Below are 144,179 nucleotides of genomic sequence, written 5' to 3'. Positions count from 1 at the left end.
AACAGCTCTGGCGAGGTTGCGTATTGGCCATACTCGCTTAACCCATGGTCACTTGATGGAGCGCCGCCCTGCTCCTTATTGTCCTAGTTGCATTGTCCCTCTTACGGTCGTGCATGTCCTTCTTGAATGTCCTGACTTCCAGGACGAGCGTGTGTCTTGCTTTCCGACCGCCCCTCGCGGTCACCTGTCCCTCGATAGAATTCTTGGTGACTCGGATACTTTTGATATCGTTCGCCTTATGCGTTTTTGTTCTCGTATTGGCATCCTTGGTGATATTTAGCGCCCTCTGATTATTTTGCGTATTTGATGGTGCTACATAGCCTTCCCGGTTTGGTGCCTTCTTTTGATAATTACTTACTTACTTACTTGAGAATATTGTCAAGGCCTTGAAACTTTTTAATTTACATGTATTGTTTAGCTACGAAAATACTGTTGATAAGCTATTAGTTAGAAACAGCCCTCGTAATGGTAATTGTGTCATTTATAAAATACCTTGTAAAGGCTGTAATAAGTTCTATGTTGGGCAAACATCTAAAGATTTGAAATGTAGAATTTCGCAACATAAATACTCTGTAAGACATGGCCAATTGTCTAATGCTTTGTTTGTTCATCTGTCAGAAGATGCTCACCAAAGTGATTGGGAGATGGCTTCTTCAATAACAAATTGTAAAAGCACTTATAACAGAAACATAATTTAATCTGCTTTGATACAGATAACAAAATAAAGTAATTTGAACATTAGTAGTGGTTTATATAAGTTAGATCCATTTTTGATAGATCAATTAAAGGGCGATTTGAGTAGGATCATTGGGACACATTTGTCTCACTAATTCATTGTAAATATTACCTATCTTATGCTATTATAATCTATGTGTGGGCCTGTTGGTGGGTATGGATAGGAGCTGCATCGTATGGGCCAATAGGCCTTCAGCATTTCTTGTGCGGCTCATATTTGTGTCCACCTAATTCCCATTCATTTGTTATTGTACCTCACCTCACTCCACCATTCTCTCATGCCTATTTATGTCCAATACTTGACCTGTAAAATCACTCCTTCTGAAGATGTATTAATATACAAAAGTACTTAAGGAAATTTCTGTTTCAATTTTCCTCCGTGGTCTGACACTGTCATATATATATATATATATATATATATATATATATATATATATATATATATATATATATATATATATATATATATATATATATATATATATTTTTTTTCACACACACACACACACACACACAGAAGACAAGAAAAAGAGGTGATATGATCACTACATACAAAATAGTAACAGGAATTGATAAAATCGATAGGCAAGATTTCCTGAGACCTGGAACTTTAAGAACAAGAGGTCATAGATTTAAACTAGCTAAACACAGATGCCGAAGAAATATAAGAAAATTCACTTTCGCAAACAGAGTGGTAGACAGTTGGAACAGGTTAGGTGAGAAGGTGGTGGAGGCCAAGACCGTCAGTAGTTTCAAAGCGTCATATGACAAAGAGTGCTGGGAAGACGGGACACCACGAGCATAGCTCTCATCCTGTAACTACACTTAAGTAATTACACACACACACACACAAATTTTGCAAAATATACGAGGAAGGCACACAAACATTCATACCAAAACAGAATTGCAGGGCCAGAAAACAGGATTGGTTCAACAGGCATTGTGAGAGGGCCAGAGACCAAAAGACACAAAAATGGAATCAGTATAGGAAGAGGCCAAACCCCCAAACATACTAGCGATACAAAGATGCGAGAAACAACTATACAGCAGTAAGGAGAGACAGAAAGAAATTTTGAAAAAGGGATAGCAGATAAATGTAAAACAGAACCGGGCCTATTCTACAAATTCATAAACAACAAATTGCAGGTAAAGGATAATATCCAGAGGTTGAAAATGGGAAACAGATTCACGGAAAATGAAAAGGAAATGTGTGAAACATAAAATGAAAAGTTCTAAAGTGTGTTTGTACAAAATGAAATCTTCATAGAACCAGACACAATAAGAATTCCAGAGAACAACATAGAGCATATAGAGGTGTCTAGAGATGAAGTGGAAAATATGCTAAAGGATCTCAGTAAGAACAAAGCAGTTGGCCCAGATGGACTTTCACCATGGGTTCTGAGAGAATGTGCATCTGAGCTCAGCATTCCACTTCACCAGATCTTTCAGGCATCTCTGTGTACAGGAATCGTAGCAGACGTGTGGAAACAGGCTAACATAGTTCCAATCTACAAAAGTGGCAGTAGGGAAGACCCCCTCAATTATAGACCTGTATCATTGACAAGTGTAATAGTGAAAGTATTGGAAACACAAATCAAAACTAAATGGGTAGAACACCTGGAGAGAAATGATATAATATCAGACAGACAGTATGGTTTTCGATCTGGAAGATCCTATGTATCGAATTTACTCAGTTTCTATGATTGAGCCACAGAGATATTACATGAAAGAGATGGATGAGTTGACTGCATCTATCCGGACCTAAAAAAAGACTTTCGACAGATTTCCACATAAGAGGTTGTTCTGGACACTGAAAAATATTGGAGGGGTGACAGGTAAGCTTTTAACATGGATGAAAAATTTTCTGACTGATAGAAAAATGAGGGCAGTAATCAGAGGCAATGTATCGGAATGGAGAAATGTCACAAGTGGAGTACCACAGGGTTCAGTTCTTGCACCAGTGATGTTTATTGTCTACATAAATGATCTACCAGTTGGTATACAGAACTATATGAACATGTTTGCTGATGATGCTAAGATAATAGGAAGGATAAGAAACTTATATGATTGTCATGCCTTTCAAGATGACCTGGACAAAATAAGTATATGGAGCAACACTTGACAAATGGAATTTAATGTTAATAAATGCCATGTTATGGAATGTGGAAGAGGAGAACATAGACACCACACAATCTATATATTATGTGAGAAATCTTTAAAGATTTCTGATAAAGAAAGAGATCTAGGGGTGGTTCTAGATAGAAAACTATCACCTGAGGACCACATAAAGAATATTGTGCGAGGAGCCTATGCCATGCTTTCTAACTTCAGAATTGCTTTTAAATACATGGATAGCGATATACTAAAGAAATTGTTCACAACTTTTGTTAGGCCAAAGCTAGAATATGCAGCGGTTGTGTGGTGCCCATATCTTAAGAAGCACATCAACAAACTGGAAAAGGTGCAAAGACATGCTACTAAGTGACTCCCAGAAATGAAGGGCAAGAGCTACGAGGAGAGGTTAGAGGCATTAAATATGCCAAAACTGGATGACAGAAGAAAAAGAGGTGATATGATCACTACGTACAAAATAGTAACAGGAATTGATAAAATCGATAGGGAAGATTTCCTGTGACCTGGAACTTCAAGAACAAGAGGTCATGGATTTAAACTAGCCAAACAAAGATGTCGAAGAAATATAAGAAAATTCACTTTCGCAAACAGAGTGGTAGACGGTTAGAACAAGTTAGGTGAGAAGGTGGTGGAGGCCAAGACCGTCAGTAGTTTCAAAGCATTATATGACAAAGAGTGCTGGGAAGACGGGACACCACGAGCGTAGCTCTCATCCTGTAACTACACTTCGGTAATTACACACACACACATATACACATACATACACACACACACACACACACACACACACACACACACACACACACACACACACACACACACACACAGTGGGGCATCAACTTATGGATTTAATCCATTCCCAGAGATGGGTCATAAGTTGAAAATTCGTAAGTCGAAACGAATTTTCCAGTAAGAAATAATGTAAAATGAATTAATCCGTTTCACACCCCCAAAAATATTAACTTAAAAATACATTTTATACTGAATAACACTTATTTTGTACTAGCTACAATACAGTACTGTATGTATATCTTACCTCGAATGAGGACTCTTGTAGGCATATGGAAGACGGTGAGGAGGGGAGGAGGAGAGGTATTAGTGTTTGGAAGGGAAGTCCCCTTCCATTATAACATCAGGCAGTGATGACTTTTCTGGGGTATTTTCTCTCATCTACATTTTGCCTGCATACCACTAGGACCTGATTGTAGCTCACTGCTTGTTTTTCTCACTAAAAACCTGTCTAGCGATACATGTTTTCCCTATGTTGTAACACTTGTCTAAAGTGAGACATCACATTGTCATTAATAAGGTTAACACAATGGCCTGTTACAGCTTGATTTGGGTGACACTTTAAAGCAAAACTTTGCAATTCTTCCCATACTGCACACATTTTCTAAATAAATGAGGAAGGAACATCGTCTACTCTAGCCGTCTTAGGGAGTCGGTCGGCCGAGCGGACAGCACGCTGGACTTGTGATCCTGTGGTCCTGGGTTCGATTCCAGGTGCTGGCGAGAAACAATGGGCAGAGTTTCTTTCACCCTATGCCCCTGTTACCTAGCCGTAAAATAGGTACCTGGGTATTAGTCAGCTGTCACGGTCTGCTTCTTGGGGGTGGAGGCCTGGTCGAGGACCGGGCCGCGGGGACACTAAAAAGCCCCGAAATCATCTCAAGATAACCTCACGATACTCTACATCAACAACCCTCATACCATTTACATGTTTATGAATGATCTTTGGTTTTTCCTCTGTGGTCATCCTCACAGGTGTTTTCTTAGGTTGAACCTTACCACTGACTTTCTTGGGACCCATGGCATGATATATAATAATTACTTGTATGGTCAAACAAAAGCACAAAAATAATTAAATTCTTTACAAGCACAATCATCACTAAGCAGGCAGCTCTGGTAAACCGAGGCTGGGTCAGCTGTGCCACCAGGAACCACGCGATCGGTCGACCCATATGCATATCAACAGAGTCGCTAGTTGAGGCTAAGGTTGTAAGACGAGTCGCATTTTCAGACGAAATTTACGTTGTGACTCGAAACATTTGTAAGTAGGGGCAGTCTTAAGTCGAGGTGCCACTGTATTATTTGTTCTTTGTCTTTAAGTTATATTTAATAAAATAAGGAATAATTCTTGACTCTGATGACATGTTAAGTTTTATATAGAACTTGCTTCACAATTGTCTTGACATACAAAATTACCATTCACTCACTGTAACCACTGTAAAGTGTTTTTGTAATTAGCACATAAATAAGATTCATGAAATGTTGTTTATTTATCAAATATCAGTTCTTCTGTGTGTCGCCTAGAATTTGTATAGTCATAATTGACAGGTATTAAGAAAATTGAACAAATGATAAAGATAATTAAAACAAAGGTGAGAAAGTAATTAAAGTTTTATTAAATTAAATAAATCACTTGATAGCAAATTTACCAGTTAGCACTCAGTGGTCACTAGAAGATCATTGATTATACAGCTACTGTATATATAATACTGAAGCATCTCACTGGTCTGAATCCCTCCTAAGCTTTATCACACAAACACATTCTCTGCTCACTTGTGCACGAATGCCTCCGAGCACCTTGAAATTGTTGGCACTGCACTCAATACATAGAACATTACATTCTGATCTTGGAAAAAAGAGTATCACCAAGAGAATTGGAGCATGAATTACAAGACCAATATCACTTGGCATGTGACGTCTGTGGACAAAAATCCTTCGAGGATGAAAAAAGGGGGAGTATTCGCACCAAATATGTTCTAGTTTTCTAAACTTTTAAAAACATTTGATTGTTTTACACAGGTTTTAAATTACGTTTTATTCACATGTTTTGAGAATTTGTAAATTTGAGTATAAAATGTGAGGTCACAATGTTTTAATAAAACGTGTTGTTAATGTTATGTTATAAAGTTTTAGAACAAAAGTTTTTAAACGTTAATTCTAATGATTAATTATTGGATTTATTAGGTAAAATTATCTATTGCACTTAGAAAGATAGAAACGAACAGGGAGAAAAGAAAAGATGCAGAGACAGCCAGAAAAGTGAGGTCGCACCAGAGGACAACCGACTCTCAGGCCTCCCCTACCCAAGGGTCGTGACCACCAGAGAGGTCCAGCACCAGAGGGAGACTCAGGCCTCCCTTACCCAAGGGTCGTGACCACAGGTGAGGTCCAGCACCAGAGGGAGACTCTCAGGCCTCCCCTACCCAAGGGTCGTGACCACAGGTGAGGTCCAGCATCAGAGGGAGACTGACTCTTAGGCCTACCCTACCAACTCGCTTTCGCACAAGACTGCACATGTATGATTTATTGCTTATAGTCACTATTTTGATTATGAATTAGTACATATGTGGTATATTCTCAGTTATATTTTTTTCAAGGCCCAAACTCTTCCTCGCGTGCCAATTTTCGTCTCACAGTACCCGTCCATCGCCGTAGGCAGCAGAATAGTCGTGATTGGTTCAATTATAATGAAAATTGTAGTTTTCAGGTCCCACATGGGTTGTGAAATTTACCTATTACTGTCCATGCTCCTAGAATATTACAGATCTGCTACATACTATTGAAGACTTGTAGTTTTGTTTTGAGAAATATTAGTTGTTCTTAGTAAATTTTAATAAGCACTATAATTTATTATATAAAATGAAAGTGCTTCACCAATCAACATTATATACACTAGTTTGTGCTTTAAAAATCTTTAAAGAGTGTATTGTTGGGACGTCAACAGAAAACGATGTTACGTTGGAATGACTATGGGGTGAACTACAGCAAACAGGATGGTATAGTGTCTACTACCTACTGTAGGATGGGTATAGGGTCCACTACCACCTGTTAGATAGGTATGGGGTCCATACCACTTGTAGGATGGGTCTGGGCCCAACAACTGCCCAAAGGATGGGTACGGGGACCACTGTCATCCACAGGATGGGTATATGCTACCTTCCCCTCACAGGTCAGAAACATGGCCACCTTACCCTCGCAGGTCAGTGTAATAACCACCATTGTATAGTTCTGAACGCTACCCTTGTTGTAATAACCCTTATCCCAACGACTCTCTACTCTTTCCCTCTTCACTCAATACCCCAGCTTAACACTGTTACAGTCCAGTATGACCCCCCCTCACTGGACTGCCACAAATATAAGCTGATTACAGTCTCTGGGGTGTAGTGGTAAGACACTCGCCTGGCGTTCCGCGAGCGCTATGTCATGGGTTCCGTATCCTGGCCGGGGAGGATTTACGGGGCACAAATCCTTAACTGTAGCCTCTGTTTAACGCAACGGTAAAATGTGTACTTGGTTGTAACAATGATTCTTCGCGGTGGGGATCGTATTCCAGGGAACTGCCCGAAACGCTACGCGTACATTCTTGTACGGCTGTACAAGAATGCAACAACTTTTGTATATATCTAAAAAAAAAATATTAAATGAGGAAGACACAACAAGAATAGGGGTTATTAATTTATAACTAACAATTAAAATCATTAAAACACTGCCACCACCTTCCCAAACATAAATGAATGTGTCTAAATTATTATTTCCCCAGGGAGGGAGGGACTCAATAATCATGGAACTCAAAGGGGCAAGTAAATGAATCTTAATGGATTAATACCGTAATCTTACTGGACTGAAAGGGAGATTCAAGAGTTACTTTAATATTCATAAGATGGAGGAGAACACAGGAACTTTCCAAGTCAACACATCAAATCACATAAAAATGACAAAGTAGAAAAATACATTAAAAAGGGGAATTAACTGAATACCACTGGAACAATTATATCCTTTATTATTATTGAACATGTATATTAAAGTCAAATTGAACATATATCTTACTCTATTATACCTAAAGAGGCAAAGTGGATATCTACTGAAGACATGAATACTCCAGTGCACAATACCGCACTGAGGCCAAGATGTTGATGGCTTGCCTCCCACAGGTCAAGGGGACCTGTACCCCCACTAAGCTCCAGGACACACTAATATTCTCGAAACCGCTTACCAGTGGGACAGGCTCCACCCCCTAAGTTCCTAGGCCCAATTAACTCCGCCTATTCCAAGCCTATGGCCAATGGATTTAAACACAACTGGCTGTTCTAGAAGCTTGGCCAATGGCATGGGTAGGCACTATCCTGGGGGACCCCGCCTCCACAGGCCTCCATGGCTTCAGCCAATCAGAATCAGGCTTGACCATAAGGGTCCATTCCTCTTGACAGAAAACTCAAGTAACTGGTAAAGCACCAACGACTTTCCTGTGGGAGTGCCGGCTGGGCACCCACGTGTAACTTGAGAACACAAGTTTCTTGGCCCTGAGGTACTATTTTTAATTCGTCACTGGACAGATGGACAGGAGAGAGAGGGGAGCAAGTGGCTTCAAACTGTTTATGACCACGAGGGTCAGACCATGACAAATGGAAGGGATAACCAAAGGGAGGGAAGGCAAGCGAGGGAAGGGAAGGGTAAGAGGAACGGGGAGGGGGAAGGGGAAGGAGCTATGGTCTGCATATACCATAACATCAGCGACACAGCTACCTTCCCCTCACAGGCCAGTAATACAGATACCTTCCCCTCACAGGTCAGCAATATAACCACCTTTCCCTCACAGGTCAGCACCATGGCCACCTTCCCCTAACAAGTCAGCAACAGAGCCACCTTCCCCTCGCAGGTCAGCAACACCTTCCTTTCTCTGGTCAGCAACACGTCCATCTTCCCCTCGCAGGCCAGCAAAACAGCCACCTTTCCCTCACAGATCAGCAACACCTTCCCTTAGCAGGTCAGCAACACAGCTACCTTCCCCTCGCAGGCCAGCAACACGCCTACCTTCCCCTCGCAGGTCAGCAACACAGCTACCTTCCCTTTGCAGGCCAGCAACACATTCCCCTCGCAGGCCAGCAACACGGCTACCTTCCCCTCACAAGCCTGCAGCACCTTCCCCTCGCAGGTCTGCAACACAGCCTCCTTACCCTCACAGGTCAACGACACGGCTACCTTCCCCTCGCCGGTCAGCAACACGGACATCTTCACCTTATAGGTTAACGACATGGCTACCTTCCCCTCGCAGGTCAGCAACACGGCCACCTTCCCCTCACAGGTCAGCAACACGGCCACCCTCTCTTCAGAGGCCAGCAACACCTTCCCCTCGCAGGTCAGCAACACCTTCCCCTCGCAGGTCATCAACACGTCTACCTTCCCTTTGCAGGGCAGCAACACTTTTCCCTCGCAGGTCAGCAATACAGACACCTTCCCCCTCAGGTCAGCAATACCTTCCAATCGCTTTTCAGCAACACGGTCACCCCCCTCGCAGGCCAGCACACCTACCCCTCACAGGCCTGCTACACCTTCCCCTCGCAGGTCAGCAACACCTTCCCCTCACAAGTCTGCAACATCTTCCCCTCGCAGGTCAGCAACAAAGCCCCCTTCCCCTCGCAGGTCAGCAACACGGCTACCTTCCACTTGCAGGCCAGGAACACGTCCTCCTTCCCCTCGCAAGCCAGCATCACGGCCACCTTCAACTCAACCTATCAGACTGAAGAAAGGCAACTAGAACAGAAAGCAATTCAAGAAATAAAGAAAACCCCAAAATATTTCTTCACATTTGCTAAATCAAAAGCGAAAACCACTGCCAGTATTGGACCTATTCGTATTAGTGAAGGTTCATACACTGAGGATGACAAAGAAATTAGTGAAATCCTTAAAAAGCAGTATGAGGACATGTTTAGCACTCCGATACTCAGCATGAAAGTGGAAGATTTGGACAATTTCTTTATGAATGATACTGAAACACCTGTAAATATAACTGATATCAGCACGAGCGTGGCAGATTTTGAAAGAGAAATTTATAATATACCCATGCACTCAGCCCCGGGTCCAGAGTCATGGAATTCAATATTTATAAAGAAATGCAAAGTGCCAGTAGCACAGACACTCAGTATAGTGTGGAGGGAGAGCATGGACACAGGGGAGATACCAGATGCGCTTAAACCAGCAGACATTGCCCCTCTACACTAGGGTGGTAGTAAAGCATTGGCAAAGAATTATAGACCAGTTGTACTAACGTCCCATATAATAAAAGTATTTGAGAGAGTGATCAGGAGTCAGGTCACTAGATACATGGAAACCAATGACCTCCACAATCCAGGCTAACATGGATTTAGAGCAGGAAGATCATGCCTCTCACAGCTTCTTGACCACTATGACAAAATCACTGAGGCATTAGAGGAAAAACATAATGCAGATGTCGTATACACAGATATTGCAAAGGCATTCGACAAATGTGACCATGGAGTGATTGCACACAAAATGAGGTCAATGGGTATAACTGGTAAAGTAGGACGCTGGATACTCAATTTCCTGTCGAACAGAACACAAAGAGTAACAGTCAATCAAGTAAAATCGAGTCCGAGTGCAGTTAAAAGCTCTGTACCTCAAGGTAGAGTCCTTGCACCACTGCTGTTCCTTATTCTCATATCAGACATAGACAAAAACACAAGTCACAGCTTCGTGTCATCCTTTGCAGATGATACAAAAATCAGCATGAAAATTACCTCTGCTGAAGACATTGATAAACTACAAACAGATATTAACAAAGTTTTCGATTGGGCAGCAGAAAATAACATGATGTTTAACGGTGATAAATTCCAGGTACTCAGATACGGCAAAAATGAGGATCTTAAACATAATACAGAGTACAAAGCACAATCGAATCTGCCCATAGTAGGAAAACAGCATGTCAAGGATTTGGGAATAATGATGTCCAACGACCTAACGTTTAGGGAGCATAACCAAGCAAGTATTGCGTCAGCCAGAAAAATGATATGATGGATTTCGAGAACCTTCAAGTCCAGAAATCCCATCACAATGGTTGTACTCTTCAAATCACTTGTGTTGTCCAGTCTTGAGTACTGCTCAGTACTCACTTCCCCCTTCAGAACAGGAGAGATTGCTGAAATTGAGGGAATACAGAGAACATATACGGCACGCATAGATGAGATAAAGCACCTAAATTATTGGGATCGTCTCAAAGCTTTCCAAATGTACTCACTAGAAAGGAGACGAGAGAGATACCAAATAATATACACATGGAAAATACTGGAGGGCCAGGTCCCAAATCTGCACAGTAAAATAACAACGTACTGAAGCGAACGACATGGAAGAAAATGCAGAATAGAACCAGTGAAGAGCAGAGGGCTCAATTGGCACAGTTACGGTTGACCAGCGCTACCAGAGAGGCGTATACCCATTTGTCTTTGGAGGAATGCCAAGATTATAGGATAGTGAAGAGCAGCGTATTATGTTATTTCCTGTTGACTCCTGAATCTTACAGAAAGCGCTTCAGAGAAATGACGAACGCTCCTGCAAGTACATTCGCTGAGACGGCAAGAGACTTGGAAAGGCTTTTCCAGAAATGGATAGAAGCTGTGGATGTAAAATCTTATGGTGATTTGAAACAAATGATGATTATGGAGAAATTTCTGGAAATAATGCACCCTGAAACGAAATTTAAGATCCAGGAGGCCGGAGTGAAGAATGTGAGAGATGCAGCTGATTGGGCTGATATGATTACAGAGGCTTATTGGAGCCTGAGGAAAAGCAGAGTAAAAAGTGATGTGAGACGTAATTATGGCAGACCTAGTGGAGTATGGGGTGACAAAAGTGTCAGGGGGCAGGTAAATAAGTATTGTGGAGCCGGAGCTAAGCGAGAGACTAATTATGTTCCAAGGAGTCAAGAGTCAAGCCAGACCCAGCAGAGTGCAGGTGGTGTGTCTGCGCAGAAAACTTCGAACTCGAGTGGACAGAGTCAAAGCCACTCAGGAGGATATAAACGAGACTTCTCCCACATCAGGTACTATAAATGTAACGGCCGTGGTCACATGATGGAAGATTGTTGGCAGGGCAAGAGAGTTGTGACCCTGGCCATGTGAGACCCCCGAAATGCATGTGTTATTTGATACAGGACAAACTGCAGAAAGTGAACTTGATGAACAATTCTGTTCATTAGTAAAGGTTGCATTAGTATAGTAGGCCAATCTGAAGTGGAAGGAAGTATCCTAAAGGATAATGGAGCGAATCAGAGCCTGATTATGAGAAGCTTGATCACGGATCCTCGACATTTAGCTGACAGTAGGAAGATAAAGGTGTATGGGTTGCTGTCCAAGGGTGACATACCCGTTTGTATTGTCAAACTGAAGTCGGATTATTTGTCAGCAAAGGTGATGTTGGGAGTGTGCCCTGACATACCTGTTCCAGAGATACGAGTGATCCTGGGTAATGACTTGTTTGAGTCGAAGGTGTTGCCGAAGCTCATGGCAGAAGCTGTGCCGGAAGTGTGCCAGAAGGGCCACGGCACTGATGGGACACCTGATAGAAGGGACCTGACTCGCATCCTAGAGGATGAGTCAGAGGACAGCCAAGTCATTGAGTACCTTGCCTCTGTAGTGATGCTGGCAGAGGTGGCCGACGAGTGAGACACTGGAGATGATGTGGCAGTGTCGACTCCACCGAAGGAAGAAATCGAAATGGAGGTATCAGGGCTGTTTAGTGAAGGTCTAGCTCGTGGAAGTGAGGGCATGACGGGGTCAAGTGTGCAGATGACCTTGCCTGAGAGATTCAGCGTGAACAGAGTGGACCTAATTAGAGCGCAGAACGATGAATTCGTAGACCTGATCACGGAGACGAAAGGGGGAAACTCGTCTCCGTAGTCCCCAGTGAATTATTACATGGATAATGACATACTGATGAGGAAATGGCGACCGGATAGCGCCGGCGCGGACAAAGTGTAGAGGGAAAACACCAAGTGTTGGTGCCGAAGGAGTTTAGGACAATGGGGTTAGAACTAGCCCACCGTGGACATGGCAGGGCACTTGGGTGTGAAAAGACTTTGAAGATGGTGCAAGAACATTTTTTATTGGCCAAACATATGGAAGAACGTGAAAAGGTATTGTAGGACATGTCTGGTGTGCCAGCGTTTAGGTAAGCCGGCCCCGGCTATACCAAAGTCACCTGTGAGGCACATCCCAGCTTTTGGTAAGCCTTTCAAGAGTGTCCTGGTAGACTGTGTGGGTCCATTGCCAAGAGCCAGGAAAGGCCACGAATATTTGTTGACCATGATGTGTACGGTCACCCGTTTCCCGGACGCGGTCCCCTTGAGGAAAGTGACGTCACGTGCCGTCCTGGATAAACTGCAGAACTATATGTTGCCTGGGTAGGCATGCCCAAGATTATCCAGACGGACCAGGGGAGCGTCTTCCAATCAAAACTATTGAGGGAAACTGTAAGAGGATAGAAGGTGGAACAAGCGCGCTCGTCACCGTATCACCCTCAGTTGCAGGGGGCGTTGGAGCGTTTCCATGGAACGCTTTAGAGTTTGTTGCAAATATACTGCACAGAGGAAGGGAGTAAGTGGGACGAGGAGTTACCATCCGTTCTATTTACCATCAAAGATGTAGTGGTGGAATCGCTCGGATTCCCCCCATTTCAGCTGGTAAACGGACACTCAGTGAGGAGTCCATTGAGCGCGTTAAAAAAACAGCTCACTGAGGAAAGGCAGAAAGTGGAAATGGGACAATATGAGAAAACGTTTAGAGAGCGACTCTCTAGGGCCAGAGAGTTGGCCAAGGAAAATTTAAAGATGTCCCAGGTAGAGATGGTCAAATATCATGACAGGAAGGCGAAGGACAGGAAGTTTCAGGAAGGAGAATAGGTGTTAGTCCTCCTGCCTGATAAGGGGAATGTATATGAGTCTAGATTTTGTGGGCCATATACGATCCAGAAGGTATTAGGAGAAATAAATTATGTAGTATATATGCCAGATCGGCCCATGAAGTCACAGGTTTGTCATGTGAACCTGATGAAGAGATATTTTTTATTTTTTATTTTTTTTTTTTTTGGAGATATATACAAGAGTTGTTACATTCTTGTACAGCCACTAGTACGCGTAGCGTTTCGGGCAGGTCCCTGGAATACGATCCCCGCCACGAAGAATCGTTTTTTCATCCAAGTACACATTTTACTGTTGCGTTAAACAGAGGCTACAGTTAAGGAATTGCGCCCAGTAAATCCTCCCCGGCCAGGATACGAACCCATGACATAGCGCTCGCGGAACGCCAGGCGAGTGTCTTACCACTACACCACGGAGACTGCATATTATGATAGAGGTAAGCCCCCAAGTGAAGAGGGAAAGATAAAAGCCCCGCCACGAGCGACTGTGCTTTGTGTTGGACACGAGAAAGGAGTAGAGGAGGAAAACAGCAAGTTAGTGAGGGCTGATGGTTCAAAGATATCGAATACGGAAAGCCTGGACGAGGTAGACAAGTGTTTAGGTCATTTAGAGGATGACCAACGCCAGGAGTTAGTGAAAATCTTATGAAGAAATGGGGTCACTATTTACGGATGTGCCGAGAAGACATCACAGAACGGTACATGAGGTCAACGTAGGGTATGCTGTCCCCATCAAGAGGGCACCCTTACAGGGTTAGTCCGGAGAAGGCAGCGGCGATGACGGCCGAAGTTAAATATTTGCTGGATAACGACCTAACAGAAACTAGCGACAGTGAATGGAGTTCACCTTGCCTCTTTGTGAAAAAGAATGATGGCACTTATCAATTTTGTACTGATTACAGGAAGGTGAACGCGATTACGGTCGCTGACTCGCACCCGATACCCCGTATTGACGACTGTATGGATCGGATTGGAAGAGCGCGGTATGTATCAAAGATTGACCTATTGAAGGAATACTACCAGATCCCCTTGTCCGAGGAAGCGAAGAGGATCTCAGCGTTTGTGACGCAGGATGGTTTATATCATTATAAAGTAGTGCCGTTTGGGATGAAAAATAGTAATAGTTAGTTTCAGCGAGTTATGAACTAGGTGTTGCAAGGCGCAAAGGGTTGTGCAGTATACGTCGACGATATTGTGGTATTTGCAGACTCCTGGAGAAAGCATGTGAACAGACTAACCGGTCTGACAAATCGGTTAGAGAAGGCCAACATGACAATTAATTTGGCGAAAAGTGAGTTCGGGAGAGCCCTCCTGGAGTACTTAATTAAGATATGTGGTAGGACAAGGTGAGGTTGCTCCAGTGAGAACGAAAGTGGAAGCTATCGATAATTTCCCAGTACCCAAACGAAAGAAAGAGTTGTTAAGGTACTTGGGCATGATCGGATATTACAGGAAGTTCTGTAAGAATTTTTCCACAGTAGCCACTCCTATGACAAGTTTGTTGTCTAAGAATTAGAAGTGGGAATGGAACGGAATAGCGCAAGAGGCGATTGAGAAAACCAAGAGATTATTTACTAAGGTAATTATGAGGAGTTGAGGTCCAGTGTAGTGCAGCAAGCTGAGGTAATTATGAGGAGTTGAGGTCCAGTGTAGTGCAGCAAGCTGAGGTAATTATGAGTTGAGGTCCAGTGTAGTGCAGCAAGCTGAGGTAATTATGTGGAGTTGAGGTCCAGTGTAGTGCAGCAAAGATCATAAAGGACATAAATAAACACTTTACCAAAGAAATATAAGAATTAGTTGACACATGATGAAGAAAAGACATAAAACTTAGTAAATAAAAATATAAGATTAGAGTAACATAAACATAACTTATTATTAGGGAAAATGTGAGTGAAATTAGTTACATGGTATTGATTATATATTAATTACATAATATTAAGTAAATATTTCTTAATCTGCATTCTCTTTCATGTACATACATTCTTTCTCATCTACATTAATGACCTTCCAAATGCCTCTCAACATCTCAAGCCACTTTTATTTGCTGATGACACAGTCTTCCTTTTCTCCAGTCTTAACCCTCTCATTTTGAATGATACAGTGAATATTGAACTAAATAAAGTCCCTCTTTGGCTAACTGCTAACAAACTCACCCTTAACTTTGACAAAACCTTCTATATTTTGTTTGGTAATAAATCCTCAGATCAAATTAATCTAAGAATTAACAATATCCAAATTAGTAACCCAGTAGATGGTAAATTTGATCCTTGGTGTTCTCATTGATAAAAAGCTGAATTTCCAGGGCCATATTAAAAATATAGCTTAACAAAGTTTCTAAAACAGTTGGTATTTTCTCTAAACTCAGATACTATGTACCTCGCTTTGCCCTTGTAACGCTCTATTATTCTCTCATCTATCCTTATCTCAATTATGGTATCTGTGTTTGGGGTTCTACTACCCAAAATCATCTACAACCTCTAATTACTCAACACACAGCTGCTATTAGAACAATAACAAACTCTGGCCTTCAGACTGCACTCGGCCCGCTTACTTAAATCTTTGAATATGTTAGATATTAAGTCGTGTAGAAACGAAGACACTCCGTAAGTTAACAGCCCTAAACGGTGGACAGTTAAAGATGCCTCGTCCTAAAGATGGCTACATTAACCTGACTTCTTATGATCTTACCCAGGACCAACGAGACCTCTTTAATCTTGGTCTAAATTGTTAATTCATATCTAAACCAAAGATGCATCAAAAACTCCTGGAAATCGAAATGCTTCTGGACGACATCCATAACCTAGAAGACAACAAAAAAATCATCACCACTGACACGCTTCAGGCTGAACTACTAACAGAAGCGGGGAAAAAACGAGGAACATATTCATCTACAATCTTAACCCCACGACTCAAAGAAGCAGCAAAACAACTACAAAATCTGAAAGACGTAACAATAAGAAAAGCCGACAAGACAGCAGCATATGTATTGATTCCTACCCAAGAATACATGAACAAAATTAGCGACATCCTTAGTGATGACTCCAAATTTCAACGAATCACGAGGAACCCTGTGGAAGACCTTAAGCGGAAAGTAAACAAAACAATTACAGCAATCAACGCAAAGAAAGGTAGTGTGCATTTCAATAAACTTCAAGGCGACTATGGCTTAGGATATGCCTGTAATGGTTCTATTGTTACGTAAAGTATGGTGACAAATAAACACAGACACTAAGATACTATATATATATTTGGTCGAATATACAGAAGTACACAGGTGATACTTTGGTGTGAGTTGAGCGCACTGAGCGTCGGTACAGTATCTCGCAAGTGTCTGCTCTAGACCACACTTGAAAGTAGACTCTGGTTAATGTTTGCTATTCTGCTGCTTATATGCTCGGGCAACACCTCACCGTGTTGCCCGGGCAACGCCTCACCTCATTCATCTCCAAAGGTTGACAGGAATATTAACAATGCATTTGGAGCGAGTATATTCTTGGGATAATCTACTCGCTACAGAACTCCCCCTCCCAGGGGATGAAAGGAAAAATACTTGATCAAGGAACTTAGCTGGTCGGTGAATTGTACGCCCTGCTCGCGTTACATAACCATCAAAGTTAACTTCCTCCTCTTCGCTGATGTCATCTAACTGGGGTTGTAGGGTGGGAGGTCGCACAGGATCGTCTGTCGTCGTAGGATCAGGTTGTGGTGCGGCTGGTAACTGGGGTTGTAGGGTGGGAGGTCGCACAGGATCGTCTGTCGTCATAGGATCAGGTTGTGGTGCGGCTGGTAACTGGGGTTGTAGGGTGGGAGGTCGCACAGGATCGTCCGTCATCGTAGGTGGCGGTGCTGCTGGTAACTGTGGTCGAAAAGTGAACTGCGTAGTCGGCGGATGTGTCTCTTGATTTAGCAGTGTCGCAGGCGTTGAGACGAAGCCTGGAGCAGAGCAGAGAGCTGAGTGAGGCCGGAGTCGTGGAGCTCTATGTGGGAGAGCGTGGCGGCTCGATTGAGAATGGTGAGTGTCTGAACTCGGGGAGCGAGAGCGTGGCGGCTCGATGCGGTCGTAGTCTGCTGTCTACTAGTCTGTGTCGAAGCTGTAGCGTCTTGGGTTGATTAGGACTGTACACGCCGAGTACTACATTGTTGACTGTGGAAATTGTAGTCTGGTACCAAAAGATGTAGGCAGTGTGTGGACAAGCTCGGTGTAGCAGGAGAGAAGAATGTGCATAATTGTTGCGTCCTTGGGTCGCTGGTGGAGCATTTAGATCCGGGCGGATGGGCTCGGGCACCAAGACATTAGGAGGTAATGTAGGCACATAGTTAGGACAACGAGGTAATCACATCTAGAGCTGAATTGTCCTGAAGGCGACGAAGTGTCGGAAATCAAGCTGTAAGTCCTGTACTGCGCAAAGGGCTTGAGTCGGCCGAGTATCAAAATGCAGTGAACGTGTAGATGAATCTGATGACAGAGCAGCTGTCGTGGGCGTAGGACAAGCAGTGCCCTGGCAGCGACGGAGAGTCGGCAGGACAAGCTGTAGATCCAACATGATGTAATCATTGATGAGGCTGTCAGATGAGTGAGTAACGATCGTGGAGCAGCAAGCCGTAGTAGATGAAAATGCAGAGATGGACGCGATGAAAATCATAGCTGTGGCGAGGGTGTTGGCAGTGTTCCATCACAGCAAACAGTAGCAGTAGAGGTCCAGTGAGAGTCCATGTTGTAGTCCATCGTGGCTGGGTATCGTCGAAACTCTCTGGGGTCACCAATGTAACGGTTCTATTGTTACGTAAAGTATGGTGACAAATAAACACAGACACTAAGATACTATATATATATTTGGTCGAATATACAGAAGTACACAGGTGATACTTTGGTGTGAGTTGAGCGCACTGAGCGTCGGTACAGTATCTCGCAAGTGTCTGCTCTAGACCACACTTGAAAGTAGACTCTGGTTAATGTTTGCTATTCTGCTGCTTATATGCTCGGGCAACACATCACTGTGTTGCCCGGGCAACGCCTCACCTGATTCATCTCCAAAGGTTGACAGGAATATTAACAATGCATTTGGAGCGAGTATATTATTGGGATAATCTACTCGCTACATGCCTATGGCAATGTTAAGACACAAACTAGGTAACCCACTACGCCCTATAATCAGCCAAATACCAACTCCAACCTATCACCTGGCAAAAAGACTTAACGAACTCCTAACTCCATACACTCCAAGCAAGTACAGTCTACAATCATTAGCAGATTTCCTAGAATTAATCAAATCTACTCAGCCCGATGGAATCATTGCTTCCCTGGACGTCGAATCCCTATTTACCAACGTCCCAGTCGACACAACCATAGGAATGATACTGGACAGAGTATACAGAGACGAGAGCACCCCCAAATTAGACATACCTAGCTGAGCCAGACTTGAAGAGTCTTCTCGAAGCATGTACAAAGGAAGCCCCTTTCATCAGTCCAAAAGGAGACATGTATCTACAAATAGACGGAGTAGCAATGGGCTCCCCCTTAGGAGTTTTATTTGCTAATTTTTATATGGGAACCATCAAAGACAGAGTCTTCAGTAGCAGACAAAAGCCAACTGTATATTGCCGTTATGTAGATGGCATTCGTCATAGTAAAAGACTCAGATTCACTAATTGATCTAAAAAGTCATCTAGAGAGAGAGTCAGTACTCCGATTTACACATGAAAATAGTGAAAATACCAGTCTGCCATTCTTGGATGTACTAATAACAAAAACAAGAACCTCTTTAAGCACCAACGTATATACTAAGCCCACCAACATAGGATTATGCCTGAACGGTAGAAGTGAGTGCCCCCAAAGATACAAAGTCAGTGTTCTCAATGCTTATATTCGTCGGGCGCTTACCCACTGCTCCAAATGGTACAACGTGAGTAGAGAGTTTGAAAGAGTAACTCAGGTATTGGTGAACAACGGATATAGCAACGCGGAAATAAACGTTGCTATAAGAAGACACTTGAACCGATGGTATAATCCTGAACGTAGAACAGAAACCACAATACCTCCAATAAAATTATATTACAAATCAACCATGCACAGTGAACATATAAAAGAGGAAAGAATAATGAAAGAAATAATCCGTAAAGGAGTAAAAAGCATTACTCCTAACCAAAACATAGACCTGATCATTCTACAAAACCAAGAAGACTTCTGAACTCCTTATAAAAAACAGCCCGAAGCCGACGAAGAACCCTCTACAGCAGTCAAGCGTTGTATACATGTACACTTGCCCCAACGAAGGATGTAACCTTCAATCTAAGTACATAGGTATGACGTCGACCAAGCTGACGAGGCGTTTGACCTGTCATCTTCAATCCGGTGCCCCCAAGAATCACATGAGACAAGCCCATGACATATCACCCTAACAAGAGAAATGTTGAACAAAAATACCTGTATAATAGACAAAACCCAAGATGCAAGAGGATTACAAATTCTTGAAGCAATTCACGTAAGAATAGAAAAACCTACCATGAACACCCAAATCACGGAGCTATTTACTCTACCCACCATGAGAGGAAGGACAAGACCAGAACTTTACGATGCCAACACAGAAGACACTGTTCAACATAATAGGCCAATTACACCTGATTAATCTTTGTATGTAGATAGGAGCTGCCTCGTATGGCCAATAGGCCTTCTGCAGTTACCTTTATTCTTATGTTCTTATGTGCATCATCCCCCATTTATCCCTTATGTATCCCCCATGTTTTTACCTTTATTGTCTTATCACCTGACCCAGTGCGGGTATAAATCAACCAGTTCTGAAAATTCTTTTCACTTGAGAATTAACCATGGAGGTTCGAAACGTTGTGCAAATTGTGTAAATAAGTGTAATACATTCTGTAGTAATTCACTTTTTTCTTCACCTTGAATTTACGAAAATGAGTTTTGGAGAACTCCTCTTTCAGCTAAGCCCTGATGCTAAGAAAATAGTTAGAGGGATAGAAGCCCTAAATCAGAAGATAGTAAATACAGAGTATATATATATATATATATATATACCCAAATCACCCTGAAAACCCTGAAAACTCACACCCCAGAAGTGACTCGAACCCACACCCCAGAAGTGACTCGAACCCACACCCCAGAAGTGACTCGAACCCATACTGCCAGGAGCAATGCAACTGGTATTTACAGGACGCCTTAAATGAATGGTCCCTAGGACGCCTTTCCTGGGGACCATTCAGGCTTGTTCGCATATATATATATATATATATATATATATATATATATATATATATATATATATATATATATATATATATATATATATATATATATATATATATATAACTACAGTGAAAAGTTAACAATCAACTAGAGTGGTTTCGGTTTGCTTTCAAGCCTTCAAAGACGGTGGCAGTTATGGTACTGGAAAGGGCAGTGTAACGGGGGCCAACCTTTAACCTCACTACTGGTTAAATGTTGATCGTTATTGAAGAAAAGTTAAAGAACATATATACAGAAACCAGAGTTCTGCTGAGTAACCTTCAGTACAATCCCTCGAGATCCAATCGTTTGACCATTCAGATATCCCGAACTTAAGAGATATTGTCTCCTCTAGATTAAACTGCAAACTCTGAATATTCGCCGCCACCACCTGCTAAGCCTGAGTAAGTCTCTCAATTGATGGAAAGCAGGATACCATCAATTAAGTGTCCCGTGAAATTCTAACCCCAAATGAAATGAAAAGTAGGGCTACGCTTTACGTTAATGTGGAAAGTAAGAGCAAACGGATTATCTTTTTTAATTAAATAAATGCTTGTTGGTTTGCATGAGGAGACTAGGTGTAGACATTTGACTTGCATTCAAAAATAATGTGAAAATAAAAAAAGAAAGGAAAATACCACTAAACAAAATAAATTCTATAATTATTTATTAAATCAAAATTTGGCATCCAAATAATATTTAACAAATTCCCTAACTATAGCCCTATTTAACGGAGGCACTGAAAGTCCTATAGCAATAAATGGATTCCTACAGTATACCAACTCAAGAAAAACAGATACCTTAATACCACGGCCTGGCCTGATGTTCGCCGGCTTTGGGAGAGGTCTTGTCCCCACTGGATGTTCAGACTACACTAAACGTTTCTACCCCTCTCTCAAGCCGAGAGAGCTCCCCTGCTAGTATTCCTCCGCCTAGTTATCAACTACAAAGCAGGGTGAATTGAACAAACTAATCCTAATTACTGGCAAACCCCAGATGGTTGAATTATCATTTAACTGGTGGTAATTACATTAGTCATCTTGGCAAAAGCTATATCAATTAATTACAATATTTTCTAATGGACTTTAATTTGTACAAATATGAATTAGTAAATATGGAAGATTGTGGTCACATCGGGCGCCTAACCTTGACCCCTGGTAGGTCAGGTAAAGTAGTACCCTCAAAGCAAACATGACGTCACTGTCTCTTTGACGGTATGGGACCCAGATCTCACCGTTTACATTCATATTTAACCAGGCTGGTTATTAAACATAATCTCTGTATTATTGAATACAATATTAAATGAATGGCTGAATTTCTGTAAATAACTGAATTAACATGAGGGAGAAGGGTGGAGGGTGCGGCCAGCCACAAGATGACCTGTCCTCCCGGTGTTGCCAAGTGCAACTGGGTCATCTGCTCTCGGATTAAGAAGGTAATTTGATTCTACACTCATAACTGACGTTAAATTAATCAACATGCTTGACAACAGGGAGTTATTAATTACAGTTACTTTAATACCTGAATGACTCAAAGTGATACTTTAAAACCAAGGAGAGCTGGCGCCCCTGTATATACACTACTGTCCTAATCCCCGCGGAAAGGACCTTCCCACTTCCAAAGTGAAGTAGACTACCCTCTCACTCCAATTTTCAACACCCCCATGGACCAAATAATGAATCTATAATATATAATTTCTTACAACAAACCTAGTTTGTTACCCCAGCACTGTGGCAGTGGAACATTGCCATGTCTCTTCAGTGGCAGAGAAGAAAGTGGAACAGAAACTATGAGGTACACAGACTTCAAAGGAGACAATCGGTACCAGTGGTAGATACACGACCATGGACGACAGAAAGGGAAATAGGGCAGGGGTTGGAGAGTGAGAAACAAGGTACAGTGAAGTAGCAACACCATGTTTTTTAATACAGTATATGGAATTGGGTAAGCTAATGCAGTATAAAAATATATAATAAAATAATGGATGGAGTTATGGAGAGTGCAAGATATTTTCCTGATTAAGTTTACAATTTCCAACAATTGTAAAATTGGATAAATGGTATTATATGTTAATGAACTAATATGCACTGTATTATACATTATACTTAAACATTTTCTGATTTATCTCTCACACTCAAAATGTTTAACCTATCACCCAAATGCTCCATCCTGTGAGTTTTCATACGATGTATTTTTATACTTTCTTACAATGTACCTGTAAACATTTTTTTAATTTTGTTAGAAATTACCTTCTTATAATTATATGTTAGATTAAGGATCTGCCCGAAACGCTATGCGTGCTAGTGGCTTTACAAGAATGAAGAACTTCAATGCTCTGTACTCTCATAAACCCAATGTACTTTCTTGTATATAAATAAATAAATTTATAAACAAATAAATACATAAATAAAATAAAATAAATACAAAGATGACAATCTCTTCCAACACTCTGGACACTCATGAAAGTTTATCATTCAAATGCAATAACATGTGTGTTTTTATGGCTTTACGTGACTTATATAATTTGCCACATTTATCACACTCAAAACGCCTTTCTTCTGTATGTACTAACATGTGACTTATTATAGCTTGACGATCTCTAAACCTTCTGCCACCCTCATCACACTCTAAAGGTCTTTCATCAGTGTGTATCATCATGTGTTTTTTCACATTTTCAAGACGTTTAAACCTCTTTCCACATTCTGGACACTTATGAGGTTTTTCACCTGAATGCACTAACATGAGTCTTTATACTTCCAAGCTGACTGAACCTCTTCCCACACTCTGGACACTTATGATGTTTTTCACCCGAATGCACTAACATGTGAGTCTTTATACTTCCAAGCTGACTGAACCTCTTCCCACACTCTGGACACTTATGAGGTTTTTCACCCGAATGCACTAACATGTGAGTCTTTATACTTCCAAGATGACTGAACCTCTTCCCACACTCTGGACACTTATGATGTTTTTCACCCGAATGCACTAACATGTGAGTCTTCATATATCCACGGTGTCTGAACCTCTTCCCGCACTCTGGACACGTATGAGGTTTTTCACCAGAATGGACTAACAAGTGAGTCTTCATATTTCCAAGCCGACTGAACCTCTTCCCACACTCTGGACACTTATGAGGTTTTTCACCAGAATGCACTAACATGTGAGTCTTTATACTTCCAAGCTGACTGAACCTCTTCCCACACTCTGGACACTTATGAGGTTTTTCACCCGAATGCACTAACATGTGACGCTTCATATTTCCAAGCCGACTGAACATCTCCCCACACTCTGGACACTTATGAGGTTTTTCACCCGAATGCACTAACATGTGAGTCTTTATACTTCCAAGCTGACTGAACCTCTTCCCACACTCTGGACACTTATGAGGTTTTTCACCCGAATGCACTAACATGTGACGCTTCATATTTCCAAGCTGACTGAACATCTCCCCACACTCTGGACACTTGGGAGTCTTCATCTTCTTTATGATAGGTGCAGTTTGTGTGAAGGTTTCCTCCCCCGGATGACTGCACGAGTAGTGATGCTGGGAGACGCCTCACAGTGGGGCGTCAATGTTGAGGGTTAGGCAAGACTTGAGTGTTGTTTCTTAAGAGTTAAACTTGATGTGAGCACTTGGCGGTCAATGGTGGGGCTGCTTCTCTGATAGGTAAAGTTTTGGTAAGGTTTTCTCATCCGGATGACTGCAAGAGTGGTGACTGCAAGAGTGGGGCTTCTTCTTTATGATAGGTGCAGTTTGTGGGAAGGTTTTATGCTTATGTCTGGACACTCACCGTCCGGTGTTGTGATAATGGCGACGACGCTCACCAAGGCGTTCCAGTGTTCATTCTGGTGCCACACTTTATTTTTCCTACTTCTTACTTTTGTTTGTAACTGGTTTTGTAAATTTAACTCTTATATTTTTCTCATGTTTTCGAATTGAAGAATATGCTTGAATTTTTTTCTTAAAATATAATGGAACACGATTATATACTTTCTGAAGAAAAGATTGCTTCCATCGTGAATGCACTACTTTGCATTGTTCTTATTAATTTAACAATCGGTACGGCTACAAGGGGAATCCTCAAGGGGTACTGGTCAAGCCGTCGACTGCAATTTCGGATACCGGGCTAGAAACAACTTCGTTCACTGAGAAGTTTGTACATGCAAACCATTCCGTTCGTATATGCGCTGGTTTGTGTTCGCTGTTGTTCTCGTCTGAATAAATACATGGCTATCTATTTAAAATCTATTTATTTATATACAAGAAGGTACATTGGGTTGCGAGAGTACATAACATATATTAAGAGGTACATTGTAGCAAGATTTGAGATTAAAGGATTTAAGATTTAACACGTTTAGAAACAAGGCGCCCCTGAAGGAGGCTATTATTTGTTATGCACCCCATACTCAACCAGTAAGTAGTGGAGCAAAACATAGATTACATGGTCATAAAGGCTTAATCAGACCAATTCAATTCAATTTCTTTCTTTATTATGCACCCCATACCCATCCCGTGGGCGGTGGTGTAAAGGATTACAGAGGCACATAATCGGTTCAGGAACTGAACCCTCTAGTTCGTTTAGCTAAGCAAATAACAATTTGTGACGCTAGTTACAAAATTATTAATATTATATATACATGTACACACTCTCATACATACATGTACATTTTCTGACCAGGGGGAGAAAGATACTGGCAGTATGGGGCGTTAAAGTTTATTGAAGATTAAATTCTGCAGAACATGTAAATGTGTAAAGTTCAAATATAAAGTAAGTAATTATATAAAGTTTATATTAAACACGGTTTATATTATAGGCTTATAACAAAGTTGATATTATTAAACTTAATATTGAACATGTAAATATATAAAGTTTCAAAATATATAATTTAAGGACTATATAACGTTTATATTAAAATATATAAAGTAAATATATAAAGTAAGAATTAACAGTAACAATTCCAAGGACTAGATTTAACTTAAAAGGTACACCCGTAGTAAGTATGAGACCTTAGCCTATAGTGACATGGAAACTAATTCTGCAGAAACCTAAAGGTTAACTGGTACTAGAATTAAGGCCGAGTGCAAATGTGTAGTAATTATATAACACTAGGATATAACAGGCAGGACACAAAGAATAACTAATAAGTGAGAGACCACATAACACGTAATGTACCCGGCCAAGAGGCCGTAAAAGACCTAATGGATAAGGAGAAGGGGGTGTGACTACAAGTAGGGCTTACTAGCACCTAGACTGGGCAAAGTATTAGCTGCGGACAGCGGGACACTTGGGGACCGGCGCTGCACCCCCCTTCCCACATGCAGTGGGGAGACAACCGGGACAACTGTGCAAAGCATGACGGGGGTACAAAAGCAGCCGCTTGCAAAGGGGGGGGAGGGTGGGGTTTTGCGAGGGCAGCGGCGAGGGCAGGCGGAGTGAGGCAGAGCCCCAGTGTGCGCCCGTATTTATACAGGCCCCAAACTGCCCGCGCAACGCGCTGCGCAATTGTTTCTTTCTCCCCCGCCAGAAAAATCCCCGCTTGCGATCAAGCAGTGACCATTTTCTGACCAGGGGGAGAAAGATACTGGCAGTATGGGGCGTTAAAGTTTATTGAAGATTAAATTCTGCAGAACATGTAAATGTGTAAAGTTCAAATATAAAGTAAGTAATTATATAAAGTTTATATTAAACACGGTTTATATTATAGGCTTATAACAAAGTTGATATTATTAAACTTAATATTGAACATGTAAATATATAAAGTTTCAAAATATATAATTTAAGGACTATATAACGTTTATATTAAAATATATAAAGTAAATATATAAAGTAAATATATAAAGTAAGAATTAACAGTAACAATTCCAAGGACTAGATTTAACATAAAAGGTACACCCGTAGTAAGTATGAGACCTTAGCCTATAGTGACATGGAAACTAATTCTGCAGAAACCTAAAGGTTAACTGGTACTAGAATTAAGGCCGAGTGCAAATGTGTAGTAATTATATAACACTAGGATATAACAGGCAGGACACAAAGAATAACTAATAAGTGAGAGACCACATAACACGTAATGTACCCGGCCAAGAGGCCGTAAAAGACCTAATGGATAAGGAGAAGGGGGTGTGACTACAAGTAGGGCTTACTAGCACCTAGACTGGGCAAAGTATTAGCTGCGGACAGCGGGACACTTGGGGACCGGCGCTGCACCCCCACCGCAGGCCAGCGGCCGGACCCCCCCCCGAAGGGCGAGTGCCAGCTGGCCGCGTGAGGCACTCAATGTAGCAGAGCAACAACGTCCCGTCTGACGTAGGATGTGAGCACTACTCTTCCGCCTGCCGTTTGCCATTATTTCTGATGTGGCGAGCCCGTCCCGAGACAGCTGGGTGCGGAGCGTAGTCATCTGAAGTCAAGCCTAGCGCCGAGAGGGCAGCGCGTAGGATCCTGGAGAAATCTCGCCTGGTGACAGGAGCGCTTGTAGGATCCGAAGAGTGTTGATTCCTGACCATGTAAGCGATACCTGGTCCAGTCGGAGCGTCGATTTTTTGTCGCGTAGCTCACCTCCCCCGGGCTGAAAGATATAAGGCAGTAAGGGTGGGCAGAAGCGGCATGCAGTGTTATCATGACAGGCAAGAGCACAGACGAGAGGGAAACCCTAGCTGAATCAATACGGAGACGAAAAACGGGGGAGGGAGCCCGGCAGCAGGAATTAAGAGAAACCTTAATTAACAATCCTGGATGAATAAAGAGCATCCGAATAATTATACTGTAGCAATGAAGGGGGGCTAACAAATCTAAGAATCTTCCAGCAAACGGAAGGGGGAAGTACCTTTGCTAAGAGCAAAGGTGGGAGAAAACCGGTAGAACAGCAAGGAGGCACAAAGCAACTATAACAGGGTAAGACGAAACACTATAAATCTTGAATATAAACAATACATATACCAAGAAAGGGTATAACAACTAAGCAACATATACATAAACAATAAAATGGAATAAGAACCAATTCTTAAAGCCAAATCTATAACATGCTTGTGTCCTAATCGGATGTAGAATGTGAGCGGGGAACATTACCCTTGGTCTCTATCCCATCTCTGCCTCCAGACGGGTGATTGGGCTGGATAGAAGCCAAGGAGTCTGCCTTGAGTGGCCGCTGAGTGTAGTCTTGTGTTGTCAATGAGCGTCTGCGAGCCGCAGCTAGTACGCCGTGAACTTCGGCAACATCTTTAGAACAGGAGCAAAGTGAAATCGACGGCAGGGAGCTGCCATTCAGTAACTGTAATAAGGATAATAATAAGAATACAATGTCGTAAATAATCGTACAATGAAGAATACAATGTAATATCGTAAATAACAGATGACGGCAAGTGCCGCAGAATGGAAGAAATTAAGAAAGCAACACCAAACCATAATAACAATTTATATTTTAATAAAATGATACTGGAATGACAGTAACGGTACGGAGTAATATTAATACTGCCATATAGCCCAGCAAATAAAGAGAAGATAATAGTAATAACGTAGGCCCTGGGCGGCTGCATCCCGGCACCGCTGCGTGCGTTGATGGTGATCAGAGGAATATCCGGCTCGCGTTCTCTTCCTCGCCGCAGTAGGGTGTGAAGGGGGGGGGGGGGGTTCCGGCTTGTCGTGGCTGCGAATAAAGGGAACAGAAGAAACCGGCATTGAGCGCCAAGCGGGCAGAGCGCAGTGGAAGGAATAGCGGTTGGAGGTAAGGGGCCCCTAACCTAATGATAGAAGAGGTAAAATTAAATAGAATACTATTACGTAGTAGGAAACAACAATGGCGAAGGAACAAGAAGAGTAAAATAGCCCAGAAGGCCGGATGGCCAAAGAACGTTAGCGACCTATGGCCAACAGCATGCTGGCTGCGCTGGCCAACCAGAAGCTGGCCGACGTCATGCTAACTGACTGGCTTGAGCTTGCCGAAAGGAAGGCCGAATGGCCAGTTTTTTGCATGACACCGTGCGCGAGGCCATGCTAAACTTCTCGGTAGCATCCAAATGTAACTTAATGTACTGTCGATACGATGAAGAATGGGAGGTCAGATATAATGCACAAAATTCAGAATAGAATATATAATGAGGGAAACGAGTGTAATAGGACGAAATAACCGGAGGAGAAAAAGAAAATTTGTGGGGGGGGGGCCACCCGAATGCACTGCAACTAGCGTACCTTAGCTGAAAATAACTTAAAGGCACAGAGGCAAAGCAATAGATTAATACAAATCCTAATTGATAGTCCCTTAATAACAAATTGAACGTGAAACTTAAACAAAGAGTAAATTGCGGGGGCAGCGGCGAGGGCAGGCGGAGTGAGGCAGAGCCCCAGTGTGCGCCCATATTTATACAGGCCCCAAACTGCCCGCGCAACGCGCTGCGCAATTGTTTCTTTCTCCCCCGCCAGAAAAATCCCCGCTTGCGATCAAGCAGTGACCATATATATATACGTATACATATATACATACACATACATATCTAATCACCTACACAAATACACACATCAATAATCTTTGTGTCACAAGTGATCAACAAGAGGCTCACAACAGTCACTATACAAGGCACTTTACATCTATGGTGAGTCACAGTTACTAGTCTTGCTGCACACCCACCCAACTGGGCGGCAGCTTTACAGTCATGTGCATGCATTACCTACAGTAAGCAAATTTTGGATACTTCGCTAAGATTTCGAGCAGCACATCATTATGAATGAAGTACTTACACATTTCTTGGACACTATTGATGGTGTTACCTCTAAATTCCGCGATTTTTTTCACATTCCATTATATAATGACGCAAAGTATGCGAATAGTTCTGCTGACAGAGTTTACATTTAGTCAAATCTACATCAACAGATGTTACAAACTCCCAGAGGTACTTGTAGCCGAGCCTAAGCCTAGCAGTGGTAACATCTAGAAGTCTGCTAACATTATTGGATGACCCATAGACGTGCAGTTCTTCCTACATAATAGAATGATGATAGATGGAGTAACTGGTGTGAATTTCACTTTGCCTCAAGTCTCCGAAATTTAGTTGATGTTCCTGGGATATTGCTGCCCTCAGGCTTCTCAAAGGCAGTCCAAGTTGGTAATCAATTCCCTCTTTACGAGCAAAAGTCTTGGGCAACTCATCAGTTCTCAGTGGCTATTTTTACATTATCATTTACAACTAACTTAAGTTAAATAACAACCAGTAAACAGACTGCTGTTTTCTAATTCTAGTTCAGGCACTTCCTGGGATAAAACGCGAACATTCCTTGAGGAACTGTGAGGTGCTTATCTGTTTTTCCTCGTAACGGTCCCAAAGCTTCCACCAATGTTCCTGTTTCTCTTTATTGCCCTTGCGGCGACTGGACTTTAGCTTTTGATCAGAAACCAGTTGGTATTGCAAGGTTACCAGGGACGCCTCACGGTATAGTAAGGGGATTAAAATATATAAAGCCAAGTTGTCCCTCACTGCCCTTTGATTCAGACGCTGGTGCCATCCTTCTACGTCATTGTTGGTCCTCACCAGTCGTCTAAATGCACACCAGTTCCTCAATTCCCACACACTGTTGCACAGCCACGTATTTTTTTATGTAATGAGTTAATTGTGTCGTTAAGGGTGGACTGCTATCCGACTTTTCTAATTCAGCAAACGCCTTACAGTTATGCAGTACATACGTACCACATAAATACGTGTGTGTTACACACGTACACACACACCTTGTCAAGCACAAGACGAACCTTGAAAAAGTTTAGTGGTATGCCAATAGGCTAGTCCCAGGACTAAGAGGCATGAGTTACGAGGACAGGCTGCGAGAAATGCACCTCATGACACTGGAAGACAGAAGAGTAAGGGGAGACATGATAACTACCTACAAAATTCTCAGAGCAATTGATAGGGTACATAAAGATAAACTGTTTAACACGGGTGGTAGGCGAACAAAGGGACACAGGTGGAAACTTAGTACCCAAATGAGTCACTGGGATGTTAGAAAGAACTTTTTCAGTGTCAGAGTAGTTAATAGATGGAATGCATTAGGCAGTGATGTGGTGGAGGCTGACTCCATACACAGTTTCAAATGCAGATATGATAGAGCCCAGTAGGCTCAGGAATCTGTACATCAGTTGATTGCCAGTTGAGAGGTGGGACCAAAGAGCCAGAGCTCAACCCCCGCAACCACAACTAGGTGAGTATACACACACACGTACGCACACACACACACGTACACACACACACACACACAGACACAAACATACACACACTAATGCCTCTATTCACCTTGCAGTAAATAGGAACCTGAAAGTCAGGAAGCTGCTAAAGGCTGCATCTTGGGGATGTGTGTGTGTGTGTGTTAGATAAAAATATATGTTGCTTAGATATAATGGAGGAAAAGAGGCCTAGAGTCGGTACATTAGACAACTGACGCTTAGAAAGGCGGGGTCCAAGAGCTAACAGCTAAATCTTGGAAATAATAAATTAAAATATTTAATACACACACATACATGTTTCACATGAATTTGGCTGAGGGCTGATGGCCCCGTCGACGGGGAAGGAAGTCGGCGGTTGATCAAAGGCCTCCCACATCCTCCACATACCTGAGGATTATTCCGGCTTAATTTTAAACGGAAGTAATGTCTTGGCATTTACGGCTTCAGCGGGTGGGCGGGTCCGTGGGTTTATTACACTATGAGTGAAAACAATCGCCTATTCTCTATTTTATATTGCCGCTTGTAGAGCTAGAAGCTGTTGCCTCTTGTGTGCGTTGCACAAGGGGATTAATATCTGGATTAATATCTTTGAATATTTCCAGTATTTTTTAAGGTATCGCTTAAATACCGAAGATACTGTTATTGGACACCGCTTAATTGACAATGTCTCAACAACGCAGGCTGAAGATGTGCGTGGCTCCTGCTACTGCAATGATGCTCATTTGCTTTTCAATGATGCGCCTTAGTTGTCCCCTCTCTAACTTACCGTTCTAAATACCCCTTCTCCATCTCTCGCAAACATTCCCCCCTCATACATCTCCCCCCTTTTCTCCTGTCCCCCTATCCATCTTTGTTCCCCTGTCCCTCACTTTGTCCCCTTGCCCACATTTTCTGTCCTCTGTCCCCGATCCCTTTCCCCCTGATCCCCCTCTCTGTCCTCTGTCCCCCCTTTCCATCTCTCTGTCCCCCTGTCCATCTCTATCCCATTGTCCCTCTCTCTGTCTCTCTCTGCCCCCCTGTTCCTCTCTGTCCTCCTGTTCTTCTCTGTCCCCCTGTCACTCTCTGTCCCCCTGTTCCTCTATGTCCCCCTGTCCATCTCTATCCCCCTGTCCTTCTCTCTGTCCCCTGTACCTCTCTGTCCCCCTGCCCACTCTTTCTCCGCTGTCCTTCATCTGTCCCCCTCCCTTTCCTCCAGTACCCCTATCCATCTTTGTCCCCTTGTCCCTGTCTCTGTTCCCCTGCCCCCTGTCCCTCTCTCTGTCCCCCTGTCCGCCCTTTCTGTCCCCCTGTTCCTGTCCCTCTGTCCCTGTCCTCTGTCTGTCCCTGTCCCTCCCTCTGTCCCCCTGCCCACTCTTTCTATCCCGTCTCTCCTCTGTCCCCTCTCTCTTGGTCTCCTGCCCCCCTCTCCTCCCTCTGTCCCCCGGTCCCCCTCTCTGACCCTGTCTCTCTGTGTCTGTCCCTGTCTCCCTCTCTGTCCCTTTCCCACTGCCCCCCCCGTCCCTCCTCTGGCCCTGTCCGTCTGTCCCTGTCCCTCTGTCTCTGCCTCTCCTCGTTTCTGCCATTCTCTGTGTCAGCCTATCTCTCTGTCTCTTTCCTCGCTCTATCTCTGTCATTCTCTCACTGACTTTGCATATCCTTATCTATCCGTCTCTGTATCTAACATTCTCTCCCTGACTCTGTCTATATCTATTTCTCTGTCTCGGTCTTCATCTCTTTCTCTCTCTCTCTCTCTCTCTCTCTCTCTCTCTCTCTCTCTCTCTCTCTCTCTCTCTCTCTCTCTCTCTCTCTCTCTCTCTCTCTCTCTCTCTATATATATATATATCTCTCTCTCTCTCTCTCTCTCTCTCTCTCTCTCTCTATATATATATATATATATATATATATATATATATATATATATATATATATATATATATATGTCGTACCTAGTAGCCAGAACGCACTTCTCTGCCTACTATGCAAGGCCCGATTTGCCTAATAAGCCAAGTTTTCCTGAATTATTATATTTTCTCAATTTTTTTTCTTATCAGATGATAAAACTACCCATTTCATTATGTTTGAGGTCAATATTTTTTTATTGGAGTTAAAATTAACGTAGATATATGACCAAACCTAACCAACCCTACCTAACCTAACCTAATCTATCTTTTTAGGTTAGGTTAGGTTAGGTAGCCGAAAAAGTTAGGTTAGGTTTGGTTAGGTAGGTTAGGTAGTCGAAAAACAATTAATTCATGAAAACTTGGCTTATTAGGCAAATCGGGCCTTGCATAGTAGGCAGAGAAGTGCGTTCTGGCTATTAGGTACGACATATATATATATATATATATATATATATATATATATATATATATATATATATATATATATATATGCGAACAAGCCTGAATGGTCCCCAGGACAATATGCAACTGAAAACTCACACCCCAGAAGTGACTCGAACCCATACTCCCAGAAGCAACGCAACTGGTATGTACAAGACGCCTTAATCCACTTGACCATCACGACCGGACATAATGAGGTGATAGCCGAGGCTATTTTAAACCACCCCACCGCCGGCACTAGGATAGTAATCTTGGGCATAGCATTTTACCAAATCACCTCATTCTTTGGGGCACACGTGAGGAACACAAATGCGAACAAGCCTGAATCACCTCATTATGTCCGGTCGTGATGGTCAAGTGGATTAAGGCGTCTTGTACATACCAGTTGCGTTGCTTCTGGGAGTATGGGTTCGAGTCACTTCTGGGGTGTGAGTTTTCAGTTGCATATTGTCCTGGGGACCATTCAGGCTTGTTCGCATTTGTGTTCCTCACGTGTGCCCCAAAGAATGAGGTGATTTGGTAAAATGCTATGCCCAAGATTACTATCCGAGTGCCGGCGGTGGGGTGGTTCAAATAGCCTCGGCTATCACCTCATTTTGTCCGGTCGTGATGGTCAAGTGGATTAAGGCGTCTTGTACATACCAGTTGCGTTGCTTCTGGGAGTATGGGTTCGAGTCACTTCTGGGGTGTGAGTTTTCAGTTATATATATATATATATATATATATATATATATATATATATATATATATATATATATATATATATATATATAATTATACCAGTATAATCTAATAATATATACTGGTCTAATAAAATAATTAGACCAGTTAATACTCTCACTCGTTGTGTTAGGATATGTTAGCTTGATAAAACTGACTGTTCATTGTTGAGAAATGTGTTAACAAACAATATATCTGACTTATCAAGACTGGCACTATATATATATATATATATATATATATATATATATATATATATATATATATATATATATATATATATATATATATATATATATATATATATATATATATATATATATATATAGTGCCTGTTGATTACATCTATTTAACACTGGGAATGGATCAGGATAAGGATTTGGGATGGGATGGGGAGGAATGGTGCCAAACCACTTGGACGGCGGTCGGGGATTGAACGCCTAGGACTGCTACTCTGCATTTAAATTACTAACTTACCTGAGAGTCTATATCCCTACATGTCAATGTTTGTGTATACTGGTAATGTGAGGAACATACAGAAGATAAGGGTAGCTGAACACCACAAAATGCTGATGGACAACTTTATTAAAGTTGCATAATGAAATGTGTAAGTACTTCATTCATAATGATGAGCTGCCCGAAATCTCAGCGAAGTATCCAAAATTTGCTTACTGTAGGTAATGCATGCACATGACTGTAAAGCTGCCGCCCAGTTGGGTGGGTGTGGAGCACATGACTGTGAAGCTGCCGCCCAGTTGGGTGGGTGTGGAGGACATGACTGTAAAACTGCCGCCCAGTTGGGTGGGTGTGGAGCACATGACTGTAAAGCTGCCGCCCAGTTGGGTGGGTGTGGAGCACATGACTGTAAAGCTGCCGCCCAGTTGGGTGGGTGTGGAGCACATGACTGTAAAGCTGCCGCCCAGTTGGGTGGGTGTGGAGCACATGACTGTAAAGCTGCCGCCCAGTTGGGTGGGTGTGGAGCACATGACTGTAAAGCTGCCGCCCAGTTGGGTGGGTGTGGAGCACATGACTGTAAAGCTGCCGCCCAGTTGGGTGGGTGTGGAGCACATGACTGTAAAGCTGCCGCCCAGTTGGGTGGGTGTGGAGCACATGACTGTAAAGCTGCCGCCCAGTTGGGTGGGTGTGGAGCACATGACTGTGAAGCTGCCGCCCAGTTGGGTGGGTGTGGAGGACATGACTGTAAAGCTGCCGCCCAGTTGGGTGGGTGTGGAGCACATGACTGTAAAGCTGCCGCCCAGTTGGGTGGGTGTGGAGCACATGACTGTAAAGCTGCCGCCCAGTTGGGTGGGTGTGGAGCACATGACTGTAAAGCTGCCGCCCAGTTGGGTGGGTGTGGAGCACATGACTGTAAAGCTGCCGCCCAGTTGGGTGGGCAGCTTTACAAATTGTTATTTGCTTAGCTAAACGAACTAGAGGGTTCAGTTCCTGAACCGATTATGTGCCTCTGTAATCCTTTACACCACCGCCCACGGGATGGGTATGGGGTGCATAATAAAGAAAGAAATAGAAGAAATTGAAATTGCATAATACGGTTATTGACATTCAATAATAGTAAAATAAAGCAATGAGGACCAAATGGGAGACCAGTGATCAGATGAATATTACAGACTCAAGGGTAGCCTTCTCTTCTTGTATATAAATGAAAAAATAAATTCGTTTGTTTAATTCTAATGCTTGTAGGCGAGAACAGTTGTGAACGCCAGCTAGCGCACAAGTACATGAGCGCCCAAAATACTTTTACACAAAAGACATGTACAGACAAGCGTGTGGCTTCTGACTTCTTTTTTATTAATTAATATTAAATATTAGGCGCTTACCTATAATAGTTATCATTATATACAAGTATAACTCTCACATAATAAATATAAAAGGAGTTTATCCAAAAACTGACAGAAGTGTTGTGTTTTGTGCGTTGTATCGTGTTTGTGGGCATTCGGGTGTGTTGTGTTTACGCTGGCGGGCGGCGTCCTTACCAACTCCGGATTATGTCTATTACATCACTAAACTTCATTTAATAACTATATGCCTGTTAAATAGAATACTTTAATTGTTAATAGCATTATATTGTCGTTTAAATATGGAACACGTACACATATGCGAAACGTCGAAAGCTGGTGTCCGAAGTGGTAAAAATATTAGTGTGCGATGTTGTCAATGTACCGAGTGTCTTGTATCCCGGCTACAAGGGGAATCCTCAAGGGGGACTGGTCAAGCCGTCGACTGCAGTTTCGGATAACAACTTCGTTCACTGAGAATTTTATACATTCATACCCTTTCGTTCGTACATGCGCTGGTTTGTGTTCGCTGCTGTTCTCGTCTGAATAAATACATGGCACTTGATCATATAATTCTCTAATTATAGCAGATTTAGTATTTATGGAAGAATCTACCTCAGTTTCATAGTAAAATTTTACTCATAAATATAATCTTACCCTGTTATTTTTTAAATTTTAAATTTAATTGTAATTTGATAGTGGCTTCACAAGATTGCAAATATGCTATGTATGTATTCTTTTATAATTACCGCTTCCATTAACAGTGCTTAGCGCTTCCATTAACAGTGCTTAGCGCACTGTTTGTATTACTGTGTTTGTTAACAAAGCGAACTCTTATCAGGGAAGGGAAAGGAAGGGAAGAGAACTATCAGGGGGAAAGCGCCAAGACATTAAGACTATATAGCACGTGGAAGTGGTCAGGTTAAGGGGGGAGGTTTCTATTATTAGAAAAACAAGGTGCAAACCATACCCCTTACAATTGAAATCTTTTTATTTATATACAAGAAGGTACAATTGGTTGTGAGAGTATGTAACACATATTAAGAGGTACATTGTAGCAAAGTTTGAGTTGACGGAGTAGGTAGCACAAGGTACAGTGTGAGTTTGAAACACATTTAAAAACAAGGCACCGCCGAAGGAGGCTATTATTTGTTATGCACCCCATACTCAGCCAGTAAGTAGTGGAGCAAAACATAGATTACATGATCATAAAGTCTTAATCAAACCTCAGTGGCTATTTTTACATTATCATTTACAACTAACTTAAGTAAAATAACAACCAGTACACAGACTGCTGTTTTCTAATTCTAGTTCAGGAACTTCCTGGGATAAAACGTGAACATTCCTTGAGTAACTGTGAGATGCTTATCTGTTTTTCCTCGTAACGGTCCCAAAGCTTCCACCAATGTTCCTGTTTCTCTGTATTGCCCTTGCGGCAACTGGACTTCAGCTTTTGATCAGAAACCAGTTGGTATTGCAAGGTTGCCAGGGACGCCTCACGGTACAGTAAGGGGATTAAAATATATAAAGCCAAGTTGTCCCTCACTGCCCTTTGATTCAGACGCTGGTGCCATCCTTCTACGTCATTGTTGGTCCTCACCAGTCGTCTGAATGATCACCAGTTCCCCAATTCCCACACACTGTTGCACAGCCACGTATTTTTTATGTAATGAGTTAATTGTGTCGTTAAGGGTGAACTGCTAGCCGACTTTTCTAATTCAGCAAACGCCTTACAATTATGTAGTACATACGTACCACATAAGTACGTGTGTGTTACACACGTACTTAGGACTAACAGGCATGAGTTACGAGGACAGGCTGCGAGAAATGCACCTCACGACACTGGAAGACAGAAGAGTAAAAGGAGACATGATCACTACCTACAAAATTCTCAGAGCAATTCATAGCGTACATAAAGATAAACTGTTTAACACGGGTGGTAGGCGAACAAGGGGACACAGGTGGAAACTTAGTACCCAAGTGAGCCACTGGGACGTTAGAAAGAACTTTTTCAGTATCAGAGTAGTTAATAGATGGAATGCATTAGGCAGTGATGTGGTGGAGGCTGACTCCATACACAGTTTCAAATGCAGATATGATAGAGCCCAATAGGCTCAGGAATCTGTACACCAGTTGATTGACAGTTGAGAGGTGGGACCAAAGAGCCAGAGCTCAACCCCCGCAAGCACAACTAGGTGAGTATACACACAAACACACAGACGCACACACACACACACACACACACACACACACACACAGACACACACACACACACACACACACACACACACACACACACACACACACACACACACACACACACACACACACAAACACACACACACACACACACACACACATACACACACACACACACACAAAGGGGGCCTCGTAGCCTGGTGGATAGCGCGCAGGACTCGTAATTCTGTGGTACGGGTTCGATTCCCGCACGAGGCAGAAACAAATGGGCAAAGTTTCTTTCACCCTGAATGCCCCTGTTACCAAGCAGTAAATAGGTACCTGGGAGTTAGTCAGCTGTCACGGGCTGCTTCCTGGTGTGTGTGTGTGGTGTGAAAAAAAAAATAAGTAGTTAGTAAACAGTTGATTGACAGTTGAGAGGCGAGCCGAAAGAGCAAAGCTCAACCCCCGCAAACACAACTAGGTGAATACAAACACACACACACACACACACACACACACACACACACACACACACACACACGCGCGCGCGCGCGTACACACGTACACAGAAATTGCGAGAGGGCCAGAGACCAAAAGACACAAAAATGGAATTAATACAGGAAGAGGCCAAACCCCCAAACATACCAGTGATACAAAGATGCGAGAAACAACTACACGGCAGTGAGGAGAGAGGCAGAAAGAAATTTTGAAAAAGGGATTGCAGACAAATGTAAAACAGAACCAGGTCTATTCTATAAATTCATAAACAACAAATTGCAGGTAAAGGACAATATTCAGAGGTTGAAAATGTGAAATAGATTCACGGAAAATGAAAGGAAATGTGTGAAACATTAAACGAAAAGTTCCAAAGTGTGTTTGTACAAAATGAAATCTTCAGGGAACCAGACACAATAGGAATTCCAGAGAACAACATAAAGCACATAGAGCACCGTACCCCTGAGCGCTGAGGGGACCGTACCCCTGAGCGCTGAGTGGACCGTACCCCTGAGTGCTGAGTGAACCGTACCCCTGAGCGCTGAGGGGACCGTACCCCTGAGCGCTGAGGGGACCGTACCCCTGAGCGCTGAGTGGACCGTAGCCCTGAGCGCTGAGGGGACCGTACCCCTGAGCGCTGAGTAAACCGTACCCCTGAGCGCTGAGGGGACCGTACCCCTGAGCGCTGAGGGGACCGTACCCCTGAGCGCTGAGGGGACCGTACCCCTGAGCGCTGAGTGGACCGTAGCCCTGAGCGCTGAGTGGACCGTACCCCTGAGCGCTGAGTGGACCGTAGCCCTGAGCGCTGAGTGGACCGTACCCCTGAGCGCTGAGTGGACTGTAGCCCTGAGCGCTGAGTGGACTGTAGCGCTGAGTGGACCGTAGCCCTGAGCGCTGAGTGGACTGTACCCCTGAGCGCTGAGGGGACCGTACCCCTGAGCGCTGAGGGGAGCGTACCAGTGAGTGGACCGTACCCCTGAGCGCTGAGTGGACCGTAGCCCTGAGGGCTGAGTGGACCGTACCCATGAGCGCTGAGGGGACCGTACCCCTGAGCGCTGAGGGGAGCGTACCAGTGAGTGGACCGTACCCCTGAGTGCTGAGTGGACCGTACCCCTGAGCGCTGAGGAGACCGTACCCCTGAGCGCTGAGGGGACCGTACCCCTGAGCGCTGAGGGGAGCGTACCAGTGAGTGGACCGTACCCCTGAGCGCTGAGTGGACCGTACCCCTGAGCGCTGAGTGGACCGTACCCCTGAGCGCTGAGTGGACCGTACCCATGAGCGCTGAGTGGACCGTACCCCTGAGCGCTGAGCGGACCGTACCCCTGAGCGCTGAGTGGACCGTACCCCTGAGCGCTGAGTGGACCGTACCCCTGAGCGCTGAGGGGACCGTACCCCTGAGCGCTGAGGGGACCGTACCCCTGAGCGCTGAGGGGACCGTACCCCTGAGCGCTGAGGGGAGCGTACCCCTGAGTGGACCGTACCCCTGAGCGCTGAGTGGACCGGAGGCCTGACAGCTGAGGGCACAGCGCTTCGGATTCGTAGTCCTCCACCGGGCATAGAACCCCGGTGGAGGCGGAAACAAATGGGCAGAGTTTCTTTCACCCTGATGCGCCTATTCACCTAGCGGAAAATAGGTACCTGGGAGTTAAACAGCTGCTACGGGCTGCTTCCTGGGGGTGTGTAACAAAAAGGAGACCTGGTCGAGGACCGGGCCGCAGGGACGCTAAGCCCTGAAATCATCTCAAGATAACCTCAAGATACCCCACTCATGACATTTTTCCCAGTCAGATTCATTTCCATTTAGAAGAACCCTTTGCTTTCTTTGTTTTAACCATTGTTGTATGAATTATGGTAATTTACCATTTATTTCATGTGCATATAATTTCTGTGTTAGTTTTCCATGTAGTGCCTTATCAAAAGTTTTAGCAAAGTCCATGTATACTACAGCTACTGAAAGTCCTTTCTGTGAATAACTGATTACCGGTTCCAAAAATTTTAGCAGATTTGTTAAGGCAGGATTTATTTTTATGAAAATCATGTTACATTGATTTTACTAAACTGAGCACTGTGAATAATTCCCTTACGATTCTCTCCATGAGCTTGGAGATATGTCTCCGTGGCGCAGTGGTAAGATACTCGCCTGGCGTTTCGCAAGCGCCTTGCCTTGGGTTCGAATCCTGGCCGGGGAGGATTGACCGGGCGCCAATCCTTAACTGTAGCCTCTGTTCACCCAGCAGTGAATGGGTACCTGGTTGTTAAACGATTCGGCGGGGTCGTATTCCGGGGAAATTAGGGTTAAGGACCTTGCCCGAAACGCTACGCGTAATAGTGGCTTTACAAGAATGTAAACTCTTGTATGTGAGGTTTTGCTGATCGGTTGGCAGTTTTCTGCCGAGCTCTCTGCATTTTTGGAAAATATGGGTGACATTTACATTTTCCAATCTAGGAGATATATTGGTCTTTTTTGTCCAAAGATTTTCTGAAAAGGAATCACAGGGGTTGACATAATTTATCTGCCAGTTCCTTTAGAACTTTGGAATTAATTCTATCCACTTCTGGAGCTTTTGAATCCTTAATTTTCAATGGTCTTTAACGTTTCTATTGTTATGTCAATTATGGTGACAATAAACACAGACACTAAGAGAGTATATATTTGGACGAATGAAGTTTGCAGGTGAAACTTGGCGAGCACTGGTGTGATGGCGAGTCCAGTGCACGGCGAGTCCAGTGCATGACGAGTCCAGTGCATGACGAGTCTAGTGCACGGCGAGTCCAGTGCATGACGAGTCCAGTGTACGGCGAGTCCAGTGCACGGCGAGTCCAGTGCATGACGAGTCCAGTGTACGGCGAGTCCAGTGCATGACGAGTCCAGTGTACGACGAGTCCAGTGTACGACGAGTGCAGTGCTTGACGAGTCCAGTGTACCGCGAGTCCAGTGCACGGCGAGTCCAGTGCATGACGAGTCCAGTGCACGGCGAGTCCAGTGCACGGCGAGTCCAGTGCACAGCGAGTCCAGTGCACGGCGAGTCTAGTGCATGACGAGTCCAGTGTATGGCGAGTCCAGTGCACGGAGAGTCCAGTGCATGACGAGTCCAGTGTACGGCGAGTCCAGTGCACGACGAGTCCAGTGTACGGCGAGTCCAGTACATGGCGAGTCCAGTGCATTACGAGTCCAGTGCACGGCGAGTCCAGTGTACGACGAAACAAGTGCATGACGAGTCCAGTGCATGACGAGTCCAGTGTACGGCGAGTCCAGTGCATGACGAGTCCAGTGCACGGCGAGTCCAGTGCACGGCGAGTCCAGTGCATGACGAGTCCAGTGCATGACGAGTCCAGTGCATGACAAATCCAGTGCATGACGAGTCCAGTGCATGACGAGTCCAGTGCACGGCGAGTCCAGGGCACGGCGAGTCCAGTGCATGACGAGTACAGTGCATGACGAGTCCAGTGCATGACGAGTCCAGTGTATGACGAGTCCAGTGCATGCCGAGTCCAGTGCACGGCGAGTCCAGTGCACGGCGAGTACAGTGCATGACGAGTCCAGTGCATGACGAGTCCAGTGCACGGCGAGTCCAGTGCACGGCGAGTCCAGTGCATGACGAGTCCAGTGTACGACGAAACCAGTGCATGACGAGTCCAGTGCATGACGAGTCCAGTGCATGACGAGTCCAGTGCACGGCGAGTCCAGTGCATGACGAGTCCAGTGCATGACGAGTCCAGTGCATGACGAGTCCAGTGCACGGCGAGTCTAGTGCACGGCGAGTACAGTGCATGACGAGTCCAGTGCATGACGAGTCCAGTGCATGACGAGTCCAGTGCATGACGAGTCCAGTGCATGACGAGTACAGTGCATGACGAGTGCAGTGCATGACGAGTACAGTGCATGACGAGTCCAGTGCACGGCGAGTACAGTGCACGGCGAGTCCAGTGCATGACGAGTCCAGTGCATGACGAGTCCAGTGCATGACGAGTCCAGTGCACGGCGAGTCTAGTGCACGGCGAGTCCAGTGCATGACGAGTCCAGTGCATGACGAGTCCAGTGCATGACGAGTCCAGTGCATGACGAGTCCAGTGCACGGCGAGTCCAGTGCATGACGAGTCCAGTGCATGACGAGTCTAGTGCACGGCGAGTCCAGTGCATGACGAGTCCAGTGTACGGCGAGTCCAGTGCACGGCGAGTCCAGTGCATGACGAGTCCAGTGTACGGCGAGTCCAGTGCATGACGAGTCCAGTGTACGACGAGTCCAGTGTACGACGAGTGCAGTGCTTGACGAGTCCAGTGTACCGCGAGTCCAGTGCACGGCGAGTCCAGTGCATGACGAGTCCAGTGCACGGCGAGTCCAGTGCACGGCGAGTCCAGTGCACAGCGAGTCCAGTGCACGGCGAGTCTAGTGCATGACGAGTCCAGTGTATGGCGAGTCCAGTGCACGGAGAGTCCAGTGCATGACGAGTCCAGTGTACGGCGAGTCCAGTGCACGACGAGTCCAGTGTACGGCGAGTCCAGTACATGGCGAGTCCAGTGCATTACGAGTCCAGTGCACGGCGAGTCCAGTGTACGACGAAACAAGTGCATGACGAGTCCAGTGCATGACGAGTCCAGTGTACGGCGAGTCCAGTGCATGACGAGTCCAGTGCACGGCGAGTCCAGTGCACGGCGAGTCCAGTGCATGACGAGTCCAGTGCATGACGAGTCCAGTGCATGACAAATCCAGTGCATGACGAGTCCAGTGCATGACGAGTCCAGTGCACGGCGAGTCCAGGGCACGGCGAGTCCAGTGCATGACGAGTACAGTGCATGACGAGTCCAGTGCATGACGAGTCCAGTGTATGACGAGTCCAGTGCATGCCGAGTCCAGTGCACGGCGAGTCCAGTGCACGGCGAGTACAGTGCATGACGAGTCCAGTGCATGACGAGTCCAGTGCACGGCGAGTCCAGTGCACGGCGAGTCCAGTGCATGACGAGTCCAGTGTACGACGAAACCAGTGCATGACGAGTCCAGTGCATGACGAGTCCAGTGCATGACGAGTCCAGTGCACGGCGAGTCCAGTGCATGACGAGTCCAGTGCATGACGAGTCCAGTGCATGACGAGTCCAGTGCACGGCGAGTCTAGTGCACGGCGAGTACAGTGCATGACGAGTCCAGTGCATGACGAGTCCAGTGCATGACGAGTCCAGTGCATGACGAGTCCAGTGCATGACGAGTACAGTGCATGACGAGTGCAGTGCATGACGAGTCCAGTGCATGACGAGTCCAGTGCACGGCGAGTACAGTGCACGGCGAGTCCAGTGCATGACGAGTCCAGTGCATGACGAGTCCAGTGCATGACGAGTCCAGTGCACGGCGAGTCTAGTGCACGGCGAGTCCAGTGCATGACGAGTCCAGTGCATGACGAGTCCAGTGCATGACGAGTCCAGTGCATGACGAGTCCAGTGCACGGCGAGTCCAGTGCATCACGAGTCTAGTGCACGGCGAGTCCAGTGCACGGCGAGTCCAGTGCATGACGAGTCTAGTGCATGACGAGTCTAGTGCATGACAAGTCCAGTGCATGACGAGTCCAGTGCATGACGAGTCCAGTGCATGACGAGTCCAGTGCATGACGAGTCCAGTGCATGACGAGTCCAGTGCATGACGAGTCCAGTGCATGACGAGTCTAGTGCATGACGAGTACAGTGCATGACGAGTCCAGTGCACGGCGAGTCCAGTGCACAGCGAGTCCAGTGCATGACGAGTCCAGTGCATGACGAGTACAGTGCATGACGAGTCCAGTGCATGACGAGTCTAGTGCACGGCGAGTACAGTGCATGACGAGTCTAGTGCATGACGAGTCCAGTGCATGACGAGTCCAGTGCATGACGAGTCCAGTGCATGACGAGTCCAGTGCATGACGAGTCCAGTGCATGACGAGTCCAGTGCATGACGAGTCCAGTGCATGACGAGTCCAGTGCATGACGAGTCCAGTGCATGACGAGTACAGTGCATGACGAGTACAGTGCATGACGAGTACAGTGCATGACGAGTCCAGTGCATGACGAGTCTAGTGCATGACGAGTCTAATGCACGGCGAGTCTAGTGCACGGCGAGTCCAGTGCATGACGAGTACAGTGCATGACGAGTCCAGTGCATGACGAGTCCAGTGCATGACGAGTACAGTGCATGACGAGTACAGTGCATGACGAGTCCAGTGCATGACGAGTCCAGTGCACGGCGAGTACAGTGCATGACGAGTACAGTGCACGGCGAGTCCAGTGCATGACAAGTCCAGTGCATGACGAGTACAGTGCATGACGAGTACAGTGCACGGCGAGTCCAGTGCATGACGAGTCCAGTGCATGACGAGTCCAGTGCATGACGAGTCCCGTGCATGACGAGTCTAGTGCATGACGTGTCCAGTGCACGGCGAGTACAGTGCACGGCGTGTCCAGTGCATGACGAGTCTAGTGCACGGCGAGTCCAGTGCACGGAGAGTGCAGTGCATGACGAGTCTAGTGCATGACGAGTCCAGTGCATGACGAGTCCAGTGCATGACGAGTCCAGTGCATGACGACTCGACAGTGTGAGCTGTATCCCTGAGTAAAGGTGAGACTGAACCCCTCTCCCAGAACCAGATGCTCTCCACGGTGATCTCATAAATAATTGCAAGCACTCCATGTGTCTATTGCTAGTCAGCTGATGGTAGCAGGAGTGTGTGGCTGCCGAGATCACCTGTTTGTTCTGTCACGGAGTGGTTGGGATCTCTGTTCGACAGTAAGCTCATCTGCTTCTGCTTCACCAGGTAGGTCTTGCCGGCGCCTGGGGGCTGGTACCTGGTTGATGGGGTTCTTGGAGTTCTTCTACTCCCCAAGCCTGGCCCGAGGCCAGGCTCGACTTGTGAGAGTTTGGTCCACCAGGCTGTTGCTTGGAGCGGCCCGCAGGCCCACATACCCACCACAGCCCGGTTGGTCCGGCACTCCTTGGAGGAATAAATCTAGTTTCCTCTTGAAAATGTCCACGGTTGTTCCGGCAATATTTCTTATGCTTGCTGGGAGGACGTTGAACAACCGCGGACCTCTGATGTTTATACAGTGTTCTCTGATTGTGCCTATGGCACCTCTGCTCTTCATTGGTTCTATTCTACATTTTCTTCCATGTCGTTCACTCCAGTATGTTGTTATTTTACTGTGTAGATTTGGTACTTGGCCCTCCAGTATCTTCCAGGTGTATATTATTTGATATCTCTCTCGTCTTCTTTCTAGTGAGTACATTTGGAGGGCTTTGAGACGATCCCAATAATTTAGGTGCTTTATTGCGTCTATGCGTGCCGTATATGTTCTCTGTATTCCCTCTATTTCAGCAATCTCTCCTGCTTTGAAGGGGGAAGTGAGTACTGAGCAGTACTCAAGACGGGACAACACAAGTGCCTTGAAGAGTACAACCATTGTGATGGGATCCCTGGATTTGAAAGTTCTCGTAATCCATCCTATCATTTTTCTGGCTGTCGCAATATTTGCTTGGTTATGCTCCTTAAACGTTAGGTCGTCAGACATTATTATTCCCAAATCCTTTACATGCTGTTTTCCTACTATGGGTACATTTGATTGTGTTTTGTACTCTGTATTATGTTTAAGGTCCTCATTTTTACCGTACCTGAGTACCTGGAATTTATCACTGTTAAACATCATGTTATTTTCTGATGCCCAGTCGAAAACTTTATTAATATCAGCTTGAAGTTTTTCAATGTCCTCAGCCGAGGTAATTTCCATACTGATTTTTGTGTCATCTGCAAAGGATGATACGAAGCTGTGACTTGTATTTTTGTCTATATCTGATATGAGAATAAGGAAAAGCAGTGGTGCAAGGACTGTACCCTGAGGTACAGAGCTTTTCACTGCACTTGGACTAGATTTTATATGGTTGACAGTTACTCGCTGAGTCCTGTTTGACAGAAAACTGAGTATCCAGCGTCCTACTTTACCGGTTATTCCCATTGACTTCATTTTGTGTGCTATCACGCCATGGTCACATTTATCGAAAGCCTTTGCGAAGTCCGTGTATATCACATCAGCATTCTGTTTCTCTTCTAATGCCTCAGTGACTTTGTCGTAGTGCTCAAGTAGCTGTGAGAGGCACGATCTTCCCGCTCGAAATCCATGTTGGCCTGGGTTATGAAGGTCATTGGTCTCCATGAAATTGGTGACCTGACTCCTAATCACTCTCTCAAATACTTTTATGATGTGCGATGTTAGTGCAACTGGTCTATAATTTTTTGCCAATGCTTTGCTCCCTCCCTTGTGTAGAGGGGCTATGTCTGCTACTTTAAGTGCATCTGGTATCTCCCCCGTGTCCAAGCTCTTCCTCCACACTATACTGAGTGCCTGTGCTACCGGCACTTTGCATTTCTTTATAAATATTGAATTCCATGAGTCTGGACCTGGGGCCGAGTGCATGGGCATGTTTTCAATTTCTTTTTCAAAATTTAGTGCGCTCGTGTTTATATCAGTTATATTTACAGGGGTTTGAATATCCCGCATAAAGAAATTGTCTGGATCTTCCACCTTCATGTTGTTTATTGGAGTGCTAAACATGTCCTCATACTGCATTTTTAGGATTTCACTAATTTCTTTGTCATCCTCCGTGTATCTAATAAGCTAATATCAGGTTGGTTCTAATAACCAAGCATGTAAGTATAAAGTATAAAGTATATTATAAGTATAAAGTAACCTCTCCCAACTCCCGTCACCCCCTTGATAAAATAGATTGGGGGCCCGTTTGGGATATTGGATTGACACACCCACAGTTTGAGTCCAGGAGGTGGGAGCGATACACCCGTTGCAGCAGTAGGTAGCCCGTGTAACACACACACACACACACACACACACACACACTCTCTCTCTCTCTCTCTCTCTCTCTCTCTCTCTCTCTCTCTCTCTCTCTCTCTCTCTCTCTCTCTCTCTCTCTCTCTCTCTCTCTCTCTCTCTCTCTCTCATTCTCTCTCTCCCTCTCTCTCTCTCTCTCTCTCTCTCTCTCTCTCTCTCTCTCTCTCTCTCTCTTTTTTTTTTTTTTTTTTTTTTTTTTTTTTTTTTAACTAAGACTAGGATTCATAAGGGATGCCTAATAACATACCTAGTGAAACTGCAAGCAAGAGCTGTTATCCTACCTCAGCTCATCTGAAGCCTACACCTAGAAACTCATTTATTACATAAGAGTATACTTTGAAACTAACACAATGGGAACTATCATATATTAACTTATGTAAGCTAAGTTGAAACCTACTCCTAGATGCCCATTTATTTCATGAGCCTGGTATTTTTTGCTTTAGAAGGAATAGCCTTTATTCATTAAAAAACATTAAGTAACAATCATATAAGGAACAGGATGATCTTGTAGCCAGCTGTGTGCCAGAGTCTTCATGTGAACAGTTGACCTGATCTCCCGTGTATCAATCTGTTGAGCGAACAAGTTCCAGATGCGAGTAAGTCTCGGAAGGAATGAACGCTGATGGAGTGATGTTCTTGAGAATGGCACTTCCAGCATGAGACTGTTGAAGGTTGAGAGCCTAGTGTTACGAGTGGGAACTACTGGTACTCCACGGAGTTGGGCCAAGTGCGGAACTTTGAGGATGTTGGCCTTGTACATAACAGTAAGACCAACAACGTCCCGACGGTGTTGCAGGCTCTGATGTTCAGACCGTTCCCACCAGACTTGGTCAAGACTAGATATAAGCCTTCTAGCCCGTCTCTCCACTTTGTCCAACAGTCTGACGAAAGATGGGGGGCAGGCAATCCAGGAAAGGGGTGCATACTCAAGATGGGAGCGAACTTGTGCTTCATATAAGGTTTTGCATCCCTTGCTGTCAAGAAGATATGAGATGCGCCGTAGTGCTGTAAGTTTCCTGGCTGCCTTTTTAGCTAAGTTTACCACATGGCTCTTCATTGTCATTGAAGAGTCGAACTTCATTCCCAAGATGTCAAATTCTTCTGTGAACTCTAGGGATTTGCCACCCGTTTGCAGTTCTGTCCGATTCGCCATGTGCAGTCTAGTTATCATCATCGCTTGAGTCTTCTCAGCCGCAAATGTGACCTGCCATCTCCTACCCCAGGTAGAAATTGCTGAAAGTTTGTGATTAATGATTCTTGCAGCAGTTAGCATTTCCTCCTTTCTGTATGTAAAGGTTAGAGTACAGTCATCAGCATAGGCTTGAGCTTCAGGAATGAGATGAAGAAGATCGTTGAAATAAACATTCCACAGCAGAGGGCCAAGCACACTACCCTGTGGAACGCTGGCACCAATTGAGTGGCTATCGGATTCTGCTCCATTGAGGACCACCCTTAGAGTCCGTTCTTGAAGGTAGTCTTTTAATAACACTAAGATGGAGCCTGCAATGCCTAAAGCTTGAAGCTTCACTGCTAATCCAGAGTGCCAGACCCGATCAAAGGCTCCTGCTATATCTAGAGCAACAACACAGCTGATCTTGGACTCATCCAGTGACTGATGCCACTTAGAGGAGAGATTTAGCAAAAGATCAGCAGCAGATCGGCCTTTTCTAAAACCATACTGTCGATCACAAATTAGCCGATGACGGTCAAAAAATGATGTCATTTGCTGAGCAATTAATGATTCTAGGATCTTGCCAGTAATGGAAAGCAGTGACACAGGTCTGTAGTTACCAACTACTGAGCGGCTCTTCTTTTTGTGCACTGGAACAACGTCTGCCTTCTTCCATAAGGAGGGCCAAATTCCTTGAACTAGGCACAGTTGGAAGAGGCGCGTGAGAGGTGGAGCCAACAGGTCAGCGCAGCAGCGTAGTAGTCTTGGACTGACCTTATCTGGCCCCACAGCTTTGCTTGTGTCTAGCGTGTTAAGGAGATGGAGAACTTCAGCCTGATTTATAACCACTTCAGTCAACTTAGACACAGTGCATGGGGCAAGATGTGGAGGCTGACGTTCAGGATCAGGGACCTGCATCTTGGAAGCAAAGTGGTTTGCCAGTAAATCAGCCTTCTCCTGATTGCTGGTTGCCACAGTACCATCTTCTCTGTTTAGAGGTGGGATTGTGTCCTCAGATGAGTACCCCTGCCGATCCTTCACCAGGGACCACCAGACCTTGGATCCAACCCTTCCAGATGCAAGTTTTCTTCGAGTTTCGGATTCCCATCTGGATATAGCCCACTTTTGAACTTCTTTCATTATTCGACAAGATTGTCTATGAATGTTTCTGTTATGAGCAGAGGGATGCCGTTTAAATCTCCTCCAGGCCTTGTTTTTGGCTTCAGCTGCCATCCGGCACCGATATCCAAACCAAGGCTGATCAGTGGGCTTGGTCACATACTGCCGGTGAGGGATATGCCTATACTGGAGGTCCAGTATATGACTGGTGAAAGCGTTTACTTGGCTGTTCACGTCCCCCTGGAGCAAGGCATGCCAATCAGTTACTTCAAGCTCTGAACGTAGGGCTGGCCAGTACCCTCTGTCCCATAGCCAGGTAGTACGAACAGATTCTTCACCTCGATCTGTCGGGATAGCCAGTGTAGTAAAGACAGCCTGGTGGTCCGAAGAACCAACATATCCCAGAGGTCTGCAATTAACAATATTTGCAGGAAGGTCAGTTACGACAGGATCAAGGGACGAGCCTGATATGTGGGTAGGAAAACTCACAAAATTTTCAAGGTTAAAAACTGCTAAGAGTTCATCAAAATCCCTCTGTATAAGATACTGGTTGAGGTCACCTACAATTATAATGTGCTGACAGTTGTGCTGCATTAGCAGGGAGTCTAGGTTGTCCATCAGGAAGGTGATTGGAGAAGCACCCTGCCATTGAGGTCTGTACATTGCACATAAGAGAATTGAGGTACCTGGATTTAAGCATACTTTGAAGAACATAATTTCAAGATGACCAGGAATGACCACATCAATGTGTTGTGCATACACAGATTTGCTGGTGCACACTGCAACACCCCCTCCTTGACCCTGCCTATCTCGGCGCAACCATGAGGTATAACCGGCAATTGTTGCAAAGTTCTCAGGGGTCCTGTCATCTAGAAATGTTTCTAGCACAACAACCACATCAGGACGATGAGTGTTCACAAAGCTGTGTGTGAGATCGCCAACATTGGTCATGAAGCCCCTAATGTTGGCAGACAATATGCTGATCGATTGACTCCTCATCTCTGCAAGTTGTTTGAGAATTCAACTGTGTATGGAGGCAGACTTCGTTGCTGCTGTGCTGGTGGAGTGTAAATCTGCTGAGCTGAATAAGGCACAACGACACCTTCAGGGATTGGGTATGGATAGTAAGGGTGCTGACGAGTAAGAGTATGCACCAAGTCTGAGTATTTCTGAGATTGATCTGTGATTAGATCTCTAAACATTTGTTCCTGTCTATCCAGGACCCTTTTGGTACGACAAGTGTCCAGTTGATGACCTGTTCGGTGGCAGTAATTACATCTGAGATCTCTTCGACACGTATCAGCTGTATGCCCCCTGCGATTGCATTTAGAGCAGGGGCTTACTTTAAGCCACTGATTCAGGTGATGAGACCAATGCTGAGTGTGTTGCTGGTGTTGTTGTTCAGGGCCTTGTTGAGGTAGGTGATGTAGTGCCTGGTTATGGTTATGTTGTGGCTGAGGGTGTGGAGGCCGGTGTTGTTGTTGTTCCGTGCCTTGTTGAGGTTGGTGATGCAGTGCCTGGTTATGTTGTTGCTGAGGGTGTGGAGGCCTGTGTTGTTGTTGTTCAGGGTCTTGTTGAGGTTGGTGATGCAGTGCCTGGTTATGTTGTTGCTGAGGGTGTGGAGGCCGGTGGTGGTGTTGTTCAGGGTCTTGTTGAGGTTGGTGATGCAATACCTGATTATGGTTATGTTGTAGCTGAGGGTGTGAAGGCCGAGAACGCTGAGAAGGACGGATATGTCTTCGACCAATCCTTCTAGGCCTTCGTTGACTAGTTGAGTTTTGATTTGGCCCTTGTACTGGTACAGTGGGCACCGCGTGATTGACAGTTGTAGATGTCGGTACCAGTGTGTCAGAATTAGCAGGAGTGGAAGTCACACTGGGTATTGTATTTAAACTACTGTGCGTTTCCACAGTTGGTGTGACAGAAGGTGTTGGTTGCAACAAAGATGTGTCTGGAAGACCTGCAGATGGATTTGCAGATTCGGAGTTGTGGTTCAAAGCTTCCTGTGAGGCTTTATGTTGGATGGAGTCCCACCAAGCTTTAGCCTCGGAGTTACTAGCAATGTGATTAGACCAGCAACTGTCAACCTCGGCACTTTGTGCAGAGCAGCTTGTGTCTGCTGTTGATACTGTGTTCTGATTTTCACACACTGCCTTGAAGGAGTCAATGAGCCCCAGAATGTCAATTAGAGCCTCCCTATGTTGGAGAAACTTCTGGGAGAGTTTGTAAAACTGAATAAACGCAGCCTGTTGATCAGGAGATGTGTCAGCTAGGAAGGAATTTGTCAGGTCATGCTGTGGTGCAAAGTCAGTTTCCGTGTCGTACTCCACAGGATCAGCAATTCCCCGCTGGGTCCTGAGATCTGGCACTTGAGTACAACAGAAGTCAGAGTCGGTCTTGCACTGTGTATGACAGATGTTAAGACAATTATCCTCCTTGCACTGAACAAACTCTTTTTTCCTTGTAGTATACCCACAAACACAACAGAAATATTGTGGAAGATATCCAGACACAGATCTAGGTTTCAAGATCTTAATATGATTCGACATAGCTACGCCCAGAAAACAAAAGTCACTCTAGGCAAGCACAGAGACACCTGGCAGCGAGAGAGAGGCCAGTCAGCTGACCTGACCGTTGGGACTCGGCGGGGGGGGGAGGAGCGATGCCGGCGGCAGCCTGCCCGCGCCTGGCTCAATCTAGTCCTCCCTGTAAACACGCACCACAAAATCACTAAAATCACGAAGGTTACACGGTTTTCACTGTCAGAACACTATCCACAGCGATCACTGAGTATTCACACACGTCACACGCTAAGCTCAGTTTCCAGCGAGCTGATAAACTCCGAAATTTTTCAAAAAAACAACAGCGCCAAGAAGCCGCACAACCTCCCCCTTCTGAGTCAACTCTCTCTCTCTCTCTCTCTCTCTCTCTCTCTCTCTCTCTCTCTCTCTCTCTCTCTCTCTCTCTCTCTCTCTCTCTCTCTCTCTCTCTCTCTCTCTCTCTCTCTCTCTCTCTCTCTCTCTCTCTCTCTCTCTCTCTCTCTCTCTCTCTCTCTCTCTCTCTCTCTCTCTCTCTCTCTCTCTCTCTCTCTCTCTCTCTCTCTCTCTCTCTCTCTCTCTCTCTCTCTCTCTCTCTCTCTCTCTCATTCTCTCTCCCTCTCTCTCTCTCTCTCTCTCTCTCTCTCTCTCTCTCTCTCTCTCTCTCTCTCTCTCTCTCTCTCTCTCTCTCTCTCTCTCTCTCTCTCTCTCTCTCTCTCCCCCCCCCCCTCTCTCTCTCTCTCTCTCTCTCTCTCTCTCTCTCTCTCTCTCTCTCTCTCTCTCTCTCTCTCTCTCTCTCTCTCTCTCTCTCTCTCTCTCTCTCTCTCTCTCTCTCTCTCTCTCTCTCTCTCTCTCTCTCTCTCTCTCTCTCTCTCTCTCTCTCTCTCTCTCTCTCTCTCTCTCTCTCTCTCTTCTCTCTCTCTCTCTCTCTCTCTCATTCTCTCTCTCCCTCTCTCTCTCCCTCTCTCTCTCTCTCTCTCTCTCTCTCTCTCTCTCTCTCTCTCTCTCTCTCTCTCTCTCTCTCTCTCTCTCTCTCTCTCTCTCTCTCTCTCTCTCTCTCATTCTCTCTCTCCCTCTCTCTCTCTCTCTCTCTCTCTCTCTCTCTCTCTCTCTCTCTCTCTCTCTCTCTCTCTCTCTCTCTCTCTCTCTCTCTCTCTCATTCTCTCTCTCCCTCTCTCTCTCTCTCTCTCTCTCTCTCCCTCTCTCTCTCTCTCTCTCTCTCTCTCTCTCTCTCTCTCTCTCTCTCTCTCTCTCTCTCTCTCTCTCTCTCTCTCTCTCTCTCTCTCTCTCTCTCTCCCTCTCTCTCTCTCTCTCTCTCTCTCTCTCTCTCTCTCTCTCTCTCTCTCTCTCTCTCTCTCTCTCTCTCTCTCTCTCTCTCTCTCTCTCACTCTCTGTCTCCCTCTCTCTCCCTCTCTCTCTCTCTCTCTCTCTCTCTCTCTCTCTCTCTCTCTCTCTCTCTCTCTCTCTCTCTCTCTCTCTCTCTCTCTCTCTCTCTCTCTTTCTCTCTCTCTCTCTCTCTCTCATTCTCTCTCTCCCTCTCTCTCTCCCTCTCTCTCTCCCTCTCTCTCTCTCTCTCTCTCTCTCTCTCTCTCTCTCTCTCTCTCTCTCTCTCTCTCTCTCTCTCTCTCTCTCTCTCTCTCTCTCTCTCTCTCTCTCTCTCTCAAGGAGCCCAGAGAGGAAGTGGAAGTGGAAAGAAGATGATGAACAGGATGAAGTAAGATCTCAAGGATCAAATAGGAGTAGCCGGATTAAGAGCTTACAACCGTTCTAGCTAGAGATCCAGATGCAAGGAGAACGTGTTGAGAGGAGAAGTTGAGGTTAGAACTTCAGATGAAAACTGAAGCAGATTAAGAGAAAACCAGGATGTATTGGTTGTATTTTCTTGTTCCAACAAGAGTTGAAACAAGAAAAAAGTGAAAACAAAACAGATGGAAATATAAGCCAATAGAGCTTTAGCAGAGCAAAGGATTGAACGTGGATTACCAGAGAGCACCACACATGTATCGCATACACGGGATAATAAAGTTAGAGAAAAAACGTTCCCCTGTTTGTGGCTGAAGAGTCAGAGAGCTTCTTCGAGCATTTTGAGAAGATAGCCAACATCAGAGAGTGGCCACAGGAAGAGTGGGCTCAATTGGCACAGTTACGGTTGACCAGCGCTACCAGAGAGGCGTATACCCATTTGTCTTTGGAGGAATGCCAAGATTATAGGATAGTGAAGAGCAGCGTATTATGTTCTTTCCTGTTGACTCCTGAATCTTACAGAAAGCGCTTCAGAGAAATGACGAACGCTTCTGCAAGTACATTCGCTGAGACGGCAAGAGACCTGGAAAGGCTTTTCCAGAAATGGATAGAAGCTGTCGATGTAAAATCCTATGGTGATTTGAAACAAATGATGATTATGGAGAAATTTCTGGAAATAATGCACCCTGAAACGAAATTTAAGATCCAGGAGGCCGGAGTGAAGAATGTGAGAGATGCAGCCGATTGGGCTGATATGATTACAGAGGCTTATTGGAGCCTGAGGAAAAGCAGAGTAAAAAGTGATGTGAGACGTAATTATGGCAGACCTAGTGGAGTATAGGGTGACAAAAGTGTCAGGGGGCAGGTAAATAAGTATTGTGGGGCCGGAGCTAAGCGAGAGACTAATTATGTTCCAAGGAGTCAAGAGTCAAGCCAGACCCAGCAGAGTGTAGGTGGTGCGTCTGCGCAGAAAACTTCGAACTCGAGTGGACAGAGTTAAAGCTACTCAGGAGGATATAAAAGACTTCTCCCACATCAGGTACTATAAATGTAACGGACGTGGTCACATGATGGAAGATTGTTGGCAGGGCAAGAGAGTTGTGACCCTGGCCATGTGAGCCCCCCGAAATGCATGTGTTATTTGATACAGGACAAACTGCAGAAAGTGAACTTGATGAACAATTCTGTTCATTAGTAAAGGTTGCATTAGTATAGTAGGCCAACCTGAAGTGGAAGGAAGTATCCTAAAGGATAATGGAGCGAATCAGAGCCTGATTATGAGAAGCTTGATCACGGATCCTCGACATTTAGCTGACAGTAGGAAGATAAAGGTGTATGGGTTGCTGTCCAAGGGTGACATACCCGTTTGTACTGTCAAACTGAAGTCGGATTATTTGTCAGCAAAGGTGATGTTGGGAGTGTGCCCTGACATACCTGTTCCAGAGATACGAGTGATCCTGGGTAATGACTTGTTTGAGTCGAAGGTATTGCCGAAGCTCATGGCAGAAGCTGTGCCGGAAGTGTGCCAGAAGGGCCACGGCACTGATGAGACACCTGATAGAAGGGACCTGACTCGCATCCTAGAGGATGAGTCAGAGGACAGCCAAGTCATTGAGTACCTTGCCTCTGTAGTGATGCTGGCAGAGGTGGCCGACGAGTGAGACACTGGAGATGATGTGGCAGTGTCGACTCCACCGAAGGAAGAAATCGAAATGGAGGTATCAGGGCTGTTTAGTGAAGGTCTAGCTCGTGGAAGTGAGGGCATGACGGGGTCAAGTGTGCAGATGACCTTGCCTGAGAGATTCAGCGTGAACAGAGTGGACCTAATTAGAGCGCAGAACGATGAATTCGTAGACCTGATCACGGAGGCGAAAGGGGGAAACTCGTGTCCGTAGTCCCCAGTGAATTATTACATGGACAATGACATACTGATGAGGAAATGGCGACCGGATAGCGTCGGCGCGGACAAAGTGTGGATGGAAAACACCAAGTGTTGGTGCCGAGGGAGTTTAGGACAATGGGGTTAGAACTAGCCCACCGTGGACATGGCAGGGCACTTGGGTGTATAAAGACTTTGAAGATGGTGCAAGAACATTTTTTATTGGCCAAACATATGGAAGAACGTGAAAAGGTATTGTAGGACATGTCTGGTGTGCCAGCGTTTAGGTAAGCCGGCCCCGGCTATACCAAAGTCACCTGTGAGGCACATCCCAGCTTTTGGTAAGCCTTTCAAGAGTGTCCTGGTAGACTGTGTGGGTCCATTGCCAAGAGCCAGGAAAGGCCACGAATATTTGTTGACCATGATGTGTACGGTCACCCGTTTCCCGGAAGCGGTCCCCTTGAGGAAAGTGACGTCACGTGCCGTCCTGGATAAACTGCAGAACTATATGTTGCCTGGGTAGGCATGCCCAAGATTATCCAGACGGACCAGGGGAGCGTCTTCCAATCAAAACTATTGAGGGAAACTGTAAGAGGATAGAAGGTGGAACAAGCGCGCTCGTCACCGTATCACCCTCAGTTGCAGGGGGCGTTGGAGCGTTTCCATGGAACGCTTTAGAGTTTGTTGCAAATATACTGCACAGAGGAAGGGAGTAAGTGGGACGAGGAGTTACCATCCGTTCTATTTACTATCAAAGATGTAGTGGTGGAATCGCTCGGATTCACCCCATTTCAGCTGGTAAACGGACACTCAGTGAGGAGTCCATTGAGCGCGTTAAAAAAACAGCTCACTGAGGAAAGGCAGAAAGTGGAATTGGGACAATATGTGAAAACGTTTAGAGAGCGACTCTCTAGGGCCAGAGAGTTGGCCAAGGAAAATTTAAAGATGTCCCAGGTAGAGATGGTCAAATATCATGACAGGAAGGCGAAGGACAGGAAGTTTCAGGAAGGAGAATAGGTGTTAGTCCTCCTGCCTGATAAGGGGAATGTATATGAGTCTAGATTTTGTGGGCCATATACGATCCAGAAGGTATTAGGAGAAATAAACTATGTAGTATATATGCCAGATCGGCCCATGAAGTCACAGGTTTGTCATGTGAACCTGATGAAGAGATATTTTTTATTTTTTATTTTTTTTTTTTTTGGAGATATATACAAGAGTTGTTACATTCTTGTACAGCCACTAGTACGCGTAGCGTTTCGGGCAGGTCCCTGGAATACGATCCCCGCCACGAAGAATCGTTTTTTCATCCAAGTACACATTTTACTGTTGCGTTAAACAGAGGCTACAGTTAAGGAATTGCGCCCAGTAAATCCTCCCCGGCCAGGATACGAACCCATGACATAGCGCTCGCGGAACGCCAGGCGAGTGTCTTACCACTACACCACGGAGACCATATTATGATAGAGGTAAGCCCCCAAGTGAAGAGGGAAAGATAAAAGCCCCGCCACGAGCGACTGTGCTTTGTGTTGGACACGAGAAAGGAGTAGAGGAGGAAAACAGCAAGTTAGTGAGGGCTGATGGTTCAAAGATATCGAATACGGAAAGCCTGGACGAGGTAGACAAGTGTTTAGGTCATTTAGAGGATGACCAACGCCAGGAGTTAGTGAAAATCTTATGAAGAAATGGGGTCACTATTTACGGATGTGCCGAGAAGACATCACAGAACGGTACATGAGGTCAACGTAGGGTATGCTGTCCCCATCAAGAGGGCACCCTAACAGGGTTAATCCGGAGAAGGCAGCGGCGATGACGGCCGAAGTTAAATATTTGCTGGATAACGACCTGACAGAAACTAGCGACAGTGAATGGAGTTCACCTTGCCTCTTTGTGAAAAAGAATGATGGCACTTATCAATTTTGTACTGATTACAGGAAGGTGAACGCGATTACGGTCGCTGACTCGCACCCGATACCCCGTATTGACGACTGTATGGATCGGATTGGAAGTGCGCGGTATGTATCAAAGATTGACCTATTGAAGGAATACTACCAGATCCCCTTGTCCGAGGAAGCGAAGAGGATCTCAGCGTTTGTGACGCAGGATGGTTTATATCATTATAAAGTAGTGCCGTTTGGGATGAAAAATAGTAATATTTAGTTTCAGCGAGTTATGAACTAGGTGTTGCAAGGCGCAAAGGGTTGTGCAGTATACGTCGACGATATTGTGGTATTTGCAGACTCCTGGAGAGAGCATGTGAACAGACTAACCGGTCAGACAAATCGGTTAGAGAAGGCCAACACGACAATTAATTTGGCGAAAAGTGAGTTCGGGAGAGCCCTCCTGGAGTACTTAATTAAGATATGTGGTAGGACAAGGTAAGGTTGCTCCAGTGAGAACGAAAGTGGAAGCTATCGATAATTTCCCGGAACCCAAAGGAAAGAAAGAGTTGTTAAGGTACTTGGGCATGATCGGATATTACAGGAAGTTCTGTAAGAATTTTTCCACAGTAGCCACTCCTATGACAAGTTTGTTGTCTAAGAATTAGAAGTGAGAATGGAACGGAATAGCGCAAGAGGCGATTGAGAAAAACAAGAGATTATTTACTAAGGTAATTATGAGGAGTTGAGGTCCAGTGTAGTGCAGCAAGCTGAGGTAATTATGAGGAGTTGAGGTCCAGTGTAGTGCAGCAAGCTGAGGTAATTATGAGGAGTTGAGGTCCAGCGTGGTGTAGCAAGCTGAGGTTATTATGAGTTGAGGTCCAGTGTGGTGTAGCAAGCTGAGGTTATTATGAGTTGAGGTCCAGTGTGGTGTAGCAAGCTGAGGTTATTATGAGTTGAGGTCAAGTGTGGTGTAGCAAGCTGAGGTAATTATGTGGAGTTGAGGTCCAGTGTAGTGCAGCAAGCTGAGGTAATTATGAGGAGTTGAGGTCCAGTGTGGTGTAGCAAGCTGAGGTTATTATGAGTTGAGGTCCAGTGTAGTGCAGCAAGCTGAGGTAATTATGTGGAGTTGAGGTCCAGTGTAGTGCAGCAAGCTGAGGTTATTATGAGTTGAGGTCCAGTGTGGTGTAGCAAGCTGAGGTTATTATGAGTTGAGGTCCAGTGTGGTGTAGCAAGCTGAGGTTATTATGAGTTGAGGTCCAGTGTGGTGTAGCAAGCTGAGGTTATTATGAGTTGAGGTCCAGTGTGGTGTAGCAAGCTGAGGTTATTATGAGTTGAGGTCCAGTGTGGTGTAGCAAGCTGAGGTTATTATGAGTTGAGGTCCAGTGTGGTGTAGCAAGCTGAGGTTATTATGAGTTGAGGTCCAGTGTGGTGTAGCAAGCTGAGGTTATTATGAGTTGAGGTCCAGTGTAGTGCAGCAAGCTGAGGTAATTATGAGGAGTTGAGGTCCAGTGTGGTGTAGCAAGCTGAGGTTATTATGAGTTGAGGTCCAGTGTGGTGTAGCAAGCTGAGGTTATTATGAGTTGAGGTCCAGTGTAGTGCAGCAAGCTGAGGTAATTATGAGGAGTTGAGGTCCAGTGTAGTGCAGCAAGCTGAGGTAATTATGAGGAGTTGAGGTCCAGTGTGGTGTAGCAAGCTGAGGTTATTATGAGTTGAGGTCCAGTGTAGTGCAGCAAGCTGAGGTAATTATGAGGAGTTGAGGTCCAGTGTAGTGCAGCAAGCTGAGGTAATTATGAGGAGTTGAGGTCCAGTGTAGTGCAGCAAGCTGAGGTAATTATGAGGAGTTGAGGTCCAGTGTGGTGTAGCAAGCTGAGGTTATTATGAGTTGAGGTCCAGTGTAGTGCAGCAAGCTGAGGTAATTATGAGGAGTTGAGGTCCAGTGTAGTGCAGCAAGCTGAGGTAATTATGAGGAGTTGAGGTCCAGTGTAGTGCAGCAAAGATCATAAAGGACATAAATAAACACTTTACCAAAGAAATATAAGAATTAGTTGACACATGATGAAGAAAGGACATAAAACTTAGTAAATAAAAATATAAGATTAGAGTAACATAAACATAACTTATTATTAGGGAAAATGTGAGTGAAATTAGTTACATGGTATTGATTATATGATATTAATTACATAATATTAAGTAAATATTTCTTAGTCTGCATTCTCTTTCATGTACATACATTCTTTCTCATCTACATTAATGACCTTCCAAATGCCTCTCAACATCTCAAGCCACTTTTATTTGCTGATGACACAGTCTTCCTTTTCTCCAGTCTTAACCCTCTCATTTTGAATGATACAGTGAATATTGAACTAAATAAAGTCCCTCTTTGGCTAACTGCTAACAAACTCACCCTTAACATTGACAAAACCTTCTATATTTTGTTTGGTAATAAATCCTCAGATCAAATTAATCTAAGAATTAACAATATCCAAATTAGTAACCCAGTAGATGGTAAATTTGATCCTTGGTGTTCTCATTGATAACAAGCTGAATTTCCAGGGCCACATTCAAAATATAGCTAAAAAAGTTTCTAAAACAGTTGGTATTTTTTCTAAAATCAGATACTATGTACCTCGCCTTGCCCTTGTAACGCTCTATTATTCTCTCATCTATCCTTATCCCAATTATAATAATAATATAAATAATAATAATAATTTTTATTTAGGTAAGGTACATACATAAAGAGATTTTACAAAGTTTGTTGGCTTTATAGATAGAGCTAGTACATACAATGCCTAAAGCCACTATTACGCAAAGCGTTTCGGGCAGGAAAAACATTAATGACTAAAGCTTAAAACTAATGGGTAAAAAAAAAGATGTGATGAGTACATATAAAAAAAAAGGTAAAAGAGGGGGGAACATTGTTGAAAAAGCAGCACAAATACAATTACAAATTATTACAGAAAATTACATTCAAACAGCGTTGATTTGAAAAACAAAAAAAACAAAAAACATACATGGGTTGACAACAGAGGGGTAAGGTGGGTTACATGGAATTTATTAGGTATAGCTTCGTTTTTAACTTAAACTGGTTGAGAGAGGTACAGTCTTTAACATGGTTGGGAAGGTCATTCCACATTCTGGGCCCCTTGATTTGTAGAGCATTTCTGGTTTGATTTAGTCGTACTCTAGGAATATCAAAACTGTATTTATTTCTGGTGTGGTGCTCATGGGTTCTGTTACAACCTTCTATGAAGCTTTGAGATCAGGATTGGCATTATAGTTTAGCGTTTTATAAATGTATAATACACATGAGAGAATGTGCAGTGACTTAATGTCTAACATATTCAGAGATTTAAGTAGGGGTACCGAGTGATGTCTGGGGCCAGAATTGGATATTGTCCTAATAGCAGCTTTGTGTTGAGTAATTAGAAGACGTAAGTGATTTTGGGTAGTAGAGCCCCAAGCACAAATACCATAGTTGAGATATGGATAGATAAGGGAGTAATAGAGAGTCACCAGGGCAGGGCGTGGTACATAATATCTGATCTTAGAAAGAATGCCCACAGTTTTTGAAACTTTTTTTGATATGTTTAGAATGTGTCCCTGGAAATTCAGCTTGTGGTCAATGAGAACGCCAAGGAATTTGCCATCTAATTTGTTACAAATTTGGGTATTGTTTATTTTGAGATTTATTTGATTAGAGGATTTATTGCCAAACAGAATATAGAAAGTTTTGTCAATGTTAAGGGTGAGTTTGTTGGCAGTTAGCCACAGATGGACTTTATTAAGCTCAGTATTTACTGTGGCATTTAGAGCAAGGGGATCAGGACTGGAGTAAATGAAGGTTGTGTCATCAGCAAATAGAATTGGTTTGAGGTGTTGGGAGGCATTTGGAAGGTCATTAATGTAGATGAGAAAGAGGAGAGGGCCAAGTATGCTGCCCTGGGGAACACCAATGTTGATGGGTAGTGTGGGAGAAATTGCATTATTCACAGAAACACATTGGAGCCTGTCAGTAAGGTAGGATTTGAGGTATTGTAGGGAGTGTCCTCTGACACCATAATGATGTAATTTAAGAAGAAGGTTTTGGTGGTTGACAGTATCGAAAACTTTACGCAGGTCCACAAATAACCCAACAGGGAACTCATTTTGATCAAGAGCTGTATGAATCGAGTTAAGCATACTAATAAGTGCATCGTTAGTGCTTTTTTTGGGCCTGAAGCCATATTGGCAAGGGCTAAGTATATTGAGTTTGGCTAGATATGAGTAAAGCTGCTTATAGATTAGTTTTTCAAAAATTTTTGACAAGTTTGGCAGGATTGATATAGGTCTGTAGTTGTTAACATCTGTGAGATCACCACATTTGTGGACAGGCGTTACTCTCGCTTTTTTTAGAATATCTGGAAAGGTTTGGAGTTCAAGTGACTTGTTGAAGAGCAAAGCAATAGCAGGGGCTAAAGATCTGGAGGCTTTTTTGTAGATTAAAGTTGGTATCTCCTCAAGGGCACCAGACTTGGTTTTAAGGGAAAGGATTATCTCATTGACGTCAGTGGAATTAATAGGCTTTAGGTACAGAGACTGTGGATAGTTACCTGTAAGATAGTCCTTAATGTCAGTACTGGAAGATGGAATATCATTAGCAAGGGATGAACCAATGGAAGAGAAGAACCTATTGAACTCAATAGCAGAATCAGAGGCTGAAAGCTGACCATCGTTATTAGACAGGAGTGTTGGTTTGTTATTTATAGACTTCTTTGATCCCAATATTTGTGAAATTGTTCTCCAAGTTTGTTTAATGTTGCTCTTTATTTGGGTAAATTTATCTTCGTAGTATTTAGTTTTGGCTCGTCTAATTATCTTAGATAGCAATAATGAGTAATTCTTTGAGAATTCTTTGGAGACAATTCCTAACCTATACTTCTTCTCAAGGTCATGTTTTTTATTAATAGATTTAAGTATTCCCTTTGTAAGCCAGGGATTGTTAAGCCTTTTGGTTGTGACTTGTTTTGTAAGCATAGGACAGTGGGTATTATAAAGGCTAAGAGTTTTTTGAAGAAAAGATTGAACTGCTAGGTTGATGTCCTCTATGTTACCTAACTCGGACTCCCAGTTGACATTATCAGTAGCAGTTATAAAATTGTCTATAGCAGTTTCATTGTGTAGTCTAAAACGTATCTCTCTTGACTCAAGAGGTGGTTTATGGTATCTGTGTTTGGGGTTCTACTACCCAAAATCATCTACAACCTCTAATTACTCAACACACAGCTGCTATTAGAACAATAACAAACTCTGGCCTTCAGACTGCACTCAGCCCGCTTACTTAAATCTTTGAATATGTTAGATATTAAGTCGTGTAGAAACGAAGACACTCCGTAAGTTAACAGCCCTAAACGGTGGACAGTTAAAGATCCCTCGTCCTAAAGATGGCTACATTAACCTGACTTCTTATGATCTTACCCAGGACCAACGAGACCTCTTTAATCTTGGTCTAAATTGTTAATTCATATCTAAACCAAAGATGCATCAAAAACTCCTGGAAATCGAAATGCTTCTGGACGACATCCATAAGCTAGAAGACAACAAAAAAATCATCACCACTGACACACTTCAGGCTGAACTACTAACAGAAGCGGGGAAAAAACGAGGAACATATTCATCTACAATCTTAACCCCACGACTCAAAGAAGCAGCAAAACAACTACAAAATCTGAAAGACGTAACAATAAGAAAAGCCGACAAGACAGCAGCATATGTATTGATTCCTACCCAAGAATACATGAACAAAATTAGCGACATCCTTAGTGATGACACCAAATTTCAACGAATCACGAGGAACCCTGTGGAAGACCTTAAGCGGAAAGTAAACAAAACAATTACAGCAATCAATGCAAAGAAAGGTAGTGTGCATTTCAATAAACTTCAAGGCGACTATGGCTTAGGATATGCCTGTAACGGTTCTATTGTTACGTAAAGTATGGTGACAAATAAACACAGACACTAAGATACTATATATATATATGGTCGAATATACAGAAGTACACAGGTGATACTTTGGTGTGAGTTGAGCGCACTGAGCGTCGGTACAGTATCTCGCAAGTGTCTGCTCTAGACCACACTTGAAAGTAGACTCTGGTTAATGTTTGCTATTCTGCTGCTTATATGCTCGGGCAACACCTCACCGTGTTGCCCGGGCAACGCCTCACTTCATTCATCTCCAAAGGTTGACAGGAATATTAACAATGCATTTGGAGCGAGTATATTATTGGGATAATCATAACAGAACTCCCCCTCCCAGGGGATGAAAGGAAAAATACTTGATCAAGGAACTTAGCTGGTCGGTGAATTGTACGCCCTGCTCGCGTTACATAACCATCAAAGTTAACTTCCTCCTCTTCGCTGATGTCATCTAACTGGGGTCGTAGGGTGGGAGGTCGCACAGGATCGTCTGTCGTCATAGGATCAGGTTGTGGTGCGGCTGGTAAATGGGGTTGTAGGGTGGGAGGTCGCACAGGATCGTCTATCGTCGTAGGATCAGGTTGTGGTGCGGCTGGTAACTGAGGTTGTAGGGTGGGAGGTCGCACAGGATCGTCCGTCGTCGTAGGTGGCGGTGCTGCTGGTAACTGTGGTCGAAAAGTGAACTGTGTAGTCGGCGGATGTGTCTCTTGATTTAGCAGTGTCGCAGGCGTTGAGACGAAGCCTGGAGCAGAGCAGAGAGCTGAGTGAGGCCGGAGTCGTGGAGCTCTATGTGGGAGAGCGTGGTGGCTCGATTGAGAATTGTGAGTGTCTGAACTCGGGAGCGAGAGCGTGGCGGCTCGATGCGGTCATAGTCTGCTGTCTGCTCTGTGTCGAAGCTGTAGCGTCTTGGGTTGATTAGGACTGTACACGCCGAGTACTACATTGTTGACTGTGGAAATTGTAGTCTGGTACCAATAGATGTAGGCAGTGTGTGGACAAGCTCGGTGTAGCAGGAGAGAAGAATGTGCATAATTGTTGCGTCCTTGGGTCGCTGGTGGAGCATTTAGATCCGGGGCGGATGGGCTCGGGCACCAAGACATTAGGAGGTAATGTAGGCACGTAGTTAGGACAACGAGGTAATCACATCTAGAGCTGAATTGTCCTGAAGGCGACGAAGTGTCGGAAACGCAAGCTGTAAGTCCTGTACTGCGCAAAGGGCTTGAGTCGGCCGAGTATCAAAATGCAGTGAACGTGTAGATGAATCTGATGACAGAGCAGCTGTCGTGGGCGTAGGACAAGCAGTGCCCTGGCAGCGACGGAGAGTCGGCAGGACAAGCTGTAGATCCAACATGATGTAATCATTGATGAGGCTGTCAGATGAGTGAGTAACGATCGTGGAGCAGCAAGTCGTAGTAGATGAAAATGCAGAGATGGACGCGATGAAAATCATAGCTGTGGCGAGGGTGTTGGCAGTGTTCCATCACAGCAAACAGTAGCAGTAGAGGTCCAGTGAGAGTCCATGTTGTAGTCCATCGTGGCTGGGTATCGTCGAAACTCTCTGGGGTCACCAATGTAACGGTTCTATTGTTACGCAAAGTATGGTGACAAATAAACACAGACACTAAGATACTATATATATATTTGGTCGAATATACAGAAGTACACAGGTGATACTTTGGCGTGAGTTGAGCGCACTGAGCGTCGGTACAGTATCTCGCAAGTGTCTGCTCTAGACCACACTTCCTAAGTCTCCTTGTTTCATTTTCTGACTTAATTTTTAACTTACTCTTAACTAGTCATCTACTGAAATTATTTAATTGAGTGCATAAATAGTTCTTCAGGTCTTATTAATTATACAGTCATAACTGAACTATTTATAGTTAATAATCATTAGCTTAAATTTGCCTATGCTTATTATTCAACTTTTCTTTGATTTCATTTATTACCTAGGTTGCCTAGCCTCGCCATGCTCCCTTACTCCATTGTACCCCTGGCTTTGCCTGCATCTCAAATTGCAAATTGTTACTTACAGTGTACCTGAAAGTACTTGTAAGCAATCTACCTCATTTTTCATTTTTGCTCAATTTGTTTTTGTATTGCTTAGTCTTGTTTATATTTTTGTTTTGTATTTCTATATCTTGTGTTTTGTATAGTCCATGTTTATATGTTTTTTCTTTAATCTCATTTATTACCTAGGTTGCCTAGCCTAGCCATACTCCCTTACTCCATTGTACCCCTGTAAGCCCCTTTTGTGTTTGCTTTGTACAGTATTGTGTACTTTTTTTTCCCTATTTTATAGCTTATTTCTACCTTGTTATTTGCCTTTCTTTCCTTGTTTTTCCTGCAATCAGCTTTTTTTATGCAGACAAGTATAGACCCAGAACTTAACCTCTAATCCACTATCTATGACAATTATCACTTTAATGATCTAAATTGCAGATATTTTGAAGCACATGATGTAAACAATGTATTAACTCATAATCACAATATCTCTGTAATCAATTTGAACGTTAGATCCCTAGGTAAACACTTCGATGATGTTAGTGCCTTGATTGAAGCTATTGACAACAAATTCTCTTTTATTATACTTACTGAAACATGGTTGAAAGAGGATACTACTCAGCTCTTTAACATGCCTAACTACTCAGCAATTCACAACTGTCGTCAACTTCAGAGAGGTGGAGGCACTGCTCTTTACTACCACCAAGAACTAACATGCTTAAAAGAAATTAGAACCAGAGACTGCTATGGGGAGTATATCTTCGCCAGCTTCAGAGTCAAGGGTGCCGAGTCTGTCCTGACTGTGGGTGCAGTTTATAGAATTCCTAACACTGATGTGTCCGAATTCAACTCAAACCTTAGAAATCTAATACTTGATAACAGACTGAACAAAAACCACCTAATTATCGCAGGGGACTTTAATATTGACCTCTGCGAGCCTGAACACCCTACTGCTGTTAGCTTCCTCAATTGTATGAATTCCTGCTTCCTCATACCCTTAATCACTAGACCTACTAGAATCACTGATAGCACTGCCACGACGCTCGATCACATCTGGACAAACATAACCTCTCCGCTTACTTCAGGTATAATCACCGATAGCACTACAGACCATTACCCCACATTTCTCTTAACTAACATTAGCAAACCACCTCTTGAGTCAAGAGTGATACGTTTTAGACTACACAATGAAACTGCTATAGACAATTTTATAACTGCTGCTGATAATGTCAACTGGGAGTCCGAGTTAGGTAACATAGTGGACATCAACCTAGCAGTGCAATCTTTTCTTCAAAAAACTCTTAGCCTTTGTAATACCCACTGTCCTATGCTTACAAAACAAGTCACAACCAAAAGGCTTAACAATCCCTGGCTTACAAAGGGAATACTTAAATCTATTAATAAAAAACATGACCTTGAGAAGAAGTATAGGTTAGGAATTGTCTCCAAAGAATTCTCAAAGAATTACTCATTATTCCTGTCTAAGATAATTAGACGAGCCAAAACTAAATACTACGTAGATAAATTTACCCAAATAAAGAGCAACATTAAACAAACTTGGAGAACAATTTCTCAAATATTGGGATCAAAGAAGTCTTTAAATAACAAACCGACTCTCCTGTCTAATAACGATGGTCAGCTTTCAGCCTCTGATTCTGCTATTGAGTTCAATAGGTTCTTCTCTTCCATTGGTTCATCCCTTGCAAATGATATTCCATCTTCCAGTACAGACATTAAGGACTATCTTACAGGTAACTATCCACAGTCTTTGTACCTAAAGCCTATTAATTCCACTGACGTCAATGAGATAATCCTTTCCCTTAAAACCAAGTCTGGTGTCCTGAGGAGATGCCAACTTTAATTTACAAAAAAGCCTCCAGATCTTTAGCCCCTGCTATTGCTTTGCTCTTCAACAAGTCACTTGAACTCCAAACCTTCCCAGATATTCTAAAAAAAAGCTAGAGTAATGCCTGTCCACAAATGAGGTGATCTCACAGATGTTAACAACTACAGACCTATATCTATCCTGCCAAACTTGTCAAAATTTTTTGAAAAACTAATCTATAAGCAGCTTTACTCATATCTAGCCAAACTCAATATACTTAGCCCTTGCTAATATGGCTTCAGACCCAAAAAAAGCACTAACGATGCACTTATTAGTATGCTTAACTCGATTCATACAGCTCTTGATAAAAATCAGTTCCCTGTTGGGTTGTTTGTGGACCTGCGTAAAGCTTTTGATACTGTCAACCACCAAAACCTTCTTCTTAAATTACATCATTATGGAGTCAAAGGACACTCCCTACAATACCTCAAATCCTACCTTACTGACAGGCTCCAATATGTTTCTGTGAATAATACAATTTCTCCCACCCTACCCATCAACATTGGTGTTCCCCAGGGCAGCATACTTGGCCCTCTCCTCTTTCTCATCTTCATTAATGACCTTCCAAATGCCTCCCAACACCTCAAACCAATTCTATTTGCTGACGACACAACCTTCATTTACTCCAGTCCTGATCCCCTTGCTCTAAATGCCACAGTAAATACTGAGCTAAATAAAGTCCATCTGTAGCTAACTGCCAACAAACTCACCCTTAACATTGACAAAACCTTCTATATTCTGTTTGGCAATAAATCCTCTAATCAAATAAATCTCAAAATAAACAATACCCAAATTTGTAACAAATTAGATGGCAAATTCCTTGGCATTCTCATTGACCACAAGCTGAATTTCCAGGGACACATTCTAAACATATCAAAAAAAGTTTCAAAAACTGTGGGCATTCTTTCTAAGATCAGATATTATGTACCACGCCCTGCCCTGGTGACTCTCTATTACTCCCTTATCTATCCATATCTCAACTATGGTATTTGTGCTTGGGGCTCTACTACCCAAAATCACTTACGTCCTCTAATTACTCAACACAAATCTGCTATTAGAACAATATCCAATTCTGGCCCCAGACATCACTCGGTACCCCTACTCAAATCTCTGAATATGTTAGACATTAAGTCACTGCACATTCTCTCATGTGTATTATACATATATAAAACGCTAAACTATAATGCCAATCCTGATCTCAAAAGCTTCATAGAAGGTTGTAACAGAACCCATGAGCACCACACTAGAAATAAATACAGTTTTGATATTCCTAGAGTACGACTTAATCAAACTAGAAATGCTCTACAAATCAAGGGGCCCAGAATGTGGAATGACCTTCCCAACCATGTTAAAGACTGTACCTCTCTCAACCAGTTTAAGTTAAAAGCGAAGCTATACCTAATAAATTCCCTGTAACCTACCTTACCCTTCTATTGTCAACCAATGTCTGTTTTTTCTTTAAAGAGCGCTGTTTGTTGACATAATTGTATTTGTGCTGCTTTTTCATCTATGTTTTCATTTCTTGTTTTCATTCTACTCCTTGTCATTTAAGTTTATCATGCCTGAAACGCTTTGCGTAATAGTGGCTTTAGGCATTGTATGTACTAGCTCTACCTATAAGTCAACCAATCCTTGTGTAAATTTATTGTATGTATGTACCTTACCTAAATAAAATTGTATTGTATTGTATTGTATTGAAAGTAGACTCTGGTTAATGTTTGCTATTCTGCTGCTTATATGCTCGGGCAACACCTCACTGTGTTGCTCGGGCAACGCCTCACCTCATTCATTTCCAAAGGTTGACAGGAATATTAACAATGCATTTGGAGCGAGTATATTATTGGGATAATCTACTCGCTACATGCCTATGGCAATGTTAAGACACACAAACTAGGTAACCCACTATGCCCTATAATCAGCCAAATACCAACTCCAACCTATCACCTGGCAAAAAGACTTAACGAACTCCTAACTCCATACACTCCAAGCAAGTACAGTCTACAATCATTAGCAGATTTCCTAGAATTAATCAAATCTACTCAGCCCGATGGAATCATTGCTTCCCTGGACGTCGAATCCCTATTTACCAAAGTCCCAGTCGACACAACCATAGGAATGATATTGGACAGAGTATACAGAGACGAGAGCACCCCCAAATTAGACATACCTGAGCCAGACTTGAAGAGTCTTCTCGAAGCATGTACAAAGGAAGCCCCTTTCATCAGTCCACAAGGAGACATGTATCTACAAATAGACGGAGTAGCAATGGGCTCCCCCTTAGGAGTTTTATTTGCTAATTTTTATATGGGAACCATCAAAGACAGAGTCTTCAGTAGCAGACAAAAGCCAACTGTATATTGCCGTTATGTAGATGACATTCGTCATAGTAAAAGACTCAGATTCACTAATTGATCTAAAAAGTCATCTAGAGAGAGAGAGTCAGTACTCCGATTTACACATGAAAATAGTGAAAATACCAGTCTGCCATTCTTGGATGTACTAATAACAAAAACAAGAACCTCTTTAAGCACCAACGTATATACTAAGCCCACCAACATAGGATTATGCCTGAACGGTAGAAGTGAGTGCCCCCAAAGATACAAAGCCAGTGTTCTCAATGCTTATATTCGTCGAGCGCTTACCCACTGCTCCGAATGGAGCAACGTGAGTAGAGAGTTTGAAAGAGTAACTCAGGTATTGGTGAACAACGGATATAGCAACGCGGAAATAAACGTTGCTATAAGAAGACACTTGAACCGATGGTATAATCCTGAACGTAGAACAGAAACCACAATACCTCCAATAAAATTATATTACAAATCAACCATGCACAGTGAACATATAAAAGAGGAAAGAATAATGAAAGAAATAATTCGTAAAGGAGTAAAAAGCATTACTCCTAACCAAAACATAAACCTGATCATTCTACAAAACCAAGAAGACTTCCGAACTCCTTATAAAAAACAGCCGAAGCCGACGGAGAACCCTCTACAGCAGTCAAGCGTTGTATACATGTACACTTGCCCCCACGAAGGATGTAACCTTCAATGTAAGTACATAGGTATGACGTCGACCAAGCTGACGAGGCGTTTGACATGCCATCTTCAATCCGGTGCCCCCAAGAATCACATGAGACAAGCCCATGACATATCACCCTAACAAGAGAAATGTTGAACAAAAATACCTGTATAATAGACAAAACCCAAGATGCAAGAGGATTACAAATTCTTGAAGCAATTCACGTAAGAATAGAAAAACCTACCATGAACACCCAAATCACGGAGCTATTTACTCTACCCACCATGAGAGTAAGGACAAGACCAGAACATTACGATGCCAACACAGAAGACACTGTTCAACATAATAGGCCAATTACACCTGATTAATCTTTGTATGTAGATAGGAGCTGCCTCGTATGGGCCAATAGGCCTTCCGCAGTTACCTTTATGCTTATGTTCTTATGTGCATCATCCCCATTTATCCCCCATGTTTTTACCTTTATTGTCTTATCACCTGACCCAGTGCGGGTATAAATCAACCAGTTCTGAAAATTCTTTTCACTTGAGAATTAACCATGGAGGTTCGAAACGTTGTGCAAATTGTGTAAATAAATGTAATACATTCTGTAGTAATTCACTTTTTTCTTCACCTTGAATTTACGAAAATGAGTTTTGGAGAACTCCTCTTTCAGCTAAGCCCTGATGCTAAGAAAATAGTTAGAGGGATAGAAGCCCTAAATCAGAAGATAGTAAATACAGAGTGTATATACATATATATATATATATATATATGTGTGTGACTGAAAACTCACACCCCAGAAGTGACTCGAACCCATACTGCCAGGAGCAACGCAACTGGTATCTACAGGACGCCTTAAATGAATGGTCCCCAGGATGCCTTTCCTGGGGACCATTCAGGCTTGTTCGCATATATATATATATATATATATGTATATATATATATATATATATATATATATATATATATATATATATATATATATATATATATATATATATATATATATATATATATATATATATTATTAAATATGACCGAAAAAGTATGATTAATAATTCTAACACGAATTTTCTCAATCTTTCGTACATTTCTTTTCACTATTGGTGGTAATTCAAAAATCAATTCTCCAAAATTCATTTTTATTTCTAGTCTGACGCGACACTTGAGTGCGTTTCGTAAAACTTATTACATTTTCAAAGACTTTAGTTAACACATACACAACTGAATAGAACTTACACATCTCCGATTTGTTTATATCTACTTTTGAGTGAGGTGGATGGGGTGAGGTGGTATTTAATAAGGTATTAATTTCATCAACACAAGACAGAACACGAAACAATGGGTATTGAATAGAAGTGATTGTAGAAAGCCTATTGGTCCATAATTCTTGATGCTTCTATATTGGAGCGGAGTCTTGAGGTGGGTAGAATATAGTTGTGCATTAATTGGCTGTTGATTGCTGGTGTTGACTTCTTGATGTGTAGTGCCTCGCAAACGTCAAGCCGCCTGCTATCGCTGTATCTATCGATGATTTCTGTGTTGTTTGCTAGGATTTCTCTGGCGATGGTTTGGTTGTGGGAAGAGATTATATGTTCCTTAATGGAGCCCTGTTGCTTATGCATCGTTAAACGCCTAGAAAGAGATGTTGTTGTCTTGCCTATATACTGGGTTTTTTGGAGCTTACAGTCCCCAAGAGGGCATTTGAAGGCATAGACGACATTGGTCTCTTTTAAAGCGTTCTGTTTTGTGTCTGGAGAGTTTCTCATGAGTAGGCTGGCCGTTTTTCTGGTTTTATAGTAAATCGTCAGTTGTATCCTCTGATTTTTGTCTGTAGGGATAACGTTTCTATTAACAATATCTTTCAGGACCCTTTCCTCCGTTTTATGAGCTGTGGAAAAGAAGTTCCTGTAAAATAGTCTAATAGGGGGTATAGGTGTTGTGTTGGTTGTCTCTTCAGAGGTTGCATGGCGTTTCACTTTTCTTCTTATGATGTCTTCGACGAAACCATTGGAGAAGCCGTTGTTGACTAGGACCTGCCTTACCCTACAGAGTTCTTCGTCGACTTGCTTCCATTCTGAGCTGTGGCTGAGAGCACGGTCGACATATGCGTTAACAACACTCCTCTTGTACCTATCTGGGCAGTCGCTTTTGGCATTTAGGCACATTCCTATGTTCGTTTCCTTAGTGTAGACTGCAGTGTGGAAACCTCCGCTCATTTCCATGACTGTTACATCTAGAAAGGGCAGCTTCCCATCCTTTTCCATCTCGTAAGTGAAATGCAGCACGGAACTCCGCTCAAATGCCTCCTTCAGCTCCTGCAGATGTCTGACATCAGGTACCTGTGTAAAAATGTTGTCAACATACCTGCAGTATATGGCCGGTTTCCAGTTCATGTCGACTAAGACTTTTTGCTCGATGGTACCATGTAGAAGTTTGCAAACAGGACACCTAGGGGAGAACCCATGGCGACCCCATGTACTTGCTTATACATGTGCCCATCCGGGCTCAAGAAGGATGCCTCTTTAGTACAAGCTTGGAGTAGTTTCCTTAGAATATTTTCTGGTATGTCAAGAGGAGTACAGGCTGGATCACGATACACTCTGTCGGCTATCATCCCGATTGTCTCGTCCACTGGTACGTTGGTGAACAGCGATTCTACGTCCAACGAGGCTCTTATTCCTGTGGCCCGTGTGCCCCGCAGTAAGTCAACAAATTCCTTTGGCGACTTCAGGCTGAAGGCACAAGGGACATAAGGAGTCAGCAGGCCGTTGAGTCGCTTCGCTAGTCTGTACGTGGGTGTGGGTATCTGGCTAATGATTGGCTGAAGTGGGTTTCCAGGCTTGTGTGTCTTGACATTTCCATACGCATATCCAGGTTTATATTCCCCAATAATCTTTGGCAGGTGGAGTCCTGATTTCTTGGCGTTCACAGTTTCGATTAGTCTGTTGACCTTAGCTTTCAATTCGGATTGCTTTCATCCGAATAGTAATATTGATAGTAATATTTTATTTTTTACGATGTAGAAACTTAAAACTAAAAAATGAGGTTGCATGGATGGATAACAATGTTCAGTAAACAGTTACTGAGTTGTAAACTGAATGGTAGTGTCATCCAATACCTGGTTACTGATAATAGTATTTCGCGATGGAAAAACCTTATCCTAAACTAAAAATGAGCTCACATGAAGAGATTTTCACTTACTGAGATGTTAACTGAATGTCTGAGCTATCCAATAGTAGTATTAATTCAAGATGGAAAACTTTAAACTAAACTAAAATGAGCGCACATGAAGTGATTCTCACGTTCATTAAACACTTACTACGTTGTTAACTGAATGTCTGAGACATCCAATACATGGTTGATGATATCCGTATTAATGACATTGATAATAAGAGGTCTTGAACTAGATACGGGCAGGGGGACAACAAAGCTGCGATATTGAAAAGAAACTGAACTGAATTTGAAAATTGATTAATATATGTAATGTGAAGCCGATCTACTGGAAAACAGTAAGCAAACTTTATTTGAAAAAGAATATGAGAAGACTGCAAAGCTGGGAGGGGGCAAGAAAAATGATAAAAATAAGAAGTGTTGATCTTCATAAACATAACATAAGATATCCATGACCGTAATTAATACAGTGTGAACTCTCTTAAACTATGCACACCGTGAAATCTCGTCACTATGCATAACTTGTCACTCTGCGAAACAAATTATTGACTATAGTGCGACAGTGAGAATAAAAATGACCACTTATGTTTTGGAGTGCTATTTTTGTCAAGAAATACTGTAAAGGATGATTATTGACTAAAGGGAATTTCGCGAACTGCTGGTGTTTGATGTGTTGAACTGCTTAAAGGAAGCATATTTGCTAGAAAAAATTCCTGTGAAATAATGCTTGTTATATGTTTTGACTACCTAGCTAATAGCATATTGCCTGGCTAATAATGAAATGAAATGGTCAGCTTTCGGTCAGCAGATTCTGCTATTGAGTTCAATAGGTTCTTCTCTTCCATTGGTTCATCCCTTGCAAATGATATTCCATCTTCCAGTACTGACATTAAGGACTATCTTACAGGTAACTATCCACAGTCTCTGTACCTAAAGCCTATTAACTCCACTGACGTCAATGAGATAATCCTTTCCCTTAAAACCAAGTCTGGTGCCCTTGAGGAGATACCAACTTTAATTTACAAAAAAGCCTCCAGATCTTTAGCCCCTGCTATTGCTTTGCTCTTCAACAAGTCACTTGAACTCCAAACCTTTCCAGATATTCTAAAAAAAGCGAGAGTAACGCCTGTCCACAAATGTGGTGACCCCACAGATGTTAACAACTACAGACCTATATCAATCCTGCCAAACTTGTCAAAAATTTTTGAAAAACTTATATACAAGCAGCTTTACTCATATCTAGCCAAACTCAATATACTTAGCCCTTGCCAATATGGCTTCAGACCCAAAAAAAGCACTAACGATGCACTTATTAGTATGCTTAACTCGATTCATACAGCTCTTGATAAAAAGGAGCTCCCTGTTGGGCTATTTGTGGACCTGCGTAAAGCTTTTGATACTGTCAACCACCAAAACCTTCTTCTTAAATTACATCATTATGGAGTCAGAGGACACTCCCTACAATACCTCGAGTCCTACCTTACTGACAGGCTCCAATATGTTTCTGTGAATAATACAATTTCTCCCACCCTACCCATCAACATTGGTGTTCCTCAGGGCAGCATACTTGGCCCTCTCCTCTTTCTCATCTACATTAATGACCTTCCAAATGCCTCCCAACACCTCAAACCAATTCTATTTGCTGACGACACAACCTTCATTTACTCCAGTCCTGACCCTCTTGCTCTAAATGCCACAGTAAATACTGAGCTAAATAAAGTCCATCTTTGGCTAACTGCCAACAAACTCACCCTTAACATTGACAAAACCTTCTATATTCTGTTTGGCAATAAATCCTCTAGTCTTATAAATCTCAAAATAAACAATACCCAAATTTGTAACAAATTAGATGGCAAATTCCTTGGCATTCTCATTGACCACAAGCTGAATTTCCAGGGACACATTCTAAATATATCAAAAAAAGTTTCAAAAACTGTGGGCATTCTTTCTAAGATCAGATATTATGTACCACGCCCTGCTCTGGTGACTCTCTATTACTCCCTTATCTATCCTTATCTCAACTATGGTATTTGTGCTTGGGGTTCTACTACCCAAAATCACTTACGTCCTCTAATTACCCAACACAAAGCCGCTATTAGAACAATATCCAACTCTGGCCCCAGACATCACTCGGTACCCCTACTCAAATCTCTTAATATGTTAGATATTAAGTCACTGCACATTCTCTCATGTGTATTATACATATATAAAACGCTAAACTATAATGCCAATCCTGATCTTAAAAGCTTCATAGAAGGTTGTAACAGAACCCATGAGCACCACACCAGAAATAAATACAGTTTTGATATTCCTAGAGTACGTCTTAATCAAACTAGAAATGCTCTGCAAATCAAGGGGCCCAGAATGTGGAATGACCTTCCCAACCATGTTAAAGACTGTACCTCTCTCAACCAGTTTAAGATAAAAACTAAACACTACCTTATAAATTCCCTGTAATCTACCTCACTCCTCTATTGTCAACCCATGTCTGTTATTTTCTTTTTTTTTTCTTTTTTTTTAATCAACACTGTTTGTCAACCTATTGTATTTGTGCTGCTTTTTCAGTCATGTTCCCCCTTTTTTTTTATCTTTATTTGTATTTGTTCTCAACATCTTTTATTCTTTATGCTCAATTAGTATTAAGTTCTAGATATTAATGTTTTTCTTGCCCGAAACGCATTGCGTAATAGTGGCTTTAGGCATTGTATGTACTAGCTCTATCTATATATCAATCCATTAATGTAACATCACTTGTATGTATATACCTTACCTGAATAAACATCTGAATCTGAATCTGAATCTGAAATGTCGCATTTTGTCTGACTCACTTAGCACAAGTGAAGAGAAAACATTGAAAAACTGGCAAAGGTTGAAAACTCTGTGAAATCATATCTGTTATGATAAGTTTTGACTAGCTGCAAGCTACGTTTGCCTTCTCTCTCTAATCTACACACGCGATATGAAATGTGAATTTTGTTGACTGAAAGGAGATTGATGATACGAATAGTAATTGCCGACATTGAGCATATTCTCAAAACATAGTTTCTGCAAAAAAAAAAATAACATTAAATTAGATGCGAGCTGCGATTTGAAAACAGAAGATGTGTGATGTGTGGCTTATTGTGTGGACTCTGGAGATATGATCTCCACATATAAGTTTCTCAAGAAAAGCGGTAATATTTTTCTTGTGTTTGGATGTAATGGCTAAACATGGATGTCATTTTCAATAATGTAATTTGGTCATCCGACAAAGTTGATTTTCCACGTTACGTTACATTGTGTTACAGAGGGCTAAAACTGGTAGTCCGTAATATTCATATGGAAGGAGATGTAATGGAGATGGACTAAGTCGTACTTTTATTTAAAAATGTCATTTTGGGCTGCAAAAGTTGATTTGCGTTACGTTACGTAACATTGTGTTAGAGGGCTAAAACTGGTAGAGGTCAATATTTATATGGTAAGAGATGTAATGGAGATGGGCTAAGTCATACTTTCATTTAAAAATGACATTTTGGATTGTAAAAGTTGATTTGCGTTACGTTACGTTGTGTTACATTGTGTTACAGAGGGCTAAAAGGGGTAGAGGCCAATATTTATATGGTAAGAGATGGACTAAGTCATACTTTCATTTAAAAATGACATTTTGAACTGCAAAAAGTTAATTTGCGTTACGTTACGTTGCGTTACATTGTGTTACAGAGGGCTAAAACTGGTAGACGCCAATATTTTATATGGTGAGAGATGTAATGAAGATGGACTAAGTCATACTTTCATTTAAAAACGATATTTGGTCTGTAGAACTATGATGATGATGATGACGATTTCCTCGTTACGTTACAATGTGTTACAGGGTCTAAAACTAGTAGACACCAATTATTTATATGGCAAGAGATGTAATGGAGTTGGGCTAACCCTCACTTAATTTCCGTTTCAAAATGACATTTTGGACTGCAAAAAGTTGATTTGCGTTACGTTACGTTGCATTACATTGTGTTACAGAGGGCTAAAACTGGTAGACGCCAATATTTTATATGGTGAAAGATGTAATGAAGATGGACTAACCCTCACTTTCCGTTTCAAAATGACATTTTGGACTGCAAAAAGTTGATTTGCGTTACGTTACGTTGCGTTACATTGTGTTACAGAGGGCTAAAACTGGTAGACGCCAATATTTTATATGGTGAGAGATGTAATGAAGATGGACTAAGTCATACTTTCATTTAAAAACGATATTTGGTCTGTAGAAAGTTGATTTGCGTTACGTTACGTTATGTTACATTGTGTTATAGAGGGTTAAAACTGGTATACCGTAATATTCATATGCTATGAGATGTAATGGAGATATTGTGTTTGGCTAAATGGGGTTCACATTTCAATAATGATATTCGGACAACAGCCAGAAAGTTGATCTCCACGTTACTTAATGATGATATAATGTGATGCAAGCGTGTGCTAATATTTTATTTGTGTTAGAATGTAAGGGCTATAGGAGATTGTCTAGACTTGCATACATTTTCAAACGCTATTTATGTAGGCAGTAGAAAGACTGTTTTCCCATTATGCTACATTGACTGTGTTACAAGAACTGAAAATAGCCATAGTCCAGAGCTATTTCACTATCGACTCACCCGGTCTTATTCTCATCGATTGGTGTTTACATTGGATGATGTAGGTCTTAAGAGAGACAGCCTTGAACTCGGGGATAATGAACAAGTCAATTTAATAATAGTATCAAGACTGTGTTTTTCCATATTGTCGTATATATGTTTACTCGCCTAATGGAGAGAGAATGAACGGCGCGTTTGAGGTAAAGCGAGGACTGACCGTGATGTGTATGTTTGTTTTACCACAGTGAATATGAAGCTATATTATGCTATGTCTATCAGTTGTTGAATAAACGCTTACGTTACGTAATGTGATACAAGAACTAAACAAGCTTGTGGTAATCTTTTATTGTGTTTGGATGTAATGGTTAAACATGGTGTACATTTCATTATTCAGACATCGGACAGAAAGTTGCTCGTTACTCTTAAAATGATATTGGGCAAAGAACGAAGTTAGCATATTAGTCGTGTTACCTTACAAGGTTATAAGGGTGAGAGTGATGGGGGCTCGAAAATTGACATTAGTGGCCATCCTCTGATGCGCCGTCAGTCTAAGTGAAATGGATAAAGATACGTGAACAGCGGCAGCAGGAGAAAGGAAATGATGGTACTTTCCCCAACTATTAAATGATCTGGAGAGAGAGAGAGAGAAACCACTGACTGCTATGTATATACCACGCAGTTGTGTTTACAACAAATTATGATTTGTTATAATAATAAGATTGAAGACCAGCTTATGACTGGATATTCTTAAAAAAAATGCTATTTGAGCAAAGAACGATGATACTAAGGCTTAGCACAGAACATCTGGTCTGGGAATTGAGCAGTGATACTTGATGGTTTGGGCATGGAGAGGGGTGGTAGGGGTAGGGGTGGATGGGGAGAGGGTAAGGCCGTCCCATTACCTTGTCAATCTCACAACGTCTCAAACCGCCGCGAAGGTTAGACCTTAACGAGATAGCTCCGCACAACAGTAATGGCTGTAGGAAGAAGAGGTGATGGAGATTGAGTAAACATGCATACATTTCAATGATCACAGTTAAGAAGAACAATTGTAGGTAGAGATCGCGTCTCCGTGACGATGTGTTGACTTATAATGAAATTTGTAACTAGCTCGTCATGATTGCAACTTGCTTAGCTAAAAATGAATTGTTGGGGTTCAGTCCTGGACTCCTTTATGCGTCTCTGCAAGCCTTTACTGCCCATATGACTGTCTTGTGTGAGATTGGACTGTTTAGCATCACGTAGGTAGTTCTTGACACACTATGTAACCCCGCATATAATGTAGAGAGATGTATAAATAATCAGATAGCTTGTTAATCAATGTGTGTCAAACTCCCAGGACTGCATTTTGGAATTTGTATGTTGCGCTCATGGCTCACCTTTGAGAAAGATCATTGTCACACTCACTGCTATGTGCCATGTGAGCTGTGTCAGGAGAGAGTATGGTATGCCGTATTGCTGTCACTCCCAGCAGTGTGGTGGTGGTGGTGTTGGTATGTGGTATGTCCTGCTATGTGGATGGAGGGGGGGGGGGCATGACTGACTGACTATGTTAGAGGTTGATGATGACATTCGCAACAGTTAGGCCTCAGCCTTTGAAGAGGTAACCCATGTGGACATGTGGTGTCACTCCTCATAGCTATGTGGTAGGTATAGCCCACATATCCTTAGCGCTCTGGAAGCAGGGAGGGTACATAAAACTGTCATTCTTTAAGAAAAAATAATGACTACTTTCACACACAAACCCACTGCCAGCTGTTACCTCCCTTTCCCCTCCTTCCCCCCCTCCAATCTTAAGACCCTGGTCTCTCACGCTCCCCTCAACACTTCCTGCCCATGTAGGGGGAGAACTAATGGACGTCATTGATATCCTCTCAGGTATTGGGGCTCCCCCCTCCCTTCACAACATAACCTACACTCCTCCTCTTCCTCCCTACATGACTGCATACCAACCACTTAGCTTCCAACCCCAACATGACACTCTCTCAAGTGACGCCTGGACGGATGCCACGCGTCATAACATCCGGGAAATTCCCCCCAAACCCTTTGTGACTAGAGCGACGCGCTGCGACTACGACGACGCGCACCACCGACTAGAGCGACGCCCCACACCTGCCCAGGTGCCACTCATGAGTGCCACCTGGGCAGGTGGCGCGCGTCGCTCTAGTCACATATTTCCCTACTCGATTTATACTATAAAACCAGAAAAACAGCCAGCCTACTCATGAGAAACTCTCCAGACACAAAACAGAATGCTTTAAAAGATACCAACGTCGTCTATGCCTTCAAATGCCCTCTTGGGGACTGTAAGCTCCAAAAAACCCAGTATATAGGCAAGACAACAACATCTCTTTCTAGGCGTTTAACGATGCATAAGCAACAGGGCTCCATTAAGGAACATATAATCTCTTTCCACAACCAAACCATTGCCAGAGAAATCCTAGTAAACAACACAGAAATCATCGATAGATACAGCGATAGTAGGCGGCTTGACGTTTGTGAGGCACTACACATCAAGAAGTCAACACCAGCAATCAACAGCCAATTAATGCACAACTATACTCTACCCACCTCAAGACTCCGCTCCAATATAGAAGCATCAAGTAATATGGACCAATAGGCTTTCTACAATCACTTCTATTTAATACCCATTGTTTCGTGTTCTGTCTTGTGTTGATGAAATTAATACCTTATTAAATACCACCTCACTCAAAAGTAGATATAAACAAATCGGAGATGTGCAAGTTCTATTCAGTTGTGTATGTGTTAACTAAAGTCTTTGAAAATGTAATAAGTTTTACGAAACGTGCTCAAGTGTCGCGTCAGACTAGAAATAAAAATGAATTTTGGAGAATTGATTTTTGAATTACCACCAATAGTGAAAAGAAATGTACGAAAGATTGAGAAAATTCGTGTTTGAATTATTAATCTTACTTTTTCGGCTTTTTCGGTCATATTTAATAATATATGTCTATAGGAAAGACTGCTACCAATATATATATATATATATGTTATATATATATATATATATATATATATATATATATATATATATATATATATATATATATATATATATATATATATGTTATATATATATATATATATATATATATATATATATATATATATATATATATATATATATATATATGTCGTACCTAGTAGCCAGAACGCACTTTTCAGCCTACTATGCAAGGCCCGATTTGCCTAATAAGCCAAGTTTTCCTGAATTAATATATTTTCTCTAATTTTATTCTTGTGAAATGATAAAGCTACCTATTTCATTATGTATGAGGTCAATTTGTTTTTATTTGAGTTAAAATTAACGAAGATATATGACCGAACCTAACCTAACCTATCACTATAGGTTAGGTTAGGTTAGGTGGCCGAAAAAGTTAGGTTAGGTTAGGTTAGGTAGTCGAAAAACAATTAATTCATGAAAACTTGGCTTATTAGGCAAATCGGGCCTTGCATAGTAGGCTGAGAAGTGAGTTCTGGCTACTAGGTACGACATATATATATATATATATATATATATATATATATATATATATATATATATATATATGTCGTACCTAGTAGCCAGAACTCACTTCTCAGCCTACTATTCAAGGCCCGATTTGCCTAATAAGCCAAGTTTTCCTGAATTAATATATTTACTATAATTTTTTTCTTATGAAATGATAAAGCAACCCTTTTCTCTATGTATGAGGTCAATTTTTTTTTATTGGAGTTAAAATTAACGTAGATATATGACCGAACCTAACCAACCCTACCTAACCTAACCTAACCTATATTTATAGGTAAGGTTAGGTTAGGTAGCCAAAAAAAGCTAGGTTAGGTTAGGTTAGGTAGGTTAGGTAGACGAAAAAACATTAATTCATGAAAACTTGGCTTATTAGGCAAATCGGGCCTTGAATAGTAGGCTGAGAAGTGCGTTCTGGCTATTAGGTACGACATATATATATATATATATATATATATATATATATATATATATATATATATATATGTCGTACCTAATAGCCAGAACGCACTTCTCAGCCTACTATGCAAGGCCAAATTTGCCTAATAAGCCAAGTTTTCATGAATTAATTGTTTTTCGACAACCTAACCTACCTAACCTAGCCTAACCTAACTTTTTCGGCTACCTAACCTAACCTAACGTTTAAAGATAGGTTAGGTTAGGTTAGGTAGGGTTGGATAGGTTCGGTCAAATATCTACGTTAATTTTAACTTCAATAAAAAAAAATTGACCTCATGCGTAATGAAATGGGTAGCTTTATCATTTCATAAGAAAAAAATTAAAGAAAATATATTAATTCAGTAAAACTTGGCTTATTAGGCAAATCGGGCCTTGCATAGTAGGCAGAAAAGTGCGTTCTGGCTACTAGGTACGACATATATATATATATATATATATATATATATATATATATATATATATATATATATATATATATATATATATATATATATATATATATATATATTGGTGTATACTGGCAGCAGGTTTTCTTTCAAACATGTTTCATTGAATATGACCGCATATTCTGTATTTATTATTTTCTGGTTTAGGGCTTCTATCCCTCTAACTATTTTCTTAGCATCAGGGCTTAATTGAAATAGGAGTTCTCCAAAACTCATTTTCGTACTTTTAAGGTGAAGAAAAGAAGTGATTTACTATAGAGTGTATTACACTTATTTGTATAATTTGCACGACGTTTCGAACCTCCATGGTTCATTCTCAAGTGAACAGATCTTACAATACTAGTTGATTTTATACCCGCATTAGGTCAGGTGATAATACAATGAAGGTGAAAACATGGGGGGATACATAAGGGATAAACATAAGGGCTGCAGAAGGCTTATTGGCCCATACGAGGCATCTCCTATCCAAACACAAAGATTAATCCAGTGTAATTGGCCTGTTATGTTGGACATTGTCTTCTGTGTTGGCATCGATATGTTCTTGTCTTGTCCTTACTCTCATGGTGGGTAGAGTAAATAGTTCCGTGATTTGGGTGTTCATGGTAGGTCGCTCTATTCTTATGTAAGAATAGAGCGAATTCTTATGTAAGAATAGAGCGACCTACCATGAACACCCAAATCACGGAACTATTTACTCTACCCACCATGAGAGTAAGGACAAGACAAGAACATATCGATGCCAACACAGAAGACAATGTCCAGCATAACAGGCCAATTACACTGGATTAATCTTTGTGTTTGGATAGGAGATGCCTCGTATGGGCCAATAAGCCTTCTGCAGCCCCTATGGTTATCCCTTATGTATCCCCCCATGTTTTCACCTTCATTGTATTATCACCTGACCTAATGCGGGTATAAAATCAACTAGTATTGTAAGATCTGTTCACTTGAGAATGAACCATGGAGGTTCGAAACGTCGTGCAAATTATACAAATAAGTGTAATACACTCTATAGTAAATCACTTCTTTTCTTCACCTTAAAAGTACGAAAATGAGTTTTGGAGAACTCCCATTTCAATTAAGCCCTGATGCTAAGAAAATAGTTAGAGGGATAGAAGCCCTAAACCAGAAAATAATAAATACAGAATATGCGGTCATATTCAATGAAACATGTTTGAAAGAAAACCTGCTGCCAGTATACACCAATATATATATATATATATATATATATATATATATATATATATATATATATATATATATATATATATATATATATAACCACAGTGAAAAGTTAACAATCAACTAGAGTGCTTTCGGTTTGCTTTCAAGCCTTCAATGACGGTGGCAGTTATGGTACTGGAAAGGGCAGTGTAACGGGGGCCAACCTTTAACCTCACTACTGGTTAAAAGTTGGTCATTATTGAAGAAAAGTTAAAGAACATATATACAGAAACCAGAGTTCTGCTGAGTAACCTTCAGTACAATCCCTCGAGATCCAATCGTTTGACCATTCAGATATCCCGAACTTAAGAGATATTGTCTCCTCTAGATTAAACTGCAAACTCTGAATATTCGCCGCCACCACCTGCTAAGCCTGAGTAAATCTCTCAATTGATGGAAAGCAGGATACCATCAATTAAGCGTCCCATGAAATTCTAACCCCAATGAAATGAAAAGTAGGGCTACGCTTTACGTTAATGTGGAAAGTAAGAGCAAACGGATTATCTTTTTTAATTAAATAAATGCTTGTTGGTTTGCATGAGGAGACTAGGTGTAGACATTTGACTTGCATTCAAAAATAATGTGAAAATAAAAAAAGAAAGGAAAATACCACTAAACAAAATAAATTCTATAATTATTTATTAAATCAAAATTTGGCATCCAATTAATATTTAACAAATTCCCTGACTATAGCCCTATTTAACGGAGGCACTGAAAGTCCTATAGCAATAAATGGATTCCTACAGTATACCAACTCAAGAAAAACAGATACCTTAATACCACGGCCTGGCCTGATGTTCGCCGGCTTTGGGAGAGGTCTTGTCCCCACTGGATGTTCAGACTACACTAAAAGTTTCTACTCCTCTCTCAAGCGGAGAGAGCTCCCCTGCTAGTATTCCTCCGCCTAGTTATCAATTACAAAGCAGGGTGAATTGAACAAACTAATCCTAATTACTGGCAAACCCCAGATGATTGAATTATCATTTAACTGGTGGTAATTACATTAGTCATCTTGGCAAAAGCTATATCAATTAATTACAATATTTTCTAATGGACTTTAATTTGTACAAATATGAATTAGTAAATATGGAAGATTGTGGTAACATCAGGCGCCTAACCTTGACCCCTGGTAGGTCAGGTAAAGTAGTACCCTCAAAGCAAACATGACGTCACTGTCTCTTTGACGGTATGCGACCCAGATCTCAACGTTTACATTCATATTTAACCAGGCTGGTTATTAAACATAATCTCTGTATTATTGAATACAATATTAAATGAATGGCTGAATTTCTGTAAATAACTGAATTAACATGAGGGAGAAGGGTGGAGGGTGCGGCCAGCCACAAGATGACCTGTCCTCCCGGTGTTGCCAAGTGCAACCGGGTCATCTGCTCTCGGATTAAGAAGGTAATTTGATTCTACACTCATAACTGACGTTAAATTAATCAACATGCTTGACAACAGGGAGTTATTAATTACAGTTACTTTAATACCTGAATGACTCAAAGTGATATTTTAAAACCAAGGAGAGCTGGCGCCCCTGTATATACACTACTGTCCTAATCCCCGCGGAAAGGACCTTCCCACTTCCAAAGTGAAGTAGACTACCCTCTCACTCCAATTTTCAACACCCCCATGGACCAAATAATGAATCTATAATATATAATTTCTTACAACAAACCTAGTTTGTTACCCCAGCACTGTGGCAGTGGAACATTGCCATGTCTCTTCAGTGGCAGAGAAGAAAGTGGAACAGAAACTATGAGGTACACAGACTTCAAAGGAGACAATCGGTACCAGTGGTAGATACACGACCATGGACGACAGAAACGGAAATAGGGCAGGGGTTGGAGAGTGAGAAACAAGGTACAGTGAAGTTGCTACTTCACTGTACCTTGTTTCTCACTCTCTTCTTACTTTGTACTTTTGTTTTTTAATACAGTATATGGAATTGGGTAAGCTAATACAGTATAAAAATATATAATAAAATAATGGATGTAGCTATGGAGAGTGCAAGATATTTTCCAGATTAAGTTTACAATTTCCAACAATTGTAAAATTGGATAAATGGTATTATATGTTAATGAACTAATATGCACTGTATTATACATTATACTTAAACATTTTCTGATTTATCTCTCACACTCAAAATGTTTAACCTATCACCCAAATGCTCCATCCTGTGAGTTTTCATACGATGTATTTTTATACTTTCTTACAATGTACCTGTAAACATTTTTTTAATTTTGTTAGAAATTACCTTCTTATAATTATATGTTAAATTAAGGATCTGCCCGAAACACTGCGTGTTAGTGGCTTTACAAGAATGAAGAACTTCAATGCTCTGTACTCTCATAAACCCAATGTACTTTCTTGTATATAAATAAATAAATTTATAAACAAATAAATACATAAATAAAATAAAATAAATACAAAGATGAAAATCCCTTCCAACACTCTGGACACTCATGAAGGTTTATCATTCAAATGCAATAACATGTGTGTTTTTATAGCTTTACGTGACTTATATAATCTGCCACATTTATCACACTCAAAACGCTTTTCTTCTGTATGTACTAACATGTGACTTATTATAGCTTGACGATCTCTAAACCTTCTGCCACACTCATCACACTCTAAAGGTCTTTCATCAGAGTGTATCATCATGTGTTTTTTCACATTTTCAAGACGTTTAAACCTCTTCCCACATTCTGGACACTTATGAGGTTTTTCACTCGAATGCACTAAGATGTGTCTTTTCATACCTCCCAGACGACTAAACCTCTTCCCACACTCTGGACACTTATGAGGTTTTTCACCAGAATGCACTAACATGTGATTCTTCATACTTCCAAGCTGCCTGAACCTCATCCCACACTCTGGACACTTATGAGGTTTTTCACCAGAATGCACTAACATGTGAGTCTTCTTACTTGCAAGATGACTGAACCTCCTCCCACATTCTGGACACTTATGAGGTTTTTCACCAGAATGCACTAACATGTGAGTCTTCATATATCCAAGACGTCTAAACCTCTTCCCACACTCTGGACACTTATGATTTTTTTCATCCGAATGCATTAACATGTGAGTCTTCATAGTTCCAAGCTGACTGAACCTCTTCCCACACTCTGGACACTTGTGAGGTTTTTCACCAGAATGCACTAACATGTGACGCTTCATACCTCCAAGGTGACTGAACATCTCCCCACACTCTGGACACTTGGGAGTCTTCATCTTCTTTATGATAGGTGCAGTTTGTGTGAAGGTTTCCTCCTCCTGATGACTGCACGAGTGGTGATGCTGGGAGACGCCTCACGGTGGGGCGTCAATGTTGAGGGTTGGGCAAGACTTGAGTGTTGTTTCTTAGAGTTAGACTTGATGTGAGCACTTGGCGGTCAATGGTGGGACTTCTTCTTTATGATAGGTGCAGTTTGTGGGAAGGTTTTATGCTTATGTCTGGACACTCACCATCCAGTGTTGTGATAATGGCGACGACGCTCACCCAGGCGTTCAGTGTTCTTTCTGGGGGTCATAGCCACACTTTACTTTTATAGCCACACTTTATTTTTCCTACTGCTTACTTTTGTTTGTAACTGGTTTTCTACATTTAATTCTTATATTTTCTTATTTTTTTCCAATTAAAGAATGTGCTTGCATATTTTCTTAAATCCTATATTGGCACTGGTCAAGTCGTCTACTGCAATTTCGGATACTGGGCTAGAAACAACTTCGTTCACTGAGAAGTTTGTACATACAAACCATTCCGTTCGTATATGCATCTGGTTTGTGTTCGCTGTTGTTTTGGTCTGAATAAATACATGGCACTTGTTCATATAATTAGCGCTTTAATTAACAATGCTTAGCGCACTGTTTGTATTACTTTGTTTTTTAACAAAGCGCTCTCGTATCAGAGAAGGGAAGGGAAGAAAACTCTCAGGGGGAAAGCGCCAAGCCATAAGACTATATAGCATTTGGATGGGGTCAGGTTAAAGATTTGTGATGGCATGGGGGGAGGGAAGGATGGTGCCCAACCATTTGAACGGTCGGGGATTGAACTCTTATCAGAGAAGACATCCATTATTAGAATAACAAGGTGCAAACCATACCCCTTACAGTTGAAATCTATTTATTTATATACACGAAGGTACATTGGATTGTGAGAGTACATAACATTTGTTTCTGATCAGGGGGAGAAAGATACTGGCAGTATGGGGCTTTAAATTTATTGAAGATTAAATTCTGCAGAACATGTAAATATATAAAGTTTCAAATATATAAAGTAAGTAAATATATAGTTTATATTAAAATATATAAAGTAAGAATTAACAGTAACAATTCCAAGTCTGAGGACTAGATTTAACTTAAAAGGTACACCCGTAGTAAGTATGAGACCTTAGCCTATAGTGACATGGAAACTAATTCTGCAGAAACCTAAAGGTTAACTGGTACTAGAATTAAGGCCGAGTGCAAATGTGTAGTAATTATATAACACGAGGATATAACAGGCAGGACACAAAGAATAACTAATAAGTGAGAGACCACATAACACGTAATATATATGTACCCGGCCAAGAGGCCGTAAAAGACCTAATGAATAAGGAGAAGGGGGTGTGACTACAAGTAGGGCTTACTAGCACCTAGACTGGGCAAAGTATTAGCTGCGGACAGCGGGACACTTGGGGACCGGCGCTGCACCCCCCTTCCCACATGCAGTGGGGAGAAAAGGGGACAACTGTGCAAAGCATGACGGGGGTACAAAGACAGCCGCTTGCAAAGGGGAGGTGGGTGGGCTTTGCGAGGGCAGGCGGAGTGAGGGCAGAGCCCCTCTGTGCCCCCGTATTTATACGGCCCCAGACTGCCCGCGCAACGCCGCGGGACGCGCTGCGCAAATGTTTCTTTCTCCCCCATCAGAAACATCCCCGCTTGCGAAGCAGTGGCCATTTTCTGATCAGGGGGAGACAGATACTGGCAGTATGGGGCTTTAAATTTATTGAAGATTAAATTCTGCAGAACATGTAAATATATAAAGTTTCAAATATATAAAGTAAGTAAATATATAAAGTTTATATTAAAATATATAAAGTAAATATATAAAGTAAGAATTAACAGTAACAATTCCAAGTCCGAGGACTAGATTTAACTTAAAAGGTACACCCGTAGTAAGTACGAGACCTTAGCCTATAGTGACATGGAAACTAATTCTGCAGAAACCTAAAGGTTAACTGGTACTAGAATTAAGGCCGAGTGCAAATGTGTAGTAATTATATAACACTAGGATATAACAGGCAGGACACAAAGAATAACTAATAAGTGAGAGACCACATAACACGTAATATATATGTACCCGGCCAAGAGGCCGTAAAAGACCTAATGAATAAGGAGAAGGGGGTGTGACTACAAGTAGGGCTTACTAGCACCTAGACTGGGCAAAGTATTAGCTGTGGACAGCGGGACACTTGGGGACCGGCACTGCACCCCCACCGCAAGCCAGCGGCCGGACTCCCCACGAAGGGCGAGTGCCAGCTGGCCGCGTGAGGCACTTAAAGTGGCAGAGCAACAACGTCCCGTCTGACGTAGGATGTGAGAGCACTACTCTTCCACCTGCCGACTGCCATTATTTCTGATGTGGTGAGCCCGTCCCGAGACAGCTGGGTGGCCCTGCCGATACGGAAGGAATGCGGCGCGTAGTCATCTGGAGGCAGCCTAGCGCCGAGAGGGCAGTGCGTAGGATCCTGGAGAAAACTCGCCTGGTGACAGGAGCGCCTGCGGCGTGTTTGAATATGGGCCCCGGGGCCAGGCCCCTGTTATTAAAGTATTTGGACAGAGCACGGACCGGGCGGTACTTGCTGGAAGGGTTCGCTCTTAGGGAGAGGGTGGGCGTGCGACCTGCGCTGTGCTTGTAGGTGTTGAAGACGATATCTATTCCTGCCGTCGTAAGTGATACCTGCTCAAGGTTGAGCGTGTGTCGTCCATGCTCCACGTAGACCGCCTCACCCGGGCGTAGGCAGGCGTAGAAAACCAGGGAGAAGAGCGCCCTGTAGCAAGACTTCTCATAGGCGGAGTTACATACGCCTATAGGCCCAGTGCCCGCAGCAGGCGATGCAGGGGGCTCCTAGTCACAGGGAGACGCCGTGCAGGGGCCCGCTGTGCGGAGTTACGTGCCCCTTGAGGAGTTGGGTGACTAGGAACTGCCGAGTTGGGTCCCTCCTACCGTGTAGCTTGCGGACGAAGGCGATGGCCGCTAGATAGGCGTGCAGAGAGCGGTAAGCCAGGCCCCGCGAGGGCAGAGATTGCAGGAAGTTCACCAGAGTCGAAGGTGCAGTATTGAAGGGGCATTCTCCTCGCCGTCCTGCCGAGACGTAGGCGGCGTACTCCACCCACTTAGCCCTGTAAGTACGCCTCGCCGCTGGCTGCGGGGAGTTGAATAGGGTCCTCACAGTTGCAGGATGAAGTTGCAGCTGCAACTTCATCCAAGTTTTCTTTCAGGATGCCTTAAAGTTAGTTTAGTTCATTTATTATGCACCCCATACCCATCTTGTGGGCGGTAGTGGAAAGGGTTGCAGAGGCACATAATGGGCTCAGGGACTGAACCCCACAATTCATTTAGCTAAGCAAGTTACAATCTTGATGAGCTAGTTACAAAATTCAGTATAAGTCGTCACATCAACAATGGGTTCGAGATCGATCACAAGTACAGTTTCTAAATTAAGCAACTGACATATGTGGAGAGCTAGTGTCACAATTGATATGTTTGTCCTGCACACCGCTCCCCATCCAGTGGGCAGCGGTGGATAGGTTACAATCACTTAGTTACTACTTACAGTTAGCAAACTGGGGATATTTGGCTAAAATTTCTGGTACCAGATCATTTTGAATGAAATATTGACACATCGTTTGTACATTGGGTATAGAATTGTCTCTGAATTCACTATCACATAGTGACGAAGGGGTGTGCAAATAATTTTGTTGACAGTTAACATTTGGTCAGGTCTACATCGGCAGATAATGAGAATTCCCAGAAATACTTGTAACCGAGTCTAAGCCGAGCAGTAGTAACATCTAGAAGTCTGCTGATTTTATTGGATGAACCATAGATGTGTGGCTCCTTTTGCATAATAGTATTGAACGAAAGTTAATCTCCCCAAACACTTTCGCGTTTTGGGCAAGTTACCCCTCCACTCTCTCCATTTTTTTTTTTGACATTCCCTGGTAGTGTGCGGAAATACTGAAAAGTGTATACTCTTTTCAACTTTGTCACCTTAATTCTCGTCCTATGTCTTTCATTTTGGTATCAATGCGTTCGCAATAGAATTCCCAACAGAACTATATGTGCATATAATGTCAAAGACAGCAGCGCGCTCCACCCGCCGACAAGATGAATGTAGGCCAAGGGTACCAGAAAAAGAAAGCTGAGCCACCCTCAGGCAACTCTCATTACATTAGAGAGCGTGATAATACTGAAAAGTGTATACCCTTTTCAACTTTGTTACCTCAATTCTCATCCTAGTTTTTTCAATTTGGCATCAATGTGTTCGCAATAGAATTCTCTACAGGACTAAAGGCATATAAACTCCAAAAGCCCGGCTTACCATCCGCAACAAACAGAGTAAGCGAGAGTGTGTTACCAGGGTTTTCACTTTGGTTACCTCAATTCTCGTCATATATGTCTTTCATTTTGGTATCAATGTGTTCGCAATTGTATCTGCTGGCATTTTACCCTTTGCTTGGATCTGAAGGGTTTTAGGCTCACCACGCTGCAATCTGATAGTACCACACGTGTATATACCTATCTTCAAGCAGCAATTCACTCATTCAAACCGACTTATAATAGTTATCCATATATAAATGGTAATCTTTGTTCTACCTGTTAACCTGTCATATGAAGAAAGATTGTCAAAGCTTATATTACATTCTCTAGAAAAGCAAAGAATTAGGAGTGACATATGGTAGAGGTGCACAATGGGATGAATGGACATAACAAAGGGGACATTAATGGGGTATTAAAAGTAGCAACACAAGACAGAACTCGAAACAAAGTGTAAAAATTGGAAAAATTTAGATTTAGGAAAGAACTGCATGAGTAAATACACTGGGTTTGTACCTTAAGGTTCATGTATGCAATATTACAGAGTTCCAGTTAACTCCCATGCATGCAATTAATTTATGTTATGTTTATGTTTTTTATGTTAAAATGTTTTTGTTGATTTGTTTGTATATTTTCATAAGTAAAGCATGCTTACCGTCTTATTCCAAGTTTTATGATAACTTTACAAGGTTTAAAACATAAAGTTCAATATATATTCTGGTTTTTATACAGGAATTATACGTTAATATAACATCATAATAACGTAATGATGTCGTGTAAATAATGTTATACTGACGTCATATAAATGTTATATTTATGTTATAAGAACGTAAATTGGATAGCTTTACAGAAAGTAAACAAAAAAACTAAATGCTGACTGAAAATTATTTATTCTTAAATATAAAGCATGAAAACATTATAATACCATAGCATTTACTATTATTTTTAAATTTTTACATAAATCTTAAAAAACTGTGTCTCAAGAATATATATTTTTAGTTATATCCTTTGGTTTTAAGAATGTCAGATATACGTATTTATGTCAAAAGTTACAGTATTACCTTTGTGCCACCATTTAAAAACGTCCACAAACGTTCTGTGTTTGCTGGGAGGGCAGGAGGTGCGCGGGAACTGTTGTCGGCGTCTCGGCGAGGCCTGCTTCTCGCAGGAACAAGGGCGGCAGCGACACTGCACTGTTGTCCGATGTCACTGCACCTCCTCCGTCGCGGTGACCTGAGCCCGAGGAGGGCCCACGTGCTTGCGCAATGAGGGCCTGCAGCGTCGTCCAATCGTCTGCTGAAAGGGTGGGAGTTGTGTCACTGTGCCACCCGTTGCTTTGTCCGAATTGTCCAGCTGAGGTGTGCGCCCGGTGTCCTTGTCCGAGCCAGCCGAGGAGGGCTCTGTAGAGGGGGAGGCAAAGTGTGCGGGCTTGGTCCGCGCCCTGGCCGGCTGTGTCCGTGCTCCACTACGTTGCTGTCCTCGCGTTGACGCCGTCCGTGCCCTCTTCCGTGTTGCAGATGTTGGGTGGTCCGGCTTCTCGCCACTGCGGAAAGAGGGAATGTTAGTGACAGCCTGACTAACCTGGCGGCAGGCAGGGGGAGAATAAACCCGGCTGCCGCGCCTGCTAGCATAACATACGCCGCCCCAACTAACAGTAATTAAGACACGTTGCCGGGGATAAAAACAGAATCCTGCAGGCACGAAGGAGGGGGGGGGATGGTAAGACAAGCAGACGTAGGAGGAACCAAGGAGACGTTTCCCACAGGCGTGCCCGCACGGCTGGGGGGGGGGGGCGGAAATAACAGTGGGCCGAAGAGAAGATAACGTCGCCGAGGCGCGCTGGACGGCACACAACCCGGTCTGAGAGGGACATAGGCCCTAAAGCGAGAGGCGATAACGTAGAATGGGATGGAAGAATGCGGAAGTAAGAGGGCGAGACCGAGTAAACAGGGAACCAGGGGGGGGGGCAACCGATAAGCCGCGGCTCGCGCACTGCTGGCCATACCTAAACATACCTAGACAGGAAGGGGAGAAGCATAAAAGTAACCCAGCAAAAGAGACAAGCAGCTGTCAAAGCATAGCCTGCAGGAGGCGAATGACTGGGGAAGGCTGACGAACAGGCCCCAATAACTTAAAGCAAGGGCAAGAGGCCCGTAACACAGCAACGAGCCCGACGCGTCGGAATTTACCCAAACCATAAAGGCAAAGCTCAGTAAACACCCGAAGGAGACCAAGGAAATATCTAGGCAACAGAAAGAAAGTTAACCAACCCAATGAAAAAACCCCAGAGAAGGGGGGGGGGGGAAAGTAGCCTGAATAAACAAGCAAGAAGCAAGAGGCCCGCAACACCGATAGCAAGGCAAGCAGCAGACCTTACAGACGTAGTAGCAACAAGCGTAGTTGAACGACAGAGGAACCGGGGGAAGAACATAACTAACAGCGAGAGCGAGGCGTAAACGAGAATAAATGAAAGGAACCCAACAACTGCAGGGCCAGAAGCGTAAAGCTAGAGGCGAGTGCCCACAACTGCACCTCGCACATCCTGGCTGCCTTGAAAAACAACGGCGAAGGAAAGGGGACTACTGACTGTAGACACTGCCAAGGAAATAAACAAAAGATGGCAGAAACAAAATAACGTAAGGCAAATATAACATTTCGCCCTATAGTAAAATTGTTTATAACAAACATAAAGGATGCACGACACAAATGTAACCAATTAAGTAACAGGGATTAAATAGTGGTAGGCGAATGGGACATTTCGCCCTATAATAAATAGATAACAAATTTAATGACAAACATAAAATGATGCACAGCACAAATGTTACCAAATAAGTAAGATGTATTAAATTGCGGTAGGCTAAATGGTACATTTCGCCCTAGAATAAATAAAACCATTTTTACATTAAGAAAACGGAGGAGAAGCATAACATAAATATAACCATATAAGTAACGTGAATAAACTGCAAGAACTAAGCATAAACTACTGTGACTACCGATGAAACTAGGCAAAAGTGCAGGGCCAGGAAACGGGAAGCTAAAAGGGGGCCCGCGAATACTGCAAATAGCACATCCTGGCTGACTCTACTTAATAATTTACTTAGTAACTCTGCAAATAGCACATCCTGGCTGACTTTACTTAATAATTTACTTAGTAACTCTGCAAATAGCACGTACATCCTGGCTGACTTTACTTAATAATTTAATTAGTATCTCTGCAAATAGCACATCCTGGCTGACTTTACTTAATAATTTACTTAGTAACTCTGCAAATAGCACATCCTGGCTGACTTTACTTAATAATTTACTTAGTAACTCTGCAAATAGCACATCCTGGCTGACTTTACTTAATAATTTACTTAGGAACTCTGCAAATAGCACATCCTGGCTGACTTTACTTAATAATTTACTTAGGAACTCTGCAAATAGCACATCCTGGCTGACTTTTCTTAATGATGTAAGACAAGGAAAAGTGAACAAACACACTGTAGCACAGCGAACGCAAAAATTGAACATGCGACATGCGCGAGGCAACGAATGAAGGAGTAAATTAAGTTAGGCTGTTGGCAAAAAGAATCCATGGTGACCTGAAAGCAGAGACATGTCAGGGCTGAAATGTAGAACATAATTATGAATAAGGGCAAGGCATGTCGCGAGATGTCTGCAAGTACAAAATAAGAAACCTTCCATATAAAGTGTGTGAAAATCTTAATTTACAAGTCTTAGAAAGGCAAAGAATGGGATATCATTAAATATACGACGTTCCCGACGACGCTTCGACGCCGCCATCTGCTGGAGGAGAACGTGCCCCGGGCAACATGGGGGCCACCCCCCTGTCCAGGGCACGCCCCTGGAACTGTACGCCGAGGACTTAACGAACACCGAGGGAGACGAGTCATCCTGGATTGCCGGCGGCAACGCCAAACCCAGGGCCTGTGGTGCGTACCGTTAGACGTAAACCTGCAGACGTCGTCGTGCTGATCTCGGGTCCGTGCTTACAACGCCAGCGTCTCCCTCCGACGTTGAAGAACAACCGACGACACAAGGCGGACGGGCAGGCGGACGAACGCTGAACTTGCAACGTAGGAGGAATCCCTGCTACAACGGACGGGCAGGGCGCTTAAGACAAACACACCGGGCTACACCGGCCAGGCGGGAACGCCTGGGAACCAACCTGCCGGTCGACACCGGCCAGACGGAGTACATGGAGTAACGGTCCTGGCTACCCCCCAGGCAAGCAGGACACGTGCCTGAGGGCCTGGGCGACGGAAAGCTTTAAATAACACACCGGGCTACACCGGCCAGACGAACGTCTGGGTACAACATGCCGGTCTTACACCAGGCAGACGGACGTCTGGGGACAACTTGTTCGGCGACAACTCCGGGGAAGACGTACCTGGGGACTCCGGGACTCCAAAGGGGCCTGGGACTAACTCCCCGGGCAACATGGCCGGGCGAGACGTCCGAGGGCGACGTGCCTAGCTGAGAACACACCACACACGCCAAGGACCCCGTGGCCTACCAGCCAAGCGCTGCCACAAGACGCTGGGAACCAACCTGCCGGGCAACACCGGCCAGACGGAGGACAAGGAGTAACGGTCCTTTGCGAGGGCAGCGGCGGGGGCAGGCGGAGTGAGGGCAGAGCCCCTCTGTGCCCCCGTATTTATACGGCCCCAGACTGCCCGCGCAACGCCGCGGGACGCGCTGCGCAAATGTTTCTTTCTCCCCCATCAGAAACATCCCCGCTTGCGAAGCAGTGGCCATTTAACAGGTACATTGTAGCAAAATTTGCATTGACAGAGTGGGTAGCACAAGATACAGTGTGAGTTTGAAACACATTTAGAAACAAGGCGCCGCCGAAGGAGGCTAATTTATTATGCACTCCAAACTCAACCAGTGAGTAGTGAAGCAAAACATAGATTACATGATCATAAAGTCTTAATCAATCGTCAGTGGCTATTTTTACATTAAAATTTACAACTAACTTAAGTAAAATAATACCGTAGTGTTTGAATGACAATGAAGGAAAGACCCAATACACGTGAAAATGTGTTATTAAACCAAATTTTTGGACGAACTTACATTTATCAAGGTTTATCAAATAGAGAGAAAGATCTCGGGGGTTGATATCACACCGAACCTATCCCCAGAGGCCCACATCAAAAGGATATCATCAGCGGCATATGTTAGATTGGCCAACATAAGAACTGCCTTTAGAAATTTGTGTAAGTATATAACAGCTCAAATATCAAAGATTGATGTCTACTAGAAAGGGTAATTACACTTTCTATGGAAACAGTAAAGAACAACAAAACATTCAGTTAAAGAGATCCTACTAACCGCAAAATTATTCTTAATGAAGTTAAATTGACAAATATAATTAATTACGAGGAGAGACTACGGGAATTAAACCTCACGTCACTGGGAGACAGAAGAGTTAGAGGGGACATGATCACCACATACATGATTCTCAGAGGAATTGATAAAGTTTAGTTCAGTTCATTTATTTTGAATTGATAAAGACAGACTTTAACATATAGGGGCACACGCACTAAGGGACACAGGTGGAAACTGCGTGCCCAAATGAGCCATAGAGACGTTAGAAAGAATTTTTCAGTGTTAGAGTAGTAGACAAATGGAATGCATTAGGCAGTGATGTGGTGGAGGCTGACTTCATACTCAGCTTCAAGTGTAGATATGACAGAGCCCAGTAGGCTCAGGAACCTGTACATCAGATGATTGACAGTTGAGAGGCGGGACTAATGAGCAAGAGCTCAACTCCCGCAAGCACAACTAGGTAAGTACACACACACACACACACACTAATGCCCTATTCACCTAGCAGGAAATTGGAATCTGGAAGTTAGAAAGCTGCTACAGGCTGCATCCCGGGGATGTGTGTGTCAGATAAAAATATATGTTGTTTAGATATGATGGAGGTAAAGAGGTCGAGAGTCGGTGCATTAGACAACCGACGCTTAGAAAGGCGGGGTCCAAGAGCTAACAGCTAAATCCTGCATCCTAAATTCTGCAATAATAAATCAAAATATTTAATACACACACATACATGTTTTACATGAATTTGCCTGAGGGCGACCATCTCTGATGGCCTCGATGGGACAGGAAGTCGGCGGTTGCTCAAAGGCCTCCCCCATCCCCGATAAACCTGAGGACTTTTCCGGCTTGATTTTAAACGGAAGTAATGTCTTGGCATTTACGGCTTCAGCGGGTGGGTGGGTCCGTGGGTTTATTACACTATGAGTGTAATAAAGGGGCGGTGTGCAGGACAAATTCAGTTTCTCAATTTATTTCTTTATTATGCACCCCATACCCATCCCGTGGGCGGTGGTGTAAAGGATTACAGAGGCACATAATCGGTTCAGGAATTGAACCCTCTAGTTCATTTAGCTAAGTAAATAACAATCTTTTGACGCTAGTTACACAATTATTAATGTTATATATACATGTACACATACTCATACATACATGTACATATACATACGTATACATATATACATACACATACATATTTAATCACCCACACAAATACACATATCAATAATCTTTTGTGTCACAAGTGATTCAACAAGAGGCTCACAACAGTCACTATACAAGGCACTTTACATCTATGGTGAGTCACACAGTTACTAGTCTTGCTGCGCACCCACCCAACTGGGCGGCAGCTTTACAGTCATGTGCATGCATTACTTGCAGTAAGCAAATTTTGGATACTTCGCTAAGATTTCGGGCAGCACATCATTATGAATGAAGTACTTACACATTTCTTTGACACTATTGATGGTGTTATCTCTATATACCGCTATTTTTTCACATTCCATTGTATAATGACGTAAAGTATGCGAATAGTTCTGCTGACAGAGTTTACATTTAGTCAAATCTACATCAGCAGATGTTACAAATTCCCAGAGGTACTTGTAGCCGAGCCTAAGCCTAGCAGTGGTAACATCTAGAAGTCTGCTAACCTTATTGGATGACCCATAGACGTGCGGTTCTTCCTGCATAATATATATATATATATATATATATATATATATATATATATATATATATATATATATATATATATATATATATATGTATATATATATATATATATATATATATACAGACACAAAGCAGAACGCTTTAAAAGAGACCAACGTCGTCTATGCCTACAAATGCCCTCTTGGGGACTGTAAGCTCAAAAAAAAACAGTATATAGGCAAGACAACAACATCTCTTTCTAGGCGTTTAACGATGCATAAGCAACAGGGCTCCATTAAGGAACATATAATCTCTTCCCACAACCAAACCATCGCCAGAGAAATCCTAGTAAACAACACAGAAATCATCGATAGATACAGCGATAGCAGGCGGCTTGACGTCTGCGAGGCTCTACACATCAAGAAGTCAACACCAGCAATCAACAGCCAATTTATGCACAACTATATTCTACCCACCTCAAGACTCCGCTCCAATATAGAAGCATCAAGAAATATGGACCAATAGGCTTTCTACAAATCACTTCCATTCAATACCCATTGTTTCGTGTTCTGTCTTGTGTTTAGGAATTTAATACCCTATTAATACCACCTCACCCTATCCACCTCACTCAAATGTAGATATAAACAAATCGAAGATGTGTAAGTTCTATTCAGTTGTGTATGTGTAAGCTAAAGTCTTTGAAAATGTAATAAGTTTTACAAAACGCGCTCAAGTGTCGCGTCAGACTAGAAATAAAAATGAATTTTGGAGAATTGATTTTTGAATTACCACCAACAGTCAAAAGAAACGTACGAAAGATCGAGAAAATTCGCGTTAGAATTATTAATCTTACTTTTTCGGTCATATTTAATAATATATGTCTACAGGAAAGACTGCTACCAATATATATATATATATATATATATATATATATATATATATATATATATATATATATATATATATATATATATATATATATATATATATATATATATATATATATATATATATATATTAATCACGTGTTTATTTTCGTGATATACACACACACACATATATATATATATATATATATATATATATATATATATATATATATATATATATATATATATATATATATTAATCACGTGTTTATTTTCGTGATATACACACACACACATATATATATATATATATATATATATATATATATATATATATATATATATATATATATATATATATATATATATATATAACATGTTTCATTGAATATGACAGCATATTCTGTATTTACTATCTTCTGGTTTAGGGCTTATCCCTCTAACTATTATGCTTGCATCAGGGTTTAGTTGAAAGAGGAGTTCTCCAAAAGTCATGTTCGTTTTTCAAGGTGAAGAAAAAAAGAAGTAAATAACTATAGACTGTATTACACTTATTTTACAATTGCACAACGTTGTACAATTGCACGTTGTAAATTGTATAATAAGTTAGTTTAATTCATTTATTATGCACCCCATACCCATCTTGTGGGCGGTAGTGGAAAGGGTTACAGAGGCACATAATGGCTCATGGACTGAACCCCACAATTCATTTAGCTAAGTAAGTTACAATCTTGGTCAGCTAGTTACAAAATTCAGTATAAGTCGTCAAATCAACCGTGGGTTCGAGATCGACCACAAGTACAATTTCTAAATTTACCAACTGACATGTGTGGAGAGCTACACATGTCACATGTCTACACAATTAATATGTCCTGCAACTCATCATTTCTATCATGCATTCGGAGACCAATATGGGAAGGAATCCACAGGAGACAGGCTCTGACTCCATCATTGATTATTTTTTTGCTCGTAAAGAGGGATCCGAATTGATTACCAACTTGGACTGCCTTTGAGCAGCCTGAGATATAGACATTGTGTACAGTGGGTAGAGAAGATCTTGTGATCTGGGATCGTGGAGAATGTGCATACGAGCAGTAACAGACTCGTAGATCCCACACCAGTGATGATTCGACTTGCTAGTGCTCTGTAGGAGTCGATGGGAATAGGGAAATTCGTGTCAGGCAGGTTTCCCATGTTTGTGTAAGACGCTATCGTTGTGCGCGTCACCTGGGTACGAACGCTTCACTTCACCGGTGGGTCGAGGGTGCGAACCGAGCCGTGTTGTGAGTGGGAGGGGTTCGAGTGCGTGCCAATTGTACGTAAAATACCGTGAGGTACTACCGCCGCTTACGCCACCTACTACTGAGCGAGCCAGCCACCCGTAGCGGGGTGCCTGATGTATGGGAATGGTGTGTAAGCTGGCAGTATGAATGAGTAAGTACCTATGTGTGTATTTCTGGTGATCAGTTAGTCTCTAAAAGCTTGAATTCGAGGTCAAGTGTTCCGTCACATTGTCACACAGCACCTGTGGAGGTGAAGTGAAGTGTGGGCGAGGAGATAATCACCCTTGTTGTCATCTTGTCAGTCCAGAGGGACTTACGTCTTGTGTACACAGACGTACGTACAGTGTGTGTGTGTGTAGGTACACACGGGAACAGAGTATACATAGATTAGCCAAGGACTGAGAGGATGTCCATGTAATAATTATATTATTCCATTGTGGTAATTAATCATTTTTTGATCGTCCGTGGGATGGAGTGATATCATTTCCATGTGTAGTCTTGCAGGTGTGGAATTCCAACACTGAGCGCTCAGGTATGTAACGTCAGTGATTCCTGGCCATGATTATTGTGGAGTGTACCACAGTGTGGTCTAAATTCCTTGTATTGTTCCCAGGGCCGTGACAAGTGTGATTTATATATATATGTATTGTGGTTGCAGTATTAACGTAATTTTGGTAGAGTTTGGGGAGTGATGAGGCTGTCTGGAGGGACCGCCATCGATCTGTCGAGTAACGTAACTCTCGAGAGTGTTTATCGGCATGCGTGATCAATAAATCACTCACCTATGTGATTTAAGGAGTGCGAGATCTCCTTAGTGTTCCCAATAACGTTTGATAGCTGTAGGCTACATGTGTCAGCAGTAATTATATATATATATATATATATATATATATATATATATATATATATATATATATATATATATATATATATATATATATATATATATATATATATATTAGTTGATTTTATACCCGCATTAGGTCAGGTGATAATACAATGAAGGTGAAAAACATGGGGGATACATAAGGGATAAACATAGGGGCTGCAGAAGGCTTATTGGCCCATACGATCGAGGCATCTCCTATCTAAACACAAAGATTAATCCAGTGTAATTGGCCTGTTATGTTGGACATTGTCATCTGTGTTGGCATCGATATGTTCTTGTCTTGTCCTTACCCTCATGGTGGGTAGAGTAAATAGTTCCGTGATTTGGGTGTTCATGGTAGGTCGCTCTATTCTTATGTGAATTGCCTCAAGAATTTGTAATCTTCTTGAATCTTGGGTTTTGTCTATTATGCAAGTATTCTTGTTCAACATTTCTCTTGTTAGAGTAATGTCATGGGCTTGTCTCATGTGATTCCTAGGGGCACCAGATTGAAGATGGCATGTCAAACGCCTCGTCAGCTTGGTCGACGTCATACCTATGTACTTACATTGAAGGTTACATCCTTCGTGGGGGCAAGTGTACATGTATACAACGCTTGACTGCTGTAGAGGGTTCTCCGTCGGCTTCGGGCTGTTTTTGATAAGGAGTTCGGAAGTCTTCTTGGTTTTGTAGAATATTATCAGGTTTATGTTTTGGTTAGGAGTAGTGCTTTTTACTCCTTTACGGATTATTTCTTTCATTATTCTTTCCTCTTTTATATGTTCACTGTGCATGGTTGATTTGTAATATAATTTTATTGGGGGTGTTGTGGTTTCTGTTCTAGGTTCTGAATTATACCAACGGTCCAAGTGTCTTCTTATAGCAGCGTTTATTTCCGCGTTGCTATATCCGTTGTTCACCAATACCATGAACACCCAAATCACGGAACTATTTACTCTACCCACCATGAGGGTAAGGACAAGACAAGAACATATCGATGCCAACACAGAAGACAATGTCCAACATAACAGGCCAATTACACTGGATTAATCTTTGTGTTTAGATAGGAGATGCCTCGTATGGGCCAATAAGCCTTCTGCAGCCCCTATGTTTATCCCTTATGTATCCCCCCATGTTTTTCACCTTCATTGTATATATATATATATATATATATATATATATATATATATATATATATATATATATATGCAAACAAGCCTGAATGGTCCCCAGGACTATATACAACTGAAAACTCACACCCCAGAAGTGACTCGAACCCATACTCCCACAACTGGTATGTACAGGGACGCCTTAATCCGCTTGACCATCACGACCGGACATAAGGAAGTGATAGCCGAGGCTATATGAACCACTTCCCCGCCGGCACTCGGATGGTAATCTTGGGCATAGCATTTTATCAAATCACCTCATTCTTTGGGGCACACGTGAGGAACACAAATGCAAACAAGCCTGAATGGTCCCCAGGACTATATACAACTGAAAACTCACACCCCAGAAGTGACTCGAACCCATACTCCCACAACTGGTATGTACAGGGACGCCTTAATCCGCTTGACCATCACGACCGGACATAAGGAAGTGATAGCCGAGGCTATATGAACCACTTCCCCGCCGGCACTCGGATGGTAATCTTGGGCATAGCATTTTATCAAATCACCTCATTCTTTGGGGCACACGTGAGGAACACAAATGCAAACAAGCCTGAATGGTCCCCAGGACTATATACAACTGAAAACTCACACCCCAGAAGTGACTCGAACCCATACTCCCACAACTGGTATGTACAGGGACGCCTTAATCCGCTTGACCATCACGACCGGACATAAGGAAGTGATAGCCGAGGCTATATGAACCACTTCCCCGCCGGCACTCGGATGGTAATCTTGGGCATAGCATTTTATCAAATCACCTCATTCTTTGGGGCACACGTGAGGAACACAAATGCAAACAAGCCTGAATGGTCCCCAGGACTATATACAACTGAAAACTCACACCCCAGAAGTGACTCGAACCCATACTCCCACAACTGGTATGTACAGGGACGCCTTAATCCGCGTCCTTAATCAAAAAACTTAATCCGAGTTTTCAGTTGTATATAGTCCTGGGGACCATTCAGGCTTGTTTGCATTTGTGTTCCTCACGTGTGCCCCAAAGAATGAGGTGATTTGATAAAATGCTATGCCCAAGATTACCATCCGAGTGCCGGCGGGGAAGTGGTTCATATAGCCTCGGCTATCACTTCCTTATGTCCGGTCGTGATGGTCAAGCGGATTAAGGCGTCCCTGTACATACCAGTTGTGGGAGTATGGGTTCGAGTCACTTCTGGGGTGTGAGTTTTCAGTTGTATATAGTCCTGGGGACCATTCAGGCTTGTTTGCATTTGTGTTCCTCACGTGTGCCCCAAAGAATGAGGTGATTTGATAAAATGCTATGCCCAAGATTACCATCCGAGTGCCGGCGGGGAAGTGGTTCATATAGCCTCGGCTATCACTTCCTTATGTCCGGTCGCGATGGTCAAGCGGATTAAGGCGTCCCTGTACATACCAGTTGTGGGAGTATGGGTTCGAGTCACTTCTGGGGTGTGAGTTTTCAGTTGTATATAGTCCTGGGGACCATTCAGGCTTGTTTGCATTTGTGTTCCTCACGTGTGCCCCAAAGAATGAGGTGATTTGATAAAATGCTATGCCCAAGATTACCATCCGAGTGCCGGCGGGGAAGTGGTTCATATAGCCTCGGCTATCACTTCCTTATGTCCGGTCGTGATGGTCAAGCGGATTAAGGCGTCCCTGTACATACCAGTTGTGGGAGTATGGGTTCGAGTCACTTCTGGGGTGTGAGTTCAGTTGTATATAGTCCTGGGGACCATTCAGGCTTGTTTGCATTTGTGTTCCTCACGTGTGCCCCAAAGAATGAGGTGATTTGATAAAATGCTATGCCCAAGATTACCATCCGAGTGCCGGCGGGGAAGTGGTTCATATAGCCTCGGCTATCACTTCCTTATGTCCGGTCGTGATGGTCAAGCGGATTAAGGCGTCCCTGTACATACCAGTTGTGGGAGTATGGGTTCGAGTCACTTCTGGGGTGTGAGTTTTCAGTTGTATATAGTCCTGGGGACCATTCAGGCTTGTTTGCATTTGTGTTCCTCACGTGTGCCCCAAAGAATGAGGTGATTTGATAAAATGCTATGCCCAAGATTACCATCCGAGTGCCGGCGGGGAAGTGGTTCATATAGCCTCGGCTATCACTTCCTTATGTCCGGTCGTGATGGTCAAGCGGATTAAGGCGTCCCTGTACATACCAGTTGTGGGAGTATGGGTTCGAGTCACTTCTGGGGTGTGAGTTTTCAGTTATATATATATATATATATATATATATATATATATATATATATATATATATATATATATATATATATATATATATATATAATCGTAGTGTCACGGTGCCCAGTGTTATTGTGTCATTTACTGTGTGGTGATTGCAATATTTTGACCTATGTTCTAGGGGTTATTGAGAGCACTGGGGTCATTTGCAACAGCCAGTAAGTGTGTGCAGTATTCTAATACTTGGAAATTAGAGTACTTGCCGTGTGTGTTATTGCAAAGGGGTTGTTATTTGATGGTGATTGTTGCTAGTGTTGAGCATCACTGTATGTGATTGCAGTTCAGTAAAGTCATTGTGGGGCAGTGTTCTAGAGGGTTCATGTCCTGTATGTTATTTTACTAGGTTCTGCAGTATTGTCATTGGAACAGGATTGTAACGTAAATCACTGATTTGTTAGTGTGATTTGTCATTGTCGTGGGTGAACTCGGCTGTAGACGAGTACTTGGGTACACATATATTCTCCTGTTATCTGGTAGGACATCGAAGTCCAGTATTCAGTGAGGTGATTGCGAGGCAATTAATATAACGTAGCCAAGGGAACGCCCATTGCTTTAAGAGAATTTGCTCTTTGACAATTTGAGTAACGTAGAATACGTTTGGGTTAATTTACTTTCCTGCAAGCAGCTACGGTAGTCTCGAGGAGCCTAGCCATCAGCCAGATAAGAATTAGAGTATTGTCTGTCGTAATTAACGGTCAGTGGGCCGGGTAATTGACGTGTTTCAGGAAGTCAAAGTAATTAACCTCGATCCTTGTTTGATCGACTCACACGAAGGCTCCATTGTTCCATTAACGTAACGTCGTTATTTATCTGGCCGGAAGTACCGGCACTTGATTGACTCGTGGGAAGAGTAACGTCATTTTAGAATAACGTAAACGTGGGGCTAATTACTGTTATTAGCCACCTGAATTGGTCTGAGTATGGAAGGCTCAGACAGAAGTCATACCTTAATGTAAATTGCTGAGCCAGTGTGAAAGGTTGCGTATTTTAATTGTTTAATTATTGATCTTGAGGATAGTAATTAATTACTCTAAAGGTAATCACGAGTGATTACCGTTCTCTTAGCACTTTGGACATTGTAAATCAGAGTTTACCATCGCTGAGTGATTAGTAACCGATTAACGTAAATTAACGTAACTAGTAAAGAGATTAATCAGGTGTCTGGTAGTACAGGGATTAATGGGATTTTCTCACTGAATGCTCGACGGGTAGAGTGTTGTGTAATTTCCGCGTTACTAGTGACAGTTGTAAGAGTTATTAATTTAACGTAAATGTACTTGTGTTATTAACGTAAATCAATTGTTATTGATTGTTGATCGTCCGTGGGACGGAGTATTAACGTAAGGATTAATTTGAGGAAGGGTGCTGGAGTTGCCAGTGAACCCATTAGTTATTGTTGTCATTGAAAGACTACTGATTTGATTGCATTGCAACTGCTATTGCAGGTGTAGACTGCACTGAGGCGTAGAACAGTTAGGAGGTTACTGGAGACGTGTTTCAGAACCTACTGTGTCACTTGTTGTAATTGTGATTATAGATCTGTTAGTTCTTGTTTCTTGTTGATTCCTCTGTGGTCACGCTTATGTTCGAGTTAGTTCATGATGCAGTCCGAGGGGCTGGTGCCTAGCTGTCATTGATAGTGTCACAGGAAGGATTTCGAGTAACGTCATTGACATTTCTTTTTGTTTTGTTGTAGTAGTTAGTACTTTATTGAATAAACTAAGTTGTTAGGGTTAACACTGTCTTTTCGTTACACCCCACACATTATTATTGTTATGCAAATGTTCTTCACACTCGACTAATAAAATTGAGACTGATTCTGAGTTTTGGACCAAATATACGGCACCACACAACAATAAATTATTGTTGTGAGAGCCCTTGACCTACTCGTTAGATTCGCTTTGGCGAATGGCGAAGGTCAGCGACCTAAGAGGGGGAATTTCAATTTTCATTGGGGTCTCGGCGTTTGCTCGCGCCTAGTCAATTGTTCATACCTGGTCCCAAAGTGAGGAATGAGCTGGTTACTACACTGGTGTGTTAGCTAAGCAAGTCCTTCCTCAGGCGACCTAGTTGAATATCACGTCAGGAATAAAGGTTAAAGAATAAAGAACATTCTTACAAATTTTCCGAGCTCAATTCCTTATACCAATTTCATTTTATTCCACAAATCTCACAAAATTCTCACATCAACCGGGTAAACAAGGATAAACTATTCAACACTGATGGGACGCGAACAAGGGAACACAGGTGGAAACTGAGTACCCACATGAGCCACAGAGACGTTAGAAGGAACTTTTTCAGTGTCAGAGTAGTTAACAGATGGAATGCATTAGGCAGTGATGTGGTGGAGGCTGACTCCATACACAGTTTCAAATGTAGATATGATAGAGCCCAGTAGGCTCAGGAACCTGTACACCAGTTGATTGACAGTTGAGAGGTGGGACCAAAGAGCCAGAGCACAACCCCCGCAAGCACAACTAGGTGAGTACAAACATACACACACTAATGCCTCTATTCACCTTGCAGTAAATAGGAACCTGGAAGTTAGAAAGCTTCTAAAGGCTGCATCCTGGGGCTGTGTGTGTTAGATAAAAATATATATAATTCCACTGATGTCAATGAGATAATCCTTTCCCTTAAAACCAAGTCTGGTGCCCTTGAGGAGATACCAACTTTAATTTACAAAAAAGCCTCCAGATCCTTATAGCCCCTGCTATTGCATTGCTCTTCAACAAGTCACTTGAACTCCAAACCTTTCCAGATATTCTAAAAAAAAAGCGAGAGTAACCCCTGTCCACAAATGTGGTGATCTCACAGATGTTAACAACTACAGACCTATATTAATCCTGCCTAACTTGTCAAAAATATTCGAAAAGCTAATCTACAAGCAGCTTTACTCTTATCTAGCCAAACATAATATACTTAGCTCTTGTCAATATGGCTTCAGACCCAAAAAAGCACTAACGATGCACTTATTAGTATGATTAACTTGATTCATGCAGCTCTTGATAAAAATGAGTTCCCTGTTGGGTTATTTGTGGACCTGCGTAAGGCTTTTGACACTGTCAACCACCAAAACCTTCTTCTTAAATTACATCATTATGGAGTCAGAGGACACTCCCTGCAATACCTCAAATCTTACCTTACTGACAGGCTCCAGCATGTTTCTGTGAATAATTCAATTTCTCCCACCTTACCCATCAACATTGGTGTTCCTCAGGGCAGCATACTTGGCCCTCTCCTTTTTCTCATCTACATTAATGACCTTCCAAATGCCTCCCAACACCTCAAAGCAATTCCATTTGCTGACGACACAACCTTCATTTACTCCAGTCCTGATCCCCTTGCTCTAAATGCCACAGTAAATACTGAGCTAAATAAAGTCCATCTTTGGCTAACTGCCAACAAACTCACCCTTAACATTGACAAAACTTTCTATATTCTGTTTGGCAATAAATCCTCTAATCAAATAAATCTCAAAATAAACAATACCCAAATTTGTAACAAATTAGATGGCAAATTCCTTGGCGTTCTCATTGATCACAAGCTGAATTTCCTGGGACACATTCTAAATATATCTAAAAAAGTTTCAAAAACTGTGGGCATTCTTTCTAAGATCAGATATTATGTACCCCGTCCTGCCCTGGTGTCTCTCTATTACTCCCTCATTTATCCATATCTCAACTATGGTATTTGTGCTTGGGGTTCTACTACCCAAAATCATTTACGTCCTCTAATTACTCAACACAAAGCTGCTATTAGGACAATATCCAACTCTAGCCCCAGACATCACTCGGTACCCCTACTCAAATCTCTGAATATGTTAGATATTAAGTCGCTGCACATTCGCTCATGTGTATTATACATATATAAAACGCTGAACTGTAATGCCAATCCTGACCTCAAAAGATTCATTGAAGGTTGTAACAGAACCCATGAGCACCACACCAGAAATAAAAACAGTTTTAATATTCCTAGAGTTCGACTTAATCAAACTAGAAATGCTCTACAAATCAAGGGACCCAGAATGTGGAATGACCTTCCCAACCATGTTAAAGACTGTACCTCTCTCAACCAGTTTAAGATAAAAACGAAGCACTACCTAATAAATTCCTTGTAACCTACCTCACTCCTCTATTGTCAACCCATGTTTTTTTTTTTAATCAACGCTGTTTGTCGACCTATTGTATTTGTGCTGCTTTTTCAGCCATGTTCCCCCTTTTTTTATCTCTATTTTTATTTGTTCTCAACACATTTTATTCTTTATACTCAATTAGTATTAAGCTTTAGTCATTTAAGTTTTTCCTGCCCGAAACGCTGTGCGTAATAGTGGCTTTAGGCATTGTATGTACTAGCTCTATCTATAATTCCATCAATCTTTGTAATTTCTCTTGTATGTATGTACCTTACCTAAATAAACATTTATTTATTTATTATTATTATTATTACATGTTGTTTAGATATGATGGAGGAAAAGAGGCCGAGATTCGGTACATTAGACAACTGACGCTTAGAAAGGCGGGGTCCAAGAGCTAACAGCTGAATCTTGCTAATAATAATTCAAATTATTTAATACACACACACACATACATGTTATACATGAATTTGGCTGAGGGCGACCATCTGTGATGGCCTCGACGGGGCAGGAAGGCGGCGGTTGATCAAAGGCCTCCCCCATCCTCCACATACCTGAGGATTATTCCGGCTTAATTTTAAACGGAAGTAATGTCTTGGCATTTACGGCTTCAGCGGGTGGGTGGGTCCGTGGGTTTATTACACTATGAGTGAAAACAATCGCCTGTTCTCTATTTTATATTGCCGCTTGTAGAGCTAGAAGCTGTTGCCTCTTGTGTGCGTTGCACAAGGGGACTAATATCTGGATTAATATCTTTGAATATTTCCAGTATTTTTAAAGGTATCGCTTATATACCGAAGATACTGCTATTGGACACCGCTTAATTGACAATGTCTCAACAACGCAGGCTGAAGATGTGCGTGGCTCCTGCTATTGCAATCATGCTCATTTGCTTTTCAATGATGCGCCTTAGTTGTCCCTTCTCTAACTTACCGTTCTAGATACCCCTTCTCCATCTCTCGCAAACATTCCCCCCTCATACATCTCCCCCCTTTCCTCTTGTCCCCCTGTCCCTCTCTTTGTCCCCCTGTCCACATTTTCTGTCCTCTGTCCCCGATCCCTTTCCCATGTCCCCCTCTCTGTCCCCTGTCCCTCTCTCTGTCCCCCCTTTCCATCTCTCTGTCCCCCTGTCCCTTTCTGTCCCATTGTCCCTCTCTCTGTCCCCTGTCTCTTTGTCCCCCTGTTCCTCTCTTTCCTCCTGTTCCTCTCTCTGTCCCCCTGTCCCTCTCTGTCCCATTGTCCCTCTCTCTGTCCCCCTGTCTCTCTCTGTCCCCTGTTCCTCTCTGTCATCCTGATCCTCTCTCTGTCCCCCTGTCACTCTCTGTCCCCCTGTCACTCTCTGTCCCCCTGTCCGTCTCTGTCCCCCTGCCCACTCTTTCAGTCCACTGTCCCTCCTCTGTCCCCCTCCCTTTCCTTCAGTCCCCCTGTCCATCTCTGTCCCTGTCTCTGTTCCCCTTTCCCTATCTCTGTCCCCTGTCCCTCTCTCTGTCCCCCCTTCTATTTCCCCTGTCCGCCCTTTCTGTCCCCCTGTCCCTCTTTGTCCCACTGCCTCCCCCCTCTGTTCCCCCGTCCCTCCTCTGGCCCTGTCCGTCTGTCCCTGTCCCTCTGCTTCTGTCCCTCTGTCCCTGTCCCTCTGTCTCTGCATCTCCTCGTTTCTTCCATCCTCTGTGTCAGTCTATCTCTCTGTCTCTTTCCTCGCTCTATCTCTGTCATTCTCTCACTGACTTTGCATATCCTTATCTATCCGTCTCTGTGTCTAACATTCTCTCCCTGACTCTGTCTATATCTATTTCTCTGTCTCAGTCTTCATCTCTCTCTCTCTCTCTCTCTCTCCTTACATACATACATAAATACATACATACATACATACATACATACATACATACATACATACATACATACATACATACATACATACATACATACATACATACATACATACATTTATTTAACACGTGTGGTACACGCACAAGGGGACACAGGTGGAAGCTGAGTACCCAAATGAGCCACCTTACCTTGAGGTTACCTTGAGGTGCTTCCGGGGCTTAGCGTCCTCGCGGCCCGGTCGTCGACCAGGCCTCCTGGTTGCTGGACTGATCAACCAGGCTGTTGGACGCGGCTGCTTGCAACCTGACGTATGAGTCACAGCCTGGTTGATCAGGTATCCTTTGGAGGTGCTTATCCAGTTCTCTCTTGAACACTGTGAGGGGTCGGCCAGTTATGCCCCTTATGTGTAGTGGAAGCGTGTTGGACAGTCTCGGACCTCTGATGTTGATAGAGTTCTCTCTCAGAGTACCAGTTGCACCTCTGTTTTTCAACGGGGGTATTATGCACATCCTGCCATGTCTTCTGGTCTCATGTGATGTTATTTCTGTGTGCAGGTTTGGGACCAGCCCCTCTAATATTTTCCACGTGTAAATTATTATGTACCTCTCCCGCCTGCGCTCAAGGGAGTACAGTTTTAGGCTCTTTAGTCGGTCCCAATAGTTTAGATGTTTTACTGAGTGGATTCTAGCAGTAAAGGATCTCTGCACGCTCTCCAGGTCAGCAATTTCTCCAGCTTTGAAAGGTGCTGTCATTGTGCAGCAGTACTCTACTCTAGAGAGCACAAGCGTTTTGAAAAGTATTATCATCGGTATAGCATCTCTAGTGTGAAAAGTTCTTGTTATCCAACCTGTCATTTTTCTTGCAGTTGTGACGGCTACTTTATTGTGTTCTTTAAAGGTAAGGTCTTCCGACATGAGTACACCCAGATCCTTTACATTGCCTTTTCACCTCTCCATACCCCCCAGGGCCTGGCACGGCCTGGTACGACTCAGAGGCAAGCCGGGCGCCACTGCTAACCGGTGTGTTGCCCCCACAAACAAGCAGTTAGCCGCCTTCAACTGACAGCGGTGCAGCTCAACACAAAGGCACCGCCAGCCACAACGAGCAGTTGACCAGATGTCCACCTCGCGTTGACACTGGACGAGTCATCACTGCCGGACTATATAGAGGGCGCTGCCTCCCTGAAGAGCCAGTCTCTCCCTTAGTGCTCTAGGATCACCTTCGTGTCTCTCACCTGTCGTCCGCCTCCAGCCAACGTCGTGTGACTGATGCCATGGTGGTATGGAAGCTGTCTTCAGTACACCAGTATATCTTTATGCTTTTATTCAATGCTTATAGTTTATTTTTTTATTAACGTCATATTAACTTGTTAACCTTTGCATTACATGATACAAATACAAATATTTATTCAGGTAACGTACATACATACAAGGTGAAATACAAAAGTTGATGGAGTTATAGATAGAGCTAGTACATACAATGCCTAAAGCCTCTATTACGCAAAGCATTTCGGGCAGGAAAAACACTAAGACTAAAACTTAATACTAACTTAGATTAAAGTATAAATTGTGTTGAGAAAAAATGAAAAAGGGGGGGGGGTGGGGGGAACCACGGCAGAAAAAAATGCAAAAATACAATTTGGTCAACAAACAGCATTGTATAAAATCGTAGACATGGGTTGACATTTAGGGATTAGGTAGGTTACATTGAGTTAATTAGGTGGTACTTAGTTTTTATCCTAAACTGGTTGGGAGAGATAAACTCATTAACATAATTGGAAAGGTCATTGCACATTCGAGGTCCCTTGATTTGTCAAGCATTTCTAGTTTGACTAAGTCGTACTCTTGGAATATCAAATAGGTATTTGTTTCTGGTGTGGTGCTCATGGGTTCTGTTACAACCTTCTAGGAAGCTTTTAAGGTCAGGATTGACATTACAGTTCAGCGTTTTATATATATAAAATACACATGAGACAATGTGCAGTGACTTAATATCTAACATATTCAGAGATTTGAGTAGGGATACCGAGTGATGTCTGTGGCCAGAGTTAGATATTGTCCTAATAGCAGCTTTGTGTTGAGTAATTAGAGGACGTAAATGATTTTGGGTAGTAGAACCCCAAGCACAAATACCATAGTTGAGATAAGGATAGATGAGAGAGTAATAGCGTGTTACCAGGGCAGGGCGAGGTACAAAATATCTGATCTTAGAAAGAATGCCAACAGTTTTTGAAACTTTTCTTTATATATTTAGAATGTGTCCCTGGAAATTCAGCTTGCGGTCAATGAGAACGCCAAGGAATTTGCCATCTACTTTGTTACAAATTTGGGTATTGTTAAACCTGAGATTTATTTGATTTGAGGATTTATTGCCAAACAAAATATAGAAAGTTTTGTCAATATTGAGAGTGAGTTTGTTGGCAGTTAGCCAGTGATGGACTTTATTTAGCTCAGTATTCACTGTGACATTTAAAGCAAGGGGGTCAGGACTGGAGTAAATGAAGGTCGTGACGTCAGCAAATAGAATTGGTTTGAGATGTTGGGAGGCATTTGGAAGGTCATTAATGTAGATGAGAAAGGGGAGAGGGCCAAGTGTGCTCCCATGAGGAACACCAATGTTGATGGGTAGGGTGGGAGGAATTGAATTATTCACACATATTGGAGCCTGTCAGTAAGGTAAGACTTTGGGTACTGCGGGGAGTGACCTCTGACTCCTTAATTTTGTAATTTAAGAAGAAGATTTTGGTGGTTGACAGTGTCAAAAACCTTACGCAGGTCCACAAATAACCCAACAGGGAACTCATTTTTGTCAAGAGCTGCATGAATCAAGTTAATCATACTAATAAGTGCATCGTTAGTGCTTTTTCTGGGTCTGAAGCCATATTGACAAGAGGTAAGTATTTTTTGTTTGGCTAGATAAGAGTAAAGCTGCGTGTAGATAAGTTTTTCAAATATTTTAGACAAGTTATTTTAGACCTCTGTCACAAGAGTGACAGAGGTCACTCCCCGCAGTACCCAAAGTCTTACCTTACTGACAGAGCTCAAGATCGAAGATCGAAGTTTGGCAGAATTTATATTGGTCTGAAGTTGTTAACATCAGTGGGATCACCACATTTGTGGACAGGGGTTACTCTCGCTTTTTTTTAGAATATCTGGAAAGGTATTAATCATGAGAGCCAAGTATTTTCAGGGGCATTTATGTTCATTAATATTTCAGTAAATTGTTTAATTATTTATTTGATGATTTTCATTTGTTTCCACCTGCGACTTACACACTGCATGGCCAATAGCAGCATTTTTTTTATTTGTGTGAGGGAGATACATACCATCTTGGTTCAGTATAGCTGCAATATACCACAACTCATCACAGAAGCTAGAGGTGGTTGCCCAAGCATCGACTAACTTGTTGGCTCTGTGTAGAGGGTGAGGATGTGACACTTGGCCGATCTTATCGCCTTTAATTCTTTTAATATCCATCCATGCCTGACTAAGGGGGGGGGGATACAAGACACTCCGTATATTGACAACATCGCACACTAATATTTTTACCACTTCGGACACCAGCTTTCGACGTTTCGCATATGTGTACGTGTTCCATATTTAAACGACAATATAATGCTATTAACAATTAAAGTATTCTATTTAACAGGCATATAGTTATTAAATGAAGTTTAGTGATGTAATAGACATAATCCGGAGTTGGTAAGGACGCCGCCCGCCAGCGTAAACACAACACACCCGAATGCCCACAAACACGATACAACGCACAAAACACAACACTTCTGTCAGTTTTTGGATAAACTCCTTTTATATTTATTATGTGAGAGTTATACTTGTATAAAATGATAACTATTATAGGTAAGCGCCTAATATTTAATATTAATCAATAAATAAGAAGTCAGAAGCCACATGCCTGTCTGTACATGTCTTTTTGTGTAAAAGTATTTTGGGCGCTCATGAACGCACTTCTCAGCCTACTATGCAAGGCCCAATTTGCCTAATAAGCCAAGTTTTCATGAATTAATGTTTTTTCGTCTACCTAACCTACCTAACCTAACCTAACCTAGCTTTTTTTGGCTACCTAACCTAACCTTACCTATAAATATAGGTTAGGTTAGGTTAGGTAGGGTTGGTTAGGTTCGGTCATATATCTACGTTAATTTTAACTCCAATAAAAAAAAATTGACCTCATACATAGAGAAAAGGGTTGCTTTATCATTTCATAAGAAAAAAATTATAGTAAATATATTAATTCAGGAAAACTTGGCTTATTAGGCAAATCGGGCCTTGAATAGTAGGCTGAGAAGTGAGTTCTGGCTACTAGGTACGACATATATATATAATATATATATATATATATATATATATATATGTCGTACCTAATAGCCAGAACGCACTTCTCAGCCTACTATTCAAGGCCCGATTTGCCTAATAGGCCAAGTTTTCATGAATTAATGTTTTTTCGTCTACCTAACCTACCTAACCTAACCTAACCTAGCTTTTTTTGGCTACCTAACCTAACCTTACCTATAAATATAGGTTAGGTTAGGTTAGGTAGGGTTGGTTAGGTTCGGTCATATATCTACGTTAATTTTAACTCCAATAAAAAAAATTGACCTCATACATAGAGAAAAGGGCAGCTTTATCATTTCATAAGAAAAAAATTATAGTAAATATATTAATTCAGGAAAACTTGGCTTATTAGGCAAATCGGGCCTTGAATAGTAGGCTGAGAAGTGAGTTCTGGCTACTAGGTACGACATATATATATATATATATATATATATATATATATATATATATATATATATATATATATATATATATATATATATATATATATATATATATATATTAGTATATTTTGGTAGCAGTCTTTCCTGTTGACATATATTATTAAATATGACCGAAAAAGTAAGATTAATAATTCTAACACGAATTTTCTCGATCTTTCTTACGTTTCTTTTCACTGTTGATGGTAATTCAAAAATCAATTCTCCAAAATTCATTTTTATTTCTAATCTGACGCGACACTTGAGCGTGTTTCGTAAAACTTATTACATTTTCAAAGACTTTATTTTACACACACACACACAACTTTAACTGAATAGAGCTTAAACATCTTCGAGTTTTTTATACCTAGGTATAAAAAACTAAGGTATAAATTTATATAACACACAGATTCCTGAGCCTACTGGGTTCTGTCATATCTACATTTGAAACTGTGTATGGAGTTAGCCTCCACCACATTACTGCCTAATGCATTCCATTTATTAACTACTCTGACACTGAAAAGTTCTTTCTATAATCTCTGTGGCTCATTTGGGTACTCAGCTTCCACCTGCGTCCCCTTGTGCGTGTAAGACACGTGTTAAATAAATGTATGTATGTATGTATGTATGTATGTATGTATGTATGTATGTATGTATGTATGTATGTATGTATGTATGTATGTATGTATGTATGTATGTATGTATGTAAGGGGAGAGAGAGAGAGAGAAAGAGATGAAGACCGAGACAGAGAAATAGATATAGACAGAGTCAGGGAGAGAATGTTAGGCACAGGGACGGATAGATAAGGATATGCAAAGTCAGTGAGAGAATGACAGAGATAGAGCGAGGAAAGAGACAGAGAGATAGGCTGACACAGAGAATGGCAGAAACGAGGAGAGGCAGAGACAGAGGGACAGGGACAGGAGCAGAGGGACAGGGACAGACGGACAGGGCCAGAGAAGGGACGGGGGAACAGAGGGGGGGGCAGTGGGACAGAGAGTGAGACAGGGACAGAGGGAGACAGGGACGGAGAGGGGGACAGGGACAGAGACAGAGGGGCAGGAACAGAGGGACAGAGACAGAGGGACAGGGTCAGAGAGGGTGATAGAGGGAGGAGAGAGGGGCACGATACCAAGAGAGAGGGGACAGAGGAGAGACAGGGGACAGAAAGAGTGGGCAGGGGGACAGAGAGAGGGACAGGGACAGACAGAGAAGGACAGGGACAGAGGGACAGGGACCGGGTCAGAGAGGGTGACAGGGACCGGGTCAGAGAGAGGGGACAGAAAGAGGGGCAGGGGGACAGAGAGAGGGACAGGGGGCAGAGATAGAGACAGGGGAACAGAGACAGGGACAATGGGACAGAGATGGATAGGGGGACTGGAGGAAAGGGAGGGGGACAGATGAAGGACAGCGGACAGAAAGAGTGGGCAGGGGGACAAAGAGGTACAGGGGACAGAGAGAAGAACAGGGGGACAGAGATGGACAGAGGGACATAGAGGGACAGAGAGTGACAGGGGGACAGAGAGATGGAAAGGGGGGACAGAGAGAGGAACAGGAGGACAGAGAGGAACAGGGGGACAGAGAGAGACAGGGGGAATGGGATAGAGAGGGACAGGGGGACAGAGAGATGGACAGGGGGACAGAGAGAGACAGGGGGACAGAGAGAGGGACAATGGGATAGAGAGGGACAGGGGGACAGAGAGATGGAAAGGGAGGACAGGGGGAAAGGGATCGGGGACAGAGGACAGAAAATGTGGGAAGGGGGGGCAAAGTGAGGGACAAAGATGGACAGGGGACAAAGATGGACAGAGGGACAGGAGGAAAGGGGGGAGATGTATGAGGGGGGAATGTTTGCGAGAGATGGAGAAGGGGTATTTAGAACGGTAAGTTAGAGAGGGGACAACTAAGGCGCATCATTGAAAAGCAAATGAGCATCATTGCAGTAGCAGGAGCCACGCACATCTTCAGCCTGCGTTGTTGAGACATTGTCAATTAAGCGGTGTCCAATAACAGTATCTTCGGTATTTAAGCGATACCTTTAAAAATACTGGAAATATTGAAAGATATTAATCCAGATATTAATCCCCTTGTGCAACGCACACAAGAGGCAACAGCTTCTAGCTCTACAAGCGGCAATATAAAATAGAGAATAGGCGATTGTTTTCACTCATAGTGTAATAAACCCACGGACCCACCCACCCGCTGAAGCCGCAAATGCCAAGACATTACTTCCGTTTAAAATTAAGCCGGAAAAATCCTCAGGTATGTGGAGGATGTGGGAGGCCTTTGATCAACCACCGACTTCCTGCCCCGTCGACGGGGCCATCAGCCCTCAGTGTGTCCTCAGCCAAATTCATGTGAAACATGTATGTGTGTGTATTAAATATTTCAATTTATTACTTCCAAGATTTAGCTGTTAGCTCTTGGACCCCGCCTTTCTAAGCGTCGGTGGTCTAATGTACCGACTCTCGGACTCTTTTCCTCCATCATATCTAAACAACATATATTTTTATCTAACACACTCACACATCCCCAAGATGCAGCCTTTAGCAGCTTTCTGACTTCCAGGTTCCTATTTACTTGCAAGGTGAATAGAGGCATTAGTGTGTGTATGTTTGTGTGTGTGTGTGTGTACGTGTGTAACACACACGTACTTATGTGGTACGTATGTACTACATAATTGTAAGGCGTTTGCTGAATTAGAAAAGTCGGCTAGCAGTTCACCCTTAACGACATAATTAACTCATTACATAAAATATACGTGGCTGTGCAACAGTGTGTGGGAATTGGGGAACTGGTGATCATTCAGACGACTGGTGAGGACCAACAATGACGTAGAAGGATGGCACCAGCGTCTGAATCAAAGGGCAGTGAAGGACAACTTGGCTTTATATATTTTAATTCCCTTACTGTACCGTGAGGCGTCCCTGGTAACCTTGCAATACGAACTGGTTTCAGATCAAAAGCTGAAGTCCAGTCGCCGCAAGGGCAATACAGAGAAACAGGAACATTTGTGGAAGCTTTGGGACCGTTACGAGGAAAAACAGATAAGCATCTCACAGTTCCTAAATGAATGTTCACGTTTTATCCCAGGAAGTTCCCGAACTAGAATTAGAAAACAGCAGTCTGTTTACTGGTTGTTATTTAACTTAAGTTAGTTGTAAATGATAATGTAAAAATAGCCACTGAGGTTTGATTAAGACTTTATGATCATGTAATCTATGTTTTGCTCCACTACTTACTGGTTGAGTATGGGGTGCATAACAAATAATAGCCTCCTTCGGCGGTGCCTTGTTTCTAAATGTGTTTCAAACTCACACTGTACCTTGTGCTACCTACTCCGTCAACTCAAACTTTGCTACAATGTACCTCTTAATATGTGTTACATACTCTCACAACCAATTGTACCTTCTTGTATATAAATAAAAAGATTTCAATTGTAAGGGGTATGGTTTGCACCTTGTTTTTCTAATAATAGAAACCTCCCCCCTTAACCTGACCACTTCCACGTGCTATATAGTCTTAATGTCTTGGCGCTTTCCTCCTGATTGTTCTCTTCCCTTCCTTTCCCTTCTCTGATAAGAGTTCGCTTTGTTAACAAACACAGTAATACAAACAGTGCGCTAAGCACTGTTAATGGAAGCGCTAAGCACTGTTAATGGAAGCGCTAAGCACTGTTAATGGAAGCGCTAAGCACTGTTAATGGAAGCGCTAAGCACTGTTAATGGAAGCGCTAATTATAAAAGAATACATAGCATATTTGCAATCTTGTAAAGCCACTATCAAATTACAATTAAATTTAAAATTTAAAAAATAACAGGGTAAGATTATATTTATGAGTAAAATTTTACTATGAAACTGAGGTAGATTCTTCCATAAATACTAAATCTGCTATAATTAGAGAATTATATGATCAAGTGCCATGTATTTATTCAGACGAGAACAGCAGCGAACACAAACCAGCGCATGTACGAACGAAAGGGTATGAATGTATAAAATTCTCAGTGAACGAAGTTGTTATCCGAAACTGCAGTCGACGACTTGACCAGTCCCCCTTGAGGATTCCCCTTGTAGCCGTACCAATTGTTAAATTAATAAGAAAAATGCAAAGTAGTGCATTCACCATGGAAGCAATCTTTTCTTCAGAAAGTATATAATCGTGTTCCATTATATTTTAAGAAAAAATTTCAAGCATATTCTTCAATTCGAAAACATGAGAAAAATATAAGAGTTAAATTTAGAATAACCAGTTACAAACAAAAGTAAGAAGTAGGAAAAATAAAGTGTGGCACCAGAATGAACACTGGAACGCCTGGGTGAGCGTCGGGATACAAGGCACTCCGTACATTGACAACATCGCACACTAATATTTTTACCACTTCGGACACCAGCTTTGGACGTTTCGCATATGTCTACGTGTTTCATATTAAAACGACAATATAATGCTATTAACAATTAAAATCTTCTACTTAACAGGCATATAGTTATTATATGAAGTTTATTAGTGATGTAATAGACATAATCCGGAGTTGGTAAGGACGCCGCCCGCCAGCGTAAACACAACACACCCGAATGCCCACAAACACGATACAACGCACAAAACACAACACTTCTGTCAGTTTTTGGATAAACTCCTTTTATATTTATTATGTGATAGTTATACTTGTATAAAATGATAACTATTATAGGTAAGCGTCTAATATTTAATATTAATCAATAAATAAGAAGTCAGAAGCCACACGCCTGTCTGTACATGTCTTTTTGTGTAAAAGTATTTTGGGCGCTCATGTACTTGTGCGCTAGCTGACGTTCACAACTGTTCTCGCCTACAAGCATTAGAATTAAACAAACGAATTTATTTTTTCATTTATATACAAGAAGAGAAGGCTACCCTTGAGTCTGTAATATTCATCTGATCACTGGTCTCCCATTTGGTCCTCATTGCTTTATCTTACTATTATTGAATGTCAATAACTGTATTATGCAATTTCAATTTCTTCTATTTCTTTCTTTATTATGCACCCCATAATACCCATCCCGTGGGCGGCGGTGTAAAGGATTACAGAGGCACATAATCGGTTCAGGAATTGAACCTTCTAGTTCGTTTAGCTTAGCAAATAACAATGTTTGACGCTAGTTACAAAATTATTAATGTTGCATACACATGTACACACACTCATACATACATGTACATATATATATATATATATATATATATATATATATATATATATATATATATATATATATATATATATATATATATATATATATATATATATATATATATATATATATATATATATATATATATATATATATTTATATGTCGTACCTAGTAGCCAGAACGCACTTCTCAGCCTACTATGCAAGGCCCGATTTGCCTAATAAGCCAAGTTTTCCTGAATTAATACATTTTCCCTAATTTTTTTCTTATGAAATGATAAAGCTACCCATTTCATTATGTATGAGGTAAATTATTTTTTATTGGAGTTAAAATTAACGTAGATATATGACCGAACCTAACCAACCCTACCTAACCTAACCTATCTTTATAGGTTAGGTTGGGTTAGGTGGCCGAAAAAGTTAGGTTAGGTTAGGTTAGGTAGGTTAGGTAGTCGAAAAACAAATAATTCATGAAAACTTGGCTTATTAGGCAATTCGGGCCGTGCATAGTAGGCTAAGAAGTGCGTTCTGGCTACTAGGTACGACATATATATATATATATATATATATATATATATATATATATATATATATATATATATATATATATATATATATATATATATATATATATATATATATATATATATATATATATATATATATATATAATATATATATATAATATATATATATATATATATATATATATATATTTTATTAAATATGACCGAAAAAGTAAGATTAATAATTCTAACACGAATTTTCTCAATCTTTCGTACATTATGCTTCACTGTTGGAGGTAAATCAAAAATCACTTCTCCAAAATTCATTTTTATTTCTAGTCTGACGCGACACGGGCGCGTTTCGTAAAACTTATTACATTTTCAAAGACTTCACAAATACACAACTGATTAGAACTTGCGTTTCCCTGATTTTATATCTACATTTGAGTGAGGTGGGAAGGGTGATGTGGCATTACATTTGAGTGAGGTGGGAAGGATGATGTGGCATTAGAGGATATTAATAGGGTATTAAAAGTATCAACACAAGACAGAACACGAAACAATGGATATTGAATAGAAGTGTTTGTAGAAAGCCTATTGGTCCATATTTCTTGATGCTTCTATATTGGAGCGGAGTCTTGAGGTGGGTAGAATATAGTTGTGCAATAATTGGCTGTTGATTGCTGGTGTTGACTTCTTGATGTGTAGTGCCTCGCAAACGTCAAGCCGCCTGCTATCGCTGTATCTATCGATGATTTCTGTGTTGTTTACTAGGATTTCTCTGGCGATGGTTTGGTTATGGGAAGAGATTATATGTTCCTTAATGGAGCCCTGTTGTTTATGCATCGTTAAACGCCTAGAAAGAGATGTTGTTGTCTTGCCTATATACTGGGTTTTTTGGAGCTTACAGTCCCCAAGTGGGCATTTGAAGGCATAGACGACGTTAGTCTCTTTTAAAGCGTTCTGTTTCGTGTCTGGAGAGTTTCTCATGAGTAGGCTGGCCGTTTTTCTGGTTTTATAGTAAATCGTCAGTTGTATCCTCTGATTTTTGTCTGTAGGGATAACGTTTCTATTAACAATATCTTTCAGGACCCTTTCCTCTGTTTTATGAGCTGTGGAAAAGAAGTTCCTGTAAAATAGTCTAATAGGGGGTATAGGTGTTGTGTTAGTTGTCTCTTCGGAGGTTGCATGGCTTTTCACTTTCCTTCTTATGATGTCTTCGATGAAACCATTGGAGAAACCGTTATTGACTAGAACCTGCCTTACCCTACAGAGTTCTTCGTCGACTTGCTTCCATTCTGAGCTGTGGCTGAGAGCACGGTCGACGTATGCGTTAACAACACTCCTCTTGTACCTGTCAGGGCAGTCGCTGTTGGCATTTAGGCACATTCCTATGTTTGTTTCCTTTGTGTAGACTGCAGTGTGGAAACCTCCGCCCTTTTCCATGACTGTTACATCTAGAAAAGGCAGCTTCCCATCCTTTTCCGTCTCGTAAGTGAAACGCAGCACGGAACTCTGCTCAAATGCCTCCTTCAGCTCCTGCAGATGTCTGACATCAGGTACCTGTGTAAAAATGTCGTCAACATACCTGCAGTATATGGCCGGTTTCAAGTTCATGTCGACTAAGACTTTTTGCTCGATGGTACCCATGTAGAAGTTTGCAAACAGGACACCTAGGGGAGAACCCATAGCGACCCCATCTACTTGCTTATACATGTGCCCATCCGGGCTCAAGAAGGGTGCCTCTTTAGTACAAGCTTGGAGTAGTTTCCTCAGAATACTTTCTGGCATGTCAAGAGGAGCACAGGCTGGATCACGATACACTCTGTCGGCTATCATTCCGATTGTCTCGTCCACAGGTACGTTGGTAAACAGCGATTCTACGTCCAACGAGGCTCTTATCCCTGTGGCCCGTGCGCCCCGCAGTAAGTCCACAAATTCCTTTGGAGACTTCAGGCTGAAGGCGCAAGGAACATAAGGAGTCAGCAGGCCGTTGAGTCGCTTCGCCAATCTGTACGTGGGTGTGGGTATCTGGCTAATGATTGGCCGAAGTGGGTTTCCAGGCTTGTGCGTCTTGACATTTCCATACGCATATCCAGGTTTATATTCCCCAATGATCTTTGGCAGGTGGAGTCCGGATTTCTTGGCGTTCACAGTTTCGATCAGTTTGTTGACCTTTGCTTTTAATTCGGCTGTAGTGTCCTTCGTTACCCTTTGGAACTTAGTTTGGTCAGAGAGTATGATGTTCATTTTCGCCAGATATTCGTCTTTTTTAAGAATGACATAGATTGGCGACTTGTCACCTCTCCTGACATGCCAGAAAGTATTCTGAGGAAACTACTCCAAGCTTGTACTAAAGAGGCACCCTTCTTGAGCCCGGATGGGCACATGTATAAGCAAGTAGATGGGGTCGCTATGGGTTCTCCCCTAGGTGTCCTGTTTGCAAACTTCTACATGGGTACCATCGAGCAAAAAGTCTTAGTCGACATGAACTTGAAACCGGCCATATACTGCAGGTATGTTGACGACATTTTTACACAGGTACCTGATGTCAGACATCTGCAGGAGCTGAAGGAGGCATTTGAGCAGAGTTCCGTGCTGCGTTTCACTTACGAGACGGAAAAGGATGGGAAGCTGCCTTTTCTAGATGTAACAGTCATGGAAAAGGGCGGAGGTTTCCACACTGCAGTCTACACAAAGGAAACAAACATAGGAATGTGCCTAAATGCCAACAGCGACTGCCCTGACAGGTACAAGAGGAGTGTTGTTAACGCATACGTCGACCGTGCTCTCAGCCACAGCTCAGAATGGAAGCAAGTCGACGAAGAACTCTGTAGGGTAAGGCAGGTTCTAGTCAATAACGGTTTCTCCAATGGTTTCATCGAAGACATCATAAGAAGGAAAGTGAAAAGCCATGCAACCTCCGAAGAGACAACTAACACAACACCTATACCCCCTATTAGACTATTTTACAGGAACTTCTTTTCCACAGCTCATAAAACAGAGGAAAGGGTCCTGAAAGATATTGTTAATAGAAACGTTATCCCTACAGACAAAAATCAGAGGATACAACTGACGATTTACTATAAAACCAGAAAAACGGCCAGCCTACTCATGAGAAACTCTCCAGACACGAAACAGAACGCTTTAAAAGAGACTAACGTCGTCTATGCCTTCAAATGCCCACTTGGGGACTGTAAGCTCCAAAAAACCCAGTATATAGGCAAGACAACAACATCTCTTTCTAGGCGTTTAACGATGCATAAACAACAGGGCTCCATTAAGGAACATATAATCTCTTCCCATAACCAAACCATCGCCAGAGAAATCCTAGTAAACAACACAGAAATCATCGATAGATACAGCGATAGCAGGCGGCTTGACGTTTGCGAGGCACTACACATCAAGAAGTCAACACCAGCAATCAACAGCCAATTATTGCACAACTATATTCTACCCACCTCAAGACTCCGCTCCAATATAGAAGCATCAAGAAATATGGACCAATAGGCTTTCTACAAACACTTCTATTCAATATCCATTGTTTCGTGTTCTGTCTTGTGTTGATACTTTTAATACCCTATTAATATCCTCTAATGCCACATCATCCTTCCCACCTCACTCAAATGTAATGCCACATCACCCTTCCCACCTCACTCAAATGTAGATATAAAATCAGGGAAACGCAAGTTCTAATCAGTTGTGTATTTGTGAAGTCTTTGAAAATGTAATAAGTTTTACGAAACGCGCCCGTGTCGCTTCAGACTAGAAATAAAAATGAATTTTGGAGAAGTGATTTTTGATTTACCTCCAACAGTGAAGCATAATGTACGAAAGATTGAGAAAATTCGTGTTAGAATTATTAATCTTACTTTTTCGGTCATATTTAATAAAATATGTCTACAGGAAAGACTGCTACCAAAATATATATATATATATATATATGTATATATATATATATATATATATATATATATATATATATATATATATATATATATATATATATATATATATATATATATATATATATATATATATATATATATATATATATATATATTAGTATATTTTGGTAGCAGTCTTTCCTGTAGACATATATTATTAAATATGACCGAAAAAGTAAGATTAATAATTCTAACACGAATTTTCTCGATCTTTCTTACGTTTCTTTTCACTGTTGGTGGTAATTCAAAAATCAATTCTCCAAAATTCATTTTTATTTTTTAGTCTGACGCGACACTTGAGCGCGTTTCGTAAAACTTATTACATTTTCAAAGACTTTAGTTTACACACACACACACAACTTTAACTGAATAGAGCTTAAACATCTTCGAGTTTTTTATACCTAGGTATAAAAAACTAAGGTATAAATTTATATAACACACAGATTCCTGAGCCTACTGGGTTCTGTCATATCTACATTTGAAACTGTGTATGGAGTTAGCCTCCACCACATTACTGCCTAATGCATTCCATTTATTAACTACTCTGACACTGAAAAGTTCTTTCTATAATCTCTCTGGTTCATTTGGGTACTCAGCTTCCACCTGTGTCCCCTTGTGCGTGTACCACATGTGTTAAATAAATGTATGTATGTATGTATGTATGTATGTATGTATGTATGTATGTATGTATGTATGTAAGGGAGAGAGAGAGAGATGAAGACCGAGACAGAGAAATAGATATAGACAGAGTCAGGGAGAGAATATTAGGCACAGGGACGGATAGATAAGGATATGCAAAGTCAGTGAGAGAATGACAGAGATAGAGCGAGGAAAGAGACAGAGAGATAGACTGACACAGAGAATGGCAGAAACGAGGAGAGGCAGAGACAGAGGGACAGGGACAGGAGCAGAGGGACAGGGACAGACGGACAGGGCCAGAGAAGGGACGGGGGAACAGAGGGGGGGGGGGCAGTGGGACAGAGAGTGAGACAGGGACAGAGGGAAACAGGGACGGAGAGGGGGACAGGGACGGAGACAGAGGGGCAGGAACAGAGGGACAGAGACAGAGGGACAGGGTCAGAGAGGGTGATAGAGGGAGGAGAGAGGGGCACGATACCAAGAGAGAGGGGACAGAGGAGAGACAGGGGACAGAAAGAGTGGGCAGGGGGGCAGAGAGAGGGACAGGGACAGACAGAGAAGGACAGGGACAGAGGGACAGGGACCGGGTCAGAGAGGGTGACAGGGACCGGGTCAGAGAGGGGGGACAGAAAGAGGGGACAGAGAGAGGGACAGGGGGACAGAGAGAGGGACAGGGGGCAGAGATAGAGACAGGGGAACAGAGACAGGGACAATGGGACAGAGATGGATAGGGGGACTGGTGGAAAGGGAGGGGGACAGATGAAGGACAGCGGACAGAAAGAGTGGGCAGGAGGACAAAGAGGTACAGGGGACAGAGAGAAGAACAGGGGGACAGAGATGGACAGAGGGACATAGAGGGACAGAGAGTGACAGGGGGACAGAGAGATGGAAAGGGGGGACAGAGAGAGGAACAGGAGGACAGAGAGGAACAGGGGGACAGAGAGAGACAGGGGGACAGAGAGAGGGGAAATGGGATAGAGAGGGACAGGGGGACAGAGAGATGGACAGGGGGACAGAGAGAGACAGGGGGACAGAGAGAGGGACAATGGGATAGAGAGGGACAGGGGGACAGAGAGATGGAAAGGGAGGACAGGGGGACAGAGAGGGGGACAGGGGAAAGGGATCGGGGACAGAGGACAGAAAATGTGGGAAGGGGGGCAAAGTGAGGGACAAAGATGGACAGGGGGACAAGAGGAAAGGGGGGAGATGTATGAGGGGGGAATGTTTGCGAGAAATGGAGAAGGGGTATTTAGAACGGTAAGTTAGAGAGGGGACAACTAAGGCGCATCATTGAAAAGCAAATGAGCATGATTGCAATAGCAGGAGCCACGCACATCTTCAGCCTGCGTTGTTGAGACATTGTCAATTAAGCGGTGTCCAATAACAGTATCTTCGGTATTTAAGCGATACCTTTAAAAATACTGGAAATATTGAAAGATATTAATCCCCTTGTGCAACGCACACAAGAGGCAACAGCTTCTAGCTCTACAAGCGGCAATATAAAATAAAGAATAGGCGATTGTTTTCACTCATAGTGTAATAAACCCACGGACCCACCCACCCGCTGAAGCCGCAAATGCCAAGACATTACTTCCGTTTAAAATTAAGCCGGAAAAATCCTCAGGTATGTGGAGGATGTGGGAGGCCTTTGATCAACCACCGACTTCCTGCCCCGTCGACGGGGCCATCAGCCCTCAGTGTGTCCTCAGCCAAATTCATGTGAAACATGTATGTGTGTGTATTAAATATTTCAATTTATTACTTCCAAGATTTAGCTGTTAGCTCTTGGACCCCGCCTTTCTAAGCGTCGGTTGTCTAATGTACCGACTCTCGGACTCTTTTCCTCCATCATATCTAAACAACATATATTTTTATCTAACACACTCACACATCCCCAAGATGCAGCCTTTAGCAGCTTTCTGACTTCCAGGTTCCTATTTACTTGCAAGGTGAATAGAGGCATTAGTGTGTGTATGTTTGTGTGTGTGTGTGTGTACGTGTGTAACACACACGTACTTATGTGGTACGTATGTACTACATAATTGTAAGGCGTTTGCTGAATTAGAAAAGTCGGCTAGCAGTTCACCCTTAACGACATAATTAACTCATTACATAAAATATACGTGGCTGTGCAAGTGTGTGGGAATTGGGGAACTGGTGATCATTCAGACGACTGGTGAGGACCAACAATGACGTAGAAGGATGGCACCAGCGTCTGAATCAAAGGGCAGTGAAGGACAACTTGGCTTTATATATTTTAATTCCCTTACTGTACCGTGAGGCGTCCCTGGTAACCTTGCAATACCAACTGGTTTCAGATCAAAAGCTGAAGTCCAGTCGCCGCAAGGGCAATACAGAGAAACAGGAACATTGGTGGAAGCTTTGGGACCGTTACGAGGAAAAACAGATAAGCATCTCACAGTTCCTCAATGAATGTTCACGTTTTATCCCAGGAAGTTCCTGAACTAGAATTAGAAAACAGCAGTCTGTTTACTGGTTGTTATTTAACTTAAGTTAGTTGTAAATAATAATGTAAAAATAGCCACTGAGAACTGATGAGTTTGCCAAGACTTTTGCTCGTAAAGAGGGAATTGATTACCAACTTGGACTGCCTTTGAGCAGCCTGAGGGCAGCAATATCCCAGGAACATCAACTAAATTTCGGAGACTTGAGGCAAAGTGAAATTCACACCAGTTACTCCATCTATCACCATTCTATTATGCAGGAAGAACCGCACGTCTATGGGTCATCCAATAATGTTAGCAGACTTCTAGATGTTACCACTGCTAGGCTTAGGCTCGGCTACAAGTACCTCTGGGAGCTTGTAACATCTGCTGATGTAGATTTGACTAAATGTGTGGAGCACATGGCTGTAAAGCTGCCGCCCAGTTGGGTGGGTGTGCAGCAAGACTAGTAACTGTGTGACTCACTATAGATGTAAAGTGCCTTGTATAGTGACTGTTGTGAGCCTCTTGTTGATCACTTGTGGCACAAAAGATTATTGATGTGTGTATTTGTGTAGGTGATTAGAAATGTATGTGTATGTATATATGTATACGTATATATATATATGTACATGTATGTATGAGAGTGTGTACATGTATATATAACATTAATAATTTTGTAACTAGCGTCACAAATTGTTATTTGCTTAGCTAAACGAACAGTTCCTGAACCGATTATGTGCCTCTGTAATCCTTTACACCACCGCCCACGGAATGGGTATGGGGTGCATAATAAAGAAAGCAATTGAATTGAATTTGTCTGATTAAGACTTTATGACCATGTAATCTGTTTTGCTCCACTACTTACTGGTTGAGTATGGGGTGCATAACAAATAATAGCCTCCTTCGAGGGCGCCTTGTTTCTAAACGTGTTAGTCTTAAATCCTTTATTTCTGAGGTTGGAAGAAAACGTGCTCAGATTGGGGACTTGTTTATTTTATAATGGTAAATAATAAATTAATATATAATAAATTAATAAATAATAAAATAATTATTATAAATAATAATAATAATAAATAGTATAATGATAAGCAATTATTTTTAATGAATCCAATAGCTAATTAGGATGAATGATAAATAATTATTGACTAGTGCATAACAATAAAGTATTAAGGAATAATTATAATGAATAATCCTTAATGATAAAGTAGAAATCAATTACAATTAATAACTACATCCATAGGTAGTAAATGAAAGTTGCATTAATTTAATTACACTAATTACAATTCATGGGAATATTTCTTAGCTATCTGCAGGCTTATCACTTTGGGGGTTCCGGCGGAGCACCCCCAATCCCGCGAGGGCCAGCGGCGCGGAACCCCCAACCCTGAAGGGCGAACGCGGCGGCTGGCCGCTGTAACTAGGAATGTGTGTCGACCTCATGGGTGCAGTAGTCTGCCCTCGGGCTCCATCCCTTTTCCTTGTTCATCAATGGTGTACCTTGTGCGCCTTCCGTAGTCGGTTCTGGAAGTATTAAGGCAGTAAGGGTGGGCAGAAACGGGCATGCAGTATGAACGTGACGGGCAAGGAACCTACCCCTTAAGGGTACTGCTGGAATTAGTTTCTAAGAGGAGGGGGACATTTCCGGAAGCGATCTGGGCAAGTGTCATTAATGGATAAAGCCAGGGTGATACCCTGCAGAAACTCTGAAAAGGAACACTGGCACAGGGAATAGGAGTGACTATAGGGGAAAGGAAGAGAAAAAGATCTTCCAGGAAACTAGTCTGTAGCGAAGTAAGGTAACTACCAAACCGAGCAGAACTTTAGCGGGAAAAAAAACCAGACAAGTAAGAAAGGTCTGGGAAAACCAGTTACCGTATCTGGGTCAAGGGCAGAAGTTAATCCAGGGGAAGGGATCTAGCAAGTAATAATTCATTTCAAAATAATTCAATAGAATAATATAAAACAATAGAACAGCCCAACATAATCAATATTTATATGACCACTATGTATACAATATCAAATCAATATATAAATAAAACCATAAATCAAATATAAGAAACAGGTCTTAAGGCGTAACTGCAACATGCTTGCGTCCAGAGTGACACGAGTTATAAGGATGGTAACCGAGTCCGTTACAGTGATCTCTATTGTATGTTGGCCTCCGAAAGCATGTTAAGAGCAGAATAGTTAGCCTAAGAAACTGCCTTAAGAGGCGTAAATGAGTTTAGTGTGAGTGTCAATGAGCATTCTGCGAGCAGCAGTACCCCAAGAACTTCAAGATCTGGGGATCTGAGGCAAAGAGAAATGGACACCAGGAAGGCTAGGGATCCGTAAATGTAAAATAATTAATGTAATTAATATAGTAAAATAACAGAAATAAGGACGAAAATAGTAAACCAACTCCCAGACTCATAATAAATTACTACGGACGAGATGGAAATAAAAATTGAATGACAGTACTAAATTAGTATAGCAACTAATGAATATATACATACACACATATATATATATATACATATATATACACATACATATACATATGCACACACACACACATACATTCACAAGCAATAAATAGTACCTTACAAATATAACGAAGTTTTCACTAAGAAAATGTAAAAGAGAGACATAAGCACTAGAACATAAGAACATAAGAACATAAGAACAAAGGTAACTGCAGAAGGCCTATTGGCCCATACGAGGCAGCTCCTATTCTATAACCACCCAATCCCACTCATATACTTGTCCAACCCGTGCTTGAAACAATCGAGGGACCCCACCTCCACAATGTTACGCGGCAATTGGTTCCACAAATCAACAACCCTGTTACTGAACCAGTATTTACCCAAATAAGGAGAAGGATAGGGAAAAGCACAAAATACTCCTTCCAAAGTACTAGGTCGCAGGACCATTAGCCGGCTAACAGGGCGGGCCCGCCCAGCTAAGCTAGGGCTCCACAGGGGTCCCGGCTAAGGGCGTAACGGACTGGCCCAGCTAATGGGCTTAGTACGGGCCGACCGAGGGCATGGCGAAAAATGCCAGAGAAAACGATACAAGTAAAGCAGAGGGAGGGTAGAAGTAAGGCGACTAAGACCCGGACATAATAATAAAGAACTTAAATAAGTAGTAGTATGATACAGTAGGAACTGTATAAATAGATAAATAAGTAAATGTCCCATACTGGGGAGGAGGAAGTAAGCAGGGAAACCCTAACCTTAACAAACCAACAATAACGTAGCATGCACAACACGAACACTGGTGGTCAACAAGGGCAAAATAAGGGCTTAACAAACAACAGTTGCCAAATGTAAACTGTAAAATCCTGTCTCTGAACATCAGCAGCTGGACATTGGCAACTGGTGCATCAACATCTGCCAAAGATAAATAAATAGTGGCAACTGGCCACCAGGGAAAACTTCGGTTATAAGTAGAAGTCCAACTGCAAGACAATTAGGGACCTTATAGAACCTGGGAGCCAACAAGGGAATGGAGAGCATCTTCGGCCGCTGCCGAAGATACAAACGGGCCAAGGGGGAAACTGCAGCAGTAAGGGAAGTGCGACTGCAAAACAGATCATGCTCAAAATAATGCTGGAATGTAACTCTTTAGAGAAAACGGGATTAATGCATGAAGCTGAAATAAATTACAATCAAATACAATAAACTGAAAGGAGTGCTAATAGGCACAACGTCGGCTGGAACGCTTCTGCTGGAACTTCGGGGGCTGGCGCGTCGGCAGCTGGACCCTTGGGAGCTGGAATGCAGTAGGATGGGCATTATCAGTTGGGACCGCTTCAACTGGAACATCATGAACAACTTCAGCAGTAGCATAGGAGCTGGTCCAACAACCGCTGGAACGCCAGCAGCTGGACCATGTTCCACCTGAACAGCAGCAAGCTGGGACAGCAACAGCTGTACCCACAGCAGCTAGAACACCGACTGCCGGGAATGTCAGCAGCCGGAACACCAACAGCTGCAGCAGCTGGACACCAAAATTGAGCAACAACGTAGGAAGAGTGGCGGCTCGGACACTAGGGCAGACGGCTGGACCAGCTGCAACAGACCCAACCGAGCATCGGCCGCTAGAACACAGTGACACGTCGCAGGAAGAACATCGGCCGGACATCAACCCCTGAACGAAGGCAGCTAAGACGTCGGTGGCGGTGAAAACCTTCCGGGCTACACCGGGCAGACAAACGTCTGGATAAACCAGCGGCCTGGGGGGCCACTGTGACTTCCGGGCTACACCGGGCAGACAACATGTCTGGATAAACCAGCGGCCTGGAAGCCCGCATATTTATATGACCAATATAAATAAGATACCTGAATAACATCGCCAGCTTAACTCATCACAGGAAGAACGTCGGCTGGACATGAACCCCCGAACGCAGACAGCGAAGACGGCAGCGGCTATGACAACCTTCCTGGCTACATTGGGCAGACAAAACGTCTGGAGAAACCAGCGGCCTGGGAGGCCGCAGTATATTCCGGGCTACACCGGGTAGACAAAACGTCTGGAGAAACCAGCGGCCTGGGAGGCCGCTGTATATTCCGGGCTACACCGGGCAGACAAACGTCTGGATAAACCAGCGGCCTGGAAGGCCGCATATTTATATGACCAATATAAATATAATACCTGAATAACATCGCCGGCTTAACTCATCACAGGAAGAACGTTGGCTGAAGAGCAGCCCCTGAACGCAGTCAGCTAAGACGGCAGTGGCTATGACAACTTTCCTGGCTACATTGGGCAGACAAAAACGTCTAGATAAACCAGCGGCCTGGGAAGCAGCAGTATCTTTCGGGCTACACCGAGCAGACAACACGTCGGATAACCAGCGGCCTGGGAGGCCACACATGTCTGGATAAACCAGCAGCCAGGAGGCTGCAGATTCTTTCGGGCTACACCGGGCAGACAAACGACTGGAAACGTTTACTGGTACTGGTAAACGAAACTGGTACTGTCTAGCTGTCAGTACTTAATAACTTAATGACAAAGTCAAGAAAACAAGTATAAAGGTAAAACGATAAGTAAAATGACATGCACTTAAGCAATGCATAACTAGCAATAAATTGCTGAAGGAACTAATCATAATACGAGTCCAAGATAAACTTAAAGGGAGAGGCATGAGGCCCGAAGACAGCGTCTAGGACATCCTAGCTGACTTTACTTAACTTAAAGGTGAAGCATAAGTTAAATAAACATAATTGTAAACCAGTAAAGTAAAAACATGCAGCAAGAGCGATGTAAAATGCAGGAAATTTGCAGAGGAAACTAAACGTAAATGCAGGGCCAGAATAAACTTAAAGCAAGAGGCAAGGGGCCCGATCCCTGTATAGCGAGTAGATTATCCCAATAATATACTCGCTCCAAATGCATTGTTAATATCCACAGTCAACAATGTAGTACTCGGCGTGTACAGTCCTAATCAACCCAAGACGCTACAGCTTCGACACAGAGCAGACAGCAGACTACGACCGCATCGAGCCGCCACGCTCTCGCTCCCCGAGTTTAGACACTCACAATTCTCAATCGAGCCGCCACGCTCTCGCTCCCCGAGTTTAGACACTCACAAATCTCAATCGAGCCGCCACGCTCTCCCACATAGAGCTCCACGACTCCGGCCTCACTCAGCTCTCTGCTCTGCTCCAGGCTTCGTCTCAAACGTCTGCGACACTGCTAAATCCAGAGACACATCCGCCGACTACGCAGTTCACTTTTCGACCACAGTTACCAGCAGCACCGCCACCTACGACAACGGACGATCCTGTACGACCTCCCATGTTACAACCACAGTTACCAGCTGCACCACAACCTGATCCTACGACGACGGACGATCCTATGCGACCTCCCACCCTACGACCCCAGTTAGATGACATCAGCGAAGAGGAGGAAGTTAACTTTGATGGTTATGTAACGCGAGCAGGGCGTACAATTCACCAACCAGCTAAGTTCCTTGATCAAGTATTTTTCCTTTCATCCCCTGGGAGGGGGAGTTCTGTAGCGAGTAGATTATCCCAATAATATACTCGCTCCAAATGCATTGTTAATATTCCTGTCAACCTTTGGAGATGAATGAGGTGAGGCGTTGCCTGGGCAACACGGTGAGGTGTTGCCCGAGCATATAAGCAGCGGTGTAGCGAACATTGGCTAGTCTACTTTCAAGTGTGGTCTAGAGCAGACACTTGCGAGATACTGTACCGACGCTCAGTGCGCTCAACTCACACCAAAGTATCACCTGTGTACTTCTGTATATTCGACCAAATATATATATTGTATCTTAGTGTCCGTGTTTATTTGTCACCATACTTTACGTAACAATAGAACCGTTACACCTGCAACTATCACAACCTAGCTGACTTTACATAATAACTTAAAGGCAAAGCAGAAGTTAAACAAACAAATGTAAAACCAGCAAAGAAACATGCAGCTTGACACTGCATAAAATTCATTAATAAATTAAGGAAACTTATGGAAAAACAAGTCCATGAAAACTTAAGGCTAGGGGCCAGAGGCCTGTGACACAGCAGCTAGCCTAACCTAGCTGACTTTATCTAATAACTTAAAGGCAATAAGCAAAAGTTAAACAAACCTAAATGTGAAACCTGCAAAAGAAAACATGCAGCTTGACACTGCATTAAATTCATTAATAAATTAAGGAAACTTATGGAAAATACAAGTCCATGAAAACTTAAAGCTAGGGGCCGGAGGCCTGAGACACAGCAGCTAGCCTAACCTAGCGGACTTTACCTATAATAACTTAAAAGCGATAAGCAAAATGATAAACAAACATAATTGTAAACCAGTAATAAATAAATACACATGCAGCAAGACGCTGCATAATTTGCGGGAATATAGTTAGCTGATGTAACTAAACGTAAATAATAATAATAATAATAATTTTTATTTAGGTAAGGTACATACATAAAGAGATTTTACAAAGTTTGTTGGCTTTATAGTTAGAGCTAGTACATACAATGCCTAAAGCCACTAGTACGCAAAGCGTTTCGGGCAGGAAAAACATTAATGACTAAAGAATAAGATGGTAATGGAATGGATGGATGGTGTGACGGTAAGGTAATGAAAGAATGGATGGTAAGGTGATGGAAGGTAAAAAGAATAAGATGTGTTGAGTACAAATAAAAATAGAGGTAAAAGAGGGGGGAACATTGTTGAAAAAGCAGCACAAATACAATTACAAATTATTACAGAAAATTACATTCAAACAGCGTTGATTTGAAAAACAACAAAAAACATACATGGGTTGACAACAGAGGGGTAAGGTGGGTTACAGAGAATTTATTAGGTATAGCTTCGTTTTTAACTTAAACTGGTTGAGAGAGGTACAGTCTTTAACATGGTTGGGAAGGTCATTCCACATTCTGGGCCCCTTGATTTGTAGAGCATTTCTGGTTTGATTAAGTCGTACTCTAGGAATATCAAAACTGTATTTATTTCTGGTGTGGTGCTCATGGGTTCTGTTACAATCTTACTGTTGCCAGTAATCTTAAAGCAAGAGGCAAGGGGGGTGGGGGGCCGTACTCCGTGCCTATCACAGCCTAGCTGAGTTACTTGATAACTTAATGGCAAACAATAGTTAAACAATCACAATTGCAAAACCAGTAAGAGTAAATAATGTGCAGCTTGACCCGCATAAATTGCAGTAATAAATTGAGGTAAATTAATGGTACGCAATACCAAGATAATCTTAAAGTCAAAGGCATGAGGCTTGTAACTCAGGAACTAGCACAACCTAGGTTACTTTACTTAATAAATAACTCAGTACAAGAAGCCAGAGTTTTAATAAGTTAAAAAACATGCACGGGGGCAATGCATAAATTGTAATAATAAATTGCAGAGATAAACAAATCGTAGTTGCAAGCCCAAGGAAGGTAACAGCAAGAGGCTTGGACCCGCATCACGGGTCCAAGATAAATAAATTGCGGATAAATAAATTGTGAGGCATAACACATTGTAACTGAAAGACAATAATATAAAATTTTATATAGCCAGCGTTTAGAGTAGGGTAAAGCAACAGCACTAAATAGAAGCTGGCTTGAGCATTAAATGTCCTGAAACAACAATAACAGCACTACCCAATATATAAACATAGGCATGGGGCGAAAGCAAAGGTAAAATTACAGCAAATATTGTAGCGTGAGGAAGCACGCCATGACTAACAGTCAGACTGTAAATAAGCACTGGTATAAAGAACATAAATAATAATTAACGGCACAACAGAAGTCGCCCAAGCAGCAGACCTCACGTCGACTGGGTGAGGGAGCTTAAGGTACAGGGCTGAGCAGATGGGGGAGGTGGGGGTGGGACAGGCCTCCTCCCGATTGTGCTTCAAATAACAGCCACCTACTGGAGAAAAACCAGTGCCCCATAACACCAAGGGTCACCACCCCCTCTAGGTCCACTGCACCTGCATTTGGGCACCAAGGCTGAACCAACAGGTGTGCTTCAGGGGCGCGCGCGCCAACACAGACACGAACACTGGTCCGGCGCGCCAACAACACAAACACTGGTCCGGCGCGCCAACAACACAAACACTACCTTAAATGTTGAGAAGGGCAGGACGCCCCTGACGGGTCGCTCCGAGTCGTTGTCGATAGGAATTGGTGTAGGGTCCACGCTGGGGGAACAGTTGAGCAGGCTAAACTTCTGTGTTTACGACTCGCTGAGCAGCAGTGAGCAGCGTTTTGTAAGAGAGCAGCTGCTGGCTAGTCGGGAAGAGGGGCCACGCAGTCTGCGTCCGGGTTTATATAACCTCGGCTTGTTGCGCGCGCAGCTTGGGGCGGTTAAAGTCAGCTTCCAGACATACGTTCTCTTCCCTCAGAAAACCCACCGTTTTTGGGAAAAACAGTGTTCTTATCTCAAATCTTGCTACAATGTACCTCTTAATATATGTTATGTACTCTCGTAACCCAATGTACCTTCTTGTATATAAATAAATAGATTTCAACTGTAAGGGGGTATGGTTTGCACCTTGTTATTCTAATAATGGATAAGTAATTATAATAATGCACAGTCCACATATGCACATAATACACAGTCTCCGTGCTGTAGTGGTAAGACACTTGCCTGGCGTTCCGTGAGCACTATGTCATGGGTTCGTATCCTGGCCGGGGAGGATTTACTGGTCGCAATTCCTTAACTGTAGCCTCTGTTTAACGCAACAGTAAAATGTGTACTTGGACGAAAAAACGATTCTCCGCAGCAGGGGATCGTATTCCAGGGACCTGCCCGAAACGCTACGCGTACTAGTGGCTGTACAAGAATGTAATAACTCTTGTATATCTAAAAAAAAAAAAATAATGGAAGCGCTAATTATATGAACAAGTGCCATGTATTTATTCAGACGAGAACAACAGCGAACAAAAACCAGCGCATATACGAACGGAATGGTTTGTATGTACAAACTTCTCAGTGAACGAAGTTGTTTCTAGCCCGGTATCCGAAATTGCAGTAGACGACTTGACCAGTCCCCGAGCGTCGTCGCCATTATCACAACACTGGATGGTGAGTGTCCAGACATAAGCATAAAACCTTCCCACAAACTGCACCTATCATAAAGAAGAAGCCCCACTATTGACCGCCAAGTGCTCACATTAAATCAATCTCTAAGAAACAACACTCAAGCCTTGCCTAACCCTCAACATTGACGCCCCACCGTGAGGCGTCTCCCAGCATCACCACTCGTGCAGTCATCAGGAGGAGGAAACCTTCCCACAAACTGCACCTATCATAAAGAAGATGAAGACTCCCAAGTGTCCAGAGTGTGGGGAGATGTTCAGTCACCTTGGAGGTATGAAGCGTCACATGTTAGTGCATTCTGGTGAAAAACCTCACAAGTGTCCAGAGTGCGGGAAGAGGTTCAGTCAGTTTGGAAATATGAAGACTCACTTGTTAGTCCATTCTGGTGAAAAATCTCATACGTGTCCAGAGTGTGGGAAGATGTTCAGTCAGCTTGGAAATATGAAGACTCACTTGTTAGTCCATTCTGGTGAAAAACCTCATACGTGTCCAGAGTGCGGGAAGAGGTTCAGTCAGTTTGGAAATATGAAGACTCACTTGTTAGTCCATTCTGGTGAAAAATCTCATACGTGTCCAGAGTGTGGGAAGATGTTCAGTCAGCTTGGAAATATGAAGACTCACTTGTTAGTCCATTCTGGTGAAAAACCTCATACGTGTCCAGAGTGCGGGAAGAGGTTCAGTCAGTTTGGAGGTATAAAAAGACACATGACAGTGCATTCGGGTGAAAAACCTCATAAGTGTCCAGAGTGTGGGAAGAGGTTTAAACGTCTTGAAAATGTGAAAAAACACATGATGATACACACTGATGAAAGACCTTTAGAGTGTGATGAGTGTGGCAGAAGGTTTAGAGATCGTCAAGCTATAATAAGTCACATGTTAGTACATACTGAAGAAAGGAGTTTTGAGTCTGATAAATGTGGCAGATTATTTAAGTCACGTAAAGCTATAAAAACACACATGTTATTGCATTTGAATGATAAACCTTCATGAGTGTCCAGAGTGTTGGAAGAGATTGTCATCTTTGTATTTATTTTATTTTATTTATGTATTTATTTGTTTATAAATTTATTTATTTATATACAAGAAAGTACATTGGGTTTATGAGAGTACAGAGCATTGAAGTTCTTCATTCTTGTAAAGCCACTAACACGCAGTGTTTCGGGCAGATCCTTAATTTAACATATAATTATAAGAAGGTAATTTCTAACAAAATTAAAAAAATGTTTACAAGTACATTGTAAGAAAGTATAAAAATACATCGTATGAAAACTCACAGGATGGAGCATTTGGGTGATAGGTTAAACATTTTGAGTGTGAGAGATAAATCAGAAAATGTTTAAGTATAATGTATAATACAGTGCATATTAGTTCATTAACATATAATACCATTTATCCAATTTTACAATTGTTGGAAATTGTAAACTTAATCTGGAAAATATCTTGCACTCTCCATAGCTACATCCATTATTTTATTATATATTTTTATACTGTATTAGCTTACCCAATTCCATATACTGTATTAAAAAACATGGTGTTGCTACTTCACTGTACCTTGTTTCTCACTCTCCAACCCCTGCCCTATTTCCCTTTCTGTCGTCCATGGTCGTGTATCTACCACTGGTACCGATTGTCTCCTTTGAAGTCTGTGTACCTCATAGTTTCTGTTCCACTTTCTTCTCTGCCACTGAAGAGACATGGCAATGTTCCACTGCCACAGTGCTGGGGTAACAAGCTAGGTTTGTTGTAAGAAATTATATATTATAGATTCATTATTTGGTCCATGGGGGTGTTGAAAATTGGAGTGAAAGGGTAGTCTACTTCACTTTGGAAGTGGGAAGGTCCTTTCCGCGGGGATTAGGACAGTAGTGTATATACAGGGGCGCCAGCTCTCCTTGGTTTTAAAGTATCACTTTGAGTCATTCAGGTATTAAAGTAACTGTAATTAATAACTCCCTGTTGTCAAGCATGTTGATTAATTTAACGTCAGTTATGAGTGTAGAATCAAATTACCTTCTTAATCCGAGAGCAGATGACCCGGTTGCACTTGGCAACACCGGGAGGACAGGTCATCTTGTGGCTGGCCGCACCTTCCACCCTTCTCCCTCATGTTAATTCAGTTATTTACAGAAATTCAGCCATTCATTTAATATTGTATTCAATAATACAGAGATTATGTTTAATAACCAGCCTGGTTAAATATGAATGTAAACGGTGAGATCTGGGTCGCATACCGTCAAAGAGACAGTGACGTCATGTTTGCTTTGAGGGTACTACTTTACCTGACCTACCAGGGGTCAAGGTTAGGCACCCGATGTTACCACAATCTTCCATATTTACTAATTCATATTTGTACAAATTAAAGTCCATTAGAAAATATTGTAATTAATTGATATAGCTTTTGCCAAGATGACTAATGTAATTACCACCAGTTAAATGATAATTCAACCATCTGGGGTTTGCCAGTAATTAGGATTAGTTTGTTCAATTCACCGTGCTTTGTAGTTGATAACTAGGAGGAGGAATACTAGCAGGGGAGCTCTCTCGGCTTGAGAGAGGGGTAGAAACTTTTAGTGTAGTCTGAACATCCAGTGGGGACAAGACCTCTCCCAAAGGCGGCGAACATCAGGCCAGGCCGTGGTATTAAGGTATCTGTTTTTCTTGAGTTGGTATACTGTAGGAATCCATTTATTGCTATAGGACTTTCAGTGCCTCCGTTAAATAGGGCTATAGTCAGGGAATTTGTTAAATATTAATTGGATGCCAAATTTTGATTTAATAAATAATTATAGAATTTATTTTGTTTAGTGGCATTTTCCTTTCTTTTTTTATTTTCACATTATTTTTGAATGCAAGTCAAATGTCTACACCTAGTCTCCTCATGCAAACCAACAAGCATTTACTTAATTAAAAAAGATAATCCGTTTGCTCTTACTTTCCACATTAACGTAAAGCGTAGCCCTACTTTTCATTTCATTGGGGGTTAGAATTTCACGGGACGCTTAATTGATGGTATCCTGCTTTCCATCAATTGAGAGACTTACTCAGGCTTAGCAGGTGGTGGCGGCGAATATTCAGAGTTTGCAGTTTAATCTAGAGGAGACAATATCTCTTAAGTTCGGGATATCTGAATGGTCAAACGATTGGATCTCGAGGGATTGTACTGAAGGTTACTCAGCAGAACTCTGGTTTCTGTATATATTTTCTTTAACTTTTCTTCAATAACGACCAACTTTTAACCAGTAGTGAGGTTAAAGGTTGGCCCCCGTTACACTGCCCTTTCCAGTACCATAACTGCCACCGTCTTTGAAGGCTTGAAAGTAAACCGAAAGCACTCTAGTTGATTGTTAACTTTTCACTGTGGTTATATATATATATATATATATATATATATATATATATATATATATATATATATATGCGAACAAGCCTGAATGGTCCCCAGGAAAGGCGTCCTGGGGACCATTCATTTAAGGCGTCCTGTAGATACCAGTTGCGTTGCTCCTGGCAGTATGGGTTCGAGTCACTTCTGGGGTGTGGGTTCAAGTCACTTCTGGGGTGTGAGTTTTCAGTCTCACACACACACATTATATATATATATATATATATATATATATTATATATATATATATTTTATATATATATAATATATTGTATATATATATATAATATACTGTATATATATATATATATATATATATATATATATATATCTATATATATATATTTTATATATATAATATATTGTATATATATATATTTTATATATATATATATAATATACTGTATATATATATATATATATATATATATATATATATATATATATATATATATATATATATATATTGTATATATATTGTATATATATTGTATATATATTGTATATATATTGTATATATATTGTATATATATTGTATATATATTGTATATATATTGTATATATATATATAGTATATATATATATATTGTATATATATATATATATTGTATATATATATATATTGTATATATATATATATTGTATATATATATATATTGTATATATATATATATTGTATATATATATATATTGTATATATATATATTGTATATATATATATATATTGTATATATATATATATTGTATATATATATATATATTGTATATATATATATATTGTATATATATATATATATTGTATATATATATATATTGTATATATATATATATTGTATATATATATATATTGTATATATATATATATATATATATATTGTATATATATATATATATTGTATATATATATATATTGTATATATATATATATATTGTATATATATATATATATATATATATATATATATTGTATATATATATATATATATATATTGTATATATATATATATATATATTGTATATATATATATATATATATATTGTATATATATATATATATTGTATATATATATATATATATATATATATATTGTATATATATATATATATATTGTATATATATATATATATATATATATATATATATATATATATATATATATATATATATATATATATATATTGTATATATAATATATATATATATATATATATATATATATATATATATATATATATATATATATATAATATATATATATATTGTATATATATATTATATATATATTATTTATATTATATATATATTATTTATATATAGTACTGTATATATTATATATATATAATATAATAATATTATATATATAACACTGGATGAGTCATCACCGCCCTACGGCGGTGATGACTCGTCCAGTGTCAACGCGAGGTGGACATCTGGTCAACTGCTCGTTGTGGCTGGCGGTGCCTTTGTGTTGAGCTGCACCACTGTCAGTGGCTGCCGGTGCCTTTGTGTTGAGCTGCACCACTGTCAGTTGAAGGCGGCTAACTGCTTGTTTGTGGGGGCAACTACAGGTTAGCAGTGGCGCCCGGCTTGCCTCAGAGTCGTACCAGGCCGTGCCAGGCCCTTGGGGGGTATGGAGAGGTGGCAGGACTGATGACTCATCTGGGCTGGTGTAGATGTAGACTTCCAGTACAGAGCCATTGAAGGTGAAGGGAAAAGGCAGTTCCGCTGCTATGCGGGGGATTCACGTGACAGCTTCTCCCCGAAGCCTTTTCCTAATGCCTGAGATGTCGATGCTGGAAGGAGTGAGGAAGCAGAAGGTTCCACTTCATGAACACGTGATAGTGCGTCCGCAACTATGTTGTCTGATCCTTTGATGTAGAAGATCTGGACGTTGTAGTTTTGTAGGTACAAGGCCCTACGAAGTAGACGCTGGTTGGAGAATTGTGCTTGTTGTAGAAAACAAAGAGGATTATGATCGGAATAGATGGTGATGGGTTGGTGTCCTTGAAGGTAATGTTCATATCGTTTCAAGCATAGGACGATGGCGAGTAGCTCCTTCTCTATAGTGCTGTAGTTTTGTTGGTGAGGCTTCAGCTTGTAGCTCACTGGTTAGACTCCCCCCCCCCCCCTTCTCTTCGCTGCATCAGTTGTGGATATTTTTGGATGACTTGAAGATGTATGTCTAAAGGTGTTAAGCTTCTACTGCCTATAACATGACCAAGGTATTATACTTTACCTTTAGTAAACGTGGACTTGCTCAAATTAATTGTGAGACCAGCCTGGAGAAGCTTGTAGAATAGTCGTTGTAGTCGGTCAAGATGTTCAAATCAAATCAAATGTTTATTTAGGTAAAATACATACATACAAGGGGTGATACAAAATTTGATGAGTTTATAGATAGAGCTAGTACATACAATGCCTAAAGCCACTATTACGCAAAGCGTTTCAAGCAGGAAAAACACTAAAGACTAAAACTTAATACTAATTAAGATTAAAGTATAAAATGTGTTGAGAAAATATAAAAATAAAAAAGGGGGGAACATGACAATAAAAAGCAAAAATACAATTTGGTCGACAAACAGCATTGTTTAAAAGTAACAGACATGGGTTGACATTAAGGGGGTGAGGTAGGTTACAGGGAGTTAATTAGGTAGCGCTTAGTTTTTATCTTAAACTGGTTGAGAGAGGTACAGTCTTTAACATGATTGGGAAGGTCATTCCACATTCTGGGTCCCTTGATTTGTAGAGCATTTCTAGTTTGGTTAAGTCGTACTCTAGGAATATCAAAACTGTATTTATT

At 42.2% G+C, this 144,179-nt stretch overlaps 1 protein-coding gene and 1 long non-coding RNA gene across 2 annotated transcripts; one reads left to right on the top strand and one right to left on the bottom strand.

Moving 5' to 3' along the window:
- Window positions 1–25,526: 25,526 nt before the first annotated feature.
- LOC138373299 (uncharacterized) lies at window positions 25,527–137,266 on the bottom strand. Its single transcript, XR_011231137.1, has 2 exons — window positions 137,019–137,266; window positions 25,527–28,099 (listed from the first exon to the last, which is right to left on the bottom strand). It is a non-coding gene; the product is annotated as an uncharacterized lncRNA (long non-coding RNA).
- A 952-nt stretch (window positions 137,267–138,218) lies between these two features.
- Window positions 138,219–138,989, top strand: LOC138351052 (zinc finger protein 492-like). Its single transcript, XM_069302613.1, has one exon. The coding sequence runs from the start codon at window positions 138,219–138,221 to the stop codon at window positions 138,987–138,989; it is 771 nt and encodes a 256-aa protein (XP_069158714.1).
- Window positions 138,990–144,179: the final 5,190 nt, after the last annotated feature.

The sequence above is a fragment of the Procambarus clarkii genome, chromosome 5 (assembly GCF_040958095.1).
Source record: "Procambarus clarkii isolate CNS0578487 chromosome 5, FALCON_Pclarkii_2.0, whole genome shotgun sequence".
NCBI lineage: Eukaryota > Metazoa > Arthropoda > Malacostraca > Decapoda > Cambaridae > Procambarus > Procambarus clarkii.
Note: the sequence above shows the minus strand (reverse complement) of the source record. Positions and strands in the feature narration are given on the sequence as shown.

Bases quoted from the DNA above. Each gene is read 5' to 3' on its own strand.
- LOC138351052 (XM_069302613.1), top strand. From the start codon at position 138,219: ATGAAGACTCCCAAGTGTCCAGAGTGTGGGGAGATGTTCAGTCACCTT.